Here is a 119,727-nt window from a genome sequence, read left to right as displayed (position 1 = left end):
AAAAAAGCCAACTGAAATTTTGATAGGGATTGCAATAAATCTGTAGAGCAATTTAGAAGCTACTAATATTTTAACAATCTTAAGTCTTCCAATCTATGAACACTTTTCATTTACTTCGATCTTCTTTAATTTCTTTCAATGATGTTTTGCAGTGTTCAGTGTTCAGTTCTCCTACTTCTTTTGTTAAGTTTATTCCTAAGCATTTTATTCCTTTTGATGATATCTATTATAAATTGAATTGTTTTCTTGATCTCATTTTTGGTTTGTTCAATGCTACTGTATAGAAATACAATTGATTTCCGCATAGTGATCTTGTATCCTGCAGCCTTGCTGAACTCATTTATTTATTTTAGTAGCTTTTGGTTTTATTTTTTTGAGACAGAGTCTCACTCTGTCACCCAGGCTGGAGTGCAGTGGCACAATCATGGCTCACTGAAGCCTCAATCTCCCAGGCTCAAGCAATCCTCCCACCTCAGCTTCCCAAGTAGCTGGGACTACCAGTACGTGCCACCACCTCTGGATAATTTTTTTTTTTTTTTTTTTTGGAGAGACAAGATCTTGCTGTGTTGCTCAGGCTGGTCTCAAACTCCTGAGCTCAAGTGATCCTCCTGCTTGTCCTCCAAAAGTGCTGGCATTTACAGGCATGAGCTGCCATGCCCAGCCTAAAATTTCTTTAAAATGGTTTTTATCTTTTTTCAGTGATAAGGTTCTTGCCTATATTTTACTAGAAAGCAACTAGTTTCCTGTGTGTCCCTCTCTTTTATCTTTCTTTGTATATTTAAAATGAAAAAAATTAAATATCATGCTTCAGATCTGGCAACCAATTACGTAAATAGTCATATGAATCCTTCTGAATGGATAATACAGCTTTTCTGACTGGGACAAAATAGTTTTCAGGTGCTCATTCTTTATATCATTAGCTTATCTTACATAATTAGCTTATCCTCCATTCAGGTATAATAGATCTTTCTTTTCTCATAAATATGGCAGTTTAGGGAAATAAACTATGGCATAATATGCTAGGCCATTCTTCTAGGCCACCCTTCTTGATTGTAACTTTAAACTCTTTATCAGAACCTAAACAACTTTCCAAAAGTTCTATACATTTTTTTCCAATATTTAAGGCTATAAGTAATTCATTATGTCACTCTTAATTTTTTCACCTGATTAATGATTGCAACAAAAATGTTGAGTATTAGTTTTCCTTCCAATGTGTAAGTTGTATAAACATCTCTCTCTACTGGTAACTAACTGTCTCTAAAGGGAGACAAATAATTTTTAAGCTTCTAATAATAATTGAAAACTTGAATATAAATATATTTCACTTATGATAACCATGTACCGAAGACAAGGCTGAAGTTGGGATCTAAATTATCTAAAAAGTTGTTCACCTCTCCAGCTCTACTTAGGCATATAAAAGAATGGTTTCTGGAGTCACATGGTAACAGTTTAAATCTTGGCTCTGCCATTTCACATGCTGTGTGACTTTGGACAGGTTATTTAAACTCTGTGTGCCATAATTCTTAATCTTTAAAAATGTGGCTCATAAGACTGCCCACCTCATAAGGTTGTTGGGTTGATAAAATGAGTCAATATGTAAAATGCTTAGAATAATATCTGGTGTATAGTGGACATATATGTTAATGTTATTGAGATTTCATTTACTTTTGGATTGCAAAAGGAACTGAAAAGACCCAATTCTTACTCTATGTCAACAGGTAGGAATAAGTAAACAAAATATGGTTTGAATTTTGTCCTGAGTGCATTAAATTGAATCTAACTAAAACCTGGTTACTATATTAGAAACAATTTTCTCTTTGGTTTGCCCAGGAGATTTGTTTTCCAGTTATGTCTAAAATAGTATTCTTTCTTTTTATTCTTTTCAGTGTGTATTTTTATTGTTTTTCATTTAATGGTGATGCATAGTGTATCTTTTCTGATTTACTTTAAATGTGAAAGAAAATTCTAAGATGTTAATATTATTACCGCCATTGATATATCCCTTATAGTAATTAATAGAAATATAATCAAAGTAAATTGAGTTATATAATGCTTAGCATGTATTATATTCTCAAAATTCTGTATTCAATTTCAGACACGTTCATGGCTGAATATATGATCTGACAATAATCTACTTATATAGATAAAAACATCATTTGAGTGGATTAATTTATTAATTCAACCGGTATTTACTAAATAAAATCCATATATCCTTCAAAAATAATTTTTACTAATACTTTCTATCACTATCAGAATCTGAAATCTCAGATTTCATGCTCTAAAAATAATTCATTTAACATGAGTTATAAATTATCATTATATGAGTTGGATAATTAAATAAAATAACAAGATATTTAAGGGGAGAAAATCTTATATGTGGCAAGATAAGTGGTGCTCCATTCAATATATTAATTGCAACCAATAAATTGGTTAACTGTGTCTCAGTGGTACCATTCTTTCTTATTGTTTGAGAGTAATCACAGTAGCTGCGTGCTGTGGTGGGATCCATTTTGTACACACGTCTCTTTGCTTCACCATATCTGAGTAGAGACAGCATAAGTCACCCTTTGGTCACAGAATAAAATATTTTAAATCAGTGCTTCTTGTTTCCCCCAAAATTAGCTGGTCAAGGAATAAGATATCTGGGATACAAAAGGTGAGTGTGGTAACAGGCAAACTCATTATAAAATTTAGATTACATCTATCTCACTAAATAAGTTCAGCTTAAAACCTTTATCTTCACAAAATTCTGTGACTGTTACTCACTTTTGTCTTGACATTATCCTCATAATAGTCATGTAGAATAATCAAGTCCTGTCACCTCTGAGCTTCAGTTTCAGTTTCCTTTTTTTTTATTTCCTTTTTAGTTATAAGATTCTGTGATTCTAATACTATTTGCCTTACTCCTAGGTTCAGTGTAGGTTCACATCGTAAATTACTTGATACAAAACAAGATACCTGTTTATTCACCTGTATTACTATTTGCACGTTAAAGTAGGAAAATAGAACCTATCATTTCAAAGTAGTCCCCCTTTAGACCATGTATAGAGAACATAACTTTTGCATCATCACAAATTTCTCACATTCTTAAAAAGAACACATGTAACTATTATGAATTGAATTGGAAGTGTATAAAAATTTGTCTCCTGTGGTTGGATTATGTAAAGAAATGGAGTTCTTTGAAGTTTCACTGATAAGGGTGTGGGGAGACTGAGATATCTTCTTGATTTGTGCTCATGATTATTCTGGTTCATGCACTGTAATGAAATAACCTTTTAAATTATGCAGTTTAATGTAATAACAAAGTTTGTAAAAATTCTGTACAGTTAAAAATGGCTTTCATTTGAAAACTTCCCAAATACGCTGTCTTGAAGTTGTTAATTTCTCAGTCAAGACGCAGGGTGGCGCTGCAGGCTAAGTTGTGAATAAAGAGCCCTAAAAAGCTCGCGTATTCTTTTGTGTCGCTTAGACGCGATAAAAAACACACGGAAGAAGCGTTGCAAGCAGTGCAGGTTTATCAACGGCTTGGGGCAGCGATTTACTAAACAAATTTAATATTAAAAGCAACTGTGTGACAATTCCTCCAAGCAAGATTTTAGAATTGAATATCTAAAGTCTTGTTGTGGTTGCTGAAGGGATTGGATATAAGGACCTGGACTCCAACATGAAGCAGCTAGGGAGAATTCATCCAAACAGGCAAGTGTTGGCCTTTATTGTGATGGTGTTCTTGTCTCAGGTTCGCCTCGAGCCTATTCGTTATTCTGTGTTGGAGGAAACAGAGAGCCGCTCCTTTGTAGCTCATCTGACCAAGGATCTGGGCCTGGGAATTGGGGAACTGGCCGCCCGGTCAGCCGGGGTGGTGTCTGACGATGACAAGCAGCGTTTGCAGCTGGATCATCAGACTGGAGATTTGCTTCTGAGGGAGAAACTAGACCGGGAAGAGCTCTGTGGTCCTATTGAACCGTGTGTACTGCATTTCCAAGTGTTCTTGGAAATGCCTGTGCAATTTTTTCAAGGAGAATTATTGATCCAGGACATAAATGATCACTCTCCAGTATTCCCTGAAAGGGAAGTGCTCTTGAAAATACCAGAAAATAGCCAGCCGGGGACTCTATTTCCGTTGCTAATAGCTGAGGATTTGGATGTGGGCAGCAATGGTCTCCAAAAATACACAATCAGCCCCAATTCTCATTTTCACATTCTCACTCGAAATCATAGTGAGGGCAAGAAATACCCAGATTTGGTGCAGGACAAACCACTGGATCGAGAGGAGCAACCTGAGTTCAGCTTAACCCTCGTGGCGCTGGATGGTGGGTCTCCACCTAGGTCTGGCACTGTCATGGTTCGAATCCTGATCATGGACATCAATGACAATGCTCCTGAGTTTGTGCACACTCCATATGGGGTGCAGGTCCTGGAAAACAGCCCTCTAGACTCTCCAATTGTTAGGGTCTTAGCTAGAGATGTAGATGCTGGAAACTTCGGGAGTGTTTCTTATGGCTTATTCCAAGCATCAGATGAAATTAGACAAACTTTCTCAATAAATGAAGTCACGGGAGAAATACTACTGAAAAAAAAATTGGATTTCGAAAAAATTAAATCTTACCATGTAGAAATTGAGGCCACAGATGGAGGAGGCCTTTCTGGGAAAGGCACTGTAGTCATAGAAGTGGTGGATGTGAATGACAATCCTCCAGAACTTATCATATCTTCACTCACCAGCTCCATCCCAGAAAATGCTCCTGAGACGGTAGTCTCTATCTTCCGAATTCGAGATAGAGATTCCGGAGAAAATGGAAAGACGATTTGCTCCATTCCAGATTATCTGCCGTTTGTTCTAAAACCAACTTTGAAGAATTTTTACACCCTGGTAACAGAGAGACCACTGGACAGAGAGACCAGAGCCGAGTACAACATCACCATTACCGTCACTGATCTGGGGACACCCAGGCTGAAAACCCAGCAGAGCATAACCGTGCAGGTCTCCGACGTCAATGACAACGCCCCCACCTTCACCCAAACCTCCTATACCCTGTTTGTCCGCGAGAACAACAGCCCCGCCCTGCACATCGGCAGCGTCAGCGCCACAGACAGAGACTCAGGTATCAACGCCCAAGTCACATACTTGCTGCTGCCGCCCCAGGACCCGCACCTGCCCCTCGCCTCCTTGGTCTCCATCAACGCGGACAACGGCCACCTGTTCGCCCTCAGGTCGCTGGACTACGAGGCCCTGCAGGCGTTCGAGTTCCGCGTGGGCGCCACAGACCGAGGCTCCCCGGCGCTGAGCAGCGAGGCGCTGGTGCGCGTGCTGGTGCTGGACGCCAACGACAACTCGCCCTTCCTATTGCACCCGCTACAGAACGGCTCCGCGCCCTGCACCGAGCTGGTGCCCCGGGCGGCCGAGCCCGGCTACCTGGTGACCAAGGTAGTGGCGGTGGACGGCGACTCGGGCCAGAACGCCTGGCTGTCGTACCAGCTGCTCAAGGCCACTGAGCCCGGGCTGTTTGGCGTGTGGGCGCACAATGGCGAGGTGCGCACCGCAAGACTGCTGAGCGACCGCGACGCGGCCAAACACAGGCTGGTGGTGCTGGTCAAGGACAATGGCGAGCCTCCGCGCTCTGCCACTGCCACGCTGCACGTGCTCCTGGTGGACGGCTTCTCCCAGCCCTACCTACCACTCCCGGAGGCGGCCCCAGCCCAGGCCCAGGACGACTCGCTCACCATCTACCTGGTGGTGGCGTTGGCCTCGGTGTCGTCGCTGTTCCTCTTGTCGGTGCTCCTGTTCGTGGCGGTGCGGCTGTGCAGGAGGAGCAGGGTGGCCTCGGTGGGTCGCTGCTTGGTGCCCGAGGGCCCCTTTCCAGGGCATCAGGTGGGCGTGAGCGGCACCGAGACCCTGTCCCAGAGCTACCAGTACGAGGTGTGTCTGACAGGAGACTCTGGGACTGGTGAGTTCAAGTTCCTGAAGCCAATATTTCCTAATCTCTTGGTTCAGGACACCGGGAGGGAAGTTAAGGAAAACCCCAACTTCAGGAATAGCTTTGTATTCAGTTAAGTGTTGTATTTAGTTTAGTGAACCGTTTATTAGTTTTGTCAAACTTCCCATTGCAATGCCTTTATTTTAAAAAATTGTCTACTTATCTAAATATTCATACCACAATTTCAAATCTACGCATGTCCCTGATAGAGCTAAATTTGTCCCTTTTTTATTGCTATTAATTGCAATTAACATTTTTAGTTATACTGGATATTGAGCATGGGTTTTCTCTATATTTGATCTATTGGTGGTTAATCTTTCTGTAACCATAAATTAATTAGGATAAAAATAAATTATATTTTAGTGAAATCCTTAAATTAACATCTTTTTAATGGAACATTTAAGTGAATATATGAACTCTTGAATTTCTCAATATTTGTTGTGCCTGTCTTTACCATGTAACTTAATGTTTGCAAGGCAAGAGTGTTTGAAATTTTTGTATTTAACTTTATAATTACCTTGTCCTTCCTGGTTGGCTATACTAGGCTAAGCCCTCTTAATAGCCATGAGTATAAAATTTAGTATACTCGGTTTTCACAAACTGTATATAAACATGCACTTCATTACATTAGTAACACACTAAAATTGTGGTCCTTTTCTTCTCGTGACCACCATACGTCTAGTGATTATTTTGTTTATTTGGTTGCTACTTACCTAGCACATTGTAATGATCCATAAATGCTAATATTAAATTTTGTAAAAATAACTTATTTATAAATAATTATTAAAGAGAAAAATCTCATATAATTTGCCATAACCTTTCAATAAATAAAACTGTTAAATCACGGCCTGATATCATCTTAAAAAAAAAAACTTAGAATCTGAAATAAGCCCCAAATTTCTCCCCAAAATCAAGACTCTTGAGAGCATCATAGGTCTCCTTGTGCTCCCTTTTACTCCCTATAAATAGAAATCCAAGTATACTTTAATATGTATATATTTTTTGGTTTTCCTACAGCTTCTCCCCATCTTTCAAAAGAATCAGGAAATTTCTTCTGCACCTTGGCTATTCTGTTTAAATCTGGTAATCAGTTGATTTCAGGTTTTTCACTGTACATTACTTTGCAGATATGGACAGTCTTTACAAAAATAATTTTTAAATGCTTAATTATTTTTGTTTGTTCTTTAATGTAAACTTCAGTTATTTTGAATTGATTTAACTTCTCCATTATGCCAAAGTTGCATTGCATGAAATAAGTATTATTTTGTCCTTGTATAGACTGGAACAGTAATAACTTTATCTGAATTATAATTGTTTTACGCTGTGATCAGTAAGTCCAGTAAACCAGGTAAAGTTGCATGGATATAACTATAGGACACCTTTATTTTACTTTTGGCAGAATATGAGCAATTGAAGAACTTGCTTTATAATCTAACATTTATTTTTAAATCTCAAGTATCATCCTACTGGAGTTAAATTACTTGCACTTTTCCTTGAATTACTCTTTTTTTCTAAACATGTAATGAAATAAAAAGGAAAATTGACCAAGTTATTCTTGAAACTTTTTTTAGCGTTTATTCAATTTAAAAATCAAAGTGAAGAAGAGATAAAAGTGAGAATAGAATATAACATACAAATATATAAGACATAAATGTGGTAGCCAACTTTAATGTCTCCTTCCATTTATTATTACCTATTTAAATGAAATAGCTTTGAGGCCGGGCATGGTGGCTCATGCCTATAATCCCAGCAGTTTGGGAGGCAGGGGGATCGCCTGAGGCCAGGAGTTCAAGACCAGCCTGGGCAAAATGGCAAAACCCCGTCTCTAAAAAAAACACAAAAATTAGCTGGGTGTGGTGGTGCACACCTGTAATCCCAGCTAGAGGAGTGACTGAAGCAGAAGAATTCCTTGAACCCAGGAGGTGGAGGTTGTGGTGAGCCGCACCTCCAGCCACAGAGATCGTACCACTGCACTCCAGCCTGGGCGACAGAGTGAGACTCTGTCTCAAAAAAAAAAAAAAAAAAAAAAAAAAAGGAATGAAATAGCTTTTATTTATGACAAGTAAGAAATCTGGTTGAAGTTTTCACCAACTATGATGAAAGTCCGAAATCTTTTTTTGTTGTTGTTTATGCAGGGTGAGTCCAATTTATATAATCACCCAAATGAGACTGTTCAAATAAACACCCCAAACCCACACCATCCTTGGATGTATTCATAAAGCATGAATTATTCCTTACCACCTAGGGGCTACTACCAGATTTTGGTATAGTATAGATCAACATTTAAAAATTCAATTATTAGAATTTAGTTGTAAACATGATCCAAATAACTTTCACAACATGCGTACCTTATGAAAATAGGCCAGTTCTCTTGTCACAGAATAAAATTAGAGAATGGAGGCCAAGAATCTTGATAATAACACCCATTCCAACAGGTATTTTCTGAAATTAATCTATTATATATGCATCTTTTACAGTTCCTCTGCTATTGTTATTTTTAAGCACAGCATATAATGAATTTAACACACGCTGTTTTGGAGACAGAAATTCTGAAGGCAATGTAGCCCATCTCAATTTAGAATCCCCTCTCCTTGGCTGGGTATGGTGGCTCATGCCTGTAATTCCAACAGTTTGGGAGGCCAAGTGGGGAGGATCGCTTGAGGCCAGGAGTTTGAGACCAGCGATCTCTGCTCACTGCAAGCTCCACCTCCCGGGTTCACGCCATTCCCCTGCCTCAGCCTCCCGAGTAGCTGGGACTACAGGCACCTGCCACCGTGCCTGGCTAATTTTTTGTATTTTTTTTTTTAAATTAGAGATGGGGTTTCACTGTGTCAGCCAGGATGGTCTCGATCTCCTGACCTCGTGATCCGCCTGCCTTGGCCTCCCAAAGTGCTAGGATTACAGGCGTGAGCCACCGTGCCCAGCCGAGAACCCTGTTTCAACAACCACAACAAAAAGTTAGCTGGTCATGGACACATCTGTAGTCCCAGCTACTTGGGAAGCTGAGGCAGGAAGATCGCCTGAGCCTAAGAGTTTGAGGCTGTAGTGAGCTACGATCATGCCACTGCACTCCAGCCTGGGAGACCCAGCAAGACCCTGTCTCAAAACAAAACAAAACAAAACAAAAACAAAATCATCCCCTCTTCTTTTACTATCAAAAGTTACAAAACATATTTTAAATAGTCTAAGGTTAAAACTTATGCATATATTTAGTGAAATTCTGCTTCCAGAGTAGATGGATTATCTAGCAGCAAAAAGCAACTCTAAAAATTGGTTAAAATGTAAAATTATCTGTTTGAAGTAACTGAAAACAGATAATATAGTAAGATCTGAATGGGCCAAGATTCCTGAGAAGCAAAATTCTTGGAGGTGAAAACTGACTCCTGACAGGAGTTTTACCCTGAGAAAATATGCTAAGTCTGAGAACAAACAAAAAGCTTTTGTCAGAGACAGAGTAACTTGGGGTCCACTGGAAGATTCAAGTTCATGGCCAAATTTTCCCCTCAGGACACTTGTCAAACTCAGGGAAGCCCAGGGAAAAAAACTAAAAACCTAATTGGAAAATTTCTGAAAAGCAAAGTGAACTTTTAATAGTCTTGTAGAAACGTTAGAGTTTAGGACCTGCCATGGGAAGGGGCTGTGGAGAATATACCAAGTTCTCAGCTGAAAATTCTGGAGAGCTGGAACCTTGACAAAACCCAGTGCCTGTTTCAGCTGAGATGATTTGTTTAGACAGAACTCTATCAAGTTAACAGAGGAAAAGGTGAACTCTTGTTGGAGGAAGATAGTATTTTAACCTTGGATAGCTTTTTATGTAAATATTCAGCATTCAATAAAAAATTTCTAGGTACACACACCAAAAACTGGATAACATGAATAAAACCAAGAGAAAAAAAAAAAGACAATAAAAATTACCCATAGATGATTCAGATATTAAAATTAACTGAATGATGTTAAAATAAGTAAGACTAATATGTTAAAAATAAAGAACAATAGAGAAAATAAAGAGATAATTTCACTGGAGAATTGAACTTTAAAAGTGGAAGTTAGTTCTAGAACTGAAAAATTATATTATCTGAAATTAAAACTATTTAAATGGTTTAATGTCATAGTCATAAAAGAATACAGGATTACTGGATGCAAGTCAATTAAATATTAACATCCAAATGTAAGCACAGAGAATAAAATAATAAAAAATACAGAAAAGAACATTAGTGATATATGGAATGTAATTTTTAAAAATGCTGGCATACTAAAAGAGAAAACAAGAATGAGGAATAAGCAATATTTGAAGAGATAATGATAAAGAATTTTCCAAAGTTGGTGAAAATCCTTAATCTTTCAAGATATTCAAGAAATAAATAATAACAGGCTAAATAAAAACAAAGCCCACTTATGCATATCATAGGAGAGCTTCTCAAGACCAAAGTCAAAGAGATAATTTTAAAACCAACCATATAAGAAATAATACATTCCTGTTAAAGGAGCATCAGTAAAATGGAGAGGTGACTTTTCAACATAAATCAGGAAATCAAAAGACAAAGGAATGACATCTTTAAAGTCCTGAAAGAAAATTACTACCAGGCTAGAATTCTATTGCCAGCAAACATATCCTTCAAAAATGAATGCAGTTTTCAGACAAAAATTAAGAATTAACGACAGTCATACCTGCATGAAAAGAAATACCTTTTTTTTTTTTTTTTTGAGACAGAGTCTCAGTCTGTTGCCCAGACTGGGATGCAGTGGCACGATCTCAGCTCACTGCAATCTCTACCTCCTGGGTTCAAGCTATTCTCCCCATCTCAGCCTCATGAGTATCTGGGATTACAGACATGTGCCGCCATGCCTGGCCAATTTTTCTATTTTTAGTAGAGACAGGGTTTCACCATGTTAGCCCGGCTGGTCTCAAACTCCTGACCTCAAGGGATCTGCCCGCCTTGGCCTCTGAAGGTGTTGGGATTACAGGTGTGAGCTACTGCATCTGGCCAAGAAATACTTTTAACGAAATGCATTAGGCAGAAGGAAAACAATCCAAAAGAAATCACAGAATTGCAGGAATAAATGAAGAGCAATAAGAAAGGTCAATGTAAATGAATGTTGATTGAATATTGATTATATAAGGCAATAATATTAATACTAGTTTCTTAAAGGATTTAAATTATATATAAAATTTAAATTTATAACAATAATGTAAAAGGCAAAGGTATAAATAGAGTTAAAAAGTGTTAAGGCTGTAAGCATTATCATGCAAGTAGTAAAATTAATAATGTGTGTTAGATTCTTGTATATTGAAGATGCATGCTGTAATTTCTTGGATAACCCTCAAAGTAATAAAACAATAATTGAAGGAAGAAAAATTAAAACTATTTGAATAATGCAAAAGAAAAATTAAACTTTAGTGACAAATAGAAAAATAATTAGATGGAAGTATGAATGGAAAGAGATCAGATATTATATTAATTTTATTTGAATTAAATAATCCAATTAAACAACAAAAATTGTCAGACTAAAGAAAAACTCAACTCTGTGCTATCAAATAAGTGTGTGTGTGTGAACACAGAAAGAGTGAAGATTTAAAGAATTGGATAAGGTATATAGTAATATAAACACTAGCCAAAATAATCTAGGTAGGTATACTTACATAAGACAAAAGAGACTTTAAGGAAAGATACATTACTAGAGACAAAGAGAAGTTTTTAATAACAATAAAGAGGTAAATATACCAGAAATATGTTAGTTTTAAGCCTGAATATATCCCAATTAGATAACTACAAAATATATAAAGTTGACAGAATACAAAGTAGACAAACCCAGTTACACTGGGAGATTTAATACAACTCTCTCAATTCCTATTAGAATAAGAAGAAAAAAACACACACATACAAAACATATTGAAGATCTGAACCACACGAACATCATATTCAAATAAATTGACATACATAGCACACTGGAGCATACACAATCTTCTTACATGCTTGTGGGATATATAAAAATTGTTCATGTTCTTTGTCATGAATGAAGCCTCAAATATTTAAAAAAGAATTGAGACAGGGCACAGTGGCTCACACCTGTAATCCCAGCAGTTCAGGAGGCAGAGACGGGGGGATCACGACGTCAGGAGTTTGAAACCAGCCTGGTCAACATGGTGAAACCCCGTCTCTACTAAAAATACAAAAATTACCAGGGTATGGTGGTGGGCACCTGTAATCCCAGCTACTTGGGAGGCTGAGGCAGGAAAATTGCTCGAAACCGGGAGGTGGAGGTTTCAGTGAGCTGAGATCGCGCCACTGCACTGCAGCCTGGGCGACAGAGCAAACTCCGTCTCGAGGGGGGGGAGAAATTTAAACGACTCGGAGTATGTTCTTTGACCACAGTGGAATTAAGGCAGAAACAAAAATATAATAAGAAATCTCCAAATATTTTAAAATTAAATTGCATAATCCATGAGTCAAAAAGAAATCACAACAGAAATTTCCAAATATTTTGAACAGGGAAAAATTAAGACCTGGCATATCAAAACAGTACTTAGAGGGAAATTTAAAATCTTAAACGCACATGTTAGAAAAGAAAGGCTAAAAATCAATAATCTAAGCTTTTATCTCAAGAAGCTAGGAAAAGAACAGCAAATCAAATGCAAATAAAGATGGAAGACAATTTTATACACACACATAGGCAGAAACAAAATAAATGACAAATACTCAACAGGAAATCAGTGAAGTGAAAAGTTGGTTTCCACAATGATTAAAATTTAAAACTGTTTGACTAATCAAGATAAAAAGAGGGAAAACACCAACTGCCAATATCAGGATAAAAAACCCCACAACTATGGGCCGGGCATGGTGGCTCACGCCTGTAATCCCGGCACTTTGGGAGGCGGAGGAGGGCGGATCACGAGGTCAGGATATCAAGACCATCCTGGCTAACACGGTGAAACCCCATCTCTACTAAAAATACAAAAAATTAGCCCGGCATGGTGGTGGGCGCCTATAGTCCCAGCTACTCGGGAGGCTGAGGCAGGAGAATGGCGTGAACCCGGGGGGCGGAGCTTGCAGTGAGCGGAGATCGCGCCATTGCCCTCCAGCCTGGGGTACAGAGGGAGACTCCGTCTCAAAAAAACAACAACAACAAACTACCAACCTACAGACATTTAAAATATAAAAAGGAAATATTATGAACAATTTTATGCCAACAAACTTGACAATTTATGTAAAACAGAAACCATCCTTTAAAAACAGGACAAAATTCTGGAGGCTGAGGCAGGAGAATGGCGTGAACCCCGGTGGGGGGAGCTTGCAGTGAGCTGAGATCCGGCCACTGTACTCCAGCCTGGGCGGCAGAGCGAGACTCTGTCTCAAAAAAAAAAAAAAAAAAAAAAAAAAGACAAAATTAAGATCTGATTAGTCATATCTATTATATTAATGAAAATTGTTCATTAAAACCTTCCCACTCTAATTCACAGCAGTGAATTCTCCCAAATACTTATGTCAAAATTATCACTAATTTGTACGAATTCCTTCAGAGAGTAGAAAAATAGACATTTTCCAAATCATTTGGGTGCCAGCATAAATCTGAATAGGTTATAACATTCAAACCTGAATAGGATATTATAAGAAATGAAAATTACCAACTACTCTTTTTTATAAATATGTATGGAAAATTCATTTTTAAAAATATTAGCAAATAAAAATTTAAAATGTATAAAAGAGAAATAATTATTGGAAAATGGAGTTTATTTTAGGAATACAGAGGCAGTTTAATATTTGAAAATTGATCATTGTAATTTACCATATTAAAAGATAAAGAAAAAAACATGATTATTTCAATGGATACAGGAAAAAGTCATGTAATAAAATTCAACACACAGTAGTGGTAAAATTATTAGCAAACTAAAATCAAAGGGAACTTTCAGAGTGACTTTAAAAACCTTCAGGAAACATCATGAATGATAAGTTTTCAAAAACTTTCCCCTGGAGATCAAGAATGAAACAAGGATACCTGTCTTTTCTTCTCCAATTTAGTATTCTATCACAGGTCCTAAACAGTGGAATAAAGCAAAGAAGGAATAAAAGGCACTCTGATTCAAAGGGGAAAAATAAAAATGTCTTTTTAAGTAGACATGATTGTATACATTGAAAGCCATGAAGAATCTACAGGCTACTAGAATTAACAAATGAAGTTAACAATGCCGCTGGATACAAGGTCAACATACAAACATGAGTTCTATTTCTATACAGCAACAAAAAAGTGAAAAATTTAAATATTATGCACAATAATTTCAAAAATAGCAGCTATTTATAAACAAATCTAGTTGAATATTTATAAGACTTCTACATTGAAAACTAAAATATTGAGAGAACTTAAAGAAGATCTAAATAATTACGGGAGTATACAATGTTCACTAGTTGGAAGACTGAGTGTTGGGAATATGTCATCTCTCCCTTAGTCATTCTATAGATTCAATAAAATCTTAAACAAAATTTCAGCAGCTTTCTTTGTGAAAATTAATAAGCTGAAAGTTAAGTTTATTTGAAAATACAAAAACAGTAATAACCAAAGGAACCTTGACGAAAAGGAACCAAACTGGAGATACTACACCAAAGTCATGATCCATAGAAGAAAGAGTTAATAAGCTGGACTTCATTAAAATTAAAACTTTCTGCTCTGCAAAAGATACTATGAAGAGAATGAAAAGACAAGACATAAACTAGGAGAAAATATTTGCAAAAGACATATCTGATAAAGGACTGTTATTCAAAATACACAAAGAATGACTGAAACTGAGCAACAAGAACCCAACTTAAAAATGAGCCAAAGACCTTAACAGACACCCCACCAAAGAAGATATACAGGTGGCAAATAAACATATGAAAAGATTCTCCATATCATATATTAATATTAACAGAGAAATGTAAATTAAAATAACAGTGAAATACGACTACACACCTATTAGAATGACCAAACTCCAGGATACTAACAGTGCCAAATGCTGGTAATGAGAGCAACAGGAGCTCTCTTTCATTGCTGACGGGAATGCAAAATGGTACAGACACTTTGGAAAACAGTTTGGCAGCTTGATAAAAAACAAAATATACTTTTATCATGTTATCCAGCACTCTTGTTCCTTAGTATTTGCCCAAAGGAGTTGAAAATTTATGTTCACACAAAAACCTGCACAGGGACATTTATAGCAGTTTCATTCATAATTGCCAAAACCTGGAAGCAACCAAGATGTCAGTTAGTAGGTGAGTGGATAAACTGCAGTTCATTCAACCCGTAGAATACTATTCAGCATCAAAAAGAAATGAGCTACCAACCCATGAAAAGACATTGAGGAAATCTAAATGAATATTACTAAATGAAAGAAGCCAATCTGAAAAGACTACCTACTGTATGATTTCAACTACATGGTGCTCTAGAAAAAGCAACACTGTGGCGTAAAAAAATCCATTTACATTGGGTTCTAGGGGAGGGGGGGAGGTATAAATAAGTGTAGCACAGGGGATTTTTAGGGCAGTGAAACTACTTTGTATGACACTATAAAGGTGAATACACATCATTTTTCATTTGTCCAAAGCCATAGAATATACAGCACCAAGAGTGAGCCCTAATGTAAACTATGGACTCCAGGTTATAATGATGTGCCAATGTAGATTCATTAGCTGTAGTAAATGAACCACTCTGGTGGAGGATGTTGATAATGCGTGAGGCTGTGCTTGTGTGGGAACAGGGGTACATATGAAATCTCTGTACTTTACTCTCATTTTTGCTGTGAACCTAAAACCATTCTAAAAATTAAAGTCTACTTTTAAAAAACTGGAGAACTTACTTCTTAGATAACAAAACTCATGATAAAGCTATAATAATTAACACAATGAGTTATTATAGGGTAAACAAGATTGAATAAAACATCTTCAGAGTTATGGTTACCTAATTTATAGCAAAGATGACATTTCAAAAACAATGGAAAATGGATTGTTTTTTAAATAGATGGTGCAAAGGTTTAAGGCATTCAGATACTTATATTTTAAAACTTTTGACTCCAACCTCATTCACTTGAAAAGTTAATTTCAGGTTGATTATAGCTCTAAATATGAAAAGTGGAATAATTAATCTTTCAAAATACATCATACAAGAATATTTTCTTGACCTTGGAGTATGTGAACATTTAAATAGAACACAAAAAATGCTAATCATAAATGAAAATTATTGACAAATCTGACTAAAGTGAAGAAATTGTATTCATCAAAGACACATAATAGACTTGAAATATAAACCATAGAGTGGGAAAAGATATTTGCAATACATATATCCAAAAAAGGACTTAAACCCAGAATAATATGAGAATAAGCAAACAGGCAAATGCCTCCCCCCAAAAAAGTAAAAAGGTTTGCATAAGCCCTTCACAGGATTGTATACTAATGGCCGATAAACAGGAAAATGTGCTCAAATTGTTTTAATCACTGGGGAAAATGCTAACTAAAATTACAATATGATATCACCAAACACCAACTAGAGTGGTTTAAAATGGAAAAGATAGCATCAAATGTTGACAAGAATGTGGAGCAACTGGAACTCTCATACTTTGCTGATATTAGTAAAACTACTTGAGAAAACTTTCCCATTATCTGCTAAAACAACATATATGTGCACACTTTAATGCACAGCACAGCAATCCAACTCCTTTGAAAATATTCAACATAAACACATATATGTGGTCACCAAAAGACTAGTACAAGGATGTTTATACCAGTACTACCCAAAATAGTTTAAACCTGGAAAAAAAACAACGTTCATCAACTGGAGAATGAATAAACAAATCATAGTATATTCATACAACAGAATAATAAAAAGCAATGAGAATAAAACAAATAAGAACAAGATGCCACAGATCAATTTGACAAACATAATATTGAGGAGAAGAAGCCAGACACATGAGAGTAACAATCTATAACTCCATTTGTATAAAGTTAAAAAAAAAAAAAAAAAAAAAACCTATGACAACAGAAGTCAGAACAGTGCTTATCTTTTGGGGAGAGGGCGGTAACCAGACAATAGCAGGTGGGGACTTGGGTTTGGGTAGTATTTTTAATCTAGGTTCTACTTATAGGAGTGTGTTCACTTTGTGAAATTCATTGAGTTGTACACCTATGATTTGTGTCATTTTCTGGGTGTTATTGGTGTTTACTTCAAAGTGAAAGTAATTTTTCTTAAACTTTAAATTTCTATAGCTATTCATGATCACTTATTTAATATAATCAAATAAGAAACACCAAATAAAGTATGTTTGTGTACTCAAGGGTATTTTCATGGAGATTAATATATAATTTTAGTTTTTTCTCAAAAGTATTCTCTCACTGAAAATTAACTCCACAACGTTTATTTAGAACTTTCAGTAACTAAGAGCTGGAGATACCATCGGGAGAGCTTATGTGACAAAAGGATATGGATACACGTCAGGGTTAGAATTTAGGATGAAATGGCAAATACTATATGCAATAGTAAATTAGGACGCCTGGTGGCGCTGCAGGCTAAGCGTGTGGATAGTGGGCTCTGCGGATAACTCAGGCGCCATTAAGCTGAGGAATCCAAACCCTGAATGCTTCCTAAAAGAAGGACGCATTTTAGGTAAGATCTAGTGGCTAGGTCTTCAGAGTGGGCGTCGTTCTTGTGGAAATCAGTTAAGAAAGATCGGATTCGCGGTTATTTAAGCAAATCATCTGGGTGGATTGTATACAGAGTTAAAGAAACTGCGCCTTCTGGACGGGGTCTGAACAATGGAGACTGCGCTAGCAAAAACGCCACAGAAAAGGCAAGTTATGTTTCTTGCTATACTGTTGCTTTTGTGGGAGGCTGGCTCTGAGGCAGTTAGGTATTCCATACCAGAAGAGACAGAGAGTGGTTATTCTGTGGCCAACCTGGCAAAAGACCTTGGTCTTAGGGTGGGGGAACTGGCCACTCGGAGCGCGCGAATCCATTACAAAGGAGACAAAGAGCTCTTGCAGCTTGATATAAAGACCGGCAATTTGCTTCTATATGAAAAACTAGACCGGGAGGTGATGTGCGGGACGACAGAACCCTGTATATTGCATTTCCAACTCTTACTAGAAAACCCAGTGCAGTTTTATCAAACTGATCTGCAGCTCACAGATATAAATGACCATTCCCCAGAGTTCCCAGAGAGGGAAATGCTCCTAAAAATCCCAGAGGGCACCCAGCCAGGGACTGTGTTTCCTTTAAAAATAGCCCAGGACTTTGACATAGGTAGCAACACTGTTCAGAACTACACAATCAGCTCAAATTCCCACTTTCATGTTGCTACTCATAATCGCGGAGATGGCAGAAAATACCCAGAGCTGGTGCTGGACAAAGCTCTGGACCGGGAGGAGCGGCCCGAGCTCAGCTTAACACTCACTGCACTGGATGGTGGTGCTCCGCCCAGGTCTGGGACCACCACAGTTCGCATTGTCGTCTTGGACAACAATGACAACGCGCCTGAATTTTTGCAATCACTCTATGAGGTACAGGTGCCCGAGAACAGCCCCCTTAACTCCTTAGTTGTCGCTGTCTCTGCCCGAGATTTAGATGCAGGAGCCTACGGGAGTGTAGCCTATGCTCTATTTCAAGGCGATGAAGTTACTCAACCATTTGTAATAGACGAAAAAACAGGAGAAATTCGCCTGAAAAGGGCACTGGATTTCGAGGCAACTCCATATTATAACGTGGAAATTGTAGCCACAGATGGTGGGGGCTTTTCAGGAAAATGCACTGTGGCTATAGAAGTGATGGATGTGAATGACAACGCCCCTGAACTCACCATGTCCACGCTCTCCAGCCCTACCCCAGAAAATGCCCCAGAAACTGTAGTTGCTGTTTTCAGTGTTTCTGATCCAGACTCCGGGGACAACGGTAGGATGATTTGTTCCATTCAGAATGATCTCCCCTTTCTTTTGAAGCCCACATTAAAAAACTTTTACACCCTAGTGACACAGAGAGCACTGGACAGAGAGAGCCAAGCCGAGTACAACATCACCATCACCGTCACCGACTTGGGGACACCCAGGCTGAAAACCGAGCACAACATAACCGTGCTGGTTTCCGACGTCAATGACAACGCCCCCGCCTTCACCCAAACCTCCTACACCCTGTTCGTCCGCGAGAACAACAGCCCCGCCCTGCATATCGGCAGCGTCAGCGCCACAGACAGAGACTCAGGCACCAACGCCCAGGTCACCTACTCGCTACTGCCGCCCCAGGACCCTCACCTGCCCCTCGTCTCCCTGGTCTCCATCAACGCAGACAACGGCCACCTGTTCGCCCTCAGGTCGCTGGACTACGAGGCCCTGCAGGAGTTCGAGTTCCGCGTGGGCGCCACAGACCGCGGCTCTCCGGAGCTAAGCAGCGAGGCGCTGGTGCGCGTGCTGGTGCTGGACACCAACGACAACTCGCCCTTCGTGCTGTACCCGCTGCAGAACGGCTCCGCGCCCTGCACCGAGCTGGTGCCCCGGGCGGCCGAGCCGGGCTATTTGGTGACCAAGGTGGTGGCGGTGGACGGCGACTCGGGCCAGAACGCCTGGCTGTCGTACCAGCTGCTCAAGGCCACGGAGCCCGGGCTGTTCGGCGTGTGGGCGCACAATGGCGAGGTTCGTACCGCTAGGCTGCTGAGCGAGCGCGACGCGGCCAAACACAGGCTGGTGGTGCTGGTCAAAGACAACGGCGAGCCTCCACGCTCTGCCACTGCCACGCTACACATGCTCCTGGTGGACGGCTTCTCCCAGCCCTACCTGCCACTCGCGGAGGCGGCCCCCGCCCAGGCCCAGGCCGACTCGCTCACCGTTTACCTGGTGGTGGCGCTGGCCTCAGTGTCTTCGCTCTTCCTCTTTTCAGTGCTCCTGTTCGTGGCGGTGCGGCTGTGCAGGAGGAGCAGGGCGGCCTCTGTGGGTCGCCGCTCGGTGCCCGAGGGCCCCTTTCCAGGGCATCTGGTGGACGTAAGCGGCACCGGAACCCTGTCCCAGAGCTACCAGTACGAGGTGTGTCTGACCGGAGACTCAGGGACCGGCGAGTTCAAGTTCCTGAAGCCTATTATTCCTAACCTTTTGCCCCAGGGCGCTGGTGAAGAAATAGGGAAAACTGCCGCCTTCCGGAATAACTTTGGATTAAATTAGAGATCTCGTTATGACGCATTGTTTTCTGCCATTTATCCCAAACTTTTTCAGATCTAGAATTCGAGAGTGTCATGGACAAAAATTTCACCTTGAGATTTAGCTTTTATTTCCCTTTTCAATGGATTTGTCTGCTGAACTTTATGCTGTCCAAGTATTGAAAACTCAATTTTATTTCATTGCATTGATTTACATAGGGTCATTCCAAATCCATGCACGCTGTTGATTTTCCTGAGATTTTTTTCTCTTCTTGTTGGTACTTGTTGTGATAAACCATCTTAATAAAATCAAATATTAATTTTATTTTCTATATATTCTATCCATTCTATTTCATGACACTCTTAAGTATTACATATTTGATGCTAAAATGCAAAAAATAAAAATGTTTCAAATCATTGTATTTTAATTGTTTAAAACAAAGACAAATACATACATATGCTAACAAATATGTGAGAAAATATGTAAAAGGCAGCAATCTTCTATTTACTCTTTTTTGCAGCCCTGATTCCTATTAGCAAACTTTTTAAAAACAGTTTAATTGAATTATTACTTACATGAAGAAAGGTGAACAAATCCTTTATGTTCAACTTAATATATATTCACAAAGTAACATATTTAGTACCAGCAGCTTGAAGAGAAAATGAAACATCACTGGCACCCCAGGTGCCACACAAATTACTCCTTATAATCACTGCTAGCCCAAGTATGGCAAATATGCTGACTTCCTATACTATAATTTATATAAACAGAGTAATAGAGTATGAACTGCTTGCGTCTGGCTTTTTTTACTCAGCATTATGTTTATGAAATTTATCCATAATACAGCTTTTAAGTTTAGTTCTTTCATTCTCATTGCTGTATAATATTCCACTGTATGAATATACTACAATTTATTTTCTATCCTTTAGATCAGTATTTGGGATAGGGCAAAGTTTGGCTGTTATGAATTATACTGCTATAACCATTATTTTAACATGCCTTTTGGCAACCTGTATATGCAGTTTTGTTGGGTATATGCTTAGAAGTGGAATTGTTGCCCATCTTGTAAGTACATGTTTACTTTTAGTAGACATTTCCCAATAGACTTCCAGTGGTTGTACTAATTTACCCTGCTATCCCCAGTATCTGGATGTACAAATTTTTCCACATTTCTGCCAACAAACTAGTATTGTCTGCTTTTTCATTTTATCCCATTGGCAAGCACTTTATACATTTTTAAAAACTCTTCTTATATTTACTTTCTTATCACTAAGGAATATGTCTGTAACCATTATGAGCTGAACTGTGTTCCCAAATGCCCCTCAAATTCATATGTTGAAACCCTAACTCCCACTACCTCAGAATGTGACTATATTTAAAGGTAGGCCCTTAAAAAAAGAGGTAATCGCATTAAAATGGGTCATTAGGACAGACCTTAATCCGATATAACTGCTGTACTTATAAGACAAGGAGATTAGAACATAAAGAGATGCCAGACATGTGAACACACAGAGGGATGATTATGTGAAGACACTAGAAGAAGATAGCCACCTACAAGCCAAAGAGAGAGACCTCCAAATGAAACCAACCCTGCCAACACTTTGACCTTGGACTTCTAGATTCCAGAACTGTGAGGAAAGAAATGTCTGTTGTTTAAGCCACCCAGTCTGTGGTATTTGTTATAGCAGCCCTCGCAAACTAATGTAGTAACTTTCACAAACTTTAGACAATTTCCTATTAAGATAGCATACTTAAAACAACTTCAATCTTTTGTTTTTCAGATAAAGCTATATTACTATTTTTGGGTACTTCTCTGGTCAAACTGAAACCTCTCTTTATTGTTCCAGTAATAACAGTTTCATTAGATTTTTGTATGAAAAAAAGAATATCATTCTTATTCTTCCTTTTATATCTGTTTCTCTCTTACACTTTCCAACCTGTCTCAGTTAACTTCTACTTTTACATTTTACATTTTTACAGCCATAGCTAAGAATTACTTGTCTTGTCTATAAATATATTTTAGAACATGAAGATAATATTTAAAATTTACTTTTAATGACTATATAAATTATGAATGCCCTGCAGTCCCAAATTACTAAGAACACACCGTATCAGAACAAAGTTGGGTTTATTGACTTGTTGCAATGAAGGAGACTGCTCACAGTAGGAAACAGGGGCCACTTTAGTAACAGAGTCTTACAAAGGAGTTATAGGATTTGGTCTTCTGTTAGGTGTTTTTAACAGAGAGTCAAGAAGTACAGGTTAGCTCTGGATTGGATGCTTTCAGAAAATTGGGGTAGTTCTGTATTATTTTAATGAATTTCACTTAGGAAGTGGGAAAAACAGTGGAATTAAATCTGTAATTGGTAAATAAGCAGCATTCACTCATACTAGCAAGGAAAAAGAGCTCTTTTGTTTTTTTCTTTTTTGTTTTAGACATTGTCTCCTCAAGCATGAAGTCTTGCTCCATCAGAGTTACAAGGTTATTTTCTGGTCTTGGTGTTATATGAAATTGTTTGCATTCAATAGGAGAAGATTATGGCCGACCTATGAGTGTCAGAACAGTTCCAGGTTGTTGGGCTGATTATCTTCTCAAAATATTGTTCATTGCTGAGCCATATTACTTACTGAAACCTCTAAGTAGTCTGGGATTACTTAGGGACATAAGTAATCTTAGATCTGAGATTACTTCATTTCTACTATTATTTTCTTAACAGTGTATCCCTAAGTTTAATCTTGTTATTCCCATTTGAGATTTGTGCTTGTCCATTATTAAATATTCTTAATGAAAAATTTTAAAACACAAAAAAACAAAAAAGATATTGAATATTCTTAGTTATTTTTCTGTTTCTTATATTTCCTTTATTTTACATTTTTAACTTTTCTTCTATGTCCTGATGTCTCTCACTTTATTTTTTAGTGATAGGGACTATCTTTCCTGCTCTTTGGATCCAATGTTGTGCTTCCTGTACCATTGAAAACAGTATGTTCCTAAAATCAAGACCAAATAGATTCATCATTTTAGACTCCATTAGTTGACTTTACCATATTTTCAAAATCTCAATCAATAATTCACTTTACCATATTTCCTAACCTGAAGCCCTCTAGCTTTCTGCTTCCATCTGGACTAAATGATCTCTAAGTCTGTACAAAACTGTCATCTTGTCTTCATACCTCTCCTGGTTGAGTCAGATCACTTGTCTCCCTTTTTATTCCCTCTCTTTGCTATAATATATCCTGAAATGTCTTCCTAAGGGAGGGTTCACAAAAAAACAACTTTCTGCATTGCTGCCAGTCTGAAAATGCATTTAGTTTTCCTTCATATTTAATTGATTATTTTGTCAGATACAGAATTATTGCTTGGAAATTTAAAATCATTAATATATTGATTATTGATTCATAATTTTTGATAAAAATTTTATACTAGTGTGAGTCTTGATTTTTTATACCCCCATCTCTCTCTCTCTCTCTCTTTCCATATCTCTGTAGAGAAAAGAATTTTTTGTGTCTCCTTCCCTCAGAATTTTCTCTCTTCTTTTTAGATGTCTTGAATTTCATAATAGTATTATAATTTTTTCATTCATTTTATTGAACACTCAATGTACTTACGTATTCTAACAATTTATACCTTTTTATCTCTGGGATTACTTCATTTCTATTATTATTGTTGTTATTATTACTATTATTATTATTTTTATTATTATTATTATTATTATTATTATTATTATTATTTTGAGACAGATCTCACTCTGCCACCCAGGCTGGAGTGCAGTGGTGAAATCTGCAATCTTGGCTCACTACAACCTCAGCCTCCTGGGTTCAAACGATTTTCCTGACTCAGCCTCCTGAGTAGGTAGAACTATAGGTGCACACCATCACATCCAGCTAATTTTTTTTTTTGATTTTTTTTTTTTTTTAATAGAGTTGGGGTTTCACCATATGGCTAGGCTGGTCTCGAACTCCTGACCTCAAGTGATCTACCTGCATCAGCCTCCCAAACTGTTGGGATTACAGGTTTGAGCCACTGTACCTGGCCCATTTCTACTATTATTTTTTTAATAGTTGTATCCCTAAGTTTAATCTTGTTATTTCCTTCTGAAACTTATGCTTGTCAGATATTGAATATTCTCAATTATTTCTCTGTTTCTTATATTCTCTTTTATTTTACATCTTTAGCTTTTCTTCTATGTTCTGAAGTCTCTCACTTTATTTTTGAGTATTTCTAATGAATTTTTAGTCTTAGTGGCATATTCAAGTTTCTACAAACTTTGTTATTAAACATTATTATATATGATGTACTATTATTACTACTACATACTTTCAGTGTACTTGGCTATTTTCCGAATACTTTATACATATCTCATTTAATCCTCAAAATAATGGTACAATTAGTGTCAACATTTTCAAGGTGAACAAACTGTAACACACAGAGGTAAAGCAATTTGCCCAAGGTCACTGTCCTAATGAGTTTGGGCTGCTGTAACAAATACTATAGATTGAGTGGCTTATAAATAACAGAAAGTAATTTTTTACAGTGTTAGAGGTTGGAAGTCTAAAATCAAGGTGCCAGCATAGTTGAGTTCTGGTGAGGGTCCTCTTCCAGGTTTCAGAGCGCTGACTTCTCCTTGTATCCTCACATGGCAGAAAAAAATGCAAGAGAGCTCTCTGGAATCACTTTTATAAATGCACTAATCTCATTCAGGGCTGCTTCTTCGTAACCTAATTACCACTCAAAGCCCTACTTCCTACCATCATGCTGGGGGTTAGGATTTCAACAATCACCTAGCTAATAAGAGGTGGAAGTAGAATTTGAATCCAGGCAACCTGACCCCAGAGAAATTGCTTCATGTTTATTAAAGAATTTTTTTTAAGCGAAAAGGTCTCGCTATGTTACCCAGGCTGGTTTTGAACTTCTCAGCTCAAGTGATCCTCTTGCATTGGCCTCTTGAGTAGCAGGCAGATGCTACCATGCCCAGCTCAGAAATTGCTGTTTGTTTGTTTTTACTTTTTTCTATTTTAAAATCTATCAAAATTCAAAAGAGTGCATACAACATGTATGTATAATAATAATAATAAACAATAATAACATGGTCACTCATCTACCCATTACCCAACTTAAGAATTAGAATGATGCCAAGATGTTATGCCTCCACCATTTAGTTTTATCTCTTTGCAATTTATATAAATGAATTTATATAGTATGGATCCTCTGTGAGCTTGCTCTTTTTAATCATTATGCTATTGAATTTATCCATGTTAATTCAGTTCATTCACTTAACTCTTCCATAGTATTCCATTATATAAATGGAGTACTATGAACTTTAAATTCTTTTTACTGAGGCCGGGCGCGGTGGCTCAAGCCTGTAATCCCAGCACTTTGGGAGGCCAAGATGGGCGGATCACGAGGTCAGGAGATCGAGACCATCCTGGCTAACACGGTGAAACCCCGTCTCTACTAAAAAATAAAAAACAACTAGTCGGGCGAGGTGGCGGGCGCCTGTAGTCCCAGCTACTCGGGAGGCTGAGGCAGGAGAATGGCGTAAACCCGGGAGGCGGAGCTTGTAGTGAGCCGAGATCCCCCACTGCACTCCAGCCTGGGCGACAGAGCGAGAGTCTGTCTCAAAAAAAAAAAAAAATTCTTTTTACTAATGATTTACTTTTTGGTTGTTCTAAGAGTTTTGTTACTATAAACAATGCTGCTATAAGCATTCTTGAATATATTGCCTCATTCATTCCAGCAAAGGTTCCTTTTGGGTACAGGCACATCCAGGAAGGGATTATCTGGGTCATACCAAGAATCAGGAAAATATTAAAGTGAATGAAAAAGACAACAAAGAGATGCTGACACCAAGATAACAGTTGTTAGAATTATCTGACAAATATTTATACACAGATCTCATCAAAATGTTTTAATGAGCAATTATGAACATATTTGAAACAAATGAAAAACAGTCTCAGCAAAGAAATCAAAGATATAAAGAAATCCCTGTGGAAATTTTAGAAATTAAAGATATAGTAATGGGGCTAGGTGTAGTGGTTCACGCCTGTAATCCCAGCACTTTGAGAGGCCAAGATGGGTGGATCACCTGAGGTCAGGAATTCGAGACCAGACTGGCCAACATGGTGAAACCGCGTCTCTACTAAAATCGCAAAATTAGCCAGGCGTGGTGGTGCATGCCTGTTACCCCAACTACTTGGGAGGCTGAGGCAGGAGAATCACTTGAACCCAGGAGGCGGGGAGGTTGCAGTGAGCCAAGATTGCCCCCCTGCACTCTAGCCTGGGTGACAGAGCAAGACTCTGTCTAAAAAAAAAAAAAAAAACAAAACAAAACAAAACAAAACAAAACAAAACAACAAACCCAGATATAATAACTGAAATAAAAACTCAAGATAATGGGCTCCACAGCAGAGTGGAAGGAACAAAAAATCAATGAACCAGAAAATGGAACAATAAAAATTACCCATTCTGAAGAGGAAAGAGAAAATAGACCATAAAAAATGAACAGAGGCTCAGGAACCTGTGGGGCCATACCAAAAGATCTAACCTTTGTGTCACTGGAGTCCCAAAAGAAGGCCAGACGGAGAGTGGAGCTAAAAAAAGTACTCAAAGGAATAATGGCTGGAAACTAAGCACATTGGCAAAAGGCATAAACCAGAGATTCAAGAAGCCGAACAAATCCCAAACAGGATACACCCAAAGGAATCCACACCAAGAGGCATCATAGTGAAATTTCTGCAAACTAAGGACAAAATATCTTTAAAGCAGTGAAGGAGAAATGACACCTTACCTACAGGGCAGTAACGATTTGAATGAGAGTAGATTCCTCATCAGAAACTATGGAGGCTAGAAGGAAGATGCACAATATTTTTTAAGTGCTGAAAGAAAACAACTGTCATCCCAAAATCCTATATCCAGTGAAACTACCCTTCAGGAAAAGAATTTGTTGCAGTATACCTACCTTAAAATATTTGCTAATGCAAGTTCTCCAAACAGAAAGGAAACAATTTAAAAAGCAATCTTGGAACATCAAGAAGGAAGAAACAACACAGGAAACAAAAATATGAGTAAATACAACAGACTTTTCTTTTTATCTTGAGATTCCAAAATTATGTTTGGTGGTTGAATCCAACGTTATAACACTTTCTAAATGTGGTCCTAACTGTATGTACAGGAAATATTTAAACATGTTATAAATGAACGAGGGCAAAAGGACACTAAGGGAGGTACATTTTCTATGCTTCATTTGAACTGGTAAAAATATCAGTTACTGATATCAATCAGTAAACTGATAAGTTGTGTATATATAGTGTAATACCTAGAGTAATCAGTAAAAAGCTATAAAAAGTGATACACTAAATAAAACCACACACACTACAACTAAATCAAAACAGAATTCTAAAAAATGTTCCAATAACCCACAGGAAGGTAGAAAAATGAAAATGGAGAAACAAACAAAAAAACAGAGAAAACAAACAGGAAACAAAAAATGGCAGAGGTAATCTCTACTAATCTATAATTATGTTAAATGTAAATCGTTTGAGCACATCAGTTAAAACAAAAACATTGGGAGAATGGGTGTGAAAAATTATGACCCAACTATATGTATCAAACTTAATTTCAAATATAATGATACATGCAGTTTGAAAGTAAAAAGACAAAAATGTATACAATTATTAATGAAAAAATAAAGCAGGAGCTGGGTGCAGTGGCTCACGCCTATAATCCCAGCACTTTGGGAGGCTGAGGCAGGAGGATCACCTAAGGTCAGGAGTTTGAGACCAGCCTGGTCAACATGGTGAAACTCCGTCTCTACTAAAAATACAAAATCAGCTGCTGTGGTGGCGGGCACCTGTAATCCCAGCTACTCCAGAGGCTGAGGGAGGAGAATTGCTCAAACCTGGGAGGTGAATGTTGCTGTGAGCTGAGATCACGCCATTGCATGCCAGTCTGGGAGACAAGAGCAAAACTCTGTCTCAAAAATAAATAAATAGATAAAAATAAGAATAACTAAATAAATAAATTAATAAATAAAGCAGGGGTAGCCATAAGGTCATATAAAGTAGACATGAGAGCAAAGAAAATCATCATATAAAGTAGACATGAGAGCAAAGAAAATTATCAGAGACTGCATGGAACATATCAGGGACATAGCAGGATATTGTATAATGATAAAAGAAGAAAACATAGCAATCCCAAATGTATATATACAAAACTGCAAGATGTATGAAGCAAAAACTGACAGAAGGAGAAATAGAGAAATCCACAATTACAATTGGAGACTTCAATGACCTTCATCAATTGATAGATCAACAGGGCAGAAAATCAGCAGCGATACAGAAGAACTCAATAATACCATCAACTAACAGCATCTGATTAACATTTATAAAACACTCCAACACCAGAATACACCAGAACACTCCAATACTAGAATAAACCAGAACACTCCAATACCAGAATATACCAGAATAAAAAATACCAGAATACACCAGAATAAACAATACCAGAATACACATTATTTTCAAATGCTCACAGAACCTATGTAAGATAACCACAACCTCAGCCGTAAAACCAACCTAACCAAATTAATAGTGAAATCATGCAGAGTGGGTTCTCTAAGCACAATGAAATTAAACTAAAAATGAATAACGGAAAGGTAAGAGGAAAACCTTCAAATACTCGGATATGTAGCAACGTACTTCTAAATAATCTATGAATCAAAAAGAAGATCTCAAGGGAAATTTAAAAATACATTGACCTGAATTGAAAATGAAAATACAACACATCAAATTTTGTGAGACATAGCTAACACAGTGCAGAGAGGAAAATTTTATAGCACTAAATATGTACATTAGAAAAGAGGAAAATTTTCAAATCGGTCACCCACCAGTTTATCAGTTTCAAGCTTCTACCTCAAGAATCTAGAAAAATATGAGGAAAATGAACCTGAAGGATTCAGAAAGAAGGAAATAACAAAGATAATAGAAGAAATCAAGAAAATTCAAAGCAAATAGAGAAAGCAATAAAGAAACAAAAAACTAGTTCTTCAAAAAACATTAAAAAAAAAAAAAGACAAACCTCTAGCAATACTGACAAAGTGTCTTACCCAATCATTTCAGATTTCAAGTGTGATTTAGTATCATATCCTTTATATTTTCAACTTCCTTGCAGCATATCTCCTGTAAATTGAGTTTCTTTAAGTGATTGCTTATATATCATCTCTAACTTTTCCCTGTATTACTGTGTTTTCTTTCCATATAACTAAAGAAGAGTTTTAAGAGAGTCAATTTGTGCTTGAAGGTCTTTTTCTTTCTCTTTTGATAAACTTGAATAATTTTTTAAAATTATAATGGGATTAACTGAAACATAAAGTGGAAATCAGCTTGATCAGCTATGCAGTACGGGTACAGGTTGGGCATTCCTAATCCAAAAATCCAAAAATAGGAACTGCTCCAAAACCGGAAACTTTTTGAGCCAATCTGATGCCACAAGTAGAAAATTCCACACATAAGTACATAATGCAAACTTTGTTTCATGCACAAAATTGTTTACAAATATTATACAAAATTACCTTCAGGCTATTTGTATAAGATGTATATGAAACTTAAATGAATTTCATGTTTAGACTTGGTTCTTATTCCCAAGATATCCCAGTATGTACATGCGAATATTCTAATATCTAAAAAATCTGAAATCTGAAACACTTCTGGTCTCAAGCATTTCGGACAAGGGCTGCTCAACCTGTCATTACAGGCTAACTAAATAAAATTAATTTTAACATACTTTACAACGTTCAATCAGTTAAAATACTATTTCAGCTTGCTGGTAACAGTCCAGCTAAATTAATCTATCACTTCACTTTAGCATACACGAGCATAAAGAATATGGGGCATGGTGCTTTTTCACATTGTCTACTTTTGCATCATGTGTCCAGATGAGACCAAGGTTTTTGCTCCGCAGTTAATAAAACTGAGCTTCAAAATATGATTAAGATGATTCCCAGTGAATGATGAAAATGTTCCGTATCTTGAAAAAAGTGTGAGTTACACACATGAATCCAGTTTTTAAAATGGCCCAGTTAAGATTGGTGCATTTCAATTTCTGTAAACATTGCCTTAAGAAAAGAACTATACAAAAGTAATCATTGAACAGGAAGCAGAGAATGGAGAGAAAGGTATAGACAAAACGAGACAACAGAATGTTGTGAAACTGATGGTGTACGGAGGCTTATTCTGTTTACTTTGTATATGTTGGAATTTTTCCATAATAAAAATTTTAAGTTAATGAGTCCTTGTGAGAACATGTTTATGAATGCAAAGTTAATCCAGTCTACTCTAGCCAATCAAATCAAAGCAAAAGAGGGCAAACCAGAGAAACATTCTCCTGAAACAATCTAATGTAATCCATTTTCTATAAAAAGGCAGTATCTTGATAGACCTGACTGATATCTTTTTGGGTATTTTGAGATATTATCCTCTTTCCATATAACTACCAATGTTATCAAAGACTTTTCAAGGATCTAAATGGAGTTTGACAAATACTGTACCGCTGATAAATTTGCTTTGAAGTAAAAAATAATTCAACAACCTATATTCGAGGATGCCTGGCGGTGCTTCAGAGAAAGAGAGTGAATAAAAGACTTCATGGATGCCGTTTAGCTGGAATCAGAACTCAGAATGCTCACTGAAAGAAGAAAGCATTTAAGATTGAGCAGGAAATAATGGCCTTGTTTCAGCGAAGAAGTGACACCCTTCCAAGATGTTTATTATTGTTGGTTTTACTTCATAAGTTCATTTTGTTACTCACATCCTCAAGGAACAGTGTATTCTCAGTAGCATCTATCAAGTGAACCCTGGAGGCTGGTCACATTCATAATCTTTCGTTTTTCTGGCTACATAGAGGTGATTTTGAACTATAAGATCATCTCAGCTATTTAGAGTTCAGATTTTATTTAGCCTCATTTATTTTACCTAGAGTTTATGTATTTGAAAATATCCTGATTTTTAATCTTCTATCACCTTGGCTCTTACCGGAAGTGAACTTTGTTTGAGCTCAATTGATTTCACCTCTCAATAAATATGAAATCAATCTGAAATGAATTGAATTGTTTGGCATATTTTGCCTCTTCTATGTGCACTAATCTATTTCACACATTTCAGCTTGTTTAGAGATATATGTTCCAATATATCTGATCAGAAACTAGTGAGATGGGAATGGATATAGCCATAATATTCCATCATTGAATTCCATGGCATTCACTCAAATGTAATTCACCTTTTTTACAGTACCTTAATTTGGCCTGTATTTATAGGACTTGGTGTTCTTTTTGCTGTGAGAAGATGGTGAAGGTAATTCTTGAATGTTTGTTTTCTGCACTACGTCATGTTTGTACAACAGGGTAATATATTTGGAACTCGATTAAATAACGTAAGAGGGGAATTTGATCAAAAAAGTTAAAATAAAATGCACAAGCCTCTTAAAACAATGCCTAATTCTATCCATGTAAAAATGGGGTAGAATCCTAAAATGCTTATGACAAATACTTGATTGCTTCTAGTCCCTCTTTTAAATACTTTAATTTACTTATATACGTGTATCATAAATACTTCTTTGTATCATAAATACTTCTTTGCCTCAGTTTCCCTCCTAATAGCCTAATTGTTCTTTTTACTGTGCAGGCGTAACTATATAACAAAGTAAGTTTTTTGTTCATGCCATTTATGAGTGTATAATTTAGATAATTTATTGTTTATTTTACCATTATTGTTGCTAACAAACTTCATTGTTTTGCATTGTTTGTTGGGACAATTAAATAGTGTACCTCTTGGACTCATGGATTAAATGGCTCATCAAAGATAAATTGCACTGCTGAAGAATCAAAGGAGAAAGATTGAAGTGTAGAATCTGCACTTCAATCTTTCTCCTTAATTAGCACCACCAGGGAATTTGATTCAAGTTCTAGAGGGGAGTGAACCCAGGAAGTGGCTTAAAAGCAAAAACGTACACACAAAGAAACCAAAGCTCGCAAGCAATTATTTATGCATGTGGTCCACGCACTCAGTCTGAGAAACACTGACTCGACTTAAAAGTCTTTATAATGCTCAGATTTCCGAAATGCTATTGACCTGAAACATTTCATGAAGTTATTAGTTTGAACGCGAGGTGGCGGTACAAGCTAAGAGAGTGAATGAAAGCTCTGCAGACTTGGTGGACTCTGTTTCACCCAGAAGCCAAGTGAAAATACAGACCACATTTACAGCTAAAGCTGAGATAGATGTGTCCGGGAAGGCAGTCGTCGCCAGACAAGTTGTAAGAACGAATTTAAAAATCTCTGCAAAGACATCTGAGAGGGTCGACGGTGGATGTGGTGATTGGGAGCTGAAAAGGATTTTTCTTCTGTAATCAGACAATAGACATGATGCAAACTAAAGTACAGAACAAGAAAAGGCAAGTGGCGTTCTTCATTTTATTGATGCTTTGGGGAGAGGTAGGTTCTGAATCGATTCAGTATTCCGTATTGGAGGAGACAGAAAGTGGCACGTTTGTGGCCAACTTGACAAAGGACCTGGGACTGAGGGTGGGGGAGCTGGCTGCACGGGGCGCTCGGGTTGTTTTCAAAGGGAACAGACAACATTTGCAGCTTGATCCACAGACCCATGATTTACTGCTAAATGAAAAACTGGACCGGGAGGAACTGTGTGGCTCCACTGAGCCGTGTTTGCTACCTTTCCAAGTGTTACTGGAAAATCCCTTGCAGTTTTTTCAGGCTTCCTTGCGAGTCAGAGATATAAATGACCACTCCCCGGAATTCCCTGCCAGAGAAATGCTCTTGAAAATATCAGAAATTACTATGCCAGGAAAGATATTTCCTTTGAAAATGGCACACGATTTAGACACTGGCAGCAACGGCCTTCAGAGCTACACAATCAGCTCCAACCCTCACTTCCACGTTCTCACCCGCAGTCGCAGCGAAGGCAGGAAGTTCCCGGAGCTGGTGCTGGACAAACCGTTGGACCGCGAGGAGCAGCCCCGACTCATGCTAACGCTCACCGCGCTGGATGGTGGGTCTCCGCCCCGGTCAGGGACCTCCGAGATTCACATCCAGGTTTTGGATATCAATGACAACATCCCCGAGTTTGCTCAGGAGCTCTATGAGGCTCAAATCCCTGAAAACAATCCCCTCGGCTCTCTGGTTATTACCGTCTCAGCCAGAGATTTAGATGCAGGATCGTTTGGGAAGGTATCTTACGCCCTGTTTCAAGTCGATGACATCAACCAACCGTTCGAAATAAACGCAATTACAGGAGAAATTCGGTTGAGAAAGGCTTTGGATTTTGAGGAAGTTCAGTCTTATGACGTGGATGTTGAGGCTACAGATGGTGGGGGCCTATCAGGAAAATGCTCTTTAGTCGTCAGGGTCCTGGACGTGAATGACAACGCCCCTGAACTCACCATGTCGTTCTTCATCAGCCCCATCCCAGAAAACTTGCCAGAGATCATCGTGGCAGTTTTCAGTGTTTCAGATGCAGACTCTGGGCATAACCAACAGGTTATTTGTTCAATAGAGAACAATCTCCCTTTTCTACTAAGACCTTCCGTGGAGAATTTCTACACCCTGTTAACAGAAGGGGCACTGGACAGAGAGAGCAGAGCCGAGTACAACATCACCATCACCGTCACTGATTTGGGGACACCCAGGATGAAAACCCAGCAGAGCATAACCGTGCAGGTCTCCGACGTCAATGACAACGCCCCCACCTTCACCCAAACCTCCTACACCCTGTTCGTCCGCGAGAACAACAGCCCCGCCCTGCACATCGGCAGCGTCAGCGCCACAGACAGAGACTCAGGCACCAACGCCCAGGTCACCTACTCGCTACTGCCGCCCCAGGACCCGCACCTGCCCCTCGCCTCTTTGGTCTCCATCAACGCGGACAACGGCCACCTGTTCGCCCTCAGGTCGCTGGACTACGAGGCCCTGCAGGCGTTCGAGTTCCGCGTGGGCGCCACAGACCGCGGGTCCCCGGCGCTGAGCGGCGAGACGCTGGTGCGCGTGCTGGTGCTGGACGCCAACGACAACTCGCCCTTCGTACTGTACCCGCTACAGAACGGCTCCGCGCCCTGCACCGAGCTGGTGCCCCGGGCGGCCGATCCCGGCTACCTGGTGACCAAGGTGGTGGCAGTGGACGGCGACTCGGGCCAGAACGCCTGGCTGTCGTACCAGCTGCTCAAGGCCACGGAGCCCGGGCTGTTCGGCGTGTGGGCGCACAATGGCGAGGTGCGCACCGCCAGGCTGCTGAGTGAGCGCGACGCGGCCAAGCACAGGCTGGTGGTGCTGGTCAAGGATAATGGCGAGCCTCCGCGCTCGGCCACCGCCACGCTGCACGTGCTCCTGGTGGACGGCTTCTCCCAGCCCTACCTACCTCTCCCGGAGGCGGCCCCGGCCCAGGCCCAGGCCGACTCTCTCACCGTCTACCTGGTGGTGGCGTTGGCCTCGGTGTCGTCGCTGTTCCTCTTGTCGGTGCTCCTGTTCGTGGCGGTGCGGCTGTGCAGGAGGAGCAGGGCCGCCTCGGTGGGTCGCTGCTCTGTGCCCGAGGGCCCCTTTCCAGGGCATCTGGTGGACGTGAGCGGCAGCAGGACCCTGTCCCAGAGCTACCAGTACGAGGTGTGTCTGATGGGAGGCTCAGGAACAAATGAGTTCAAGTTCCTGAAGCCGACTATCCCCAACTTCCCTCCTCAGGGCACTGAGAGAGAAATGGAAGAAACCCCCACCTTTCCGAATAGCTTCCCATTTAGTTAAATGTGGGATCATTTTACTAAATCTTACTTATGTTTGCAGATATCTTTTAACTTAAAGTTACATGTTCTGTTTCTTTTTTATTTTACCTCTATTCTTTAGGTTGAAATTTTATATAAAGTAAGATGCTGGGTGTCTTAGTATTTTCTGTTCACGCTTAGGAGTTTATTACTTCACTTGAGGGTACTTGACAATATGAACACAAAGTAAATTTTTATTTGCATACTTTTAAACTTTTGAAATTAAATTATCTATTCTTCCCCTACCCCAAAAAAAGTATTGTAAATCCTTAAGTAAGATTGTATTTCTAGCTATTGGTAAGAGTTGTTTCACTACTGCTATGTAGGACTGTTTTTCAAATGTGAGTATTTAATATTATTTAATCCTCCAATGTCTCATTTTGCAGTAACTCCTACGTGTGTAACACTAAAAATAAGAACTAATGATGACTAAACACTAAATAGCCATTCATACTTATGCATATTTTAGTATCCCATAATAGTCAATCCAAAATTTTTGTGACTATAGACTTTACTGAAATGTCAACACATTAGTTTGTGAGCCTCATGTAAGAACATGATGGTCTTTAAAAAAAAGAAAGTCGACCAATTATAAATGCTTAATAAATATTTGCTGAACATTACTAACATTCTAGTACTGATTTTTAAAAATACTATTGTATCTACAGCAAAATGCTAATATCCTCTGTACAATAAAATATCCTTGCCAATGAGTGAAAGTATGAAATATCACTTCTTAGTCAAATCACTATTGCTTTCCTTCAAAACAGAAAACACTCTTGACTCTTCTACTCACCCTACATACCACTACAGAAAATAAAATACTTAACAGCACAGTTTACCTTTTTGTCTTTGTTTAACAATTTGAAAGTTGAAAGGCTTTCAAATTATATTTGCCAAACTCCTCCTCTCACTTTCTCAAGATATTTGGTATCTACCAAAATCTAAGTAACATATTAGTGGCAGGTTATTTGGTAACATCAGATTTTCCCTTCTAGTGTTGTGTAAGCATCATTTGCCTGTATTAACCATAAAACCAGTTACTTTCACAGTTTAGCCCATATTTAGTCTTATTTGTGTCAGTTGTATTTGTGATATTTCATTTAAAAATCCCTCTTTCAACTTTCCATCAAAGGTAAGCAATGTATATTAAAATGACCATTCAGTGACTATTTTATTTCATTTTGAGACGGAGTTTTGCTCTTGTTGCCCAGGTTGGAACGCAGTGGCACGATCTTGGCTCATTGCAACCTCAGCCTCCTAGGTTCAAGTGATTCTCCTGCCCCAGCCTCCTTAGTAGCTAGGATTACAGGTGCATGCCACCCCACCCAGCTAATTTTTATATTTTTAGTAGAGATGGGGTTTCACCATCTTGACCAGGCTGGTGTCAAACTCCTGACCTCATGATCCACCTGCCTCAGCCTCCCAAAATGCTGAGATTACAGGCATGAGCCACCACACCTGGCCAACTATTTTATTTTTATCCTTAATTGAAGTGGAACTGGGCTGAACTAAGTTACATTTGACTGTGTTTTGTGTCCAGATAAGTGAACTGACTGTCATGGATGATTACCAACTGATTGAGTGTGGAGAACATTTACTGTTTTGTGTTCTCAGATATATACCCTCTTCTCCTTAGAACAGCATTCTTCCTTGGTGAGATTCCTTCTTCCATTATCCTCACTCCAGTCACTTGGCTTTTAGTTGAAGCAGTAGTGTTTTTCAATATCCCCATCCCTTAATCCTAGAGAATGTACACTGGGGTGGTATCCTGTCCAATGCAGACAGGTCAATACCCTTCCCCAGAAAGTGTATTTTTGACTTTGTCAACTTTGTTGTCTTCTTTACATTTGTAGAAAAGACATTGCCTAGATTCTAGCTTATATTGATTTTTTAATTTTTTTTTGAGACGAGTCTTGCTCTGTTACCCAGGCTGAAGTGCAGTGGCATGATCTCAGCTCACTGCAACCTCCACCTGCCAGGTTCAAGTGATTCTTCTGACTCAGCCGCCCGAGTAGCTGGGACTACAGGTTTGTGCCACCACACCTGACTAATTCTCATATTTTTAGTAGAAACGAGGTTTCACCATATTGGCCAAGCTGGTGTCGAACTCCTGGCCCCCAGTGATCCATCCACCTCAGCCTCCCAAAGTGTTGGGGTTACAGGTGTGAACCAACACACCCGGCCTATATTGATTTTTAACAAGACAAACCACCTTTTTCTCTAAATTTCACTGGGCATTGCACATAATAAATTTATAAAGGAAAAAAATCCTAAATGGTGGCCAGGTATGGTAGCTCATGCCTGTAATCCCAGCACTTTGGGAGGCCGAGGCAGGCGAATCACTTGAGGCCAGGAGTTCGAGACCAGCCTGGCCAATATGGTGAAATGTCTTGTCTACTAAAACTACAAAAATTAGCCTAGTGTGCTATCACGCACCTGTAGTCCCAGCTTCTCAGAAGGATGAGTCAGGAGAATCGCTTGAACCTAGGAGATAGAGGTTGCAGTGGGCCAAGATTGAGGCCACTGCACTTCAGCCTGGGCAACAAAGTGAGACCATGTCTCAAAAAAAAAAAAAAAAAAAAAAAAGAAAGAAAGAAAGAAAGAAGAAAAAAAAAACCCCAATGGTTATGTAGACCAGAGACTAACAAGAAACAATATTTTTATTTTCTTTCAGGAGTTACAGGCACATTACAATTTCAGAGTGAAACTAGATTTTGAAAGTTCATGATTTCTTCCAGTAAAATAGAACAAATTAGCATTTTTGTAATAGAATGTAAATTCTCCAAGAGCAAGGATTTTTATGTTTCATTTACTGTATTATCCCAAGAAGCTACATGAATGTCCCTACAGGTAAATACTTGTTAATAAATGAATTTGCCTGGAGCAGAGTTTTGTGTGCTGAACTTGCACCTTTATAAGGAAGATGAATATAGATATAGACATTACTTTTGCTGTAACAACCATTCTTAGCTACCTGAACAAGGCCACATAGTAGGCGGGGGAAAAGGGAGTATATAACAGGCTATGACCTAAAAGGCCTGCTTTATGTTTTAGCTATCACAGTATACAGTGTGCTTTGAAATGAAAATTATCTGAAGTTGTAAAGCAGAACGCTTGGTGGCGCTGCAGGCTAAGAGTGAAAAACTGCAGCATCAGTGTCTCCTTAAAAGCTGTGCGGGTTTTCTGGCAACTCGAAAAGGAAACACTTTTTCACCACTGGGGATAGAAGGTTTCAGAGAGGCAGCCATCCCATGTCGGTCCATGTTAAAAAGAACTAACTCAAGATATTTAAATCAAGATAGCTGAGTTGGCTGTAAAGCAATTGTTTTGTGATTAATACTGCATATTTGGACCCTGAGGAATGATGGAGACGCCGCTCCCCAAAGCACCAGAGAAAAGGCAAGTGACCGCCATTATTTTCTTATTACTACTGTGGGAGGCGGGCAGCGTTACCATTAAGTATTCAGTTCTAGAAGAGAGAGACAGCGGCTCTTTTGTGGCCAACTTAGCAAAAGATCTGGGGCTGGGTGTAGGGGAACTGGCCGCAAGGGGCGCCCGGATTCTTTCCAAAGGGAACAAACAGTATTTGCAGCTCGAACAGAAGAGTGGGAATTTGCTCCTAAAAGAAAAATTGGACAGGGAGGAGTTGTGCAGTGACATAGATCCATGTATACTGCATTTCCAGATGTTACTGAAAAATCCGGTGCAGTTTATTCAAGGTGAACTACAGCTCCAAGATGTAAATGACCATGCCCCAGAATTCTTGGAAAATGAAATCCTCCTGAAAATCTCTGAAGGCAGCCATCCAGGGACTTCATTTCCTCTGAAAATAGCTCAAGATTTGGACGTAGGTAGCAACACAGTTCAGAACTACACAATTAGCACCAACTCCTATTTCCACCTTTTCACTCGCAATCACAGCGACGGCAAGAAATACCCAGAGCTCGTGCTGGATCAAGCGCTGGACCGCGAGGAGCAGCCGCAGCTCAGGTTAACCCTCACAGCGCTGGATGGTGGGTCACCGCCCAGAATTGGGACTTCCCATGTTCTCATAGTGATTGTAGATATCAATGACAACGTCCCTGAATTTACTCAGCGGCTCTACGAGGTGCAGGTCCCAGAAAATACCCCTGTAGGTTCCCTCATCATCACTGTCTCTGCCAGGGATTTAGATGCTGGGACCCATGGGGAGCTCTCCTACTCATTTTTTCAATACTCAAATCAAATCATTCAGGCCTTTGAAATAAACTCAATCACGGGAGAAATTAGACTAAAAAAGGCGTTGGATTTTGAGGAAATTCAATCTTATCATATGGAAGTTGAGGCCTCAGACGGTGGGGGTCTTTCAGGAAAATGCACCGTAGCCATAGAAGTGATGGATGTAAACGACAACGCACCGGAACTTACCGTGTCCGTACTCATCAGTGATATCCCAGAAAACTCCCCAGAAACAGTGGTCGCTGTTTTCGGAATTTCGGATCCGGACTCTGGGAACAATGGAAAAATGATGTGTTCCATCCAAGACCACCTCCCTTTCCTTATAAAGCCTACCTTAGAAAATTTCTACACCGTGTTAACAGAAGGAGCGCTAGACAGAGAGAGGTGGGCCGAGTACAACATCACCATTACTGTCACAGACTTGGGGACACCCAGGCTGAAAACCGAGTACAACATAACCGTGCGGGTCTCCGACGTCAATGACAACGCCCCCACCTTCACCCAAACCTCCTACACCCTGTTCGTCCGCGAGAACAACAGCCCCGCCCTGCACATCGGCAGCGTCAGCGCCACAGACAGAGACTCAGGCACCAATGCCCAGGTCACCTACTCGTTGCTGCCACCCCAGGACCGGCACCTGCCCCTCGTCTCCCTGGTCTCCATCAACGCGGACAACGGCCAACTGTTTGCCCTCCGATCGCTGGACTACGAGGCCCTGCAGGCGTTCGAGTTCCGCGTGGGCGCCACAGACCGCGGCTTCCCGGCGCTGAGCAGCGAGGCGCTGGTGCGCGTGCTGGTGCTGGACACCAACGACAACTCGCCTTTCGTGCTGTACCCGCTGCAGAATGGCTCCGCGCCCTGCACCGAGTTGGTGCCCCGGGCGGCCGAGCCGGGCTATCTGGTGACCAAGGTGGTGGCAGTGGACGGCGACTCGGGCCAGAACGCCTGGCTGTCGTACCAGCTGCTCAAGGCCACGGAGCCCGGGCTGTTTGGCGTGTGGGCGCACAATGGCGAGGTGCGCACCGCCAGGCTGCTGAGCGAGCGCGACGCGGCCAAACACAGGCTGGTGGTGCTGGTCAAGGACAACGGCGAGCCTCCGCGCTCGGCCACTGCCACGCTGCACGTGCTCCTGGTGGACGGCTTCTCCCAGCCCTACCTGCCGCTCCCGGAGGCGGCCCCGGCCCAGGCCCACGCCGACTCGCTCACCGTCTACCTGGTGGTCGCGTTGGCTTCGGTGTCGTCGCTCTTCCTCTTGTCGGTGCTCCTGTTCGTGGCGGTGCGGCTGTGCAGGAGGAGCAAGGCGGCCTCGGTGGGTCGCTACTTGGTGCCCGAGGGCCCCTTTCCAGGACATCTGGTGGACGTGAGCGGCACCGGGACCCTGTCCCAGAATTATCAGTATGAAGTTTACCTGGCAGAAAGTTCTGAGAGCCAGTTCAAGTTTCTTAAACCGATACTTCCCAACTTCTTGGGTGAAGGGACTGGCAGGGACAGCGAGGCAAACTCCAACTCCAGGAATGATTTTGGGTTCAATTAGGAATCTGACAACAGGTCGTGATAAATCATAGAATTCACTATTCATCTGTAAGTTCCCAATTCTCTCATTCACACAGAGTCACATATTCACACATTAGTAATGGCTGTTATATTTATAGCTATTTCAACCTGCTGGACTATTTTCCATTCCCTCTAATTTTTGTTGTGGTGGTTGTCAGCTACGTTAGTTATAGCATGTGTACATAATAGCAGATAAATGGTGTTTCCTAGGGTTGTTGTTTTTGTTTGGTCAGATTTTGGAACTCACAGGTGTTTTCAGGTTCCCAATATTTGAACTTGTTCATTGATATGTTATGATTAAGAGAATAGTGTTTCTAACTTTCTGATTATCATCAGCATGACTCTAAGTCTATTGTAAATCACAGCTTTTAGTTTAAAAAATACTTCTCATTTATGCAAAAATTTTAGTAATCTTGTAAATTGTTGCATTTCTGTTGTGTTGTTTCAAAAACACTACTCTTCCCTCAAATGAACCAATATTTTACCTAGGTGATGTTTTCTCTCTTGAATTTTTTCTTTCAAAATTGATATTTATAGACCATCGGGTGTTATTCTAAAGGATTCAACTCCTATTACATGAAAGAATAATAGAAAAAAGGTTGGTTGACTTGTGATTGCTTTTTTTAAAAATAATAAATGGCTTTGGTATGTAAATAATGACTCTCCTTCTTTTAAAATAATATATAGCAGCCAGAGTGCAGTGGCTCACACCTGTAATCCTAGCACTTTGGGAGGCCGAGGTGGGTGGATCACCTGAGGTCAGGAGTTCGAGACCAGCCTGGCCAACATGGTGAAACCCATTTCCACTAAAAATACAAAAATTAGCTGAGCATGGTGGTGAGCGCCTGTAATCCTAGTTACTTGGGAGGCTGAGGCAGGAGAATTCCTTGTGCCTGGGAGGTGAAGGTTGCAGTGAGCTGAGATCATGCCACTGCAGTCCAGCTTGGGTGACAGAGAGAGATTCCATCTCAAAAACAAACAAACAAACATGATTCAAACATAGAGTAAGTACAAAAGAAAGCAAATTAACATCATTATTCCACCAGCAGAACTAATTTCATTAAGTCAACATCATTCTAAAATATTTCAATGGATGCATATAAGAATAAAGTAATAGATGAAAATAATTTTATAAAATGGATCTATAATAAACTGATAGCTTCTGATTAAAATGATCAGATTGAATACAATAAAACGAAGTGTGAAACTATAGAACTTGCTTAAGCTTTGATAAGTAGTCCCTGTAAAGGTTAAAAAGCAAGATTAGATGCATATTAAGACATTAGCATTACTTAACCACCTGCTTAAAAATGAGCAAATAAACATTTTATACCCTTTCTCTTCTTTCTTAACCTTACTTATCCTTTTAGAATTAAATATATATTACCTTATCAATACTTACAACATTTACAATGTATTTTGAAAGAATACTTGCCATAATTGTTTAGGCATTTCATATTATTTTTTTTAGACGGAGTTTCACTCTTATTGCCCAGGCTGGAGTATAGTGGCACGATCTTGGCTCATTGCAGCCTCCACCTCCTGAGTTCAAGCGATTCTCCTGCCTCAGCCTCCCAAGTACCTGGGATGACAGGCATGTGTCACCGTGCCTGGCTGATTTTGTATTTTTGGTAGAGATGGGGTTTCACCATGTTGGTCAGGCTGGTCTCGAACTCCTGACCTCAGGTGATCCACCTGCCTCGGCCTCCCAAAGTGCTGGAATTACAGGTGTGAGCCACCACACCTGGCCAGCATTTCAAATTTTTTAAATTTTAATTTAAAAGTCATATAATGCTACTTTTTTCCCCAATTTTATTCAAGTCTGACTGCCCAGGGTAACCACTTTTGATGCTCTTATGTGTTTTCCTATATTTACTTCCCTATTTTTAAAATCACATATGCTTATAAAGTGCTTTTTCTCAAATCCCAGTTTTAGATATCCAGTTTTTAAGGGGTACACACACAGACACACACACAACTTGCACATTTCCTCTACCTTGCAATATCAAAATTCTGTTTAGATAATGTTTATATAATTTTCACCATAAAAATGTTACTTACACCTAAGCCTTAAGAGTAAAAGCAAAAAGCCTATTTTTTACCTTTAAGGTCATAATTGCCTTCTTTTCCAACTACTTTTCTATGTACATTTTAAAAAATTATCCACAAATTTTGTAATGTCTGAAGCTTAAGTTAAACTCATAAAGAAATCTATTGGTTCTATTCTTTTCTCCTGGAGCCATCCTGGAGCTATTCAGAGTCTTGTTCCATTGTACATTGTTTGCTCTCTAGGCCTACTGCACAGCTGGCAGTTTGCTTTTCCCACTAACTTGGGAATTTATCTTCCTCTTCCATTTGATTTCCTCTTCTGGATGTTACATCTTCCTCTTGTTTGGTTTTCTCCCTTAACTGTCAGAAGAATATTTGGTAATAAATCTTTTGATCGCTTGAATATAAAAAATTCCAGATGTCAGAAACTCAAATGTCTATTTGAAGATTTTCTTGGGTGTGGAATTATAGGTTAGGAATTATTTGCTGCTAGTATTTTAAAGAATTCCTCTGTTGTCTTCTAATCACCAAAGTTGAGATGATCATCAACATTCTGATTACCCACTCTTTTCTGAGAAACTTTATTTTCCTTCTAGATCCCTGATTCTCAACCAATGGCAATTTTGCCATCTTTGGTAAATGTCTGGCAATTATCAAACATTTGGCAATGTCTGCAAACATTTTTGACGGTCACAGCTGCCAACAGTGCTGAGGCTGAGAAACCCTACTCCAGATACATTAAGGTTCTTGTACGTATCTCCAGTGTTCTAGAATGTCATCATTGTGTCATAGTGTAAGAATTTTGGTCTTTTATTGCACTAGTTACTCAGTGAGACTTGCCTATCTTGAGACATGTTCTTCAGACTAGAACAGGCTTGTTAGGGTTTTTTTTTAATTAAAAAATTATTTCCTCTACTAAATGGTTTTTGGTTTTTTATTCTGCAATTTCTGTTAGTTGTATAGTAACCTGGTTTGATATTTAATTTTTCTTATCCTTGTTCTATCTTCTATCTTTATTTTCCTGGATTCCAGTAAATTTCCTCCATGGCTGAATTTTGAGCTTTTGCTATCATCGTTTTACTTTCAAAAAGCTTTTTCTTGGTCTCTGCGTATTTATTTCTATAGTAACCTTGCAGTTTTAAAATTCTTTGGTGAGATATAATTCACATACCATAATATTCACTTTTTTAAAAATTGAGTTTGGTGGTTTTTAGTATATTCCAAGGGCTGTACAGTTATTACCACTATCTAATTCCAGAACATTTTTCACATTTTCATCAGCACAAAAAAGAAACCTGTTATGCATAAGCAGTCACTCCCCATTCCCTCCTCCTTCCAGCCCCTGGAAACCACTAATGAACTTTATGTTTCTTTGGATTTGCCTATTCTAGACATTCATGTGAATTGAATCATAGACTATGTCTGGCTTCTTTCACTTAACATAATGTTTTCAAGGTTCATTCATGTTATAGCATGCATCAACACTTCGTTCTTTTCTATGGCTAAAAAATATCCCATTGTATGAATGTACCACATTTTGTTTGTTCATCAGTTGGTGGGCATTTGGGTTTATTTTCACGATTTGGCTATTACGAATAATGCTGCTAGGAACATTCATGTATGGGCTTTTGTGTGAACATGTTTTCATTTCTCTTGGGTGTATACCTAGGATTGGAATTACTGGGTCACATACTGACTCTATACAAAACTTTTGGAGGAATTATCAAACTGCTTTCCAAAGTGGCTATACCATTTTGCTTTCCTCTTAACAGTGTATGAGGGTTCCAATTTCTCTACATCCTCACCAACACTTATTTTTTGTTATTATAGCCATCTTAGAAGGTGTGGAGTAGTATCCGATTGTGGTTTGAATTGCATTTCCTAAATGACTAATGATGTTATATATCTCTTCATATGTTTATTGTTCATTTGAATATCTTCTTTAAAGAAATGTATACTCAAATTCTTTGCCAGTTATCTAACCTAATTTTTAAAATATTTTCATTGTGGAATGTTAGTAGTTCTTTATATATTCTGGATACTAGACTCTTATCAGATACATGATTTACAAATTCTTTCTGCCATTCTCTGAGTTGTGTTTTCACTTTATTGGTAGTGTCCTTTGAAGTAAAAAAGATTTTTTAAAATTTTGATTAGCCCAATTATGTATTGTTTTCTTTTTTTTGAGACAGAGTCTTGCTCTGTAGCCCAGACTGGAGTGCAGTGGTGCAATCTCAGCTCACTGCAACCTCCGCCTCTTGGGTTTAAGTGATTCTCCTGCCTCAGCCTCCTGAGTAGCTGGGATTACAGGCGCCTGCCACCACGCCCGGGTGGTTTTTTTGTATTTTTATTAGAGATGGGGTTTCACCATGTTGGCCAGGCTGGTCTCAAACTCCTGACCTCAGGTGATCCACCCATCTCAGCCTTCCAAAGTGCTGGGATTACAGGCGTGAGCCACCGTGCCAAGGCTATTTTTTCCTTTTACAAAATAAGGCACTTAAAAGCTGATAAACATTGTATGTTTGGGTGAGACTGAGTGGTGGACCTCACCTTAGGGTAACGAAACAGGAAACATTTTATTTGGAGAAAAAATGTCAATCTCTGTAAGTCTTCTCTCTTGGGCTCACATTGTTCTTCAGAGAGGAATTCAGTAAGGATGGGTAGGATGGAAGTTACTATCAACTTGACACCTAGCACTTTGTAAGCTCCTTGGTTTGAGAGAAAGTGTCTTAATTTTTTTTAACCCACTTTCTCACTAAGATCTCAGTCCTGCCTAAGTTGTGCTGTTGTCCTTTAGTCCAGAGCCCTTCCTATTAAACCACTATGGATATTACACCTCCGATTTTCTGCCATGATGAGAAAAGGGAAAGTGCCTTGCTTCACTGACTAGGAAAGGAATTCTCAGATCTAAATACTCCTTATATATATTTTCAGCCAGTGTTGTTTTTAGCCTCTCCCTGGGTCCTCATTCTGGATTATTACTTTGGCTAGATTTGATTTTCATACTAACTTTCCTTCTTTTCATTTGAGAGCAAAAATAAAACTGTCAGTTACCAATTGTCTGTGTGCTTCGCATCTTCCAAAATTTTTGTGACTTCTCTCCCCTACGGTTTACTCTCTTCCCATTATTTTTGTCTTTATAATTTTGTTTATTTTAAACCCTTGCCCTCTATCATTTACATAAAGTTCCAGGAAAAAATTGAGAAAAACTAGTGTGCTCAAACTGGAGTAAAATGCAGTCCTTACTGTCAGTCATATTGTGCTAATTTTCCTGTACCTGAATCATTTATATTGTTTTATCACTTGATTTGCTTGATTTCATCAGATGTCAGTCTTTAGATAAGAGTTCATAGGTGCTGTATTTTTTCACATGCTTGAGAAATACAATTTAGCAGGGTATAAAATTTTTAGTGGATTTTCTTTTCCTCAAAGATTTGTTGACATTAAATATAACATTAATTCTTCTATCATAGTTTCTACAGTCATCTATAAGTCACTTGATTTTTATCCTTAAGTAGTATTTTTTTCAGTAAGAATTCATCAGTACTAGCACAAGGTTTAATGAATTCTTTCCTGTTTGCTGCATTGTTGTCTTTGTACTTGAGCAACAGCTTGGCTATGTATAAAATAGTTGAGCCATAATTTATTTCCCTCAGAATCTGTTTTGGTATGAAATGTTGCTCAGGGAAATTCTGAAGCCTGTTTGCTTCACCTGTAGGTAACTTGTTTTCTATCCTTGAAATTCATTATCTTTATCAGATTGTGTCTTGATTATGGTAATTACACATTACTTTTCCCTGGAACTCCGCGTGTCTTTTCAATCTGCTCATGCAGATATTTTCAAGTATATCATTTATTTATATATGGTAAGTATATTTTGTTTTAAAATCTGCCTTATAGTTCTAATATCTGAAGTTTGTGTGGGCCTATGCCTACTCTATTTTGTTTCTGCTCCTTCTCGTTCATGATGTCTTTGTTTCTTTGTAGGACGTACATGGTTGATTGCCCTTGAAAATTTATTCGTGGGGTATCTACAAGGCCTAGGTTGCACATGTTCCGTCTTTCAAAATAGATTTTCATTTGTTTCAACCAGGATATTGGAAACACTATCAATAGTGGACCATCACAAATTAATTAAATAGCTTGAGGCTCCTTGCATCTCAATCTATGTATATTCAAAATACAAATACACAAGAGGGCCAGGTGCAGTGGTGGGCACCTGTAGTCCCAGCTACTCAGGAGGCTGAGGTGGGAAGATCACTTGAGCTCAGGAGTTCTGTACCCACCTAGGCAGTATAGTAAGACCCCATCTCAATACACACACACACCCCAATATGTAGATACAACTTCCCAGGCATGTGTTTTTTTTGTGTGTGTTTTTTTTCTTCTGCTCTGCTTAACATCAGGGAGATTTCTATGTAATTCCCTGGAGTTGGAGGCTGAGGGCAGGTTTAGATTGCTGGTGTTTACACTGTATTTACATTATCGATGTATCCCTGAGGAGTCTCTTAATGTGAAGAGGATACTTCTACAATACGCTGCAACTGTGGTTACACCTGAGCCTTGATTTATATTTCTTTAATCCCACATAGCTTCAGATCAAAGCCTGAGTACAAATATTTTTAAATTCCCTGAGAGCATGAGAAGTGTTGTTCTGATACTCTGTTTACCCCTCTATGACAGGCTTCCATAAGAAATTGGGCTTTTTCTGCCATTTTCTACTATGTTTTTGGCTCTTCATTAGTTTTGAAGTTTTTTCTTAAGTTTTGTCCATTATATTTTGTTTTCCTTAGGAGGGTCATATGAATTATCAATACTATCATTTTCAGAAATGACAAGGTCTGTCTAATGTTTATTCAACCTGAAGATTCAGTTTTTCCACCATTTCAATTATGTATTAATTAGGCTATTTTTCCTTTGCATACATTGAATCCAATATTTCATCAACTGAGTACTCTGCTCAGACAAATCCATAATCTCCCCCTCTCCACTAGACAGTACTCTCTTCTCAGAGAGGGCTCTTTATCTTATGGGCTTAGAAAAATATACACAGCCATTCATTGCTTAATAGCAGAAATACATTCTGAAAACTGTGTCATCAGGCAATTTCATTATTGTTCCAACATCATAGAGTGTACTTACACAAATCTAGATAATGTAGCCTACTATACACACCTAGGATACCCAGTATAGCCTATTGTTCCTAGGCTGCAAACCTGTACATCATGTTACTGTACTGACTACTAGATAAAATTATAACACAATGGTGTTTGTGTATCTAAACATAGAACAGATAATGCATTGCACTATGACATTACTATAAGTATGGCATCACTAGGCAACAAAAACTTTTCAGTTCCATTATGATCTTCCAGGACCACCATTGTATATGCCATCCATGGTTGACCAAACATCGTTATGCAGCACATGGCTGTATTGAAATAAATATAGGTGAATGAATGTTGAATAAAGTAATAAATAAATTTCAGTTTGTTATTTTATCTGGCTTAGTAAGCCTAAACATAACAAAATATTTTATTTCTTTATCTTTATAAAATACCCATTTATTATTTACAGTATTTGATACTTGCTTTGTTCACCTAATAATATGTCATTTAAAATATGTGACCCAGCTTTCATTTTTAACGTTTATAATGTGATGTTGAGCCCTTTCTTATTTCTTTACAAATAATACATTTTTAAAACTAATTTTGACTTACTGTGTTACACATGGAGGAAGAAAGATTTTTATTCACCTTCAGACCATGCTCTGCTTTCTAAAAATGATATACATCAAATTTATCAAATAATTTTATCCTTAGTCTCTCAGGAGTACATCAGAAATTTTTTATTCTCCCCTATTCTTAAACTAAGTTGTATCAGATTAAGGGACCAGTGCCTTAAAGCTTTGATGATTTTATGTTTCACACTTTTTTTTTTCTTTTACGAACTCCAATTGAGAGGCTCCTATTACTTATAATTGGAACGAAGGAATAAAATTTTGAGTTTGGATGAATTATTCAGAGTTCAGGACAAAAATCAAAAACCACTCTGTGTGTCTCTAACCAAAACCAAAAACCATATCAGCTACAAGGACTTAGATGCTTATATAAAATCACTGGAAGAACTGGAAAAGCGGAAGTAAGAGAGTCAGCACTGAAATGGTTTTGAAGGCATATGACCACAGCTGCAGCACAGGAATCAGGAAGCTGATGCTACTATTACTACCAAAGTTGTTGCTCCCACAGTGCCCTCTCCCACCTCCAAAACTGATGGCTGCACACCGGCACAGAGTGTCTGGATGCCACAGTGGTCTCCAGTTCTCTATGAAGGTGATGGCTAGACAGAGGAATGCTGACTTGGCTGCAAGCATTCATATCTTTCTGACCTTATTGGTGAACAGTGGAAGACAACCTTTGCCTGTATTCTAAGACTCACATGAAGGAATCTCATTGGTAAAACCTAATTTACATCCAGAATAATAATTCTAAGAAGTCTGAAAAATGGAGTTTTACACTTTCTAGACCCTTGAATTTTTAAAAAATTTATAAAATGAAATAGGAATTAATGGCATATTCCATATAGCACACTGGGGAAACATTGTTTGTTCAAGAGGCCTTGTCCTAGCACTTGAATTAATTTCTCTATTGCTTCCTAGGCTTAGCATTCAGTGAACAAGAATTCTTTTGGATACAAGCCACACCGCCAATAAGGAGAGAGGCAGTCACATGTTCCTTTAATAACTGCTCTGAACCAGATAACTTTTTTGACCCTATCTGTTCCTAGTGGGCAGTTGGGGCAATAGGTCAGGTCTAAGTGGGTATGATATAGATGGCTACTTTAACCCAAATATACATTTTCCCCCTATTTATTACTCATATACTTCTGATTTTAGCTGCTTATGTAGGTATGTGAGCTATAGATTATATTCTTCAACTTCTCTTGAAGCCAGGTGTCATCTTGTAACTCAATCATAGACTGTGAGATAAAAGCACAAGTGCCACGGAGTACCTTATGGAAACAATCTTTTTAAAAAATGAAAGCACACCCTTTCCTTCCTCTTTTTGTTGGCATGAATGGGGATGTAATGACTGGTTATTAGGCAACTATATTGGACAATGAAGTAAAGGCCATGTCCTGAAGATAGCAAATCAATGATGGAACGAGACTGGGTCCCAGATATCATGGAGTGCATTTCAGCCACTAGCCTTCTTTTATATTTTGTTTAAGTCATTGTTATTATGACTTTGTCTGTAACCTCAGGCTAATTTGATATAGAACATAGATCTATAAGTTATATAGAATATAATTCTAGCTGATATAAGAAGCTTCTTTAATAAAGTGATATTTAAGGTAAGAGTAAAAAGGTGAATAGAGAAAAATGTAAGACTTACATGCATATTTTAGAAATCAAGGTTTATTGAGAAAAAAGGGACAAAGTAAATGACTCAGAATCAAAACAAGAATTTTTTAAAATAAGGTAAATTAAAGGAATGAATTAAAAATATAAAAGCACAAATTGATTATACAGAATAAAACCACATAATATTTGACCAATTAAACAAAAAGTTATTTCTTTGAAAAAGCCAAGGATATTTTAGGTTCTATGTATAACTGATGTATGAGACATGCACCTTTCATTTGGCTCCCTCTAAAAATGCACTAAGAAAAAGTGAACAGATATTTTCAGAAACATAAACTTAATAAGGATGAAGAGAAGAATATAGAAGACAACTGGGAAAACTCTTAGAAGTTGGAAAACAGATGAATGATTTAGTAGACCTGACAAATCAACTACCAGTTGTAGTGTAAATGGGAAGAGCTGAGAATCAATCCTGTTTAGACTGTGGGTCTAGAATCAATTCTGTTTAGATGGTGGGACATATAGAGGCATCTGAAATGTCAATCCTAGATCCTCTGGAAATGATGGTAGCATGCCAAATAAAAAAGATTGTGTTAAAGCTCCCTGTAAAGCAGTTAAATCTCTAGCAGTTAGATCACATTTCCCCACTCCAGTCACTGAGTAACCTGCCTATCCCCTTGACCCTAACATAAGTCTGGAGTTTTATTTTCTGATGAGTACAAAAAGCAGGGTTATTATATGAGAGGTGCTGCCAACAAAATGGAGGGCATGGGTAATATGGGTAGCAAAAGTAAATAACCATCTAAATATTGAATTCTGGTTGATTGTTAAAATGCTATGATAGTCATTAGAACCAATTACAAATATTTTGGTTCTCCTCTTCTTGGACATATGGTAAAATTTCAATTCTATTTCTTTTTAAATATGTGTAGCCATGTAATTTTCTTTGGTTAATAAAATGTGAGAAGTGACATATATCCATTCTGGGCTGAAGTTTTTGGAGGCACGGTTTAACACGTTTTCTTTTCCCACTATAGTGATCACGGAAGTATATGTGAAGATGGAATCTTCACAAGTTTAGATCCTTGACTGACTGCTGTGAGGAGGGCCCCAGGCTGAACTATATAGGGTATATGGTATAAGAAAGAAATCAGCTTTCATTGTGTTAAGCTGTTGCAATTTGGGGAAGTTGTTTGGTATTGAAGCATAACTTAGCCTATCCTGATGCAAAACTGTACTCCTCTTCACCCACTTAATCCTTCACCTTTTTCCATCTATATCTTTTTCTTTTGGATGGGGGATTTTAAAGAGTGCAGTAATCTGGCCAGTCCAACCGGAAAGACCTAATCACACTGACATTGAGTTTTCCCCATCCATCAGTGCTCCCAGTTCACTTTAGAATGAAAACTCAAAGTGGAAAAGAATTACCAACCTACTCAGAGCCATCACTCAGCTCTGTAGTCTCCCAAATTGAATTAAGAACAAACACATGAAGAAAGTTTCTGAAAAGGCATACAGAAATTAAAGAAAAGCAAAGAGTAAAAAGGTAACTTGGAGAAAATGGAAAGTATGCAGCAAGAAGAAAACTTGGGGGAAAAGCTATTATTAATATCATCACATGAAAAAAAAAGTGACTGCATCTAAGAAATAAGTCCAAAAGAGAGCTCTTTAAATAAAAGAGACAAGTCTAGGAAAATACTAACCTAATAAGAAAATAAAAATCTCAATATAAGGGCTTGAAGACAAAGTTAAGAAAACCTTCAAGAAAATACTGCAAAAATATTTTAAAATGGCAAGTAGGAGAGAAAAAAATAAAGAAATTAGAGAACCATATCAGAGGTCTAACATCTGAATTACGGAAATTCTAAAAAAGGAATGGGAGTTAGATTATTAATGAAATAATTTAAGGAGATTTCTAAGATCAGGAGGAAATTAGTTTCCTAGATGAAATGTCTCATCAATTATACTGTACAATGGATGGAAAATAACCCCAAGCCAGAACATGTAATTGTTTAATTTTAAAATTCTTGGGACAATGACATATAGAAGATAAGAAATAAGATTAGCTTTAGACTTCTTAGCAAACAGATTGACTTGGAAATCTCATTGACAAAACAGAAGTTCTGAAGAAAAATTATTTTCAAGCTAAAACTCTATACTTAGTCAAACTACTAATCAAGTTTGAGGGTAGAATAAAGACATTTTAGTAAATTTAAGATCACAAAAACATTTAACTCTGAAACAGCCTTCTCTGAAAACTACTGGAAGATACCTATCAAAATGAGAGCCCAATTCAAGACAGAAGAAACAGAAATGAGAAGATCCAAAACAGGACAGAAGTGAAATGAATCTCCGGGTGATGTTGAAGGATGATCCCAGGATGACAACTGAGTCTCAGGCATAATGAACAACTAGTCCAGTAAGGAGCTGTTTGACTCAAGAGACAGGGATTTTGAAGGATATCATTAGCAATCCTCTTAACATTGTATCATCTTTTCAATCATATGAACCTACTGGAGGATGTGGCCTAGTAATTCCACAGAGTAAACTGAAAAGGGGCAAGTTATAAAATCCCAGAACTAGCAAACACATCCAGAATAAAAGGCAAAGAATTCCAAGAATGAGAGCAAAGAAAAAATCCAGAATGATAGCTGTGCAGTAGGCATAGAAAGCAACTGCTCTATTTAAAGAAAAATTGAAGTCTCAGGAGGAATGGAAATGACTATCGGGAAAATTGTGCTGAGAGGCAATTGTATCTGTGGGATGAATAAGTGATAGGGATAAAAAAATCAATAAATGAAAAGGCAAGACAATTATTAACTTCAAGAAAAAATGGAAAAAGAAAATATAATTAATGCACAATAATGTTCCCAATATATGGTAAGTAAAAGAAAATCTGAAATACCTGAAATGTAATCTAACATAATAAGGAGTCAACTGATAATTTCTGAAATTAATTTATCAAAATACATCAGAAAACAGGTTAGTGACCAAAGAGATAACTAAAACTTTTAAAATGGCTACCTCTTAGGAGGGGAACTAAGAAAAGTGAGGCGGAAAAGGGCAGAAAAGCATTGTATTTTATTATAAGCCTCTTAGTGCTATTTAATTTTGGACCAAGGTCACATATTATTTTGAAAAAAATGCATTTCAAAATATCAGTAGAGCTCTTGCAAGTCTCAGCAAGAACAAAAAGGAGATAAAATGTTAAACATCACTAATAAAAATAGGGATACAATTAAAGGTAAATAACACAATGAAAACATGCCAAGAAATTTGCAAACTAGATAAAATGATTTTCAAAATAAAATGCAAGTTACGTAAAAATACAAAACCTGAACAGATTAATAACCAAAGGTAAAATGTACATAGTAGTCATAGATCTACTGCAAATGAAGTCACCAAACCTAACCAGTTTAAAAGGCAAGTTGGAATTAAGCATGTAGAAACATATAATAATATAATTATTAAAACTATTGTATAAAATAGATAAAACATTTTCTATTTTATACAATAGAATAGATAAAACACATTCTATGATGCCAGTATAACAGTTTAATACCAAAGCCATAAAAGGCAAACACACCCAAGGAAAACAACATTAACTAGAAAAATCCTAAAACCGTGTTGACACATCATATCTATTTGTGCACTAAAACAATAATACATTATGGTTAAATGCCATTTACATCAATAACTCAATAATTTAGAAACTAAAGAATAACTGCATTATTTCAACAGCTATTAAAAATCACTTCAAAATATGAAAGAATAAAAAGAAAACTTTCTTGATTCAAAAAAGGAATATTTACCCCAAATTGAGATCAACCATCATAGTTGAAGACAAAATGCTAGAAGCACTTCCACAAATGCAAGATTGACCTACTTGCTACTACTAATTTTAAGAGTATTCATTGGATATTGGAGATTCTAGTCACTGGAATTATAGATGAACAATAATTTCTATGTAATACTTAAAGCAGGTGAAGGACGAAGGTTGGGTTGCGGAAAGTCAGAAAGTGTTCCAAGAAATATCACGGGTAAAGAGTAAGACCTGGAAAGTGGAATAATTGTTTAATTCACAAGAAATTGGAAAAAGGTCAATTATTCTGCCATATTCACGTTATTATTGTTAAATACTTTACAAATAAATAAAATGTCCCCAACGAATATTTGTTGACTTCAAGGAGGAGGCTTCATTTTCTCATATATATTTTTATTATCCATTTTTAAAATAGGAGGTTTTCTTAGGATTTCGGTGGGGAGCCAGAGTTTATTTGCATGCCCCTAGATTTAAGAAGACAATAAATTAATTCTTCTACGAATCCAGATTATCACAGGGGGAAACGACATCAGCTATTACTTACTAGCATTACTGTGACCATTTGAGGGTAAAGATGGAATGAAACAGCAAAGAACCCGGGGAAAAAATCACTCTTGTTGCAGAATTCCTTCAATCCGCCATCTTTTTCCTCTAGTCTTCATAACGGGAATAACACCCACAAAACGCAAGGTGGCGCTGCTGGCTAAAAAGAGAGAGAAAAATATCTTCCCAAAGAAAGGATGTTACAGATTTCAGAGTAAGAAGGAAATCTGAGAAGTGTAGGAAAGGAAACGGTGGTAATAGGAATTGGGGGAAAGTAAGGATCCTTCCCCACAAACATTGGTATTATTCAGCTCATTTCAAAGGATTCGGCTGCTGCCATTTGTGAGAGCTGCTGGAGGCTGAGTGGAAGTCATTTTGAAAGACTGATCCAAGGAAGAATGGAGGCCAGAGTAGTGCGTGCTGTGCAGAAAAGGCAAGTCCTATTTCTTTGTGTTTTTCTGGGAATGTCTTTGGCTGGCGCCGAACCGCTTCGGTATTTTGTGGCGGAGGAAACAGAGAGAGGCACCTTTCTTACCAACTTGGCGGAAGACCTAGGGTTAGGGATAGGGGAACTGAGAGCCCGAGGAACTAGAATTGTTTCAGACCAGAACTTGCCATTTTTAGTGCTCAGTCCGCTTACTGGTGATTTACTTCTAAATGAGAAATTGGACCGAGAGGAACTGTGTGGCCCCAGAGAGCCCTGTGTGCTGCCTTTCCAGTTGTTATTGGAAAAACCTTTTCAGATTTTCCGTGCTGAACTATGGGTCAGAGACATCAATGATCACTCTCCAGTATTTCTAGACAGAGAGATTTCCTTGAAAATATTAGAAAGTACAACTCCAGGGGCGGCATTTCTCCTAGAAAGTGCACAGGATTCAGATGTTGGAACCAACAGCCTGAGTAACTACACCATCAGCCCCAATGCCTATTTCCATATTAACTTCCATGATAGTGGGGAGGGGAATATCTATCCCGAATTGGTGCTGAATCAAGTGCTGGATCGGGAAGAGATACCAGAGTTCAGTTTAACCCTCACCGCTTTGGATGGCGGCTCTCCTCCCAGATCAGGGACCGCCCTCGTACGCATCCTGGTTCTAGACATAAATGACAACGCCCCTGATTTTCTGCGGTCGCTTTACAAAATGCAGGTGCCCGAAAATAGCCCCGTTGGTTCCATGGTTGTCTCCTTGTCAGCCAGAGATTTAGATACCGGAAGTAATGGGGAAATATCCTATGCATTTTCTTATGCCACTGAAATAATTCTCAAAACGTTTCAAATCAATCCAACATCTGGTAATCTTCATCTTAAAGCGGAACTGGACTATGAGGCAATTCAAACTTACACATTAACTATTCAGGCCAAAGACGGCGGCGGGCTTTCTGGAAAATGCACTGTGGTGGTTGAGGTAACAGATATAAACGATAATCGACCCGAGCTGCTCCTGTCTTCACTTACTAGCCCAATTGCAGAAAACTCATCTGAGACAGTCGTGGCTGTTTTTAGGATTAGAGACAGAGATTCTGGGAACAATGGAAAGACAGCGTGCTCCATCCAGGACGATCTCCCCTTCATCCTGAAGCCATCTATAGAGAACTTCTATACTCTGGTAACAGAGAAACCTTTGGATCGAGAGAGGAACACTGAGTACGACATCACCATCACCGTCACCGACTTGGGGACACCCAGGCTGAAAACCGAGTACAACATAACCGTGCAGGTCTCCGACGTCAATGACAACGCCCCCGCCTTCACCCAAACCTCCTACACCCTGTTCGTCCGCGAAAACAACAGCCCCGCCCTGCACATCGGCAGCGTCAGCGCTACAGACAGAGACTCAGGCACCAATGCCCAGGTCACCTACTCGCTGCTGCAGCCCCAGGATCCGCACCTGCCTCTCGCCTCCTTGGTCTCCATCAATGCGGACAGCGGCCACCTGTTCGCCCTCTGGTCTCTGGACTACGAGGCCCTGCAGGCGTTCGAGTTCCGCGTGGGCGCTGCAGACCACGGGTCCCCGGCGCTGAGCAGCGAGGCGCTGGTGCGCGTGCTGGTGCTGGACGCCAACGACAACTCGCCCTTCGTGCTGTACCCGCTGCAGAACGGCTCCGCGCCCTGCACCGATCTGGTGCCCCGGGCGGCCGAGCCGGGCTACCTGGTGACCAAGGTGGTGGCGGTGGACGGCGACTCGGGCCAGAACGCCTGGCTGTCGTACCAGCTGCTCAAGGCCACGGAGCCCGGGCTGTTCGGTGTGTGGGCGCACAATGGCGAGGTGCGCACCGCCAGGCTGCTGAGCGAGCGCGACGCGGTCAAGCACAGGTTGGTGGTGCTGGTCAGGGACAATGGTGAGCCTCCGCGCTCGGCCACCGCCACGCTACACGTGCTCCTGGTGGACGGCTTCTCCCAGCCCTTCCTGCCGCTCCCAGAGGCGACCCCAGCCCAGGCCCAGACGGAATCGCTCACTGTTTACCTGGTGGTGGCATTGGCCTCAGTGTCATCGCTCTTCCTCTTGTCCGTGCTCCTGTTCGTGGCGGTGCGGCTGTGCAGGAGGAGCAGGGCTGCCTCTGTGGGTCGCTACTTGGTGCCTCAGGGCCCCTTTCCTGGATATCTGGTGGATGTGAGCGGCACCGAGACCCCATCCCAGAGCTACCAGTATGAGGTGTGTCTGGCAGGAGATTCCGGGACCAGCGAGTTCAAATTTCTGAAGCCAATATTACCCAATATTCAGGGCCAATGCCCTGAGCCAGAAATGGAAGAAAACTCTAACTTTAGAAATGATTTTGGTTTCAGCATTCAACTAAAATAATCAGTTTTCATATTGTATGTTTTAATGTTCATGATAAATTTAGAGTATGGTGTTTCTGTTAACCTCCTATAAATTATAAATTATACTAAACTTTCCTGTGGGACTTTCCATGTTGTCGCTGTTTTAAATACGGTATCTCGTCTTTTCTTCATTGGTATACCAATTTGAATAGTTTTAAAGCTTGCCAGTCAAAACACCGATGAGGTCAATAGTTGTACAAATACTAGTTCTGGAATATCTGGAATATCTGAAAATACTAGTTTTGGAATAAAAGTAGTGGATAAGTGGGAAAAACAATGGGAAATTGCTTCTACATAGTCGGTTGAAGTTCCCTGTTGATTTGCTTCTTAATTCTTAATTCATTAGGTGTATACAGAGCAGTAATGCACTAAGGTTACAGTGAAGTCTGAGCAGGAAGGAAAGAGAGCTAGTACAGTGAGAATGTCTGGCTCCTGCTTTATTCTGCCTCATAGTACTTATCTTCTTTGATGCTGTTTGATGAACATTTCTCTTAAAAGGTTATATAATTTTGCTTCCTTTCATTACTATATCAGTATATGTTTTAATATAATTATTTTGAATTGCTTTCCACTTTTGTAGTGTTCAAATAGGAAGAAACCTTCCCCGTATTTACCACGGTAATGAAATTAGTTTTTCCCCTTGGAGAAATATTGACCCTCTGTGATGGAATTTGCAGTGGCCTCCCATATCTATTTATCTTTTCCTCTTTAGTAACAGGTCTCAGATTTCGTTTAGGGCATTAGTTTGCTTAGTCAAAACAATACATTTTCCCAGCCTTCTTGGTTGGGAAACTGAACGTATGACTGGGTTGTAGTCCCTGAGATGTGTGTACGAGTGTTATACTGACTTCCAAGAAGACTGTTTAAAGGGAGATGATTCATCTAGGAAGGGGGCCCCCTTTTTCCTTCTCTAAGTGCTCCTTGTTGCCTGGAATCTGTATGTCATGGCTAGTACAACAGCCATGTTGGACCCTAATGATCGAAACATTAAGGATTATGACAGATAGTATAAAATAAACTTAAAAGATACAAGAGTCCATGGTGACCATGGAGTCGTCATGTAATCTCTGCATTACCTACTTCTGAACTTTGTTTTTCTACTTAGGAACTGCAATTTTTACTTAAAATATTATATATACAGTAAAATGCACAGATCTTAAACACACAGTTTAATCTGATTTTTTAAGCTTTTACTTGTTGATTTCTAATTTAGTTAAAGTTTAGTTTAAAGTGGTATACAGGGTGTCTTACATTTGTTATCTTTTAAAGTTTCTCCCAAACCATAATAGGATTGGTATATTTCCTTTTTTATGTATGAAAACACTGAGGCTTAGAAAGGTAAGTAACTTGCTCATAATTCTCAAGCAACATAAAGAAAAATATTAAATACAATCTAAGTCTACCTAAATCTAATGCCCCAGTTTTTAACCAATATATTATATTGGCATTAACTGGTAACATTGTTTTTCTAAGAAAGTGAAATGTATCTATTATTTCTACTTCTATTCCATGACCGAAACTCCCATGTAAAAATAGTTTGTATTTGTCTCTACACCGATGTCCACACTGATGTAGACCACTAAACCCAAAGACCTTATAGAAGCACTGACCTAAATAAGTTGGATCAGACAGACATCATAAGTGATATTCATTTTGAGTGAATCAGTCTGATTATATTCCCATACCTTGTCATCTTGTCAATATGTCACATTCATTGCTGCAGAAATTCGTCTGAATAGTCTGAAAGCCTGAATAGGAAATAGAGTTACTCTATGGTTGCATTGAACTTATTGTGCTTTCTTCATTCTTTTTCTGCTAACCCAAATATTTATTTGTAATATATATAATATATATTATATATGTATAAACATGTGTTTCTTTTGAAACATTTAAAAGTAGTTGTTATTTTAGTTTTAATTATAAATGAAATAACTAATTTCTGAAAAATATAGGCAATGTTGTGAAGGAATTCCTATCACTTCATAACTAAGAGATTTGGGGAACTTCAGATAAAAAAAAATCTGAGGGACTCCAGTTGTTTGCTGTTAAAATTAACCTTATGCCTTTGACAACTCTTCCTAAAAATTACACTGAAAATATATGTGTATGGGTCATAAATGACTTTATTCTGAAAAAAAGACTCATTATAGCTGAATCAGACTTTCTCCAATATTGCTGTGATAATGCTATTCTTACAGAAATTATAAATTTTTGTTGACTCAGCTGCTGGGTGCATGAGAATCCATACTTATGTTGTGTATTCATTTCCTCTTACTGCTGTAAAAAATTGCCACAAACTTTATTGCTTAAAACAATAAAAATGTGTTGGCTTACAATTCTGTAAATCAGAAGTCTAATATGGGTTTTATTAAGCTAAAATCAAGGCATCAGCAGGGGTGCATTCCATTCCTGTGACTCTAGGGGAGAATGCATTTCTTTGTCTTCTCTCTTCTAGACACTGCCCACATTACTTGGCTCATGGCCCCCTTTGTCAATAATCAAAGCCAACAATATTGCATCTTCTCTGACCATTCGTCAATAGTCATAATTCCCTCTGACCATAGCCAGGAAGTGTTCTGTCACATTCAGATAATACAGGACAACCTCCCCTTCGAAAATTTCTTTTTTCTTCTTGTTTTAGAGATGGGATCTCACTCTGTCACCCAGGCTGGGGTGCAGTGGTTCAATCACAGCTCACTGCAGCCTCAACATGTTAATCATATCTGCAAAGTATCTTTTGCCACATAAGGTAACCTATCTGCAGATTTGGGAAATTAGGGGATAGACATCTTTGGTTGGCCATTATGCTGTCTACTACCACACATTGGCTGTTTGGCCACAGCACCACCTGTGGCCAGAGGCACATAAAGGTCTTCATACCAGCAGTTTGGGCCTTATTGATTAGATGATTTAACCCAAGGCAAGGAAATTAACAAAATTCCTAAAGTTATTAACAAAAAACATTAAATTGAGAAAGATATCGTGAATCTTTACTGCAATTTAAATTATGAAAACAGAAAACCCAAACAAAAGAATCTAAATCTAATAAGGGACTTTTATCTAGAATATATAAAGAACTCTTGCAATTAAATTATAAAAAGACAAATAACCCAATTAAAATGGGCTTCTAAATTGTTCTAAAATCTAACTAGAAATTCTTCAAGATAGATATACAAGTGGCCAATAGACACATGAAAAGGTACTCAACATTATTAGTCATATGGGAAAGACAAATCAAATGAACAAGATACCACTTCTCACCCACTAAAACGACTATAATCAAAAAGTCAGATAACAAGTATTGGGAGAAAGAAAAATCAAAGTCCTAATACACTGCGGGTGGGAATATAGGATGGTGTAGCCACTTCATAAAACAGTTTTGGCAGTTCCTCGAATAAACAGGATTATCACATGACCCAGAAATTCCACTCTTAAGAAATGAAAACTAGGCTGGGTGCGGTGGCTCATGCCTGTAATCCCAGCACTTTGGGAGGCTGAGGCATGCAGATCATCTGAGGTCAGGAGTGTGAGACCAGCCTGGCCAACATGGTGAAAACCCGTCTCTACTAAAAATGCAAAAATATTAGCTACTAGGATCCTGGGGATACAAGAAGGCAGGCACCTGTAATCCCAGCTACTTGGGAGGCTGAAGCACAAGAGTCGCTTGAACCTGAGAGGCAGAGGTTGCAGTCAGCTGAGATCATGCCACTGCACTGCAGCCTGGGTGACAGAGCTAGACTCCATCTCAAAAAAAAAAAGAAAAAAAAAAAATGAAAACATCACCCACATAGACATTTATACATGAATGTCCATAGCAGCATTATTCATAATAACCAAAAAGGTGAAAACAACCCAAATGTCTATGAGCAGATGAACTGATAATCAAAATGTCATATTCTACACAATGGAATATTATTTGGCCAAAAATAGAAATTAAATATTGATAAATGCTACAACTTGGATGAACCTCGAAAGCATTATGCTAAGAGAAAGAAGCCAGTCAAAAAAGTCCAAATGTTATATTATTCCATAATATGAAGATCCAGAATAGGAAACTCCATGGAGACAAATAGTAGATTAATGGTTTCTCAAGGCTGGGCACAGGAGGGATAAGGGAATTGGTGGGGGGTAAGGAGTAATAGTTAAAGGATACAGAGTTATTCTGGGGTGATTAAAATGTTCTAAATTGTGATGATGGATGCACAACTCTGAATATATCATAAGCCACGAATCATATATTTTATTGATTGATTTACTTTTGAGACAGAGTCTCGCTTTGTCACCTAGGCAGGAGTGCGTTGGTGTGATATCGGCTCACTGCAACCTCCACCTCCTGAATTCTCCTGCCTCAGCCTTCCAAGATAATTTTTGTATTTTTAGTAGAGACGGGGCTTCACTATGTAGGCCAGGCTGGCCTCGAACTCCTGACTTCGTGATCTGCCTGCCTCAGGCTCCCAAAGCGCTGGGATTACAGGTATAAGACACTGCACCTGTCCTGAATCATATATTTCAAATGGGTAGATTGTATTTTTTAAATTTTTCGTGGGTACTTAGTAGGTGCATATATTTAAGGGTGGATTGTATTATATGTATTTAATTTTATCTCAGTATATCTGATTTTTAAGTAGAATAAAAGAGAAATTATTCTTGTCATGATAAAAACAATTCAAAATTGTGGCAGGCCCAATCTTGACATCTGCTTATTTGGGAAGTCATTTTCCAATAATTTGAAAGTTGTAAAAAACTCACAGTTCTCAGACCTAAGTGACAAAGAGGAAGTAAATTACTCTCTAATAAAGCATAGGTTAACTATCCTCTAGAACTCCTACTGATTGCAGTGTTACAGTTTCCATGTATAGTGCCTGTAACACATAGAATGACAAATATGTGGTTGTGAAATTGTTCCCATGTCACTTCAGAAACATTTTGCTTATGATATTTTGGGCTGGATGATTCAAAAGGAGACAAACATTATGCTCCTAAGTGTGTATTTCTTCTCAACCTAAATGTTAATTTCAATTTAAACATTTTATTTAATCATTAACAACCCAACAGCATTAAACAGTCAATAACAAGTGACTGTTTGCTCCTTGTACTCCTCCCTGTACAACAACATCACAGCGCTCCATCTGTACACACAAAAGACACATGAAAATAGGACTCAGCGTTTCGTATTGCATAGCTTATTCAGTACGTTTAAAATAATTTTGCCGCCAATTTCAAACTAGAAAATATGACTCAGTGAGAACGCGTGGTGGCGCTGCAGGTTAAGATGATGGAAAATAGAATTGCCCGCACAGCTCTAGGATCCAGCAAACCGTTTCCCAAAGCCTGGAAGCAAAAGAATAGCGGAGCCAGAGCAAACTCGAATGTGAAACCTCTTTAAGACCCCACTGGGCTGCTTGGTTCTGACATTCTGGACTGCAAAACCGTGCTACTAGAAAGAAAAAGCAATGGAGATTGGATGGATGCACAGTCGGAGACAAAGGCAAGTCCTTGTTTTCTTTGTTTTGCTGAGCTTGTCTGGGGCTGGCGCCGAGTTGGGGTCCTATTCCGTAGTGGAAGAAACGGAGAGAGGCTCTTTTGTGGCAAATCTAGGAAAAGACCTGGGGTTGGGGTTGACAGAGATGTCCACCCGCAGGGCCAGGATCATTTCCCAGGGGAACAAACAGCATTTGCAGCTCAAGGTTCAAACTGGGGATTTGCTCATAAATGAGAAGCTAGATCGAGAGGAGCTATGTGGTCCCACTGAGCCTTGCATACTACATTTCCAAGTGTTAATGGAAAAACCTTTAGAAATATTTCAGGCTGAACTGAGGGTGATAGATATAAATGACCATTCTCCCATATTCACTGAAAAGGAAATGATTCTAAAAATACTGGAAAACAGTCCTCTAGGAACTGAGTTCCCTCTGTATCATGCTTTGGACTTGGACGTAGGAAGCAATAATGTTCAAAACTATAAAATCAGCCCAAATTCCCATTTTGGGGTTCTAACCAAAGAACGCAATGATGGCAGAAAATACCCTGAGCTAGTGTTGGATAAAGAGCTGGATAGGGAGGAGGAGCCTCAACTAAGATTAACCCTGACAGCGCTGGATGGCGGCTCTCCACCGCGATCTGGAACTGCTCAGGTCCGCATTGAAGTGGTGGACATCAATGATAACGCCCCTGAGTTTGAGCAGCCCATCTACAAAGTGCGGATTCCAGAGAACAGCGCCCTTGGCTCTCTGGTAGCCACTGTCTCCGCCAGGGATTTAGACAGCGGAGCCAACGGAAAAATATCATACTCACTCTTTCAGCCTTCAGAGGATATTAGTAAAACGTTGGAGGTAAATGCTATGACAGGGGAAATTCGACTGAGAAAACAAGTAGATTTCGAAGCGGTTACGTCTTATGAAGTGCACATCAAAGCCACAGATGGAGGAGGTCTTTCAGCAAAGTGCACTCTTCTCCTGCAGGTGGTGGACGTGAATGACAATCCCCCACAGGTGACCATTTCTGCACTCACCAGCCCCATCCCAGAGAACTCGCCTGAGACTGTAGTTGCTGTTTTCAGCGTTTCAGATCCTGACTCCGGAAACAATGGGAAGACGATTTCCTCCATCCAGGAAGACCTTCCGTTCCTTCTAAAACCTTCAGTCAAGAACTTTTACACCTTGGTAACAGACAGAGCACTCGACAGAGAAGCAAGAGCTGAATATAATATTACCCTCACCGTCACAGATATGGGGACTCCAAGACTGAAAACGGAGCACAACATAACAGTGCAGATATCAGATGTCAATGATAACGCCCCCGCTTTCACCCAAACCTCCTACACCCTCTTCGTCCGCGAAAACAACAGCCCTGCCCTACACATTGGCAGTGTCAGCGCCACAGACAGAGACTCAGGCACCAACGCCCAGGTCACCTACTTCCTACTGCCGCCCCAGGACCCGCACCTGCCCCTCTCCTCCCTAGTCTCCATCAACGCGGACAACGGCCACCTGTTCGCCCTCAGGTCGCTGGACTACGAGGCCCTGCAAGGGTTCGAGTTCCTGGTGGGCGCCGCAGACCGCGGCTCCCCGGCGCTGAGCAGCGAGGCGCTGGTGCGCGTGCTGGTGCTGGACACCAACGACAACTCGCCCTTCGTACTGTACCCGCTGCAGAACGGCTCCGCGCCCTGCACCGAGCTGGTGCCCCGGGCGGCCGAGCCGGGTTACCTGGTGACCAAGGTGGTGGCGGTGGACGGCGACTCGGGCCAGAACGCCTGGCTGTCGTACCAGCTGCTCAAGGCCACGGAGCCCGGGCTGTTCGGCGTGTGGGCGCACAATGGCGAGGTTCGCACCGCCAGGCTGCTGAGCGAGCGCGACGCGACCAAGCACAGGCTGGTGGTGCTGGTCAAGGACAATGGCGAGCCTCCGCGCTCGGCCACCGCCACGCTGCACGTGCTCCTGGTGGACGGCTTCTCCCAGCCCTACCTGCCGCTCCCGGAGGCGGCCCCCGCCCAGGCCCAGGGCGACTGGCTCACGGTTTACCTGGTGGTGGCGTTGGCCTCGGTGTCGTCGCTCTTCCTCTTCTCGGTGCTCCTGTTCGTAGCAGTGAGACTGTGCAGGAGGAGCAGGGCGGCCTCAGTGGGTCGCTGCTCAGTGCCCGAGGGCGCCTTTCCAGGGCATCTGGTGGACGTGAGCGGCACCGGGACCCTATCCCAGAGCTACCAGTACGAAGTGTGTCTGACAGGAGGCTCAGAAGCAAATGAGTTCAAGTTCCTGAATCCGATTATCCCCAACTTCCCTCCTTAGGGCACTGGGAAAGAAATAGATTACTATTCCACCCTTCACAATAGCTCTGGGTTTAATTCTTGACAGGAACCCATTTGATAAATTATTTAACTTCTTATGATTGTCTTGTTGATTAAATTGTTCATGCTCACCACCACCAATAAGGCGTTATTTTTCTCTGATTGTTAGTTCAAATTATATTGTTAATTTCAGTTTCCCTTTTCTTTATATTTACCCCAAAGAGGTGTTGCATATGGAATCCCAATTAACAAAATAGACTTTATCTTCAAAATTGATATAATTTAAAAATTTTCCATCTTTATATTTTATTTACTTCCTATTCAATTTTGCGCCATTTTTCATGTTAGTTCTCAGTTTCCTAGAACCTCAAGTATTAAAATAACCTGTTGCATGTATTAGGCATATTTCCTATGTTACATTTCTTTTGTCTATTTTCCTCTCAAAATTGGTATTCTTGTTGGGTTCAAGCTAAATTTTCATTATAATACTTTTTAAAGTTCCTTCCTTCCTTCCTTCCTTCCTTCCTTCCTTCCTTCCTGAGACACGGTCTTACTCTGTCACCCAGGCTGGAGTTCAGTGGCACAATCCTGACTCACTGCAACCTCTGCCTCCTGGGCTCAAGGGATCCTCCCACCTTAGCCTCCCAAGTAGCTTGGTCTACAGGTGTGTGCCACCATGCCTGGCTAGTCTTTTGCAGAGATGGGATTTGGCCAGGTTGCCCAGGCTGACCTTGAACTCCTGGGCTCAAGCCATCCTCCTTCCTCAGCCTCCCAAAATTCTGGGATTACAGGCATGAGCCAATGTGCCCATCCAAAGTTTTATGTTTTTTTTTTTTGAGATGGAGTCTCGTAAAGTTACCTTTTTAAAAAATGTTCAATTTCCCCTGTATTGATATCAACCTAAATAAAATGTAATATTCCTATTGTGATGTGAGAAATCTTTAACCAGCCTTATCTAAAAATAAAAAGAGAAGCCATTGTAAGACATTGAGTATGTGTAAATGTGTTTGTGTTTGTAGCCAAAAGGCAAAGGTATTATGTAAAAATATTTAATAATTTATTGTTTCTATTTCTGACTTAAAAAGTCAGAGGTCCCTGTTATATTTTTAATGGCTAAAAACTCAGTCTCATTAAGTTGGAAAAAAAGGAACTTATCAACGAGACATTTATATGGTTTGGCTTGTATATTCATCATAGTATATATTGGTGGTATCTAGCCCTTTCTCTGTAAAACATCCCTATGTTTAATCTGTATTTCTTACTTACTATGTGAACATTTGAGCTTCTTTCTAGATATCAGCCCTTTGAATAAAATTCTGTGTGAGTCAGATTTAATAATTTGTTCTCACTTTCAATAGTGTTAGGATAAGTGTTAGTTTGATTTGTTCTTTACCTCCCCTTATTTGGTTCAGAGAAATTAGGGCCTACTAGATTTCCATTAAAAGGGACCTGAAAATAAAGGCCAGTCCCTCCTTTAACTCTGCAAGTTATTTTAAAGCTAATATAAGAAAAAAAATTGCAAAGTATGAAGAAATTAAAGAAAATAATTTTCAAATAGCAGAGTTCGAAAGGCACTGAATATTGTTTCATGTCTTACTAGAGTTTATTTATGCATGCCTTAATACAGCAAGCATTTAGTGAGTGGCTAATTTGCCAACCGAAGATGACTAAGACATAGTTGTTCTCAAGTAGTTCACACATTGATGAGGGGGCAAATTGGCCTGAAACATAACGCAATAATATTTATAGAGTAAGCATAGTTGTATGCATAAGTTTTAGAGAAGCACAGTAGAGAGACAGCCTAAATGCTTGTTTCTGGACTACAGAGCAGTGATTCTAGTTAGGCAATGTAATGAGATCTTGAAGAAATTTGTTGAAGAAGATGTGAAACACGTTTTTTGTTGTTGTTAATTTTTGGTGTTCCTATGCCCAAAGTTTTGGAGAAAGTGAAATCGATTATTTTGGTGGTTCCAGGAGGCACCCACAATTTTCCCTTTGTTTGCATAAGAGTTGTGTCAGAGGCGAAAGGCCTAGTACACAGCTAAATCTAACACAGAATTGAACAGGGTTACTACTAGAAACATTTTTTTCAACTGTTCAATTTTTAACTTTTCTCATGAAGCAATGAAGAATTTTTATATAGACAAACACAAAAATTGGGCACAGCCATTTGACTGTATTGGAAGCCACAAGGTGGCGCTGCAGGCTAAAGAGATGGAGGAACAAAATTGACCAGAATGCTACGGAAGTCCTTGACATAAAGGAAAGATCGAGACAGATGGGCTGAGAAGAAAAGCTGTCGAGCCCCCGATTAGGAAAGGAAAAATTAAAAACCCTAGATCTCTGCTACACATAAGTCTGGGTTTGCGATTGCTATTTGTGCTGGGGCAGTGTGATTGAGACTGACATTGAGGAAAGAAGCAGCTATGGAGGCCAGGGGGTTCAGCTTCCCAAGACAAAGGCAAGTGCTGTTTCTTTTTCTTTTTGGGGGAGTGTCCTTGGCAGGTTCTGGGTTTGGACGTTATTCGGTGACTGAGGAAACAGACAGAGGATCCTTTGTGGTCAATCTGGCAAAGGATCTGGGACTAGCAGAGGGGGAGCTGGCTGCAAGGGGAACCAGGGTGGTTTCCGATGGTAACAAACAATACCTGCTCCTGGATTCACACACTGGGAATTTGCTCACAAATGAGAAACTGGACCGAGAGAAGCTGTGTGGCCCTAAAGAGCCCTGTATGCTGTATTTCCAAATTTTAATGGATGATCCCTTTCAGATTTACCGGGTTGAGCTGAGAGTCAGGGATATAAATGATCACTCGCCAGTGTTTCAGGACAAAGACACAGTCTTAAAAATATCAGAAAATACTGCTGAAGGGACAGTATTTCGACTAGAAAGAGCACAGGATCCAGATGGAGGACCCAACGGTATCCAAAACTACACGATCAGCCCCAACTCTTTTTTCCATGTTAGAATTGGTGGCAGTGATGAAGGCATGATATATCCAGAGCTAGTGTTGGACAAAGCACTGGATCGGGAGGAGCAGGGAGAGTTCAGCTTAACCCTCACAGCGCTGGATGGTGGATCTCCACCCAGGTCTGGGACCTCCACTATAGGCATTGTGGTCTTGGACGTCAATGACAATGCCCCACAGTTTGCCCAGGCTCTGTATGAGACCCAGGCTCCAGAAAACAGCCCCATTGGGTTCCTTATTTTTAAGGTATCAGCAGAAGATATAGACTCTGGAGTTAACGCGGAAGTATCCTATTCATTTTTTGATGCCTCAGAAAATATTCGAACAACCTTTCAAATCAATCCTTTTTCTGGGGAAATCTTTCTCAGAGAATTGCTTGATTATGAGTTAGTAAATTCTTACGAAATAAATATACAGGCAATGGACGGTGGAGGCCTTTCTGCAATATGTAGGGTTTTGGTGGAAGTATTGGACACCAATGACAATGCCCCTGAACTCATCATATCATCACTCTCCAACTCTGTTGCTGAGAATTCTCCTGAGACGGTACTGGCTGTTTTTAAGATTAATGACAGAGACTCTGGAGAAAATGGAAAGATGGTTTGCTACATTCAAGAGAATCTGCCATTCCTACTAAAACCTTCTGTGGAGAATTTTTACATCCTAATGACAGAAGGTGCGCTGGACAGAGAGAGCAGAGCTGCGCACAACATCACTATCACCGTCACTGACTTGGGGACACCCAGGCTGAAAACCGAGCACAACATAACCGTGCTGGTCTCTGACGTCAATGACAACGCCCCCGCCTTCACCCAAACCTCCTACACCCTGTTCGTCCGCGAGAACAACAGCCCCGCCCTGCACATCGGCAGCGTCAGCGCCACAGACAGAGACTCAGGCACCAACGCCCAGGTCACCTACTCGCTGCTGCCACCCCAGGACCCGCACCTGCCCCTCGCCTCCCTGGTCTCCATCAACGCGGACAATGGCCACCTGTTCGCCCTCAGGTCTCTGGACTACGAAGCCCTGCAGGCCTTCGAGTTCCACGTGGGCGCCGCAGACCGCGGGTCCCCGGCGCTGAGCAGCGAGGCGCTGGTGCGCGTGCTGGTGCTGGACGCCAACGACAACTCGCCCTTCGTGCTGTACCCGCTGCAGAACGGCTCCGCGCCCTGCACCGAGCTGGTGCCCCGGGCGGCCGAACCGGGCTACCTGGTGACCAAGGTGGTGGCGGTGGACGGCGACTCGGGCCAGAATTCCTGGCTGTCGTACCAGCTGCTCAAGGCCACGGAGCCGGGGCTGTTCGGTGTGTGGGCGCACAATGGCGAGGTGCGCACCGCCCGGCTGCTGAGCGAGCGCGACGCGGCCAAGCACAGGCTGGTGGTGCTGGTCAAGGACAATGGCGAGCCTCCGCGCTCAGCCACCACCATGCTACACGTGCTCCTGGTGGACGGCTTCTCCCAGCCCTACCTGCAGCTCCCAGAGGCGGCGCCGGCCCAGGTGGAGGCCGACTCGCTTACCGTCTACCTGGTGGTGGCGTTGGCCTCGGTGTCGTCGCTGTTCCTCTTTTCAGTGCTCTTGTTCGTGGCGGTGCGGCTGTGCAGGAGGAGCAGAGCGGCCTCTGTGGGTCGCTGCTCGGTGCCCGAGGACCACTTTCCAGGGCATCTGGTGGACATGAGCGGCGCTGGGACCCTGTCCCAGAGCTACCAGTATGAGGTGTGTCTGACGGGAGGCCCCGGAACCAGTGAGTTCAAGTTCTTGAAACCAATTATTTCAGATATTCAGACACAGGGCCCTGGGAGGAAAGGTGAACAAAATTCCACCTTCCGAAATAGCTTTGGATTTAATATTCAGTAAAGTCTGTTTTTAGTTTCATGTACTTTCGGTGTGTTGCATAGCCATGTTTCCATTAGTTTACTTTTAAATCTCAAATTTAAGTTATTATGCAACTTCAAGCATTATTTTCCAGTAGTATACCCCTGTGATTTTACAATGTTTCATGTCTTTTTTTTGCATTAATAACAACTAGGTTTAATGTAATTAGTATTTTTTTCTAAATGATAGTGTTAAGATTTTAATTCTTTCCAACTGCCCAAGGAATTAATTACTATTGTATCTCATCACAAAAATCTGAGGTTTTGATTCATTTCAGAGCGTGCATCCCATGATTCTAATCATTTCTGTCTATAGTGTACTTGCTCTATTTAAGAAGGCATATCTACATTTCCAAACTCATTCTAACATTGTATATATTCGTGTTTGAAAACCATGTCATTTATTTCTAAATCATGTATTTAAAAAGAAATATTTCTCTACTACTATGCTCTTGACAAAATGAAACAAAGCATATTGTGAGCAATATTGAACATCAATAATACCCTTAGTTTATATACTTATTATTTTATGTTTAAACATGCTACTTTCACTTGGCCAATATTTTCTTATGTTAACTTTTGCTGATGTATAAAACAGATTATGCCTTATAATTGAAATATAATTACAATCTGCATGAAAATGAATACAAATAAAACATTTTGAATTTCGTGTTTGAGATTGCTGGAGATATTCATTTTTATGTTGCATATTTATTTTAAATACCAAATTTTTAATAATCAAGAGGAGCTAAAGGTTAGAACGAAAAACAAGTTTCATTAGTTTTTTATATTACTATGTGTTAAATATATACTATATATAACTAACATTTTATAATTTTCTAAATTAGCTGTTCTACCAGTCCCTTACCACAGTGTGGTTTCTTCTTGAATTGATCTCAATATTTATAAATAATATGTTTATAATACTATATCTTGATACTGTTTTGTATTTGAACCATTTCTTTCTATAATAGAAAAGCATTTAGCTTTCTTATTTCCAAACTAGCAAACACATACAAACATTGCAAATTGTTTTTCTCCTATTCTCCCAATATAGATGCCACAGTTTCTTAGTTAAATTAGTAGTTAGTATCTATATTGCTGTGTGCTTCAGAATATGTATTTGTGTACTGTACTATAATTACATTTCCTTACTTGAAAAGTATGGTTCCTAGAGTTCATAATTGTTATTTCATACTTGCATTATTGTCTATGTACTTCTATTGCTTTTTTCCATATCTTTCATTTCAATGTATTTTCTTCTTAAAAATATTCCAATTTTTAAGATACTCTGTCAATGACATTTATTTTCAGGAGCTCTTTCAACTTGAATATCCTCTGTTTCATTTAGACTGGTTCATCTATAGACTGTTACCCTGGGACTTTTTCCCTTCAGCACTTTCCTTCATGAGTCTCCTTTTACAAGGTCCAGTATACTCTTCTTTCTTAGTTTACTCTGTTATTCAGCTAGCACACATCTCTCAAGGCCTTCATATAAATGAATGCAGAAGAGATTTTTAAAAATTGTCTCCTTACGTTGTGAAGACATCTTTTTTGTTTGTTTTCATTTGCTTGATAGTTTGACTGGGTATAAAATTCTAGTTTGAAAATAATTTTCCCTCAGATTTTGAAAGCTGAAGCTGTTTCTTTTACTCATTGCATGTCGAGTTCCTTTTCAAAAGACTGACTTGATTTTGATTCCACCTCTCTTTGTTCCTTCTCTCTTACTTCCTTCCCTGGAAGCCCTGAAAAACTTTTTCATGGTATTCTGAAAAGACCTTAATATAGGCAGTTTATTTATTAATCTGGCCATGTAGGCATACCCTGTTAACATATAGACTCTCACTGTAAGTTCTGAGAAATTTTCTTGTTATGTTTTAGTAATAGTTTATCCATTGAGTTTTCTACAGTCTCACTTTAACCAGAATCTCATTAAATATTGCACCTCCTGCATTGATTTTCTGAGACTCTAAATTATAATTTTTTTCTTCTTTTCCATCTCTTGTTCTACTTATTAGACAATTCATGTAATCATCTAATCTTCATATTTAAGTTTTTCTTTTTGGATAACAAATATTTATTTTTAAGAGCTCTTTTGGTTTTTCATGACATATTACAAATTTGCAAATGTAAATCTTATTACACCTATAATTAATCTATTTATTCTTTAAAAATGCATTATATAGTAAGAGTTATTATTATACCTATTTTAAACTTGCAAGTGAATCAAAGGGAAGAATTTGCCTAAGGCTATATAGCTAGTAAGGGGCACTTAAGCCCTAAGCTATTCTTTGTCTTCCAGATATGAATATGTACTTGATAGGGTTATTGTTAACATTAACTAGGTAAATACATATGAGGCACTAGAATAATGAACTTAGAATAAGTCAATAAGTGTTAGCACTTATTACATTTTGTTTCTCTAGGGATATTAATCAGACATTTTAAAAGACTTTTTTTTGTTTTCTGAATTATATCTATTGCCTCCTGTTGCTTTTTGTGTGTGGCGGTAGTATTACAGTTTTGGTCTTTCTATTTCATGTTGTAAGTATTTTCTCAAAAGTCTTGTGATCTTTGGCTATCTTGTTATATATATGAATGATGACACAGCAAATGCTGACAGTCAACCCTCCATGAGTATTGATGACAGGGCTTCACTCTAATGTAACCATGATAGGATAGAGCTGCTACCTTGGGAAACCCCCACATATCAGTACATGTAAGTCTTTATCTGCGCCTTTCATATTCCTCGGGATAGAATTCTACAATATTCAATGTTCTGGGGTTTGATGGAGAAGACGTCAGGCATATATCTTGTGTCCTACAATCTGAGAGTATCATGGCTAGGAGTCTCACTATAGAGAAGGCAGTGTTTTGCCTAATCTCCTTATCTTTAGTTTCATACCTCCTACTTTCACTCAGCTCTGCCTGAGGTTTCCAAGACTGGAGATAGTATAATTTCTCCAGAATGTAATCTAATTTCTCCAGAGTATAAGCTTTCCATTCTCAGTTATTGGCTCTCAGTTATTTTCTTGTCTCTGTATGATGGTGAAAAGACCACAGAATTCAACTATCCAGTATACATACTTTCAACTAATAAATTCTTTTTAAAGCCTTTACTTCACTTCAGCCTTCTTATACACCTGGTTCCTCCAAGTCTGGTACATACTAGGATTATGTAGGGAAAACCCAGTAGTTTATTTTTAGTATCTCCAATGCAGGAACTTTATTTTAGACATTTCTTGGAACCGTTGTCAATTGTTCTTTCATCTGCTTCCTATCATCAGATAATTTGTGTATTCACTTATGTATTCTTAGTCTTCTTTGTGAGTTCATACCTTTTGTTTTTCTGTCATTTTAGAGGGGGTTGAGAAGAAGGAAGAATAATTGTATAGTCAATCCACATACTATTCAATTTCTACTCTTCTGCACTGATAATTTTTCAACCATGTATCTAGTTCACATTTTTGTGAATGTAATTTGAAATTAGCATTTTTTTAAACTGCAGACTTCTTAGATGTCCTACATTCTTGAGAGTATTTTGAGATGTCTAATAGCGGATACCATTGGCAGGTTCCAAGCACCTATTCCAACCATCTCCCTCGTTATGTAGGAGCCATGCATTTCGGCTAGGACTGAAACCACCTCAGGTTTAAGGGGCAATTTCTGACTGGATTAAAACAAAGGGCCAAAAATGGAGTCTTTAGATTCTAGGACTATAATCTCTACCTTTAATCCTATACATCTTGAGACACTGACTTCTTCAGTAACAGGCTGAAGTGCTCTCAATTGGGCTAATCAGAATGAAGGCTAAGATTTTGTTCTATTATTGAGGAAGAAAATCTCTTCAGCTTCTTGAGCTGAAAAACAAAGCAGATAGCCATAATTGTTGCTGGAATAAATCTTGGGAAACTGAGGGAGGCCAGTCTCAGAAATAAGCCTGCTTTAAATGAAACTAACATACTGTGCACTTATTATTTTTTGAGAAGCTGGAACTAAATCAAGGATTCTCATAATGTGTTCTACTCCCAATATCTTACTTTACTTTCTAGCAGTTCACAATTCTTTGTTACCAAGGAAATCTAAATGAATGCCTTCTTGTGCTATCATAACTATCAAAGTATGTCCCATCTCATGGTTAATCCAGTTTCATATCAAATATGAGAGGACTTCTAAAATGACCCATGTACACTTTGCCTTTTCATTACCACCTAAGGAAAGTCAAGTAGTGATAGAATTTTGTACAGCTTGATAACATTATTGATGTTTTATGTTTCCAATCTTCTCAGAAAGATTACAAACCATTGGGGTCCAGGAATCACATCTTGTATTTCTGTATTCACCACAACTAAGCATGTTTGGCTGTGTGGAGAGTAGGGAAAGGTAAATGCTTTAAGATGAGTATTAACAGCATATCAAACTAAAGAGAACATGAAATAATTATTATAGAAGGTGCAATATATTTGTAATCACTTGAACACAATGAATAAAACAATGTTTGTTTCCAGAGGACATATAAGTGAATCGAATTTAGGTAGCTTTCACCAAACTGTGAAAATCTATGGAGACACTTGGTGGCGCTGCAGGATAACATCGTGAAAAGTAAATTGACTGGATGGCGTTGTGAACACTGATAGCCAGTGCACACAGAGAAGCAGAAGACAGAAAGAACAAGCCTTCAAGAGGGTGACTTAGAAGCCATTCAACAGGGTTAAAATTCTTAGACCATAGAGGATTTGGTGGACAAGTCAGAGACACGTTCTCCAGAACTGAAGCCATTCTTCAAGAAGCCTACAAGAAAGGAGCTATGGAGAACGGAAGAGCACGCACTCAGCAGATAAGGCAAGTCCTGCTTCTCTTTGTTTTGCTGGGAATGTCTCAGGCGGGCTCTGAACCTGGGAGCTTTTCCGTGGCAGAAGAAATGCAGAGCGGGAGTTTTGTAGGCAATCTGGCAAAGGACCTGGGGCTAAAGGTGAGAGAACTGTCCTTACGGGGGGCTCAGGTGGTCTCTAATGATAAGAAACAGCGTTTGCAGCTGGACATAAACACTGGGGATTTGCTCTTAAGTGAAACACTAGACAGGGAGGAGCTCTGCGGTTCCATCCAGCCTTGTGTGCTACATTTCCAGGTGTTAATGAAAAACCCCACGCAGTTTTTACAAATTGAACTTCAGGTCAGGGATATAAATGATCACTCTCCTATCTTCTTGGAAAAACAAATGCTCCTAGAAATCCCAGAGAATAGTCGTGTTGGTGCTGTGTTCTTACTAGAAAGTGCGAAGGATTTAGATGTAGGAATCAATGCTGTGAAAACCTACATAATAAGCCCCAACTCTCATTTTCACATTAAAATGAGAGTCAATCCAGACAATAGGAAATACCCCGAGTTAGTTCTGGACAGGGCACTGGATTATGAAGAGCGCCCGGAGCTCAGTTTCATCCTCACTGCTCTGGATGGCGGGTCCCCTCCCAGGTCTGGAACTGCCTTGGTCAAAGTGGTGGTTGTGGACATTAATGACAACTCCCCTGAATTTGAGCAGGCTTTTTATGAGGTGAAGATTCCAGAGAATAGCATCCTTGGCTCCCTGGTTTTGACTGTCTCAGCTTGGGATTTAGACTCTGGAACAAATGGTGAAATATGCTATACTTTATCCCATGCTTCAGAAGATATTCGCAAGACATTTGAAATTAATCAAAAGTCTGGAGACATTACTTTAACAGCACCTTTGGATTTTGAAACGATTGAATCATACTCAATAATCATTCAAGCCACAGATGGGGGAGGACTTTTTGGAAAATCTACAGTCAGAATTCAGGTGATGGATGTAAATGACAATGCTCCTGAAATCACTGTGTCATCAATTACCAGTCCAATCCCAGAAAATACGCCAGAAACCGTGGTTATGGTTTTTAGTATCCAAGATATAGACTCTGGGGACAACGGAAGAATTGTTTGTTCCATTTCGGAAGACCTCCCATTCGTGCTAAAATCTTCAGTTGAGAATTATTACACCTTGGAAACAGAGAGACCACTGGACAGAGAGAGCAGGGCCGAGTACAGTATCACCATCACTGTCACCGACTTGGGGACACCCAGGCTGAAAACCGAGTACAACACAACCGTGTTGGTCTCCGACATCAATGACAACGCCCCCGCCTTCACCCAAACCTCCTACACCCTGTTCGTCCGCGAGAACAACAGCCCCGCCCTGCACATAGGCAGCGTCAACGCCACAGACAGAGACTCAGGCACCAATGCCCAGGTCACCTACTCGCTGCTGCCACCCCAGGACCCGCACCTGCCCCTCGCCTCCCTGGTCTCCATCAACACAGACAACGGCCACCTGTTCGCCCTCCGATCGCTGGACTACGAGGCCCTGCAGGCCTTCGAGTTCCACGTGGGCGCCGCAGACCGCGGCTCCCCCGCGCTGAGCAGCGAGGCACTGGTGCGCGTGCTGGTGCTGGACGCCAACGACAACTCGCCCTTCGTGCTGTACCCGCTGCAGAATGGCTCCGCGCCCTGCACCGAGCTGGTGCCCCGGGCGGCCGAGCCGGGCTACCTGGTGACCAAGGTGGTGGCGGTGGACGGTGACACGGGCCAGAACGCCTGGCTGTCGTACCAGCTGCTCAAGGCCACGGAGCCGGGGCTGTTCGGTGTGTGGGCGCACAATGGCGAGGTGCGCACCGCCAGGCTGTTGAGCGAGCGCGACGCGGCCAAGCACAGGCTGGTGGTGCTGGTCAAGGACAATGGCGAGCCTCCGCGCTCAGTCACGGCCACGTTGCAAGTGCTCCTGGTGGACGGCTTCTCGCAGCCCTATCTGCCGCTCCCAGAGGCGGCTCAGGCCCAGGCCCAGACGGAATCGCTCACCGTCTACCTGGTGGTGGCGTTGGCCTCAGTGTCGTCGCTGTTCCTCTTGTCCGTGCTCCTGTTCGTGGCTGTGCGGCTGTGCAGGAGGAGCAGGGCGGCCTCGGTGGGTCGCTGCTTGGTGCCCGAGGGCCCCTTTCCAGGGCATCTGGTGGACGTGAGCGGCACCAGCACCCTATCCCAGAGCTACCAGTATGAGGTGTGTCTGACAGGAGGCTCCGGGACAAATGAATTCAAGTTCCTAAAACCGGTTATCCCTAATATCCAGGCAAAAGGTCCTGGGAAGAATAGTGAAGAAAACCCCACCCTTCAAAATAGCTTTGAATTTAATTTTTAGTAAGAATGCTATTTACATTTTCATGTACTTTTTTAGTTTTATAGAACCATATCAATATTATTTAATTTAAAACTAGTTACGTTATTATGCAATACAACTAATCGTATTTTTAATTTTTTCTTTTCTTCCCCCACTTTTTTTTTTTTTTTTGACCGAGTCTCGTTCTGTCACCCTGGCTGGAGTGCAGTGGTGTGATCTCAGCTCACTGCAACCTCCGCCTCTCGGGTTCAAGCAATTCTCCTGCCTCAGCCTCCCGAGTAGCTGGCATTTACAGGCGCCCACCACCACGCCCAGCTAAATTTTTTTTTTTTTTTTTTAAATCTTTAGTAGACTTGGGGTTTCACCATGTTGGCCAGGTGGGTCTCAAACTCTTGACCTCATGATCCACCCACCTTGGCCTCCCAAGGTGCTGGGAATACAGGCGTGAGCCACTGCGCACCCAGTATTTTTTTTTTTTTTTATACAGAGTCTTGAGCCACCCAGACTGGAGGTCAGTGGCAGAATCTCAGCTCACTGCAACCTCTGCCTCCTGGGCTCAAGCGATCAGCTCACCTCAGCCTTCAAGTAGCTAGGACTACAGGCATGCGCCACCGTGCCGGTTACTTTCTGTATTTTTTGTAGAAATGGATCGTCACAACATTTCTTAGGCTGGTCTTTGACTTCTGAGCTCAAGCGATGCACTCCCCTCAGCCTCCCAAAGTGCTGGGATTACAGGCGGCCAGGCCTATGTTCAATTTTCACGTATTGCATATCATTGTGAATAACATTGTAAATCCTTTTTATATTAAGTAACAGGTAGTTAATCCATTTCTAATGAATAATTTTAAGGTTTTAATCCTTTCCAAGTGTACAATAATTTATTGATTATTATTTCTCACTCTAGAACACTGACTTTGATATTTCTCTTGGGTTTTTTGTTTCGTTTTGTTTTGTTTTTTGAGACGATGTTTCGCTCTTGTCACCCAGGCTGGAGTGCAATGGCGGGGTCTCCAAAAAAAAAAAAAGAAAAAAGAAAGAGAAAAAAACAGTATTTTCTTTAATTTCCAGACTCCTTCTATTGAGTGGCTTCTTCTAGAATTACCTCAATACTTCTAAATGATATGCTTTTGTTGTTAAATCTTGCAACTCCACTCCATTTTACATTTTAATCACTTCTTGCTATGGATTTTAAAAAATGATTTAACTTTCTTTCCAACTAATGTAAACCAATATAAGCACTGCACATTCCCTTTCTCCTATTCTCCCAATAAAATTGTTATAGTTTTTGTTGTTGTTGTTGTTGTTTTTGGCAGAGTCTTACTCTGTAGCCCAGATTGGAGTACAGTGGTGTGATCTCACCTCACTGTAACCTCTGCCTCCCGGGTTCAAGTGGTTCTCCTGCCTCAGCCTCCTGAGTAGCTGGGATTACAGGCACCCACCACCCCACCTGGCTAAGTTTTGTATTTTAGTAGAGATGGGGTTTCACCATGTTGGTCAGGCTCGTCTGGAACTCCTGACCCCAGGTGATCCACCCACCTCAGCCTCCCAAAGTGTTGAGATTACAGGTGTGAGCCACCATGCCCAGCCTACAGTTTTTTTTTAAGTTAAACTAATAGTGTCCATATTACTAAGGTTTCTTCAAGATACACATTAGTGTAGTGTGATTAAATTTCCTTTCTCAAGAAACATTTTTCCTAGAACTGAAAATTGTTTTGTACTTATGTAATTTTCCATTTACTAATATTAGTTTCTTTACATTCTCTAATTTGAATCTCTTTCTTCTCAAAATATTCAAATGTATCAGATACCTATCAATTATGTTTATTTCTTGGTGATCTTTCACCCAGATCTCTACTTCATTCATACTGGTTGCTCTATAGGCTGTCACCCTAGGACTTTAAAAAATATTTTTCTTTATTGGTCTTCTTTTATAAGATCCAGTATATTCTTCTTTCTTAGTTTACTCTCTTATTTTGTTGATGCACATCTCTCAGTACCTTCATAAAAATGGACACAGAGGAAGTAAAACTTTTTGAGAGCTTATTTTGTTATTTTCTTTTTAATTTGATTGATAGTTTGGGCATAACATTCTAGATTGAAAATAATTTTCCCTCATATTTCAAAAACACTGCTCCTTTTATTGACTGCATATAGAATTGCTGTTCAGAAGACTGATTCCATTCTGATTCCTATGTCTTTTTATGTGATTCCCCTCACCTTTTTTTTCTTTCTTTCTGGGAGCATTTTAAAAATTCCCCTGATCTTCTGAAAATACCTTAGTACTGGCTCTTTATTGATTAATCTGTTCATATGGCTATGCCCTGTTCATGTTTATCTTTTTTCTTTTTCTTCTTTTTCTTTTATCTTTTTTCTTTTTTTCTTTTTTAGCACAGCCTGGTAACTGTGTTATCCAGGCTGGAGTGCAGTGGCTATTTATAGGCAAAATCATAGCACCCTGCAGCCTCTAACTCAAGAGCTACTTCTGCCTCAGCCTTCCAAGTAGCTGTGACTACAGGCATATGCTAGACTCCTTGGCTGACATTCAGACTATCAAGTTTATTTCTGAGAAATTTTGGTTGGGCATGGTGACTCACACCTGCAATCCCAGTACTTTGAGAGGCTGAGGCAGGAGGATTATTTGAGGCCCCGAGTTTGAGACCACCCTGGGCAACATAGTGAGAATCTATCTCTACACAAAAACAATTTTTGAGAGGAATTTTCTTGGTATGTTTTACTTATAATTTCTCCCCTGAGCTTTCTGGATTCTCACTTCAACAAAAATCTCAGTTAAATATTAGACCTCCTAGACTGACTCTATAAAACTCTAAGCCTTTTTTCCTTTCTTATTTTTTCTTTGCCTCTCATTCCATTTTTTGGACAATTTATTTAATCACTCAATCTTTTATATTTAAGTTTTTCTTTATGACTGACAAATACTTTTAAGAGTTGTTTTGGTTCTCTGAATGTTTTTCATGGTATCCTGTCATAGATTTATAAATGTAATATTTTCTCTCATTTATAATTAATCTTTTCTTTAAAAATGCATTATGTAGTATTGTTATTGTTATCCGTTTTAAAAGTGAAAGTGAGTCTAAGGGGAGTTGAGAACTTGTCCAAGGTAATATAGCTAGTAAGGAGCACTTAAGTCGTAATCTAGTCTTCATCTTACAATAGGAATACATACTTCACACAGTTACTATTTAGACTGAATGGATAAATGCATTATGAGACACTTAGAACAATGGATAGCATAGAGCAAATACTAAATAAGTATTAGCTTTTATTAGATTTTCTTTCTCTGGGAATATTAATCAGACATTTTGAAAGGCTTTCTTCTGCTTTCTATATTATTGTTCCTTCTTTTTTCTTGGTGGTAGTGATGATGGTAGTTTTGGTCTTTCTATGTCATGTTATAGGCATCTCCTCAAATGTCTTGGCTATCTTCTCATATTTTAGAAGGATGATAATACCAAAATGCTGACAATCAATTCTGTGAGCAAACGGTACCTGTTGATGGCAGGGCTTCATTCTAATATAACCATGCTAGGATAAGGCTATTACCTTATGAGACACCAAATATTAATATGTGTCTTTATTTGGGGCTTTCATATTCTCCAGGTTAGAATTCTACAATATTCACTGTGTGAGGATGAACTATGGGTCAGGCATATACCTTGTGTCCTACAGTCTAAGAGTATTGCATGAAAAAGGACTAGAAGTCTAACCATGTAAAATGCAAAGGTTTTCTTACTCTCCCTATTTTCAGTTTGACACCTCACAACTGTGCTCAGCTGTGCCTAGATCCCCAAGACTAGAGAAAGTTCCATTAAATTTGTCCAGAGAATAAACTTTCTATTTTCTGGTTGTGAGTTACATTTCTGTCTATGTAGGGTGATGAGAAGAATAGAGAATTCAATTATCCTCTACACATACTTCCAACTGATAACTTTTTTTTCATCCTTAACTGACTTCAGTCTTCTTAAATATCTGGTTCCTCCAAATCTTGGCTTAAATGAGATTGTGTTTCTTGTGAGTATCTTCAATGAAGGAATTTTACTTTAGGGGCATTTTTTGGAACTGCTAAGTTAATTGCTTTTGCACCTGCTTTCTGCATTAGAAAAATATGTGTGTTCACTTGTGTATTCTTAATCTGTATTAGTTCCCATTTTAATTACTTTTCTGTCATTTCAGTGCATTTTTTTTTAAAAAAAGAGAGGTTAATTGTGTATGGTCAATCCATCGCTTTTCAACTTTTACCTTTCTGTACCAATTACTATTTAAATCATGTATCCAGCTTACATTTTTAAGAATATTAATTGAATTTAACATTTTAAAATGCAGACTTATTGGATTCTTCTTCCATCCATTCTTAGTGCACGTTAAGACTTTTTATAGTGAACATCACTGATGAGCCCTTAGCATCTATTCCAAACAATCTCCCTCATTATGTACCAATGATGTACTTTGGCTAGGACTGAAACCATCCCAAGCTTAAGAGGTGGTCCCAGGCAGGATTAAAACAAAGTAATGGCCAGAGATGGGTCTTTAGATTCTAAGGCTATAATCTCCAAGTATAATTCTATACCTCTTGAAACAATGATTGCTTCAGTCACAGGCACATGATCTTACTTGGTCTAATCAGAGTGAAAGTTAGGTTTTTGTTCTATGTTTAGGGATAGACTCTTACTTTCTCTTCCTGGGCTGAAAGAGAAAATAGATAGCTACAGTTGTGGCTACAATAAGTTTTGGGAACCTGGGGCAAGCCAGCTTTAGGAATTAGAGTCTACTTTAAATGAAACTAACTTGCTTGTGCTTGTGTACTTATGAATTTTTTGTAAATTATGAAAAACTGGAACTAAATGATAGGTTTACATAATATGTTCCACCCCAATCTCTTGCTTCATTTTCTACCTGTTCACAGTTCATTGCTATTTAGGAAATCTACGGAAATGCCTTTTTATGCTGTCATAATGACCTAAATTTGCCTCATCACATAGTTAATCCAGTTTCATAACTTCAGAAAGGACTTTTGAGATCACCTTCCCTTTCCCTTACCATGTAAGGAAAGCCAAGTAGTAATAGAATTTCATTCAGCTCAACAATTAGTTATACCCTGCTTGTTTCAGGCTTACAATTGTCTCAGAAATACTACGAATTCCTGGGGACCAGGGATCACAGCTTGTATCTGTATTCACCACAATTGAGCACATCTGGTTGTGAGGAGAGTGGGGAAAGACACTGAAAAAATGCTTTAAAACAAAAACAAAAACATCACAAACGATTATTAAGGAAGATATAATATATTTTTAATTACTTAAACAGAAGGAATTATTTAAATGCAATATTTGCTTCTGGAGGACATTTATGTAAATAAAATTTAGGTAGTGTTCATCAAACTGAAAATCTGTGGAGACGCGTGGTGGCGCTGCAGGATAATACCAAGAAAAAAATTACCCTGGAGGATGTTGTAGACGCTGTTATGCAGTACAGGCAGAGAACTGGGAAGACAGAAAGAACAATCCTTTAAGGGACAACCCAGAAGCCATTCAACAAGGTTAAAATCTTTAGGCTTCCGAAGATTTGGTAGACAGATCAGAGGCACGTTTCCCACAACTGCGAAGTGGTGCTGAAGCAATTCCGCAAGAAGATTTTGGAGTTTTGGAAAAGAAGCTATGGAAAACGGAGGGGCAGGCACTCTGCAGATAAGGCAAGTCCTGCTTTTCTTTGTTTTGCTGGGAATGTCTCAGGCGGTCTCTGAAACTGGGAGTTTTTTGGTGATGGAGGAATTGCAGAGTGGCAGCTTTGTAGGAAATTTGGCAAAGACCCTGGGACTGGAGGTGAGTGAGCTGTCTTCGCGGGGGGCTCAGGTGGTTTCTAATGATAACAAAGAGTGTTTGCAGCTGGACACAAACACTGGAGATTTGCTCCTGAGCGAAATGCTAGACAGGGAGGAGCTCTGTGGCTCCAATGAGCCTTGTGTGCTGTATTTCCAAGTGTTAATGAAAAACCCCACGCAGTTTTTACAAATTGAACTCCAGGTCAGGGATATAAATGATCACTCTCCCGTCTTCTTGGAAAAAGAAATGCTCTTAGAAATCCCAGAGAACAGTCCTCTTGGTGCTGTGTTCTTGCTTGAAAGTGCGAAGGATTTAGATGTAGGAATCAATGCTGTAAAAAGCTACACAATAAATCCGAACTCTCATTTCCACATTAAAATAAGAGTCAATCCAGATAATAGGAAATACCCTGAGTTAGTTCTGGACAAGGCGCTGGATTATGAAGAGCGCAGGGAGCTCAGTTTCATCCTCACTGCTCTGGATGGCGGGTCCCCTCCCAGGTCCGGAACTGCCTTGGTCAGGGTGGTGGTTGTAGATATTAATGACAACTCCCCTGAGTTTGAGCAGGCTTTTTATGAGGTGAAGATTCCGGAGAATAGCACCCTTGGCTCGCTGGTTGTGACAGTCTTGGCTTGGGATTTAGACTCTGGAACAAACAGTGAATTATCCTATACCTTTTCCCATGCCTCAGAAGATATTCGCAAGACATTTGAAATTAATCAAAAGTCTGGAGACATTACTTTAACAGCACCTTTGGATTTTGAAACGATTGAGTCATACTCAATAATCATTCAAGCCACAGATGGGGGAGGACTTTTTGGAAAATCTACAGTCAGAATTCAGGTGATGGATGTAAATGACAATGCTCCTGAAATCACTGTGTCATCAATTACCAGTCCAATCCCAGAAAGCACACCAGAGACCGTGGTTATGGTTTTCAGGATACGAGACAGAGACTCTGGGGACAACGGAAAGATAGTTTGTTCTGTCCCGGAAGACATCCCATTCGTGCTAAAATCTTCTGTAAATAATTACTACACTTTGGAAACAGAGAGACCACTGGACAGAGAGAGCAGAGCCGAGTACAACATTACCATCACCGTCACCGACTTGGGGACACCCAGGCTGAAAACCGAGCACAACATAACCGTGCTGGTCTCCGACGTCAATGACAACGCCCCCGCCTTCACCCAAACCTCCTACACCCTGTTCGTCCGCGAGAACAACAGCCCCGCCCTGCACATCGGCAGCGTCAGCGCCACAGACAGAGACTCAGGCACCAATGCCCAGGTCACCTACTCGCTGCTACCGCCCCAGGACCCTCACCTGCCCCTCGCCTCCCTGGTTTCCATCAACATAGACAATGGCCACCTGTTCGCCCTCCAGTCCCTGGACTACGAGGCCCTGCAGGCGTTCGAGTTCCGCGTGGGCGCCACAGACCGCGGCTCCCCCGCGCTGAGCAGCGAGGCACTGGTGCGCGTGCTGGTGCTGGATGCCAACGACAACTCGCCTTTCGTGCTGTACCCGCTGCAGAACGGCTCCGCGCCCTGTACAGAGCTGGTGCCCCGGGCGGCCGAGCCAGGCTATCTGGTGACCAAGGTGGTAGCGGTGGACGGCGACTCGGGCCAGAATTCCTGGCTGTCGTACCAGCTGCTCAAGGCCACGGAGCCCGGGCTGTTTGGAGTGTGGGCGCACAATGGCGAGGTGCGCACCGCCAGGCTGCTGAGCGAGCGCGACGCGGCCAAACACAGGCTGGTGGTGCTGGTCAAGGACAATGGCGAGCCTCCGCGCTCGGCCACCGCCACGCTACACGTGCTCCTGGTGGACGGCTTCTCCCAGCCCTACCTGCCTCTCCCAGAGACGGCCCCGGCCCAGGCCCAGGCCGACTCGCTCACCGTCTACCTGGTGGTGTCATTGGCCTCGGTGTCGTCGCTGTTCCTCTTGTCGGTGTTCCTGTTCGTGGCGGTGCGGCTGTGTAGGAGGAGCAGGGCAGCCTCTGTGGGTCGCTGCTCGGTGCCCGAGGGCCCCTTTCCAGGGCATCTGGTGGACGTGAGCGGCACCGGGACCCTGTCCCAGAGCTACCAGTATGAGGTGTGTGTGACTGGAGGCTCCGGGACAAATGAGTTCAAATTTCTGAAACCAATTATCCCCAACTTCCTACCCCACAGCACACGTAGGGAAGTTGAAGAAAACCCCCCATTTCAGAATAATTTGGTTTTCTGATAAAGAATGAAAAATAAATCCTGTGTTTATGAATACATTTATAATTAGGAATTTATTGTAAGGTGCCCGTAAAGTAGTATTTTTGTGATCACTTCAAATATGTACTCTTTAAGTTTTTTTTTTTTTTTGAGACGGAGTCTTGCTCTGTCGCCCGGGCTGGAGTGCAGTGGCCGGAATCCAGCTCACTGCAAGCTCCGCCTCCCGGGTTTACGCCATTCTCCCGCCTTAGCCTCCCGAGTAGCTGGGACTATAGGCGCCCGCCACCTCACCCGGCTAGTTTTTTGTATTTTTTAGTAGAGACGGGGTTTCACCGTGTTAGCCAGGATGGGCTTGATCTCCTGACCTCGTGATCCACCCGTCTCAGCCTCCCAAAGTGCTGGGATTACAGGCTTGAGCCACCGCGCCCGGCCAAGAAATTTCTTTACATAGGAAAGGATCCAGATTTAGTATCAAGAACCCTTCACAAAGCATGAAATGTATATGTGTAATGTTTTATGTCAAACAATTATGCTTAATATAAAGTCTATTAAATGGTAAGTCTTGTTTGAGATATTTTAAATTGCTTTCCATTGTTTTCAATATTTACCATGACTTTCGTTTTCTGCGTTGATTAGAATGCTGTTCGAGTATACTACCTTAGTTTCAGAAGCATAGATTGTAGTATACCTTTTTAGACCTTATTTTTTAAAAAACACTCGTTTTATGGATCACACACTATTTTCACACTTTTAATCTCAGAATAAACATATGTGGCATGGTATTTTAGGAATGACCAAATAGATGGTCTCAGAGATTCAGTAAGATCACCAAGGTCCACTAACTAATAAGTGACAAAACTGAGCATCCATCCTCGATCTGTCTGACTCTGAGTCAGTGGCTTTGCTCCAATTCCATACTATTTTCTGTCATTAGATATCACCTGGCAAGTTTCTGCCTAACTAAAGAGAAGAAATGTTTTTATTACATTCATACTACTGTTCAGTCTTTATTTAGAAATAATCTTTATGATTTCATTTTCTCATAAACCAATAATCTTGCTTTTCTGGGTAAATTTTCAGCTATTATTACTAATGCTGTGATCTGTCTAAATCTCAAGTAAAAAACAAAATTGAAAGAGCAACCTGTGCCTTCTTGTTGTGTCCTGAACATATAACTTTCATTTCACAGAAAAGATTAATGGTCCTGATTAGGAATAGTACATAATTTTGATTGCATTATTAGTTAATTATTTTCTTCACATTGTTGTATATTTTCAGAGTCACCCATACTTACATTTGTAATACATTTTCCTGATTTGAGAGTTTGTTTTTAACAGTTTTCTATTACCTGTATGGCACTGCTAAATCAGGAAAATTTAAGAAAAAGAATAGTTTTAAATGTGTAATATCAAAGAGAAATATAGATGATCATTAAGTTTTTAGAAATTCTAGGGAGTTAAGGAGAAGCATTGTTTGTTTAAAAATATATAACTGATTCTTATTTTTTAAATAGGTAATTTTTGCATAGTTGTGTTCTGAATATATTACAAACTAGTGCTGGTAAGTCTAAGAAAGCTAGTATTACCGCATGTCACTGGTGGGATAGAACCTAAGGACAAAAAAACTGACAGTAGTAAAATCTAAAATTGCTTTCATGATCTCAGGGTAAAATTATCCAATTTCTCTGACAAATAAATGGCATTAGAAATAAGAGGAGTGAAGTTTACACAAAGAAAAATCTCAAGAGGTCTAGCAATCAAATACAATGTGTGGATCTTGTTTGGATCTTGATTGAAACAACAGCAATGACTTTGAAAAACTTGGAAGAGTTTGAATATAGATGGGTATTAAATAATATTAACTTAATTTTTAGGTATGATAATTGCACTGTACTTAAGGGTATTTTTAGAGTCATTTAAAGTCATGATGCATTTAAAGAAATACATAATGACGTATTTGTGGGTGAAAATTCAGTTTGTCTGGGATGTGAAAATGTTGAAGGGATAGAGTCAAAAATTATGGAAAAACATTGATAATTGGTGAAGCTAGTACTGAGTCCTTGGAGGTTCATTACACTTCTCTCTTCTATGAGATTTGAAAAATTTCAAGATAATTTCTTTTAATTGATGCTGTTAGAAGTGGAGGTAACAAAGAAGGACATCCTTCCCAGAAACAAAATCACCACAGCTGTTACACATATAGACAAACTCTCTCTGTTTAGACAAACTCTCCAGCCTTTCCTCGTTCATTTCCCTTCATTATTGGACATAACTTCTCTCCCTGAGATAGTTATGCTCCTGTATTCTTCTACCATTTGAATTTTGAGGTGTTTTTCTAGTAATAGTAGTGGATTTATGCTAGACTTACGATGGATTTATGCAATCAAGATTCAGCTACTTGATGGCATCAAATTGCTTTATACCTGGTATATAGTTTATTTTTAAGGTTACTCTCTCTTTGCATCAGATTCCTCATGTGTAAGGTGGGGAATTCACAACAGCCCTATGTGGTAGGTGCTATTATTATCCTCACTTTACAGATGAGCAAACTAAAGCAGAGAGATTAAATAATTTGTTCGAGGTTCACAGCTACTAATTATTCCTATGGCTTATGGAAATAAAAGTGTAAACATCTAAAAGTTAACTATGTTAACTACAATTATATTTGAAATTTTCTGCATATATTCTTTTTGTCAAGCTAGACTGTTACCTAAATATTTCCTTTTTGCCCGAAACTCAGTTAGCATTGTTGCAAGACTAATGTAATTTCTCCTTCGGGCAGTTCTCTGCTCAGTAACGTCCGGCGATATTAACGGTGGTGTTGTAACCTTACATAGTCCCAGGGTACATACAGGCAGAGTTGGGAATATTACATCTATTATCATCCCACAAAATGTAAGATTCTGTGAGGACGCGTGGTGGCGCTGCAGGATAAGAAGGTACAAACCAGAACCGCAGCTGCAGCTCCATTAACCAGCAAAAGCAGCAGAACCTGGAAGCCCACGGGAAGCTTGGATGCCAAAGAGAGGACGGCTGGGTCCTCTGGAGAGGACTATTCTCTGCAATATTTCTGAGGTATCTGTGGAATAACCACAGCCTCAGATACTGGGGACTTTACAGTCCCACAGAACCGTCCTCCCAGGAAGCTGAACCCACCAAGAACAATGGAGGCCAGCGGGAAGCTCATTTGCAGACAAAGGCAAGTCCTTTTTTGCTTTCTCCTTTTGGGCTTATCTCTGGCGGGTGCGGCGGAACCTAGACGCTATTCTGTGGTGGAGGAAACTGAGGGCAGCTCCTTTGTCACCAATTTAGCAAAGGACTTGGGTCTGGAGCAGAGGGAATTCTCCAGGCGGGGGGTTAGGGTTGTTTCCAGAGGGAACAAACTACATTTGCAGCTCAATCAGGAGACCGGCGATTTGTTGCTCAATGAGAAATTGGACCGGGAGGATCTGTGCGGTCACACAGAGCCCTGTGTGCTACATTTCCAAGTGTTGCTAGAGAGTCCCTTCGAGTTTTTTCAAGCTGAACTACAGGTAATAGACATAAACGACCACTCTCCAGTATTTCTGGACAAAGAAATGTTGGTGAAAGTGTCAGAGAGCAGTCCTCCTGGGACTACATTTCCTCTGAAGAATGCTGAAGACTTAGATGTAGGCCAAAACAATATTGAGAACTACGTAATCAGCCCCAATTCTTATTTTCGGGTCCTCACCCGCAAACGCAGTGATGGCAGGAAATATCCAGAGCTGGTGCTGGACAAAGCGCTGGACCGAGAGGCAGAAGCTGAACTCAGGTTAACACTCACAGCACTGGATGGTGGCTCTCCGCCCAGATCTGGCACTGCTCAGGTCTACATTGAAGTCCTGGATGTCAACGATAATGCCCCTGAATTTGAGCAGCCTTTCTATAGGGTGCAGATCTCTGAGGACAGTCCAATAGGCTTCCTGGTTGTCAAGGTCTCTGCCACGGATGTAGACACAGGAGTCAACGGAGAGATTTCCTATTCACTTTTCCAAGCTTCAGACGAGATTGGCAAAACCTTTAAGATCAATCCCTTGACAGGTGAAATTGAACTAAAAAAACAACTCGATTTCGAAAAACTGCAGTCCTATGAAGTCAATATTGAGGCAAGAGATGCTGGAACCCTTTCTGGAAAATGCACCATTCTGATTCAAGTGATGGATGTGAATGACCATGCCCCAGAAGTTACCATGTCTGCATTTACCAGCCCAATACCTGAGAACGCCCCTGAAACTGTGGTTGCACTTTTCAGTGTTTCAGATCTTGATTCAGGAGAAAATGGGAAAATAAGTTGCTCCATTCAGGAGGATCTACCCTTCCTCCTGAAATCCGCGGAAAACTTTTACACCCTACTAACTGAGAGACCACTAGACAGAGAAAGCATAGGGGAATACAACATCACTATCACTGTCACTGACTTGGGGACCCCTACGCTGAAAACACAGCTCAACATAACCGTGCTGGTCTCCGACGTCAATGACAACGCCCCCGCCTTCACCCGAACCTCCTACACCCTGTTCGTCCGCGAGAACAACAGCCCCGCCCTGCACATCGGCAGCGTCAGCGCCACAGACAGGGATTCAGGCACCAACGCCCAGATCACCTACTCACTGCTGCCGCCCCAGGGCCCGCACCTGCCCCTCACCTCCTTGGTCTCCATCAACGCGGACAACGGCCACCTGTTCGCCCTCAGGTCTCTGGACTACGAGGCCCTGCAGGAGTTCGAGTTCCGCGTGGGCGCTTCAGACCGCGGCTCCCCGGCGCTGAGCAGCGAGGCGCTGGTGCGCGTGCTGGTGCTGGACGCCAACGACAACTCGCCCTTCGTGCTGTACCCGCTGCAGAACGGCTCCGCGCCCTGCACCGAGCTGGTGCCCCGGGCGGCCGAGCCGGGCTACCTGGTGACCAAGGTGGTGGCGGTGGACGGCGACTCGGGCCAGAACGCCTGGCTGTCGTACCAGCTGCTCAAGGCCACCGAGCCCGGGCTGTTCCGCATGTGGGCGCACAATGGCGAGGTGCGCACCTCCAGGCTGCTGAGCGAGCGCGATGCGGCCAAGCACAAGCTGGTGGTGCTGGTCAAGGACAATGGCGAGCCTCCGCGCTCGGCCACCGCCACGCTACACGTGCTCCTGGTGGACGACTTCTCCCAGCCCTACCTGCCGCTCCCGGAGGCGGCCCCGGCCCAAGCCCAGGCCGACTCGCTCACCATCTACCTGGTGGTGGCGTTGGCCTCGGTGTCTTCACTCTTCCTCTTTTCAGTGCTCCTGTTCGTGGCGGTGCGGCTGTGCAGGGGGAGCAGGGAGGCCTCGGTGGGTCGCTGCTCGGTGCCCGAAGGCCCCTTTCCAGGGCATCTGGTGGACGTGAGCGGCACCGGGACCTTATCCCAGAGTTACCAGTATGAGGTGTGTCTGGCAGGAGGCTCAGGGACAAATGAGTTCAAGTTCCTGAAGCCTATTATCCCCGACTTCCCTCCCCAGTGCCCTGGGAAAGAAATACAGGGAAATTCTACCTTCTCCAATAACTTTGGGTTCAATATTCAGTGACCATAGTCGACTTTTATATTCCATAGGTATTTTATTTTATGGCATTTCTACGCCAATGTTTATTTCCCCCAATTTGTGTGTATGTAAAACTATACTTATTTACTCTTGATTTTTCTCATATTCTTTCTCCCTTTGCTATTAAGTGAACATTTACTTTTATTCCCGGTTCGTAAAAGATGGCAATTCATTCTTTAACCTAGATGGTCTTAATTTGCAATTAATTTGCCTCCCTAAAAAGCAATACCAAATCACATTTTTTTTTTCATGCCCCTGTCTTTAGTTGAACTTCACCCACTGTTATGCTTATGGTAAAATTAAATAGAGCAATTTGGAAGTGATTCACATTTTCCAGCATTTCTTAATTTCTCTCTTTTTAGTCTTAAAATAATGATTGGTGTTCAGATATATCATTTTTCTGTTTTTAAATCCAGTGCGTTTTTAGTTAACCTTTAACTATGCTTTTTGCTTTCAAAAATAAACCAGGAAACCTGTATCCTATGATACAACTGTGTTATCACTTGATTCGAAAGGGTCAGAAGACCAGTTTCTCAGTATCCTTTCCTCATTCATCCTGGAGAGGATTGTGCAGGCACGTTAATATTGTGGCCACTCATAGAATCTGGGAATATGAAGTTATAATTTTTAAAATAATGTCCCAAAACTTTAATGCAATGTAGTCGAATGCAGATGCATGTGTCCAAATAATAATTGGTATAGCATAAATTGGAGTTATGTGCTAATGTGTAAATTTTTTTGGCCGTACTATCATAGAATTTAATGTATATACACCAGAAACTACTTTTCAGACTTTTTTTTAACTGTAACCAATAGTTAAGATTATATTTTACATATTTTGAAACACACAAAATAGAAAGAAATGTTGTGAACAATGCTTAGTCTTTTTATGATATAATTTGAAATTACCTATATATTTCATTCTATTCAATTTTCAGATGTGGTCATGATCCACTAAGTTTATTTCATGGTATACTAATAGGTAGTAACCCAAAGTTTGAAAACCACTTTTCTCAGACATATAGAAGTATACCAGATGTTGAACATTGATAATATCAAAAGAGTCCTTTAGGGTTCTAATTTAAAAAAAAAAATTCAAACCGTTGTAGGGGAGTAGTTTTGTCTCATGTTAAACCACTCTACCCTTTAAGGATCTGACACACTGTGCAAGAAAAAGACTTCAAGGTTGGAGGAGGAGATTTTCCATCACTTTTATCAACAAGTCTAAAGTCCATGTTGTGGGAGAAAAATGTAGGATAACAAAACAAGTAAAAGTATAGAGGCAAAAAATGTGTGTGTATGAAAGGGACAGAGCAAGCATGGGAAAGAGGAAATTCATGGAGATGAGTAAAATGACTACTTTCAGTGCCACAGACTAGACTCAATTGCTTCTCTTATTTTATTTTTTGAGACAGGGTCCTGTTCTGTCACCCACACTGGAGTGCAGCGGTGCAGTCTCCACTCACTGCAACCTCCACCTCCCGGGCTCAAGCAATCCTCCCACCTCAGCCTCCATAGTACACAGGACTATAGGCCCAGGCCACCACGCCCACTAATTTTTGCATTTTAGTGGAGACAAAGTTTCATCATATTGCCCAGACTAGTCTCCAACTCCTAAGCTCAAGCAATCTGCCTGCCTCAGCCTCCCAAAGTGCTGTGATTGCAGGTGTGAGCACCTGGCCTCAACTGCTTCTTGAAAATATTTTAAAATTTTATCTTAACATTGTAGAGGGACTGGGTATTAGTCAGTTGATAATGCCAAGAAGAGTAATCTCTTTTTATGGCATATCTAAGACAACCTAGTGTTTATACTTCTTGCTAAGATTTCACTACCAGTTCTGTTGAACTGTGTCGACTGAGTAATTATTCTTTCTTTTTTTCTGTTTTCTTTCTTTATTTTTTAGAGACAGGGTCTCAGTCACCTAGGCTGGAGTGCAGGGGTGCAATCATGGCTCATTGAAGCCTTGAGCTCCTGGGCTCAAGCAATCCTCCTGCTGCAGCCTCCCAAGTAGCTGGGACCACAGGCACATGCCACTACCCCCAGCTTTTTAAAAAGGTTTTTGTAGAGATGGGTTCTCATGTTGCCCAGGCTGGTCTTGAACTTCTGGCCTCCAAAGTTGGGATTTATTCTAGCAGCTTCCCTGTGATCTTCTCACATCTACTGGTGGAGGGGGAAAGAATAGTTCGAACAGCTCAGACAGAAAATCTAGCAGGTGCAACAGTGGAGAAAAGGGCCAAGTACTTGTCCTATTACTTCCAGTTTTTCTAGATAGATGAGCAGCAGCAGCAGGACTCCTCTCTTTATAAAAAGAACTAAGAGTTTCCTGGCTCTAATGAAGAGTGACCAGGTGTTCAGAAACTTAAATGCCGAGATACATATAACCAACCGATTCTCCTAGAATGTATTGCTAAAAATGAATTTTGCTCTTAAAGTTCAAAGACCTCATTTATAGTTATACTTAAAACAGTGCATAGGAATCAAGCTGTATCAGCCAATTTTATATGAAAGAACTATAGGTTGTAAGCAACTTAGAACATAATTTTATATCTAGAGGGGTTTAAAGGAAACAGAAAATAGAGACACAAGAGATAGTCCAGCCTTACAGAATGGATTCTCTTGAAAACCCTTACAAAAAACACCTGGGTTGTTTTGTTTTTGTTGGTTGGTTGGTTTGTTTTTGGTTTTGGTTTTTTGTTTTTTGTTTTTTTTTTTTTTTTGGAAATAGGCAAAAGTATGGGGGGAAAAGGGACATAGGACATTTTATCTTACAAACACATTGTTCTCTTTATCTTTCTATTTCAAGTTCTGCCACCACTCCTGGGCCCACTGATTAATCTAACAACTTGACCTCTCAGTCCCTAAGTCTTTACCTTTACTCCTGTTATTCAGTCATTAACGCCTTGGCTACATGTTGTACTTTTCCCCACAAAGAAACTATCGTATGATATAATAATTTTAGCTGTCTCCCTCTGAGAGCACAATTGTCTATGCCTATAACCTTCTCATTCTGCTGTTCCTATCACGTCTTGTCTTTAACCTTATCAGGAGCTCCATTCCATGATGCTGATACTACCTATCAAATGCTCCTGTTTTAATTTCCTTCCTAACCAATTGATTTCCTGGCTTACCGCTCGCAGTTACTCTCATCACCATATTCTCAATTCCCTTGTTCAATTTTCCTTCACTCAAACCACCTGATGAAACTCTAGCCCAGATGAATATAGTCCTCCTCCTCTCTTACACATGGGGTGCTACACTCTATAAGACCAAACTTACAAAATTAGCAATACCACTGCCACTATAAATGTATAATATTCAAACCTAATTGGGCTTCTGAGACCAAAAACTCCTTTTATAAATTTTCTAATAAGCTTTCTTTTCTATTCTCCACAACAACTATTTTAAACCTACTTATCTTACTTTAAACTTCTTACCCTCCCACTTGGATACCCTGTTTTATCAGATGAACTTGCCTAATGCCTTATTGAGAAAATAGAATCCATCAGCTAGAAATTCATTTTCCTGTCCCCTACTTTAACAGCATTTGTATCTATACTTTTCACCTGCTGAGGTCCCTCCCACTGGTCTAAATCCAATCCCTTCATACATTGCCTGGATCCCATCTTTAACAACTTTTCTAGGGGACCTGCATTATCCCTTCTGTATCTTAATTTTCTCCTTCCCTACTGAACATTACACATTGGCATTTTAAGTATATTCAAGTTTCTCTAGTCTTTAAAATATCCTCTGAGTGAATTCTTCTCCAGATACCAATGTATTTGTTATTCCTTTTGCAACCTTTTCATTCTTTACAAATTTCTTGAGAGCCTGGCTGCAGTGAGCCAGTGAGCCTGGGTGACAGATCGAGACTGTCTCAAAAAAAATTGCCGAAAGGGTGGTCTACTTCATTTTTGCTTCTTCATCCCTCTCACTTTGCACCAAAGTACAATCTAATTTTCATCACAACCATTCTACTGAAACTGCTATTGCAAAGGTTATCAAAGATTTCCATATAAGTTAAGTAAGATTATACTGTGGAACCAACGTGATGCAATGAAACAGTGGCTTGTAAACATGTCACTCTTTTTCACATGACAGTACCAATGTAAAAATTATTAGGTAGGTAGGGCAGCTTTGATCCTCACAGTCCTTGTGAAGTGAAATTTTCTTTCAAGTAATTTCTTCAACATTCCCTATGGCAATATAATCTGCATGGGTGTAGCTGGGTCACTGCCACATCTGGGTTCTAGCTCGCTTGGAAGAAAGAGGCATATCCAGATATTTTTGTTCTGTAACTGGAAGAGGTAGACAGAAATTCTGCTCACAATCCATCTGTGAGAACTTAATTCACTTGGCTACACTCAAATACAGGGGAGGCTGGGATGCACAACCTACCTTCATGGCCACATACCTGGGTACAGTTCTATTACTATAGAAGCAAGGGAAAACAGATTTTGTCAGACATCTATCAGAATCCTCCACAATGACCATCTTTTTAAGTCCAATGGATAATTGTCATGCTTATTTTTCTTGACTATTCTGAAGCATTTGCAGCTATCGATCTTCCTCATCTCCTTAAAATGCTATTGGCTTTTGATTTCATGATTTTGAACTCTGATCCTTCTTTATCTTTTCAAATATGCTTCTTGCCCTGTCTCCTCTAAATGAAGAAGTTTCTCAGACTTCTATGCCAAGCCTCTTCTATACTTATTTGATACACTTCTGCTTGGTTATCCTAGAGCATTCATGGTTTCAATCACCATATATATATACACATATATACTGATGAATCCCAAAGTTCATATCGTCAGCCCAGGTTTATTTCCTATGCTTTGGTTATAGGCAAACACACACACACACACCACAAACACACAAACACACATCCTACAGGCACTTACCTCAATATCAGCACGTTCAAAACTGACACTTCATCTTTTTCCACCCTAATCATGTTTTTTTAGCATTCCCTGTCCTAGTAAATGACAGCACTAGTCATAGAGTTTCCCATTCCGGAGGTATGATATCATTTCTGAGTCTTTCCCCTTTTTCTCCTCATGCAACCTATCAAACAACAGTTGAAAATATTTCATCTCCTCATACCTTTCTACTCATCCCTCTTCTCTCCATCCGCACTGGCATTATCCTCATCCAGACTATCATCATCTCTTATCTGATCTCCTTGATTCTCCAGTCATTCCCCCTGAAATTAATTCCCCATACTTCTGCCAAACTGATTTTTTAAATGCAGATGTGATCATGTTAATCAGACGTTTAAAACCCATCTTTGTACTTGAATTATCTTTAGGATAAATGCAAGAACGCATGATATGACCTGTATAATTATTCACGTTCTCACCCTGCTTTCAACCCTAATTTCGTTATTAGACCCTCCCCTTCCACGGTTTTTAAAGTCCAAGGCATACTTCACTTCTCTGTGTTCCTCAAAATGTCCATCTGAAATATTCCTCCTTCTCCTGGCTAGTTACTTCAGATCACAATGTATTGTTCATTACCTCAGGAAAGCTTTTACTGATGTCCCAAGTCCTATTTAGATCTTAATTATTTTATTTTTGACAGACACTTAACCAGCACTTACAAACCACTTTGTAAATATTAATTCATTAGATGGCTATGATAATAATCATGGGAGGCAAATATTATTATTACCCCATTTTACAGGTGAGGAAACAAAGATATCTATAACTTGCCCAAGCTTATAGTGAGTCACATAACCAGGATTCTAATATTGATAATTTGGTTCCAGATCCCATATTCCTAAGCATTAAAGTATGCAGCCCGTAGGTACAAGAGGTCCTTTCTAGATATTTCTATATTACTTTTTATAAATGCATACAATATGACTTACTTCATTTACTTGTCTGCCAATTTTTCTAGCTTGTGAGCTCCATAACAGCAAGGATTATCTCTAACTTATTTGTGCCATGTCCTTCTTTATATTTTCAAAATATGAAAGTGAAAAAAGTAATGACATTACTAACTATGACTGACAACAAGTATTTACAAGAGTGAAGGAGAGAATATATTTATAATTACTCAAGAAGTGACTTAAATAAAAAATTATTTCTTCAGTTCAGAATATTTTAACAGATCCTTTAGTGTCAAGCATTCAAAACAGTGATAATGCAGTGTATGGACATTTTCTGGATTCAAATTCAAACAAACCATCAGCAAAGGACGTTTTGGAGAGAACTGGGGAAAACCAAATGCAGTATAAATTACATCGAGGAATTATTGCTCAAGTTGTTGATTGTGAACATTATATTACAATTATCTTTTAGAATGCCTTATCTATTAGAAATACTTAGTGAAGTATTTAAAGGTAAAAAAAAAATGATGTCTGGGATTTGTTTTGAATGTTCCGGATGTATTTATGATTTACTTTTTCAAAGAGGAAAACTTCTTAATGAAAAAAAAAAAAAAAAAGAAAAAGAAAAACATAGAGACACATGGTGGCGCTACAGGATAAGATGAAAACAGTACATAGGCTGGCACGGTGAGCTTCGCTATTCAGAACAGAAAGCATCCAACCCCCTGAAAAGACAGGCATTAAAGGAGCTTTGCCTACAGAGCTGCTGGAGGATACACTGTCCAGGGGGTTCCTATTAAAAACCAGAGCTTCAGCTTCCAAAATTAGGGCTGAGCTTCAATTTCTCCACAAGAGGTTGCCTAAAGGAACCATGGAGATCAGAGGGTCACTCGATCTGCGAAAAAGGCAAGTTCTAATATTCCTTGTTTTGCTGGGATTGTCTCGGGCAGATACTGAATCTGCACACTATTCTGTGGCAGAGGAAACAGAAATTGGCTCTTTTGTGGCTAATCTAGCGAGGGACCTAGGGCTGGGGGTGGAGGAGCTGTCTTCACGTGAAGCCCGGGTGGTGTCTGATGATAATAAAAAGTATTTGCACCTTGATTTGCTGACTGGCGATTTGCTCCTAAATGAGAAACTAGACCGAGATGAGCTGTGTGGCTCCACCGAGCCCTGTGTGCTGCATTTTCAGGTGGTTTTGGAAAACCCTTTACAGTTTTTTCGGGTTGAGCTGCATGTCAAAGACATAAATGATCACTCCCCTACATTCCTAGACAAGGAAATACTTATTAAAATATCAGAAGGTACCATTATTGGAACTACATTCCTAATGGAGAGTGCTCAAGATTTGGATGTGGGAAGCAACAGTCTCCAAAACTACACAATTAGCCCCAATTCTCACTTCTACATTAAAATTCCAGACAGTAGTGACAGAAATATATACCCAGAGCTGGTCCTAGATAGAGCTTTAGATTATGAACAGGAAGCTGAAATCAGATTAACACTCACAGCACTGGATGGTGGATCCCCGCCCAAGTCTGGGACAACTTTGGTTCTCATTAAGGTGTTGGACATCAACGATAATGCCCCTGAGTTTCCTCAGAGTCTCTATGAGGTGCAAGTCCCCGAGGATAGACCCATTGGCTCCTGGATTGTCACCATCTCAGCTAAGGATCTGGATGCAGGAAACTATGGGAAAATATCTTACACATTTTTCCATGCATCAGAAGATATTCGTAAAACATTTGAAATTAATCCAACATCTGGGGAAGTTAATTTGAGATCACCCCTGGATTTTGAAGTGATACAGTCCTACACTATAAATATTCAGGCAACAGATGGTGGGGGTCTTTCAGGAAAATGTACCCTTCTAGTTAAAGTTATGGATATAAACGACAATCCACCAGAAGTGACCATATCGTCGATTACAAAGAGAATTCCAGAGAATGCCTCAGAGACCCTAGTAGCTCTTTTTAGTGTGGTAGACCAAGACTCTGAAGACAATGGGAGGATGACTTGCTCTATTCAAGATAACCTCCCTTTTTTCCTGAAACCGACCTTCAAGAACTTTTTCACTCTAGTTTCTGAAAAAGCACTGGACAGAGAGAGCCAAGCAGAGTACAACATCACGATCACCGTCACAGACTTGGGGTCCCCCAGGCTGAAAACCGAGTACAACATAACCGTGCAGGTCTCCGACGTCAATGACAACGCCCCCGCCTTCACCCGAACCTCCTACACCCTGTTCGTCCGCGAGAACAACAGCCCCGCCCTGCACATTGGCAGCGTCAGCGCCACAGACAGAGACTCAGGCACCAACGCCCAGGTCACCTACTCGCTGCTGCCGCCCCAGGACCCGCACCTGCCTCTCGCCTCCCTAGTCTCCATCAACACAGACAACGGCCACCTGTTCGCCCTCCGATCGCTGGACTACGAGGCCCTGCAGGAGTTCGAGTTCCGCGTGGGCGCCACAGACCGCGGCTCCCCGGCGCTGAGCAGCGAGGCGCTGGTGCGCGTGCTGGTGCTGGATGCCAACGACAACTCGCCCTTCGTACTGTACCCGCTGCAGAACGGCTCCGCGCCCTGCACCGAGCTAGTGCCCCGGGCGGCCGAGCCGGGCTACCTGGTGACCAAGGTGGTGGCGGTGGACGGCGACTCGGGCCAGAACGCCTGGCTGTCGTACCAGCTGCTCAAGGCCACGGAGCCTGGGCTGTTCGGTGTGTGGGCGCACAATGGCGAGGTGCGCACAGCCAGGCTGCTGAGTGAGCGCGACGCGGCCAAGCACAAGCTGGTGGTGCTGGTCAAGGACAATGGCGAGCCTCCGCTCTCGGCCACCGCCACGCTACACGTACTCCTGGTGGACGGCTTCTCGCAGCCCTACCTGCCGCTCCCGGAGGCGGCCTCGGCCCAAGCCCAGGCCGACTCGCTCACCGTCTACCTGGTGGTGGCTTTGGCCTCAGTGTCGTCGCTGTTCCTCTTGTCGGTGCTCCTGTTCGTGGCGGTGCGGCTGTGCAGGAGGAGCAGGGCGGCCTCTGTGGGTCGCTGCTCAGTGCCCGAGGGCCCCTTTCCAGGACATCTGGTGGACGTGAGCGGCACCGGGACCCTGTCCCAGAGCTACCAGTACCAGGTGTGTCTGACAGGAGGTTCCGGGACAAATGAGTTCAAATTTCTGAAGCCGATTATCCCCAATTTTCAAGTTCATGACACTGGTAAGAATATGGGGGAAATTGAGAACTTTCGAAATAGCTTTGGATTTAACATTGAATAAAACAATTTATTTTAAATTTCTAATTTTTAGTTATTCTTTGCAAGCTGATGGTATGTTTTGCGTAATTTTTTGTGGATTTTTGGTTGTATTGTAGTTGCATGCATGATTATAGCTCTTGTTTTTCTCACAGTTTCTTTAAAAATCTTTATTAGTGGCTATAATGACATGGAAATGTAATCTGTGTTTTCTGGTTTTCATTTATTTGGTCAAAATGTTATATTAATGGAGTTATTGCTATTTTTGCTGTGATAATGGTATTGTTATGTAAGACAATGTTCTCAATTGTTTGGATATGCAAACTAAAGTATTAAGAGCTAATGTCTTTATATATGTAACTTAAATCTAGACACCATCAAAACATAAAGTAAAAATAAAAAGTCTTGCTGAATCTGGGTCGAAAATCTAGTGCATTTGTCATACTATTCCTCTGAAAATGTTCTTTAGAAAGGATAAAAAAGATGCTATCCCTCCATTTTCAGTTCTGGAGAACGTTATTAGTTTTCCAAATATTTACTTTATGATGAAACTTAAGTGGTCACATTGGAAATTATTAATTTCTTAAGTAATTTTTTCTGTAACTACTTTTGTTGATAATCCTGTTGTGGAGGAAGAGTCTTATAATGCTCTGGGCCTTGCTGTCACTCTTTAGTTTTCTTAATTTAATTTTATTTATTTATGTTTTTTGAGACAGGGTCTCATTCCATTGCCCTGGCTGGAATGCAGTGGCACTGTCATGGCTCAGTGCAGCCTTGACTTCCTGGGTTCAGATGATTCTCCTGCCTCAGACTCCTGAGTAGGTGGGACCAGCGGCACAGGCGACCAAAGCCCGGCTAATTCTTTTGTAATTTTTTTGTACAGATGGAATCTTGCCATGTTTTCCAGTCTGGTCTGGAACTCCTTGGATCAAGCGATCTGCCTGCCTTAGCTAGTCTTTTGTCTTTGTTTTTTGAGATAAAGTCTCACTTTGTTGCCCAGGCTAGAGTGTAGTGGCAGGACCTTGGCTCACTGCAGCCTTGACATCCTGGGCTCAAGAAATCCTCCTGCTTCAGCCTACTAAATAGCTCGAACTACAGGCACCTGCCATGACGCCCAGTTAAATTTTTGTATATGTGGTAGAGATGGAGTTTTGCCTTGTGGCCCAGGCTAGTCTGGAACTCCTGAACTCAAGTGATCCACCTGCTTTGGCCCCCCAAAGTGCTAGGATTACAGGCATGAGCCATTACACCCAGCCTAGTTTTCTTTAAATACACCCTATTTACTAGAGTAAATCTTGTATTGTTTATTTCTAAAGCAGAAAATAATTTAGGGTCTTATCCTGGGTAAAATAGCCTTCCATCAGATGAGTACAAAGCAAGAACATCATAAGAAATTGAAATGAAGATTCAAACTGTTAAAGAAAACGATTTAGTTTCACTTTCCTATTAATTATTGAGCAAATATAAAATATCGTTAATACTTTATGGCCTCTCTCAGATGCCTATGAAGAAGGAATGAGCAGGCATTTATGGTTTATAGATGCCTCATCATGTTACATATTATATCACAACTCTAAAAGAAAGTTATATAGAAGATTATAGATAGAGATTTTGATAACTAGAAAGTAGTATGGATATAGGGCTAGTGTGCATATACGTTTTGAAATTGCTCTTACAAGATTAAATACTATTACAGACCAGATGATGTAGTAAAATGGAATTTAACTTGCCATTGTGAAATAAGTCAAACAAATTCCAATTTCCTTAGATTTTTTTCCCTCTGTTTCATGCAGTTTTCACTGATTTTATTTTTCATTGTAACAAGTAATTATTAGTTGTGTGGATTTCTTTAAATTGACATTTAAACAATAAAATCCTGGAAAGATGTTTGGGTCCCTTTTTCCCTCAGAGTCATAAGAGGCAAAACTATGCTCCTGAAAGTCACTGCTAAAGTAAAAACTGAAGTAAGTAAAAACTAAAGAAAGAGAAGAAAGACTAGAATAAGAAAGCAGAAAAAAATGAAATGGAAAGAGAAATAAAAGTAGTTCATTTTTATCCTCAGTATTATCAATTATAAATGAAAATTTATAATAGCATTGAAACTATAATGTTTCTAGAAATTAGGCTAACAAAGAAGTCATAAAACCTTTATGGAAAAGTGAATGATGTCAATAAAACATTAAATGAAATAATTAAATGTCTGAATTAATTGAGACAGATGCTAGTTCCTTGATAGAACAACTTAATAAAGATCTATGATTCCCAAAATAATTTATAAATACAATGCAATTCCAGTGAAATCTATCATAAGTAGTTAAGGATCTAAAAATGGTTTCTAATATTAATATAGAATGTCAAGTTGCATGAAGAGCTAGGATAATTTTTAAAAAGAAATATGAGGGAATGCCTTATATTATAGATATTAGTACATACTACAAATATGAAGTAGGTAAATCTATCTATCTGAATGATTTAGGAACAGACTCATAGACTACCAGATAGAATAGAATCCAGGGTCAGATCCTTTTATGCAAGACAACTTGGTCACAATAGAGGAGGTATCATAATAACTGGGGTTGGTGGAGAAGAGAGATTATTTAGCAAATGTTATTGGGGATATTGGCTCAATATATGCAGAAACAAAATCCCTATCTCATGTTATATAAAAACAACCTTCATATGTATGTAATAGGTGAATTTGAAATATTTAAATTGGAAGAGATGAAATAAATCTAGGTAAAAAATATCCATATCATCTTAGTTTGGGTTTGGATTTCTTAACAAGGCTTCAAAGTACAAAAAAGAAAAATACAAACTGACGAATATTACTGCCTCCAAATTAAAGGATAGCACAGACAAACTAAAAGATGACAGTGAGAAGCCACCTGCAGTATTTTAACTGACAAGATTAATATTTACATTATTCAAATAACTCTTGCAAATCAACAACAACAAAGCCAGAGAGACAATAGGATTTTTTAAGACAAAGGAAAAGGAAATTCAAAAAAAGGGAAAACAAAGTCTGAAAATAGGTTGAAATGAAGTTCAACCCTTTTAGTTGGTGAAACATACACTAAAATTAGTAAAGATGAGAGATTTGGGTAATATCAAGTGGAATAATAGGAAATCACATGTAGAGCCTATTTAGAGACCTTTCTGATAGGATTTAGTAAAATTTAATATATATATGTACTCTACAATTCAGCAATTTTATTGGAGTGTGCAAGCCAGAAAACTCTTACAGAGCTTTACAAAATGATGTATATAAGAATATTCATCTTGGGAAAATGAAGAATAGGACTCCACTTGCATATCTATCAGTAAAGCAATTGATAAAACGTGTAATATGTTAGTGAAGGATTATTATGCAGTGATCAAAAGAAGTTAGCTAGACATGTAATCACATGAATAAATCTCAAATGTTTTAAAAGAAAAAAGAGACAAAGATTTACAGTACAGTGATATACATAATATCTTATATTTATAGAAATATGCAAGTGTATTAATACACATTATGAAGGGAGAGAAGAGAGAATATAAGAAAGCTATTTATGTATGTATAGGGGAACAAGGGGTATAGAAAGAAGTGAGAATGAATACCAATGTAAATGGCAGTTGTCTCTTCTAAGAGATTGTTTAAATTCATTATGTCATTGTATAATTGATTTAGTATTGATCAGCTGAAGTTGTTTAAAAATACGTATTATTTCTGTTGCCTTCCAAAATAATCAGTTGCCCATAGAACATGAAAGCTAAGAGTTTACTTGTAATTTTTAGTTGCAACAATATCCCTGAGACTTTACATTTTTAACAAGGATGATAAAAATTATGTAGCACAATGATTTCACTGAAAACAATTAGCTATTAAGACATTAATACATTGTGAGGTTAGAGTTAATGTTAAAAAGAAACCTAGGGAGATAAGCAAATCCAAAATCTACTTTTCCCTTGGGAATCCTGGAAAACTTGAACCTCTATTAATAAGCATGGACCCCTAAGAGCGAAACCCTTGGAGTGGGAGTAAACTGGAAATGCACTTGATTTTTAGCCTTAAACTTGATTTAAGGTGATCATTGACAAGTAGTGCTCCAGGAACTGATACAATCAAATGCAGATCTTTAATGAAATCTGACTTCTTATAGTGAATGTGAATGTGACTTCTTACACTTTTGAATGTTTGAATGTTTATTCACTCTAAGCCTCAAATCATTCATACAACTAGTTTTTTATGTTCTTAACATAAACAGTCGAAGATAAGTGCATACACAAGGGAACATGACACTATGAGTGACAGCCAGCAGAGAAAAGGAACATAAAAATAAACTTGCAAGCATTTCAAATATTGTAATTATCAGACACAGTCTATAATATGCTAGGTAATTTAATTGAAATAAAAGTTAAATTTGAAGGTGTACGGGGAAAAATACTATAAAATTTGACAGAAAAGAAAACAAATAAAACTCTTAGAAATGAAAAACTATAATGATCAAAATTTTAAACCAACTAGAATATTTAATAGAAAATTAGATACAGCAAAACAAATAATTACTGAAGAGAAAGATAGACAAGGATATAATTTATCCAATATGTAGGTCATGAAGTTGATAAGATGAAAAATACAGAAGAGAATATTAGAAACAGAGGACAAAGTAAAAAACCTTAACATATATTTAACCAGAACCCAAGGAGATAAGAGAAAAATTGCATCAGAAGCAATAGTTAAAGAAATAATAATTTGAATTCTTCAAAATTGATGAAAACATCAATAAGCAGATTTAAGAGACCTAAATAAACCTAACAGGATAAGTTTAAAAGATATTCATATCTAGAAACACTATATTGAAAGCTCAGAAAACCAAAGAAAAAGAGAAATCTTTTTTTCAAAAGCCATGGGAAGAGGACATTGAACCCTCAAACACATGACAGACTGACAGCTATGCTCCACGTTTCTCAACAGTAGCAATGGAAAATAATAGAAAGGTATCTTTAATGTACTGAAGGAAGTTAGCAAACCTTTCTACCTAAATGATCTTTGCATGTAAGAGCCATTAAATGAGAGCATGAAATCAACTTGGTATCAGTTTAATTTTAAATTATTCCGGATGATAAGAAAGAAGTAGTGTAAAGGCATTTCATCTCTTAAATGTGACTTCTTTTAATTTTCCTCTTTGCCCATCCCTTACAACAATTCTGGGTCCAATAGTTTGACCTACCTCTGTTTCTAGCCTTCTTCAGCTCTAATAACACTCACTTCTACTCTAGCCTAGTCACCTATAATCATGGCCTCTCTCTGGAGATGGTAGTCTCTGAAAACTACGTCATGTCTGAAGTCACAAATTCAAATATACTTCTTTTAATCTGCAACATATTATCTTTCTTGAAGAGCTTTAATCACCATTTATGCCAATAAATCCCAAATGTGACTCTATAGCCCAAACATCTTTCCTCAACTACATTTATGCAATAGAAGCTAATTTATATAACTGTCTATATGGATGCTCAAACTCAACAGTTTTAAGTTAAAATTGTTCCCTTCCTCAAAACTAAATATACCTTCTCCAGTTCCATATCTGTTCCTCTTTCTTCTGCTCTTTCTGTGTTTATCAGTTAATAGACCCAACAGTCACTCAGTTGCCTAAGCCTGAAGACAAAGTACATTTACCTTCTTGCCTTTCTACCCCACTCCTTCTATGTTTATCACCATATCCCCTATTGTTTTATCATTCTAATACAACCCCTTCACTGCATTTCTAGTTGAGGCCAATGTTTCCTCTTACTTGTATTATTGCAACCATTTGTAATCAATCTCTCACCTTTAATCTTATTCCTCTCTAATTTATTCTCAACTCTGAAACAAGATAATGTTTTTAAAAAGTAGAAACATAATCATGTCACTTTTCTGTTTTAATTATAATCCCTTTAATAACCCTACATTTCTACTGACATAAAGTCCAAATGCCTTGACATGTTACAAAATATTTGCTTATCTTTCCAATTTCAACTCTTACATTTCTCTCCTCTCGCTCTATGCCTTAGCCATATTGATTTTATTTCTTCCAAATATTTCTCTTTATTTGGATTTGCACAATCTTGTTTTTAGTTTTCCTGAACAATTTTACCCCATACCCAATTTTTGTTTAAAGTACTCCTACTAATTTTTAATGTATCAATTTAGAATATACTTTCTCCAGAAAAATCTGTCTTGTATTTCCAAATTCTGGTTAGATAACCATCATCTATGCCCTTGTAGTAGCATGAACTTTCTTTATCATGACATTCATTGTGCTCTATTTAAAATATGTGGTCATTTTTCTGTCTCCCTCTTGCGTGGCAGAAACTATATCTGTTTACCATTCTATCCCTAACACTTATGACCATTCCTTGCACAAAGTATATTCTTAATAACTATCTGATAAACTAATTAATTAATAGATAGATAAACATATTTAGAATTGTGCCTATGGAAAGCCTGGGTCTGCAAATGATGAAATTCTGTTTCACAACTACACTGAGGTCTAATTTGTTCACATTTAAATAAATGTTTAACTGGACTTGCTCTTACATTAAAAACCAGAAATGTTTTACTTTACTCACTACTTTTGAGCATTTATTTTCTACTCCTGCCAGCTAAGTCTCCTAGTGAGTATCCCTAAATAAATGGCACCATTTATGCAGCTCAAAATGTCCAACCTTTCCAAAGCAACTGTTTTCGTATACCAGGTTCATTTTCAAGTAGATGATCTCATTCCTCTTTTCTGAGTAGTTGTGGAGACAGCTAAGACCTCTAATTCTCATTTCCAATTTTCCTAAAAATCTCTTGCCTACTAAGTCAACTACATGTAAGAGTATTCTTCACTATCTTTAGTTGTTTAATATATTGTCTTCACAGAGAGACCATAACTCGTCTGAGGCAGGGGCTACACCTTAAATATGCTTCTTACATCTATACCACAGCTGTAGCAGATTGTGGCTGATGATGGAAAGGTAATAGCATCACATATCACAAAAATGCAACTCGGAAAATAGGCATATAGGAGGAGAATATAATTTAAATTTATTGACAAACACTGAAGAAAAACTAATATTTTGTCTGAAACGTATTGGAATTTATCTAAAATCCGAAAATCTGCAGAGTCGCATGGTGGCGCTGCAGGATAAGACGGTGAAATTTTTGTAACAGCAGATGCTCTGGTTTCCCTTAACCATGGGAACTGAAAGCGCTGGGAAACCAGGAGAAAAGAGGCTTTCAAAAGGTAGGGCACCATCAACACCTTTGCGACAGGATTACGAGTTTCTAGATTCCCAAAGGTCCAGGCTGACAGGTGAGAGGAGCAACTTTAAGAGCTGCTAGAGACTGAGTTGAAACGTTTTCGCCAGAAAGACGTTTGGCTAAGGAGCCATGGAGCCGGGAAAGGGAAGAGCTCAGCGGACAAGGCAAGTGCTGCTTTTCTTTGTTTTCCTGGGAGGGTCTTTGGTGTGTTCTGAGACCTGGAGCTATTCCACAGCAGAGGAAATGGAGGTCGGCACATTTATAGCCAACGTGGTGAAAGACATGGGTTTGGATGTGGAAGACCTGGTTGCACGGGGCGCCAGAGTCATCTTTGACGACTATAAACCTTATTTGCGATTGGATCCACAAAACGGCGACTTGCTCTTAAATGAGCAGCTGGACCGGGAGGCACTTTGTGATCTCACAGAGCCTTGTATATTGCATTTCCAGCTGTTATTTGAAAATCCGTTGCAATTTTTTCGGGCTGAGCTTTTGGTCAAAGACATAAATGATCACACTCCCACGTTCCTAAATAATCATATACTTCTAAAAATCTCCGAAGGTACTACTCTAGGAACTTTATTCCAAATAGATAGTGCTCAGGACTTGGATGTGGGAAAGAATGGTGTTCAAAACTATACAATAAGTCCCAATCCCCATTTCCACCTTAAATTACGACATAGTGATGAGGGCAGAAAATATCCAGAGTTGGTACTGGACCAATCCCTGGATCGAGAAAAGGAGTCTGAGCTTAGTTTAACGCTAACAGCCTTGGATGGCGGGTCTCCGCCCAGGTCTGGGACTACACTGATTAACGTTGTGGTCCTGGACATCAATGACAATGCCCCTGAATTTGAGAAGCCAGTCTATGAAGTTCATGTACCTGAGAGCAGCCCTCTGGACTCCTTGATCATCAGAGTGTCTGCTACAGATTTAGATGCAGGAATAAATGGAGAACTGTCTTATTCATTTTCCCACGTCTCCAGAGATGTACGGAAAACATTTGAAATCCATCCAATTTCTGGCGAAGTCTATTTAAAAGCACCTCTGGATTTCGAGATTATTCAATCTTACATCATAAACATTCAGGCCATTGACGGTGGGAGCCTTTCTGGAAAATCAAACATTTTAGTTCGGGTTGTAGATGTGAATGACAACCCGCCAGAAATAGCCATGACATCTCTTACCAGCCCCATACCGGAAAACTCTTCACCTGAGATGGTGGTCGCTGTCTTCAGCATACGAGACCAAGACTCTGGAGACAATGGGAGAATGGTTTGCTCAATTCAGGACAACCTCCCCTTTGTCCTGAAGCCTACCTTCAAGAATTTTTACGCTCTGGTAACAGAGTACCCACTGGACAGAGAGATCAGAAATGAATATAACATCACCATCACCGTGACCGACTTGGGGACACCCAGGCTGAAAACCGAGCACAACATAACCGTGCTGGTCTCCGACGTCAATGACAACGCCCCCGCCTTCACCCAAACCTCCTACACCCTGTTCGTCCGCGAGAACAACAGCCCCGCCCTGCACATCGGCAGCGTCAGCGCCACAGACAGAGACTCAGGCACCAATGCCCAGGTCACCTACTCGCTGCTACCGCCCCAGGACCCGCACCTGCCCCTCCCCTCCCTGGTCTCCATCAACGCAGACAACGGCCACCTATTCGCCCTCAGGTCGCTGGACTACGAGGCCTTGCAGGAGTTCGAGTTCTCCGTGGGAGCCACAGACCAAGGGTCCCCGGCGCTGAGCAGCGAGGCGCTGGTCCGCGTGCTGGTGCTGGACGCCAACGACAACTCGCCCTTCGTGCTGTACCCACCGCAGAACGGCTCCGCGCCCTGCACCGAGCTGGCGCCCTGGGCCGCCGAGCCGGGCTACCTGGTGACCAAGGTGGTGGCGGTGGACGGCGACTCGGGTCAGAACTCCTGGCTGTCGTACCAGCTGCTCAAGGCTACGGAGCCCGGGCTGTTCGGTGTGTGGGCGCACAATGGCGAGGTGCGCACCGCCAGGCTGCTGAGTGAGCGCGACGCGGCCAAGCACAGGCTGGTGGTGCTGGTCAAGGACAATGGCGAGCCTCCGCGCTCGGCCACCGCCACGCTACACGTGCTCCTGGTGGACGGCTTCTCCCAGCCCTACCTGCCTCTCCCTGAGGCGGCCCCGGCCCAGGTGGAGGCCGACTCGCTCACCATCTACCTGGTGGTGGCGTTGGCCTCGGTGTCGTCGCTCTTCCTCTTGTCGGTGCTCCTGTTCGCGGCGGTGCGGCTGTGCAGGAGCAGGACGGCCTCGGTGGGTCGCTGCTCGGTGCCCGAGGGCCCCTTTCCAGGGCATCTGGTGGACGTGAGCGGCACCGAGACCCTGTCCCAGAGCTACCAGTACGAGGTGTGTCTGACGGGAGGCTCCGGGACAAACGAGTTCAAGTTCCTGAAGCCGATAATTCCCAATCTGCTGCCCCGGGACAGCGAAATGGAGAAAGCCCCACCTTTCTGAATGGCATGGAATTCAATTAGGGATCTGATTATGAGGCAGAACTTTTAGAATGAGTCTATTTCTTTGAAATCTTTTTGTTATGTAGAGTTTTTCATTTTGGGTAACTGCATTTTATTCAAGAGTTTTCAGAAGTTACAAGAATTTAAGACTATTTTTTGTTGTTTTAGTCGTGAAAAAATTGAGAGAGCTGGAATTTGCTTAGTCATTGTTTTGAAATACAACCTCAAATAATATGTTCACATACACATTATTTTCCCTTCAAGTTTAATTGCACACTGGGCTCATTCATATTTTCTGGGTGTTCTGACTGTGGATCCTCTAACCAAAGCAGTTTTTAAATGATTGAGAATATTATTATAGAGGTAAATGCATGATATTAATAAAAATAATTGCTTGTTATCTGGTTAGGTTGGTTTCTAAGATATTATCTAATTTAGGTTTCTTTTTTTAAAACCTATGATCTTTTCATTCTACTTTTCTGGCAAACATTGCAGAGAATTTTTCCTGTACTGAGGGTTTTTTTTTTTTTTTTCCCATAATTACGTGTGAACCATATATATGCTAGTAGATGTTGTTTTATTTAAATATATTCAAAACCTTGTTTGGATTAAGATGTATATATCCAGCTCATGCTCCTTTCTTGTCTGAGAACTTCTCTATACTACCTAAGAGAGGCGATCACTAGTGTGATGCTTATTCCATTGCAGGCCTTCTTTTCTTACACGCCCCCCCCCCCCCCCCCCCCCGCCATATATTTTTTTAAGAGGTGGGGTCTTGCCATGTCACATGGGCTAGTCTTGAACTCCTGGGCTCTAGTGATCCTACCACATCAGCTTCCCAAAGTATTGGGATTATAGGCAAGAGCCCTGATCACTTTTTATTGGTCCTGTGATAGATTCCTAATTTAAGCTGGAATAGCTACATTCTCCAAACCCCTAAATTTGTGATTGAGATATAGTTCATCTACTTTTTCCTCTTGAATAAATGTTGAATGTGTGCTGAGGTAGCTATGTTTATAAGTTTCTAGATAGAGAGAAAAAGAGGGAGAGAAAATGAAGGAAAGTAAAAGTGGAAAGGAATAAGAGTGGAGAAGGCAGAAGCCTAGAAAACAGTAGAGACTAAACTAGCTACTTAGTTCTAGACCTGTCCACCTAAGTTCAGTTCCTCCTAAGTCTCCAATGTCTTATTGCCCTTGGGTTCTACAGTAAGACTCCATTGCTAATAGTAAAATTCCTTTGTTTAACCTATCTTGAAGTGGGATTTCTTGAAATCAGAAGAGACTTGAAAGGTATGTACAACCTTGAGTACTCAATTAGACTACCTACCATGAAACCCTGGTCTTTTATTGTATGCTTCTAATGTTAACTTAATGAAAGAAATACAGGATGTACAAACCTAGAGATAACAAATCTATACTAGAGGCTTATGTAACAAAATTTAAATTTGTAAATAATTTATGAGGTCTTTCAACAGATAAATGCTACAAAGGGCTTTATGAAATGTCTCATTAACTTAACTCTCCCTCCATTATTTTATATATCCCAGGATTACTTTTAAATAATACTTTTAGTTTAAATAACAATAATAACACTAAAATTGTTAAGTTTTGGGTTTCTGTAACTTTTCTCAGGATCATCATACCTTCCTTAGCAGACTCTTTCTTTTAAAAATTACTTGTTAAGCTCAGTGTGAACAAAATTATTTTTGTCATGTAATGTAAAATCTTCTTGCTCCATAAATAATCCCAATTTATAGATCATATGGATTGACTTATGATTTCAGTTATAGTAATAAACATTTAATTAATATACCCTATTGCTAGAAAACCTTATGAAAAAATTTAAGTTTCTGCCAAGCCTAGGAGCTAAGATCTTAGAAAGGAGAAACTATCCAAGAGAAGAAAGATGGGAATGAAAAACTAACTTTGATCCATTAGGTTACTGACATAGGTACAAGCTTCTATCCCATTAATATTAAAAAATGCGTAGACATTCAGGACACATTTTCTTCACATAATAGTGAATTCAGATCCATGACCAGTATATTTCTATAAGGAAAATTGTCCATCAAATTTTGACTGTGACTGGCACGTTCTCATATTTTGAAAGTTTAATCAAATGTGTTTGTATAGAAGAAAACATTCTAAAGCAGAATGTTGATTTGAGCTATTTATACCTTAAGAGAAACCAATACAAACCACAATTCTTACACTTGGCTCATCCTTAGTTTTCTCAGTTAGCTAGGTAATTAGAATGCCAGAACACATAATAGTGTCTATTATTTAAACATTGTGAGCAAAACGTTGGTTAAAGTTGGCACAATTGGGAAGACCCCCAAGTCTCCTCCCCAAAAATGTTTTCTCTTTCCTTAGAACTAAGAATTTCAGTTCCATGCTAGGGTTTCAGGATTCCAATGAATCCACAAGAGATATATGATTGCTTACTAAAAATGAGTTGAGATCTTCTCCAATTGGGAATATGCTTAAGGTGCTATTTCAGGTGAACTTAACATATTTTCTTCTGCATTTTACTCTTTACTTTAGCTTCAGCTTTTATATCTATGATCTTAGCTGTCTCCCTCTTAAAGGTTTCAGTGACTCTTAGCTTCAACATATGTGTATCTCATTATTAACAATAGATGGTGATGCTCTTTACAAATTATTTTAGATACTGTAACAATTCAACATAGCAAGCTCACAGTCCTTAGACAATATTCACAAACAAGTTATCCACAACTCCTTAAGCTACCTATTGAGTTTGCATAATAAACCAACTTTAGCTAGTATATCACTTAAGTTCATACCCCTGAAATGTTAGAATGAATCTCTTCATCTACTGTGCTAGCAGTCATTAGACCCATCAAAGAGAAGAGGCTTTCTTAACAGAAAATTGCGTTGTGGCAAGGATTGATTCCCAGAGCAGATTGCCTACTGACCCAACATAGGCATCCAGACCCTGAATGCTGTTGGTGTTGGAGAAATGGAGGCTGAAAAGGAGCATTTTCCTAGAATAAGGCAAGTGCTGCTTCTCTTTGTTATGCTGTCTCACACTTGGGCGGAGTGGAATGTTTATACTGTAGCAGAAGAAATAGAAAGCGGTTCTTTTGCGGCCAATGTAGTAAAGGACCTAGGGCTAGAAGTAAGAGAAATATCCTGGCAGAGGGCTTGGGTCATTTTTAACAATAACAAAAAAATATTTTCAGCTAAACCTTCAGACTGGAGACCTGCAAGTAAATGAGAAACTGAATCAAGAAGAATCGTGTGACCTCACTGAGCCTTGTGTGCTGCAATTCCAAGTGTTACTGGAAGAACCTTTGGAGGTATATAGGTTTAAACTTTTGGTCAGTAACATAAATGACAATTCCCCTGTATTTCTAGAAGTAGAAATTATTTTGAAAATCATGGAAAATACTCCTCCAGGAACTGTGTTTCCTCTGAAAAACACACAAGATTTGGATGTGGGCATCAATAACACTCACAACTACACCACCAACCCCAACTCCCATGTCCACGTTCTCACCCAAAATGGTAGTGAAGGCAGAAAATACCCAGAGCTGGTTCTGGACAAAGCCCTGGATCGGGAGGAGCAGGCTGAGTTCAGGTTAACTCTCATGGCAGTAAATGGCAGGGCTTCTCCCAGAACTGGGACTGCTCTGGTCCTCGTTGAAACCTTGGACATCAATGGCAACGTGCTTGAGTGTGTGCAGCCACTCTATCAAGTGCAGATATCAGAAAACAGCCCCTTGGAATCCCTTGTTGCCACTGTTTCCGCTAGAGATTTAGACATGGGAATTAATGGTGAAATATTCTACTCTTTATGGTGGTGAAGAGATTTCTAAGACTTTTGCACTTAATGAACGAACGGGAGAAATTAAAATGATCAGAAAATTAGATTTTGAAAAAATTGTGTCATATGAGGTGGATATTAAAGCCTGTGATGGGGCAGGTCTTTATGGAAAATGTGCCGTCATAATACAGGTGGTAGATATAAACGATAACCCTCCAGAACTGACCATGGCTTCATTCATAAGCCCCATCCGCGAAAATTCTCCCGAGATGTGGTAGCTCTTTTCAGCATTCCAGACCGAGATTCTGGGGAAAATGGAAGAATAGTTTGTTCAATTCAAAATGATGTTCCGTTCATGCTGAAACCTTCCGTTGAGAATTTCTACTGGCTGTTAACAGAAGGACCACTGGACAGAGAGTTTAGAGCCGAGTACAACTCACCATCACAGCCTTGGACTAGGGAACGCCTAGGCTGAAAACCGAGTACAGTGTAACCGTGCTGGTCTCCTACGTCAATGACAACGCTCCCGCCTTCACCCAAACCTCCTACACTCTGTTCGTCCGCGAGAACAACAGCCCCGCCCTGCACATTGGCAGCGTCAGCGCCACAGACACTTGGGCACCAACGCCCAGGTCACCTACTCGCTGCTGCCGCCACTGAACCCGCACCTGCCCCTCGCCTCCCTGATCTCCATCAACACAGAAAACGGCCACATGTTCGCCCTCCGATCGCTGGACTACGAGGCTCTGCAGGGGTTCGAGTTTCGCGTGGATGCCACAGACCGTGGGTCCCCGGAACTGATGAGCGAGGCGCTGGTGCAGGTGCTGGTGCTGGATGCCAACGACAACTCACCCTTCGTGCTGTACCCGCTGCAGAATGGCTCCGCGCCCTGCACCGAGCTGGTGCCCCGGGCGGCCGAGCCCGGCTACCTGGTGACCAAGGTGGTGGCGGTGGACGACGACTCGGGCCAGGACGCCTGGCTGTCGTACCAGCTGCTCAAGGCCACGGAGCCCGGGCTGTTCCGCGTGTGGGCGCACAATGCCGAGGTGCACACCGCCAGGCTGTTGAGCGAGCGCGACGCGGCCAAGCACAGGCTGGTGGTGCTGGTCAAGAACAATGGCGAGCCTCCGCGCTCGGCCACCGCCACGCTGCACGTGATCCTGGTGGATGACTTCTCCCCGTCCTACCTGCCGCTCCCAGAGGCGGCCCCGGCCCAGGTCCAGGGCGACTTGCTCACCGTCTACCTGGTGATGGCGTTGGCCTTGGTGTGGTCGCTCTTCCTCTCTCAGTGCTCCTGTTCGTGGGGGTGTGGCAGTGTAGAAGGAGCAGGGCGGCCTCGGTGGGTCACTGCTCGGTGCCCGAGGACCCCTTTCCAGGCATCTGGTGGACATGAGCCGCACCAGGACCCTATCCCAGAGGTACCAGAATGAAGTGTGTCTGACTGGAAGCTCCCGGACAAATGAGTTCAAATTCCTGAAGTCTGCTATCCCTAAGCATCCGGGCGCTCTGAATGACGGTAGAGTAAGTCCAACTTTGTAAATGGTTTTGGATTCAATTAAGAATCTGTATATTTTTCAGAGCATTAAGGATAAAGGTTAGTTCTTTATCAATATATTAAGTCTCTGTTATATTTTTTGTTCTATATAGATTTTCTAAGATTTTGCTGCTTTCATTTTCCTAGTTAAGATTAGACATTTTCTTTATTTGTTCATACTTAGTCTCCTTTTATCATGTCCATTTTGATGAATACAATTTTCAAGTTTACTCACTAATGAAAAGTCATATTTGTTCAATTTATCAACTTTTCAAAATCACAGGCTGTTGATTTGAAGACTCCAGCCCCATTCTGTTTCATTAAAGAAAGCTTTTCTAAACTTTTGATGCTTAGAAGACAAGAACGATGATATAGGGATTATTAGTACATACTCTGTTTAATCTGTCTTATGCTTACCTGTCTTGAATTTTTAAATGGAGAAGTGTCTGCAAAAATTGTGTGGTTTTATTTCACAATAGCATGACGTGGGAAAGACTACATTTTTCCCCAAACTTAAAGACTTTTCTGCTCTTTTTATAACCTTAATTATATAACATATAGAAGTATTAGTATTATTATTATTGAGACAGAGTTTCACTCTTGTCGCCCAGGCTGGAGTGCAATGGCGCAATCTCGCTCACTGCAACCTTGCTTCCTGGTTCAAGTGATTCTCCTGCCTCAGCCTCCCGAGTAGCTGGGATTACAGGCCGCTTGTTTTAGTAGAGATGGGGTTTCACCATGTTGGCCAAACTCAAACTGGCTCCTGGAGTTTGGCTGGTCTCAAACTCCTGACCTCAAGTGATACACTCGCCTCTGCCTCCCAAAGTGTGGGATTACAGGCGTGAGCCACCTCGCCCGGCCATATGAGCATTATTTAATGATTATTAGATTATCTCAAGATTTAAAAAATCATAGCTCCCTTTTGTAGCACCTATCTAGCCCACCTGATCTTTTTCTGGAAACTTCTCCCTGTCTTTAGCAGAAGTGTAATGTTGCAGCCACATTCATTTTATATGACCCAACTCCCTCTGTGATTTCAAACACAAAAATAAGATGATCTTAGCTGGCCTAATCTGATTCTATCTATTTAAAAAAAAATGGCTTTAGAAACCAGATACAATATAGTCTCTTTGTTAGGAACATAACCAGAAAGTTGTGTCATATCTGGCTAAACACTTGAAAAGAAATACAGGACATCAATCTACTGAGAGACAAGAAAAAAGAAGATACCAAAAGAATGACCTTGTTGTAGATTTTCCTGTTTTAGATTTTCCAGTCCCTCCCAAGCCTGCTTTTCCCTTGGGTTTTTGGAGACAAATATATGCTTTTTAATAAATTTCCCTCTAATTAAGAGACCTAAGTGAGGTTTTTGTTGTCAAAAGCATGTTTAGATATTCTTGCATTGTTGGTAAGTCAGACCCTTCTTACTATTGAGTTTTTATTGTGGCTTTTCATATTAATACGACAACATTTGGGATCAAGGAGGTTGTAAAATATTAGTAGTCTGTAAGGGACATGCACTAGGTTTGTTAGAATATATAAGTTTGAGAAAAACTGAAGGATCTTTCCAACAGTACAGTCTTTGAAATGTTTAATAGAGAGTCTTAGAACATTTTACTATATGAGCGTTTTGAATATCATAAGTGTCGTAATAACATTACTGTAAAAAAAACCTTGACAATGAAAAACGTGTGTCTAAAAGAGACATAATCATTATCTTTAGGGTCATGATAATCTTGTTATGGTGTCTCTTTCTATTATATAATATATCCCTTGCTAATGGGTAGCTAGGTTATTTTGCCACTTAATGAAATGACATTTTAGGCCATTCTGAGTTACTTCTCGTTACTATTTAAAGGGCATAGGAAATACCTACCTTATGAACATGCTGTCTTTGTTTATCCATCTTATATAATGGACTTGAATCCCAGCAGAAGAGGAGACTTCTACAGTAGGAGGAGAACCTATCTGTCAAAATTTTTAAATTAATTGTGATTTATTAATGTATCCATTTAACAAATATTTATTGAGCACCTATCATGTGCCGGGGATTATTTTAGATATTGGCGATGCAGCAGTGAACAAAATCAAGTTCTAACACGTGAGGCTGAAACAGAAAGGAAACAATGAAATGAGTACATCTATACTATGTCTGACGATAATAAATCTGAGAGAGACAAGGCAGGGCCGGGTATAGCAACTCGTGCCTATAACCTCAGCACTTTGGGAGGCTGTGGTGGGAGGATTGCTTGAGCTCAGAAATTTGAGACCAGCCTGGGCAACATAGCAAGACTTCATCTTTACAAATAATTAAAACATTAGTCAGGCATGGTGATACACAACTGTGGTCCCAGCTACAGTTGCTGAGGTGGGAGGATTGCTTGAGCCTGGGCAGTCGAGGCTGCAACGAGCAGTGATTGTGCCACTGCACTCACTCCTGGGCAATAGAGCAAGACCCTATCTCATAAAAAAAAGAAAAAGGAAAAAGGAAAAGAAAAAAAAGAAAAAGCAAAGTAAGAGATACAGGAAATGCCTTCATACTTTTTTCCCACAGTTTAAAATTTTCATAAAATGATAACTCTCTGACTTTATGTAGAAAGGATATCACACTGGAATGAACGTGTAGCTTTTTCTTGATGTAATTCAACCAATGGGAGCACAATTCTGATACATAGGCTGTCTAGAATTTGAAAGAAATCAAAGAATTCATTTTGTTTTGCTGAGAAAATTTTAAGAAATCACGTGGCTATGGGTTATTATTATTTCAAGATGACTGATCCCTATTATGTCTTCTTTCACGTCTCAATTTCCCTCAGAGCACCCCACCCAGACTACAGGCTCTGGACTGTGGGGACCATGTCTCGATTGTTTTCTGATGCGTATCATAATTTGGCACATAGAGACCAAAAATACCCCTTTGAAGAAATTAATAATTATAATTGCGTGATATTGTGATTACATCATTTTCTCCCATTTTCCAAACTCCTAATAGAATGGAGAACAGATCAATTGTAGCAATTCGTTTCGAAGTAAAGACAACGCATGGTGGCGCTGCAGGCTAAGGCTTCAAAAAAAAAAGGCAACGAAGCCCATGAAAAGCTACGAGCTACTTCAGAGACCTCTTTCAGCCTAAGGGGAAAGTCCGTTAGCAGAGCACGGACCAGTTTCTCCGGAGAATGCTATTCTCCTACATTTCCGGACAAGTTATCAACGGGCAGATCGATCACTGCCTCCGTCCCATCGCTCCCTGAAGTAGCACTGACTCCAATTCCTTGAAAAGGGGGTGTGCAGAAGTAAAGATGGAGCCTAGAGGAGAGCGCTTTCCTGAACAAAGGCAAGTCCTGATTCTCCTTCTTTTACTGGAATTGGCTCTGGCAGGCTGGGAACCCCGTCGCTATTCTGTGATGGAGGAAACAGAGAGAGGTTCTTTTGTGGCTAACCTGGCCAATGACCTAGGGCTGGGAGTGGGGGAGCTAGCAGAGCGGGGAGCCCGGGTAGTTTCTGAGGATAACGAACAAGGCTTGCAGCTGGATCTGCAGACCGGGCAGTTGATATTAAATGAGAAGCTGGACCGGGAGAAGCTGTGTGGCCCCACCGAGCCCTGTATAATGCACTTCCAAGTGTTACTGAAAAAACCTTTGGAAGTATTTCGAGCTGAACTACTAGTGAGAGACATAAATGATCATTCTCCTGAGTTTCCTGAAAGAGAAATGACCCTGAAAATCCCAGAAACTAGCTCCCTTGGGACTGTGTTTCCTCTGAAAAAAGCTCGGGACTTGGACGTGGGCAGCAACAACGTTCAAAACTACAATATTTCTCCCAATTCTCATTTCCATGTTTCCACTCGCACCCAAGGGGATGGCAGGAAATACCCAGAGCTGGTGCTGGACACAGAACTGGATCGCGAGGAGCAGGCCGAGCTCAGATTAACCTTGACAGCGGTGGACGGTGGCTCTCCACCCCGATCTGGCACTGTCCAGATCCTCATCTTGGTCTTGGACGTCAATGACAATGCCCCGGAGTTTGCGCAGGCGCTCTACGAGGTGCAGGTCCCAGAGAACAGCCCAGTAGGCTCCCTAGTTGTCAAGGTCTCTGCTAGGGATTTAGACACTGGGACAAATGGAGAGATATCATACTCCGTTTCTTACAGCTCTCAGGAGATAAACAAACCTTTTGAGCTAAGCAGCCTTTCAGGAGAAATTCGACTAATTAAAAAACTAGATTTTGAGACAATGTCCTCATATGATCTAGATATAGAGGCATCTGATGGTGGGGGACTTTCTGGAAAATGCTCTGTCTCTGTTAAGGTGCTAGATGTTAACGATAACTTCCCAGAACTCAGTATTTCATCACTTACCAGCCCTATTCCCGAGAATTCTCCAGAGACAGAAGTGGCCCTGTTTAGGATTCGAGACCGAGACTCTGGGGAAAATGGAAAAATGATTTGCTCAATTCAGGATGGTGTTCCTTTTAAGCTAAAACCTTCTGTTGAGAATTTCTACAGGCTGGTAACAGAAGGGGCGCTGGACAGAGAGACCAGAGCCCAGTACAACATCACCATCACCATCACAGACTTGGGGACCCCAAGGCTGAAAACCGAGCACAGCATAACCGTGCTGGTCTCCGACGTCAATGACAACGCCCCCCGCCTTCACCCAAACCTCCTACACCCTGTTCGTCCGCGAGAACAACAGCCCCGCCCTGCACATTGGCAGCGTCAGCGCCACAGACAGAGACTCAGGCACCAACGCCCAGGTCACCTACTCGCTGCTGCCACCCCAGGACCCGCACCTGCCCCTCGCCTCCCTGGTCTCCATCAACACAGACAACGGCCACCTGTTCGCCCTCCGATCGCT

The 119,727-nt window shown here is 40.2% G+C and overlaps 13 protein-coding genes and 1 pseudogene across 17 annotated transcripts in view; all 14 read left to right on the top strand.

Annotated features, from left to right (window-relative positions):
* Nucleotides 1–3,489: 3,489 nt before the first annotated feature.
* PCDHB4 (protocadherin beta 4) lies at nt 3,490–7,280 on the top strand. The gene has a single exon (XM_023193027.3). It carries the CDS (start codon nt 3,665–3,667, stop codon nt 6,050–6,052), a length of 2,388 nt encoding a protein of 795 aa, XP_023048795.2. The 5' UTR covers nt 3,490–3,664; the 3' UTR covers nt 6,053–7,280.
* A 10,231-nt stretch (nt 7,281–17,511) lies between these two features.
* Nucleotides 17,512–20,437, top strand: PCDHB5 (protocadherin beta 5). The gene has a single exon (XM_023193026.2). The coding sequence runs from the start codon at nt 17,750–17,752 to the stop codon at nt 20,135–20,137; it is 2,388 nt and encodes a 795-aa protein (XP_023048794.2). The 5' UTR covers nt 17,512–17,749; the 3' UTR covers nt 20,138–20,437.
* An 11,688-nt stretch (nt 20,438–32,125) lies between these two features.
* On the top strand, nt 32,126–35,752 carry PCDHB6 (protocadherin beta 6). 2 transcript variants are annotated; one of them, XM_023193025.3, is made up of 2 exons: nt 32,328–32,558; nt 32,764–35,752. In XM_023193025.3, the coding sequence occupies exon 2, from the start codon at nt 32,935–32,937 to the stop codon at nt 34,909–34,911; it is 1,977 nt and encodes a 658-aa protein (XP_023048793.1). In that variant the 5' UTR covers nt 32,328–32,558; nt 32,764–32,934; the 3' UTR covers nt 34,912–35,752. The 2 variants fall into 2 exon arrangements, with proteins under 2 accessions (XP_023048792.1, XP_023048793.1); XM_023193024.2 differs by having other exon boundaries at nt 32,126–35,752.
* Nucleotides 35,753–38,143: 2,391 nt separating this feature from the next.
* On the top strand, nt 38,144–41,357 carry LOC111526952 (protocadherin beta-17). The gene has a single exon (XM_023193023.2). The coding sequence runs from the start codon at nt 38,293–38,295 to the stop codon at nt 40,681–40,683; it is 2,391 nt and encodes a 796-aa protein (XP_023048791.2). The 5' UTR covers nt 38,144–38,292; the 3' UTR covers nt 40,684–41,357.
* A 13,359-nt stretch (nt 41,358–54,716) lies between these two features.
* Nucleotides 54,717–57,282, top strand: PCDHB7 (protocadherin beta 7). The gene has a single exon (XM_023193020.2). It carries the CDS (start codon nt 54,880–54,882, stop codon nt 57,280–57,282), a length of 2,403 nt encoding a protein of 800 aa, XP_023048788.2. The 5' UTR covers nt 54,717–54,879.
* Nucleotides 57,283–61,281: 3,999 nt separating this feature from the next.
* PCDHB16 (protocadherin beta 16) lies at nt 61,282–65,216 on the top strand. Of its 2 annotated transcripts, XM_023193022.2 has the most exons (2): nt 61,282–61,310; nt 62,791–65,086. In XM_023193022.2, the coding sequence occupies exons 1-2, from the start codon at nt 61,282–61,284 to the stop codon at nt 65,084–65,086; spliced, it is 2,325 nt and encodes a 774-aa protein (XP_023048790.2). The 2 variants fall into 2 exon arrangements, with proteins under 2 accessions (XP_023048790.2, XP_023048789.2); XM_023193021.2 differs by lacking the exon at nt 61,282–61,310 and having other exon boundaries at nt 62,756–65,216.
* Nucleotides 65,217–67,325: 2,109 nt separating this feature from the next.
* On the top strand, nt 67,326–70,590 carry PCDHB10 (protocadherin beta 10). The gene has a single exon (XM_023193018.2). The coding sequence runs from the start codon at nt 67,512–67,514 to the stop codon at nt 69,906–69,908; it is 2,397 nt and encodes a 798-aa protein (XP_023048786.2). The 5' UTR covers nt 67,326–67,511; the 3' UTR covers nt 69,909–70,590.
* A 4,054-nt stretch (nt 70,591–74,644) lies between these two features.
* PCDHB11 (protocadherin beta 11) lies at nt 74,645–77,990 on the top strand. Its single transcript, XM_023193017.2, has one exon. The coding sequence runs from the start codon at nt 74,733–74,735 to the stop codon at nt 77,124–77,126; it is 2,394 nt and encodes a 797-aa protein (XP_023048785.2). The 5' UTR covers nt 74,645–74,732; the 3' UTR covers nt 77,127–77,990.
* Nucleotides 77,991–82,777: 4,787 nt separating this feature from the next.
* LOC111526960 (protocadherin beta-12) lies at nt 82,778–85,165 on the top strand. The gene has a single exon (XM_023193035.2). It carries the CDS (start codon nt 82,778–82,780, stop codon nt 85,163–85,165), a length of 2,388 nt encoding a protein of 795 aa, XP_023048803.1.
* Nucleotides 85,166–88,142: 2,977 nt separating this feature from the next.
* Nucleotides 88,143–90,900, top strand: LOC111526975 (protocadherin beta-13). 2 transcript variants are annotated; one of them, XM_023193078.2, is made up of 2 exons: nt 88,307–90,672; nt 90,770–90,812. In XM_023193078.2, the coding sequence occupies exons 1-2, from the start codon at nt 88,307–88,309 to the stop codon at nt 90,810–90,812; spliced, it is 2,409 nt and encodes an 802-aa protein (XP_023048846.2). The 2 variants fall into 2 exon arrangements, with proteins under 2 accessions (XP_023048847.2, XP_023048846.2); XM_023193079.3 differs by having other exon boundaries at nt 88,143–90,900.
* A 5,326-nt stretch (nt 90,901–96,226) lies between these two features.
* Nucleotides 96,227–100,202, top strand: LOC111526974 (protocadherin beta-14). 2 transcript variants are annotated; one of them, XM_023193076.2, is made up of 2 exons: nt 97,272–97,452; nt 97,821–100,005. In XM_023193076.2, exon 2 carries the CDS (start codon nt 97,877–97,879, stop codon nt 99,812–99,814), a length of 1,938 nt encoding a protein of 645 aa, XP_023048844.2. In that variant the 5' UTR covers nt 97,272–97,452; nt 97,821–97,876; the 3' UTR covers nt 99,815–100,005. The 2 variants fall into 2 exon arrangements, with proteins under 2 accessions (XP_023048843.2, XP_023048844.2); XM_023193075.2 differs by having other exon boundaries at nt 96,227–100,202.
* A 6,774-nt stretch (nt 100,203–106,976) lies between these two features.
* Nucleotides 106,977–110,162, top strand: LOC111526961 (protocadherin beta-18). The gene has a single exon (XM_023193039.2). It carries the CDS (start codon nt 107,189–107,191, stop codon nt 109,550–109,552), a length of 2,364 nt encoding a protein of 787 aa, XP_023048807.1. The 5' UTR covers nt 106,977–107,188; the 3' UTR covers nt 109,553–110,162.
* A 2,368-nt stretch (nt 110,163–112,530) lies between these two features.
* Nucleotides 112,531–115,315, top strand: LOC111526978 (annotated as a pseudogene).
* Nucleotides 115,316–117,886: 2,571 nt separating this feature from the next.
* Nucleotides 117,887–119,727, top strand: part of LOC111526976 (protocadherin beta-15) — a 4,103-nt gene continuing 2,262 nt past the window's right edge. Inside the window, 2 exon segments of the mRNA XM_026454471.1 lie at nt 117,887–119,514; nt 119,516–119,724. Of these exon segments, the coding sequence (XP_026310256.1) occupies nt 118,171–119,514; nt 119,516–119,724 (1,553 nt within the window). The 5' untranslated portion in view covers nt 117,887–118,170.

Source organism: Piliocolobus tephrosceles, chromosome 4, assembly GCF_002776525.5.
Source record: "Piliocolobus tephrosceles isolate RC106 chromosome 4, ASM277652v3, whole genome shotgun sequence".
Classification (NCBI taxonomy): Eukaryota; Metazoa; Chordata; class Mammalia; order Primates; family Cercopithecidae; genus Piliocolobus; species Piliocolobus tephrosceles.
The sequence above is the reverse complement of the archived record's forward strand: the minus strand, read 5'-3'. Positions and strand labels throughout refer to the sequence as shown.

What these genes read in the sequence shown, in the direction of transcription:
- LOC111526961 (XM_023193039.2), top strand. Translation starts at nt 107,189, where the DNA reads ATGGAGCCGGGAAAGGGAAGAGCTCAGCGGACAAGGCAAGTGCTGCTT.
- LOC111526975 (XM_023193078.2), top strand. Translation starts at nt 88,307, where the DNA reads ATGGAGGCCAGCGGGAAGCTCATTTGCAGACAAAGGCAAGTCCTTTTT. An exon ending in ATACAGGGAAATTCTACCTT is followed by an intron (nt 90,673 to 90,769) that starts CTCCAATAACTT and finishes AATGTTTATTTC; the next exon opens with CCCCAATTTGTGTGTATGTA.
- PCDHB11 (XM_023193017.2), top strand. Translation starts at nt 74,733, where the DNA reads ATGGAGAACGGAAGAGCACGCACTCAGCAGATAAGGCAAGTCCTGCTT.
- LOC111526960 (XM_023193035.2), top strand. Translation starts at nt 82,778, where the DNA reads ATGGAAAACGGAGGGGCAGGCACTCTGCAGATAAGGCAAGTCCTGCTT.
- LOC111526952 (XM_023193023.2), top strand. Translation starts at nt 38,293, where the DNA reads ATGATGGAGACGCCGCTCCCCAAAGCACCAGAGAAAAGGCAAGTGACC.
- PCDHB6 (XM_023193024.2), top strand. Translation starts at nt 32,527, where the DNA reads ATGATGCAAACTAAAGTACAGAACAAGAAAAGGCAAGTGGCGTTCTTC.
- PCDHB16 (XM_023193021.2), top strand. Translation starts at nt 62,756, where the DNA reads ATGGAGATTGGATGGATGCACAGTCGGAGACAAAGGCAAGTCCTTGTT.
- PCDHB7 (XM_023193020.2), top strand. Translation starts at nt 54,880, where the DNA reads ATGGAGGCCAGAGTAGTGCGTGCTGTGCAGAAAAGGCAAGTCCTATTT.
- PCDHB10 (XM_023193018.2), top strand. Translation starts at nt 67,512, where the DNA reads ATGGAGGCCAGGGGGTTCAGCTTCCCAAGACAAAGGCAAGTGCTGTTT.
- PCDHB4 (XM_023193027.3), top strand. Translation starts at nt 3,665, where the DNA reads ATGAAGCAGCTAGGGAGAATTCATCCAAACAGGCAAGTGTTGGCCTTT.
- LOC111526974 (XM_023193075.2), top strand. Translation starts at nt 97,418, where the DNA reads ATGGAGATCAGAGGGTCACTCGATCTGCGAAAAAGGCAAGTTCTAATA.
- PCDHB5 (XM_023193026.2), top strand. Translation starts at nt 17,750, where the DNA reads ATGGAGACTGCGCTAGCAAAAACGCCACAGAAAAGGCAAGTTATGTTT.